Raw genomic sequence first — 135,569 nt, 5'->3', positions numbered from 1 at the left:
ACCTCTGGGTATTATTTGTAATGCTCCAGTACTTCTAATTGAGCCAAATTCTTGGACAATGTTATCTATCTAACAGTCTTGTATTTCCTAAAAGTTTTGCTATGAGGCCCACCATTTGTTACAGAGATTTTCAAGAGGATCATGGAGCAGGGTTCGTCTGTCAATAGCTATTGCAATTCTTTGAGCCTCTGTTGAGAATAATTGTGCAATTGTCTTTTGAGTATCTCTTAACATGAGGATTTTAATTGTTCAGCGAACACTATTAATTACTTTCCTAAGATCTGAGTCACCAGTGTTGTACATCTGGTGCTGTCATTCACCTTCCAAAATAGTGATAGATTATGAAATTTCACTGTTCTGATTGGTAACAAGCCAAGAGATGCATTATATTATTCATCCTGTTAAGATGCAACCCTCTCTCTAAAAAAAAAAAAAAGCAAGATTACTTCAGCTGGCATGACATTCACTTGCCTTAAAATTCCTCTGATGTCTTCTGCTGTTCCATATATTACAGACAGAAAATACCACTTTGGCAATTTGGTGCAGGAAAGTTTAAACTTTGAACTAAGGAGGCAAGATTTTCACTTAAGTATAATGAATGGTAAAAATTTTCTATACCGAAGCTGATCTCAGGTTTTTCAGAGCATTTCTGAGCATCTCCTACCTTTGCCAATTAAAACAATGCTATGCTTACACCACAGTCACTAATCTCACTGCTTGAACAGCAGATTAGAGAGCACCGTGCTGCCTCACCTGCCCATTCCCCAAGAGCCACCCCATAGGGCTGACAGGCAGCACAACCCTTGCTGACTAATTACTCTAATGAACTAAGCAGCATTGCTGGAGACCAACCAGAGCAGTGGCACAAAAGCTTCATTTTTCCACAGAGCCCTTTTCCTTTTATTTGAGTGCCGGCTTCAATGGTTCATTTAAATTGTGCTGAGTAATTGTGACGTTCCATTAAACCAGGTCCTGATGTTGCCTTGCTCGAGTCCTGTGACCCCCCCTCACATATCACAACCTCTTCATTCTGAGGCAGTTTCACATTTTACCCTCACGCTCAGCAGTTGCTGCCAGCACTGTCATTCCCTGATGCCAGCTTTGAGCCTGCTTAGTGGGTCTAGGTGACATTGTAGCAGCTGTCACCCTTTAATAAAGGAGAGAGATTATACATATTCTCCTATCCTAGAAGAAAGGATGGCCAAATGTATATGCAAATTGCATGGAAGTGCATTTTGTCCTTTTATAAATAACAAATGATTGCAGTGCCTTGAGAAACTGAATTCAATTAAGTAACATTTACATCACCATTTTTTGCTCCGATCCTCCTGTGTTACAGTTCTCCTTGGAAGTCTGCCTTCCTAGCAGAGAGCTGCACTGGTATAAGCATTTTATAAAAGCACTTTGCAGAGGCATCCACTTCTAACTTGGTATCTGGGCTATTATAAAGCAGTTTTCACGGAAGCGTGTTAACTCAAAGGAAAAATCAGAACAGCTTCTGTTCTCTTCTTTTAAAAACAAAGAGTTCTTAATGATGGAAAGCAGACATGTATGCCTAAGGGAAACCACCAATTCCACTGTGTGCAGTCAGTGGAATATATGAAACCAAGAGCAGCTAGGAGGAACATGGGTAAGAGGGCCACAGTAGCCTAGGTTTGCATGAAACATAACAGCTGGGTTTGTGTTTCACTGCTACCTGATTTATCAGTGGTCTGTTTTCTACTAGACAAACACTGGATAATTCACTGTTTCTCTAGTGTCCTATGCAATCATATCTGGAATTTAAGATTATTATGTTGTTTACCGTGATTGCCTGTCCCTTGGTTAATCACTACAGTTATAGACAGACAAAAACCCTTTCATGTACTTACACAATCTGCCAGACACAGGGCAGTATGAAGCAGGGTTCAAAGTCCAATGGCTTCTGATTCCACACCCTGGCAATTTTCACAGCAGCTGTCCTCTGAGGATCTTGCTGAGCCTCTCTATATGTTCATGAGAATATGAAAGCGACATGACTCCACCAAATACCATAGCAGAAAGTGTCTTACCACCCATACAGCTGTCCTTGCCTAAGAAGGGCACATTCTCTGAGGAACATCATAACCATACTGACTATTGCTTTTCCCCACAAACACTGGCAGCCCCAAGAGCTACCAGGAAATTATGAAAGAATTAGTTTTGATGAGAGAATATTCCCAACAATGAGAGAAAAATACTTGATCCACATAATTTCAAGCAAGAGACATATCCAAAAATAGATGGTTAACCAAAATGTGAATCAGATGTTGAAAACTTTGAGACCTTCCCAGACTCTGGGGGTAGAATTGAATTTTGGTTGCCAATTGCTAGCAGTGCTCAGGAGACTGCAGATAACCTTCCTAAAACCACAGCTACAGCACAGTCTTCTGCTGCAGCATTAAACCGTACACAGATGAGTCTTGGCTGCTGCTGGCTTTGTCTGAGTTACAATGGAGGCTCCTCTGTTTTGCTTTCACCCAGACCTGTCAGCCAGACCAAAGAGTGAATGGCAGCGTGTTTGCACACATTCTGATGTAAGCTATAGCAGAATGTACTCTAGGTATATTATTTATCATGAACATGGAAGTAAATAATATAGCTCAGACCAAAGTTTTTAGGGCCAATCTATATAAGACATGGGGGATGAATGAGCACTTGCCAGGATGGGACCATGTACTCTCTGCAGTTGTGTCCTAGCTCAATGCTAAAAGGAGACATGGATGTGACCCCTCTCCCTTACACCTCAGAGTCCCTCTGCATGGCAGAATGGGGCCAGAGCCCATCCAGGGCTTCTTTAGTTGTCAAAATACACCTGTACTGCAAATATAATTGTGAAATGCCCGAGTCTTCTCCTAAGTGCTGCCATCTCTCTACATCTTCTTATAAAGTCATCTGGCATCAGAAACATTCTGCAGCTCTCAGTGTTCAGCCTTTGCATTAGGGGTGATCAATCATTAGCCTTTGAGGAGGCATGATCCACCAACACTATGGCAGAGACTCTTAGAAAATGAGCATATGAGAGGAGAAGAGAGTAAATCCAGATGCTGCTTTTCTTACGGCTCTACTACATTATTGTATGGTGAATGCCAGCTATGACAAGTTGTGGGATTTTCATACTGATATAAGCAGTATATCTGTGATAATGCAAACAACATGAAGTCTTTAAAACTATGTCATAGAGCAGCTATCTTAGCGAGCTTGTAAGACAATGGTACACAATGAAGTGTAACACTGCAGCATTTCTCTACCACTGCCACTTCCCAAGCACGCACTATCGGGAGAAATCCACTCACTGGCCAGCTTCTGTTTCTCATTTTGAAGTTATTATTGCAAGTGCAATCCCCAGCAATGAGGTAACAGAGACATTTTAGTTTCTCTGTGGGAGGCCTCTATATATCAGTCTTGTAACTGCAGGGATCTTCCAGAGCATTACACCTTCCTTGCCTGACAAGTGCATCACATCAGAGGCGTGCTGGAGGGGTGGAGAAAGCAAAATGATGCTCACACAGCAATGGCACCCACAGCACTGTCACCCACAGCAATATCACCCACACCATCACTCTGCTCTGGTGACATGGATTGGAATGCCTGCAATCAAACTGAGAGGAGCTGAATTTCTATCAAAAGGCACAGCCTCGGAGAAAGAGCCTTACAGAAGGAATCCTATGACATCTATGTATATGCATATATTTATATATATGCATAAGTATACGTGCGCGTGGATATGCATTTCTGCCGGTGATGCTGTACGGGATGCTGTGCCTCTGGCTGGCAGCTGGCAGGCAGTGGTTGTTAGAGCCTGGCTCCCCCTCCCAGGAGTGAAAAGGCTGCCAGCTTCCAGCGCAGGGCTGACTTTCACTCAAGATTGTCCTTGAAAGAGATAAGGAAGCATAAGCATAGCTCCTGATCATAAGCGGGTTGCTGAACTGTGTTACAATTGAGCAGGTATTATAGAAATGTTTTTCTTTTACCTAAAATTCCAGTCCCACAGGAACATTTGAAATTTCATAGATTCATTTTCTATGTGTAATGTTTGGCTGTAAGAGGACTGAAAAGAAAATCAGTTCTGCTTCAAATCCACAAGCTTTCTACAGTTTTCTATGATAAAATATTTTTACTGAGGCACATTGTTTCAAGGAAACATGTTTTTCTGGAAGCATCTGGGAGTTTAGAAATAATTAAGAATAAGACAAAAAAAATCAAAATTACCATTAGGTTTACCAATCAAGCTAAATGAGAAAAGAGGCTTTTGAAATATTTCAAGCCACAATTAGAGGAAAAAAGGCAGTCCTCAGAGACATGACTGACAGTTTTGTCCTTTAATCCCAAAAGCTGATTTTGCAAATTTTAAATTTTAGTGCAATTAACTACGGTCACAGAAGATTGTTTGGGGGGTAACTTGATTAAACTATCAGTAAGACATATATGCCTCTAACGTGCAGTTTAGAGTAAATACACTAAAACTTTTGTTTATTAATTGAAGTATCAAGGTGAGTGCCTGTTTTGACTATTAACAGTATTTAGCTCCATGTCATTATTTTTTTCCTTGAGAAATAACCAAAGCCACTTGCAAATATGAGTGAGTGAAACCTTGCCATGCCCTTCCAGTCATCAGTCCCACTTCCCTGCTGAAGACACCATGTCATGCTCTGTATACCAGCACAGAGGGGTAACAGGACTTTGCAACAGCAGCAGAGAGACTCATTGTCAGGCTAGAAGCAGGACCAGGGTAACCAGAGTCCTTGGCAGGCATGTTACATGCCAGGGTTCAATCTGAGTCTCTCCTTCCCATCTAACACAAGCAGAAATAAAATGAAAAATGCCATAAGGCTTCAGACTACACCTTATACGAATATGCCCAACTCTCAAATGGCCCGCCTTCCTCTGGGTCACCCAAAGCGGTCTGGCTTCTTCTTCCCTCACCTACTGGAAACAAACAGCAAAGCTCAGCTGTGGCTGGCTGGTGGCAGCAAGGGCACACCAGGCACAGAGTCAGCCCATTACCAGAGGGAGCGCAGAGTTTGTTTCCACAGTCACCCAGTTCAGCCCCTGGCGTAACAGTTACTATGAAATGCAACTTGAAATCAATAAGATTTAATAGAAAGTATGTAAAAGGGCTGGCAGTGAAATTCTGAGGTTAAGTTCTGACTTTTCTAACTCTGGGTACAAGTATAAGGACTTGAGACAGATATTTAACATTATTTCATCTGCCATCTCTAGATTTCTAAGAATAATTCTGAATTTCTCAAGGCCTTTCAAAAAGGAAGAATGAAGGTGAGCTTTATGGGACAAGATTTTTTTTATCTGGAAAAGAAGGGCCATTTTATACTGTGAGATAACAGAGATGTGTAACTGCTCATATTCATTTAGAGCAGGGAATATGGTGAAGCAAAACAAGGAAAACTAAAGCACAGACATGGTTATCAGTATGAAATCTTCTCACTTACTTTCCACTGTGTAATATATTCATGTCATAGCATAAGGGAACATCAAGAGAAACAAGGAAATAAAGTAGTTTGTCAGAGTTCAATCAGTGTTGTTGGAAAAGAAAAAGCCATCTTTATCCTCTAGGCAGCCCTTAATTGTGAACACAGTCCAACATTCTTACAAGGAGGCTCCTTGCAACTTCTCAAAATTAATTAGCGTGGGTGATGTTCACAACTATGAGTTTTTAAAAGGCCAGAGGAACTGAGACGTCAGTGTGAATCCCAGCTTCCTGCTGCACAGCACTGGAACAGCAGCACACCAAACCAGCCTGCTCACCTCATTACGCTGCTGATGGGGAGTCGTGTCCTCCACATCCCCCTCCCGCTCTCACAATGAGGGGGAAACAGGTATGCCATAAGGACTGTCTCTCTTTGTTGAATATTTTATGGGAGTGGAGGGATCCAGTCACTCTATTTCCTTCCTCTGCCTCCAGTGCAATGGAAAGGAACTTCAGGGCAGCAGAGAGTAATGCCTGAAGAATTTGATTCCTCAATTTTTTATGCCTTTTAAAAGTTTTTAAAACCCTACTGCGTAAGGATAATGGCATTTTCTACCAAAAGTGCATTGCTGCTGACAATGGCAAAGCATTGAGTATTCAACCCCCGCTTTTATCCGATTCCCCTCTGTAATCTCCCAGATAAGAGCAAGCAAAGCGTTTTACTTGTAGACCTTTTATATCCCTCCTGGGAAATTAAAAGTTGCAAAAATCCACCGTGGGATACTGGGAAGCTTAAGGGAGAAATAATGAACGCTTGTTAGCGAGAAAGGAAGAAAAGTCTGAGGAATCTGAGGACAGAACTGTAAGGAAAGCCAGCAACATCTGAATGGCTCTGGAGAGGAGGATATTAGCCAACAACAGTGAACGGATCATTATGGATATGGCCTTAAGGGACTCCACCCAGAGGAGATAGCAGGGAAGGTTTCTGCAAGACAGGAGGGAGACATAAAGTTTCTCATCCTTTACTTTCAGATTCATGAGAAAAAAGGAGCATCACACCCTAAGGATGGCTCCATGCTGGAGGACCACAGTAACCCATCTGGCCTACAAAACTTTTGGGAAGAAGGGCAGGCTTTTCAACTGAACTTTATTTCAAGTAAAGTATTTACTTTGAAGAGCCACACAAATTTGGCATCCCTTCATTTTTATTGTTGCAAGTTATTTGCAACGGAAATAAAGAACAATGACAGAGAGGATATGCTCAGTTTTTGAAGGATTTTTTTATTATTTATAGCTGAGGAACGAACACCAACATGTTTTACATTTCCCACTTGCAGATGTCATTTGATGCCCAGTGTTGAGTGTCCAGGTTGCCCACTGGAGCCTACCTGTGGCCCTGGGCTGCTGGGCAGTGCAGTGTTTCCTAAGAGCTTAGGGCACTCACACTGACTGGGGCAGCAAGTGCTCCCAGCGGAGGTGAGCTCCATAACCCCAGTCGACAATGCCCAGCACTGTATGAGACTGATGGAGTAGAAAAAAGCAGAGGGAATGTGTATAAGGGAGGCTCAGAGTCTGGGAAAAAGACTTTGGGAGATGAGAGGCAAAGTGAAGAGCTGAGTATCAGCTGAGAAACATCACCTCAAGAGGTAGAATATTCCTTACTTTTACTACTACTGGTTGTTCTTAGCACTCTAAAATACACACACATAGATCCATTTCAGGCAGGTCTCAAACCATGTGTATTTAACAACATCCTGATGTCCAGGGTTCAGGCAGGGTCCTGTGTGCTAAGACAAGCCAAAACAAGAAGTCACTCCTTATGTGTCAGTCCATAATTAAATGAATCTGAAAATTCAGTGTGTGTTATTGAATAGCATGTAGCCATTAGTGAAATATAAGTCTGTTTCTGTAAAACCTTTGATGCTTTAGGATGGCTGATCTGAAACAGACTGGACAGAGCTAGAGAATAAAGTAGACATTTATTGAAAGGCCTTCAGGATACATCTTGGGCAGGACAGGAGCCTGACCAGGGCTACACCTAAGGTAGACTTAGAATGGTCACGAAATGGCCAACCAGTCATGAGATCTTACACTTTTACAAGTTCTGGTCCATTTGCATATTGGGATTTAATTATCCAATTACAGCTTCAGGTTGTGAGGTCTCATCCTTCTTGTTCCTCCCTTCAGTCTACCATTGTTTGTGCTTTTGGGCCTGAAAGTTGTCCTTGGTCTCCAGCAGTAAAAAGGATTTGTTTTGTCTACCTGGTCTGTGAAGAGAGCTTACTGGCACTTAATATGAGGCTCAGAACTACACCCCTAGGCAGCACAGAATCTGAAAACATGAAAGCTAAAACTTAAGGCATCACGTTAGATGACAATTTTCTAACCTGAATAGCGATGGCTATTGACCTTACTATAGCAGTACAGGTATAATGAGTACTGAATCCAGAGAGTAACCATTTCTTGGGTGCAACAAGGTGAACAGATCATCTCCCTCTCTACAACATGCCCTTGCCCATAAGCAGGAATCATGACTGAATCAAAGGAAATCAGAGAATGTCCCAGTCAGTAGTATTCACACTTTTGTTTTCAATTAGCTAATTTGAGGAACATTAAGAACAACCCGATTGATGATAATGAAATAATTCCAGTGAATTTGCAACCAAGTAGGAAGAATATTATAGAATTTGAATTGGAGAGAAATGAATGAGTGGATGGAGACAATTCATACCAAGGAGTTCCAAAAGTGATGGATGAGATGTTAGCTGTTGAGAAATTTTCATGCTTCTGAAAATTTTAGACGCATGTCTGTGTTCTGTTTTTTACTAAATCAAAAATTGAAGTAATTCATGTAACTATAGCTGACATCAGTTTCAGGGAGAGTTATGGCATACTAGGCCAGGAGTTTATGACTAACAGAATTGGAGTGCAGTGGAAAAACCAGCCAAACCCCACATTCCAGTGAGACTTTACTTCTGTTTGATAAAGTTACCAGCACTGGTGTAGAAAATTCTAGCAAAAACAAGAGAAGTAGTGGTACAAACTTGTGATGAAGAAAATGCACCTGTACCCCTCCAACCCCACAGGCAACAGCCCAACAGGTTGTCAGAGAGGGAATGACACAGATGTGGTTTTACCACGCCCTGTGGAACTGGGTTGCAAATTCAGTTTGGAGACCAAGGACCAGAATGGGAGCCTGCCACTCTTTATGGTATAGATGTGATGTTTCATACGGTTATAAAATTAAGAGTACCATGGAGTACGGAAATGGCCTTTGATGCCAAAGTTCAGATAGACACAAGAAGAACTGGCAACAGCATAAGAAAGGAAAAGAGAGGAGGGAAATACACCGGAAATTGCAAATTAATAGTTATTTATAGGAATTGTTTGGTTGATATGAAATGGACTGTGGTTGATAAGAAATGACTATGTGGTTGGTAAGAAATGACTATATGGAAGGTACACATATTCTTAGATTCTATAGGTTCATAAATTCTCCCCTTTTGACTAACAACCTTGGCAAATAAGCAAAAGTCTTAGCGGCATGTGCACAGTTGGGAAATGAACTTTTCAATGCAAAAGTGGTCCAAACACCAAAGGGAAACAGCTCCATGTGGGACTGGGACAAGAATGCAAGAGGACACATGGGACCTTATGGTGCTCCCTGGAGATAAGAATCTGAGAAGTCCAAGCCAGAAGAGATCTGCAGCTGTCAGCTGAATCTGAAAGAGACTTTCCACAGATAAGACTTGAAATAGTCCCACTTTAGAAGGGCAGAGATGCCTGACCTGACTGCAGGCTTAGAGGGAACTTATAATGCTTGTGAAGCTGAGCTCATCTCTAGATTCAGGAATGCTGATCATGAAGTAGTAGCAAGAGACTTTCTGTATATCTCAGTGAAGAATTTACTCTAATGTTGATATTAATTATTTTTTAAAAAACACTAATGTTATTTCACCTTTACAGACAGCTATACCAGGACATGATTATCCTAACCACTGATTTGTGAAATATGTAAGATAGATACAAATGAAATATGTATAGCCAGTGATTATGGGCCAAAGAACTAATCTTCAGATTCTATTTGTGATATACAAATCTCCACGGTATTTAATACTTGTTAAATACTAGTGAAGAGAGAACAAATTGAGAAGTAGCATACCAGACAGATACCACTTAGATTTCAATTAGCTGTCAAAACCCTTCTTTTTTTAACCTGTGGCCTCCAGCAATTCAGCATTGTTTGGCACTGTCATTTGTCTCCTTGACTTACACACTCACTCTCTGAATGCCTGTAGCAGCCTGATGGGAAACAGTGGAAAAAGATATTTCTGAAAATAACTTTGTTGTGTTTGGAAGAACCCAATTCAATAGAGCTAAGAAGAAAATATGATTCAAGAGGGCCACATACATGCTTGCATTTGTATTTTTAATCACAAAAACAGAAGGAGAACTAAAAAAAGGTTTGGAGTGTTGCTTTTTTTTTTCCTCTCAAACAGAATTTTAGTGGAGAAGTGGGAAAACTGACTGAGACTGGTTAAAAACAGGGTATCTGACCAGTATTGTCTTCTTGTTACCTCGGGTTCCCTCTTCTCAGTATTCTTCTAGCTTTAGCAGATGCCCAGACTACAGAGCACAGCATAGCAGTGAATGCCTCCACCTTTGAGCAAGCTTCCTCAGGCAGTCCAACAGGCAGAATGTGCTGCACTTCATGCTCCCACTCTGGAGAGGTGAGGCTCACCGGCAGTGGGTCACAATACCAGCAGCAAGATGGTTGCTCACAGACTGAAGCTGTCCACAGTGATGTCACAAGTACCCAGGACGTGGGTACTGTCCCCAGATGACACTAACAAAGTAGATGTGCTGTGTTGTAGTCGTCCCAAAATTCAAGATCTTTTGAAGAATTCGACCGGCCTTACAAAATGCCTCTCTTCTCAAACAGATCCTCTGTTTCTCAAGAGGGAATATTCTCCATTCAGTGGGTCTCTGTGATAAAACTAACCATTAACGTCATGAGGAGATGAAGCCTGAGGATGGTGCAGCCACATACCACTGCTCATTAACTACCAACAGCAATGGAAATCAAAGCCTTACTGGCAGGTTTTTTTTAATCTTGATAATTTGACATTTAACAGCTAGGAAATGCACCCTCAGGAAAAGGATTGGCAAATCAGGGTGGTCACAAGGGAGCAGGATACAAAAAAAGAAAAACAAGTCATGATTCATAAACTGCTGTTGTGCCACTGAATGTGGCAGAGCTCTACAGGTCCATGTAAACTCAGGCTCTGTCTGGCAGGACCAGATCCTGTCAGGTCTCCACAACAAATAAGTGGGCCACACTGCCCACATCCTAATTCCTCATGCTGATCCACAGATTTTCCCAGCCTATCCACCCCTGCACAGTCTTTTGACAGTGCAGTTTTGCAGCACAAACACTCACATGAAATACTGCTCACTGCTGATAAAGGATCACACTGTCATTTTCACCCAGGGCAGGTGCCAGGGAACTACCATTCAGTCTAAGTGGGGAAGTAAGATATGCTTCAAGTAAAGAAATCATGAGGAGTAAATTAAACACACTAAAAGTCTCTTCGAAGAGTCATCTGCGAGCCCTTGTGCTTATCCTTGTGCTGACTACACAATGAAAAGCTCATTTGATTAGGAAAAAAGGCTGACAAATCCATGTGACTAAGAAAAACACGTCCTGAGGAGGCTGTCCCTGCTACAGTACAAGAAAGCGCATTGTGAAACCATGGTGATGTGGGTGGGAAAAGTGAATTCCAGAACTGCAGATGGTATGTGGCAGCATATTGATCTCTCCCTGACAGGACTGTCCCAGCTCTGCACAGGCAGTTTGCTTGAAGGACATAGAAAACAGAGACGCAAATCCTCCTGCAACAGAGGAACTATTCTAAACAGTCAGTTCGTCGTCTCCATGAAATTGTCCAGCGTGGTTAGAGTTGTTTAGTTTCTTCAAAAAGTCTTCATACTCCTGGGCTTTGGGCTTTGAGACTATAGAAACTGTGAAAAGGACTTTCCAAATCAGCTGTTAAACAACACTATATTTACTTTAGCTCATTATATAAAAGTACAGGTTCATTTTCTATAATAAAGTAGATTAGGTGTTTTTTCTAAAGCCCTATGCAAACTTTTAGCTACGTAGCACTAAACTTTAGAAAACTTGACCTTGCTCTTCATAACAAAAACATATGGTAGGGAACCTCTAAGATGAAAGGCCTGCATTTCAACCCATGCACCATTTTCAGCTGTAAAAACAGTCTTCACAATCCTCTTGAGAGCTATTGAGCAGGTTTAGCAGTATAGTGTCTCAAAAGGAATTGCCTTTGTGGCCCAGAGTGCCAACAGCCCTGTTGTAGCTCATACTGAGGGAGAAATCTGAAGGGAATGCTGCTAAAAGGCCATCTCACACTAGTAAGTGGAAATGGGAACAGATTCAAGTACAGACATAAAGTTTTTGCTCCTCATGACTGAGGAGGACACAGTTTTTGCCCACGTTTCAGGCTTTGTTTGACCCAAAATTTCCCAAGTCGTGAACCTACAACTCACAGCCTGAGTTCAAACACTAAAGAGATGGCAGCATCCCCTGAGTCCAAGAAAGCAGATTACATCTGGAAAGGATTGCCATGAGACCTGTGGTGAATCCTGGACCTGCCTCTGATCCATCCAGACTGCCTAAACAAGCAGACTCAGGTCTGCAGCATATCTCTAGTATAACTGATGCTCCAGCTCTCCAGAGACTGGGATAGATTTCAAGTTCCTGGTCACACACACAGAAGTTATCAAAAACATATTCTGCTTCTCCTGCCATGTCTTGTCTTACTTGCCTGCTTGGTGGTCTTCGGAGTTCCCTAAGGTAAGATAACCGCATTCCCTCATCACTCTTCACACACCTTTGCAGACAGTCACAGTGAATTTTTCTTGTAAATTAACGTTAGAAATAGGTCTTATTGGAGTGAAACATATGCCACACACAGTGACAGAGAACTTCAGGATGGAGAAGCATCTCCAGCTCAAACCTGATCTTGTCAATGCAGATGCAGATTCAGGCTCTATCAGCCTTTCCCCCAGGCTCTATCCAAAGCAGGCATAAATATTATTCTGCTTCAAGCGTGGATCAAGCAAACAATCATCCAACAAACAAACACACAAAGCTCAGCTACTTAATTTTTTAATAGGCAAATTTGCAAAACAAATATTTCACAGCAACAGGGATGATGTTTCATATAAATACATCAGCTATATACAGGCACCCTGACACATTTTTGTAAAGATGAAAGACTCAGGTTTGTGGTAGCCTGTTTCTGTTAGGAAATTGTACCAACTGTCAGAATTATCAGATGGCACTGAACTTGGATGCCTCGTAATCTGGGTGTCAAATTTAAGACATATTGACAAAGATTTTCAGGTTTCAGGCACCAGGTAGTGGCAAGATGGTTTCAGACCTGTGGAAAATACAAGCTCTCCACACCTCAGAAAGAATACTGACCTCTTTATGTTTTAAACCTATGTAAAGGATACAGCTAGGGACAAAAGATCAGACAATCCTTCAGGTACACAAGCTTTTGAATGGAATGAAACAAACCTCTATTTGCATGATGCTGCACATCTGCAGACTGAGTCACATCACAGTGCAGATGTACTCTTTACAACCATGGCTCAAGAAACTGAAAAAGTCATTTGCTTGTTTTACATGACAGCTACTGATGTTCTATTGAGAAAGAGAACCACTCTCTTTTAAGCTTCTTTCTTTGCTTTATTCACTGGATTGTGCTCTCTGTGTTGGAGCAGCTCGGTGACGAGTGGGAGGGCTGAAACACAAACACCAAATGGCAAGATATTTCCTCCAACAGCACTTTAACAAAGTAGAAAGCGATGGTGATTTGAGCCAGATGATAAAATAGTGTGTTACAGTGCTAGAACAGTGGGGAAATAAATGAAGGCAATCAAAATGCCTGCTCAAAATGTAGTCATGTCCAGGTAAAAATGCACTCATACAGGGCAAGGCACTCTTTTGCTTCTAGCACAAGCATACAACCTAATGAGTATAGGACCTCACAGACAAATATTAGCCTTTACTGAAATAATTTTAAGTACATCTAATCATGTGTACTGAAAATTTCTATGGTCGAACTTAATGATTAGGTGCTAGATAACGTACATTTTTTAAATTCTAAATAAAGAAAAAAATTATCCTCCTAATTAATTCTAATGCCTGCTAAATTGTTCCAGTACTAATTTAACACATTCCCAACTAGGCTGAGCCATTCAGCATAGCTTACTGCAATATAGATGATCATATTATCCTGTGCACCCTGTTACCTCAAAAGCTTTACATTCAGGCCATAAAAAACAGTTATAGATGGAACAACAGGGCTTTGTTGCCTTGGAGAGGCTAGAAAACTGGCAGACAGCTGTTTCCTCCCCAGCAAGGCTCTGACTGCTCTGGGCAGGAAGAAATCCTGAGCACAGGTGGAAGTACACAGAAGTGAAGCACTTCTGTGCTGTCAAAGATTGTACTTATGGCTTTCACTGAAGAGCTGTGAGCTGTAAATTGTGCATTCTAGCCATTCTCCTTCATTTTTAATAATTAAAAATGCTTTCTTGCAAAAATCAATGACTCAGGGAAAGATTTGTTTGCTCTCCGAGTGATTTGGGAAGGCAGAGGAGAATGCTGCTGGGGAGTTCTTGGCACAAATTTACAGTGCAGAGACAACAGCCTGCAATGGAAGCTGGGAAATATTTAGAAAATTTGAAAACAGATTGTGTTATATTTATTGTTTTCGTCTCAAGTGATGTGTGGATGGTGTTCACCTCCCAGCAGGAGGGAAGGGGGTGAATGGCTGAGGAGGGAGCCAGTGGAATTCACACACTCTGGTCCCACTGGCCTGTGCTTTGTTTTGGCACAGGGGAGGATGGAGGGTGAGGAATGGACACTGCTTCTTCATCTGAAAAACAAAGGTGGAGGTAATTTTTACCCCTGAACTAGGCAGTGCAGGAAAACACATATTTAGACAGTCAAAAAATTTTAGCACATTAAATTCTGCTAAAATTTTGCCCATTTTGCAAAACATAAGCTGTCGTTGTTTTGACAGAAAGAAAGGAAGAGGGTCGGGTAGGGGAAAAAAGTAAAGAAGAGAGAAAGACAAAGCACATGAGAACAGACACATGAAGCCCTTCCCAAACAGTTCAGAAAAATATGCATAGCATAAGAAGAATTACAGCACTTCAGAAAGTCTGGGATTCGATTAGGATCACCAAAGTTTAACCAAAGAAGCCAGTCCATAATGACCCCTAGTAAATCACCCCAGATTTTCACAGCATTACCAGAGGGCATTTTCAATATGATTGTTTGCTTTCCAATTACAATCAGTGATGCCTTGCTTATGTAAAGTTACCCCTATTACATCAGGTGTAAAGCAGATCAAGGTCTTAGAAAAACCAAAGCTCAGTTGGCTCTGTTTCTAAGCAGAAATCTTATGTTTCAAGATCATTGCTGTTCAGGCTTCCTGGACTGCTCAGCTCAGAATTCAGTGGGTTGACAGTGGCTGTAGAAAGGAGCCATGTTTTCATCTTCCCTGCCTGCCGCTGGCTGCAGCAGTCCCAGACATGTGGCAGGAAGGCATATGTCCCAGGCCATATGTGGTTACAGAGCAAATTGCCTTCGCGTGGTTCCTAGCATCACTACAGGCCATTGCTCATGGGGAAAGACTGTTTGGCAATATCTAGGCATCTAAAACATAAAGTCAGGAGGGAGTCAGATGTGTGCTCCTCAATGCCCTGTGCCACACAGCAATTCTGCATAAGCCTTCCTCTCTCCTAGACTGAGAAGTACACATGCAAGTACTCATCACATCCTGCTCAACCAGAGGGACCCGTGCCAGATTTCAATATCGCTACCTCCACTAGTCCATTTCACTCCGCTTACGTGATTTATGGGAATCACTAGGGAAGTGTTTGCACAAGCTAGTCTGAAAAAGAAGGTCAGCCAACGCTAATCTGCTGGGAAACTGGCAGCCCTATGAGCTCAGAGCACCAGAACCCATTTACTTTCAAAAGCAGCATCAGGTGCAAACAAGGTCAGGTCAATAACCTCCAGTTTAGTGCCAGTTACATCATGGGCGGACAAATGGATAGTCTTGCTAAATGTGATAAAGTGCTTTATCATATCTACCCTGGAATCTAATTTCCATGTTAACCCCTTGAGTTCTGCATCTTCCATCCCTTATCTATTGTAATAATGTGTTATTAAATATAGAAAGAGTCAGAATTAACATACTTGGGGAGATGAGAATGTTTCCATGGTAGAGTTCCAGGCATAAGTTTACTGCACATTAAATGTATTACTGTGTCACTGACACTGTAATGTATGGGACGCACGATAAACCTACTGTCACATTAGGTATTACTGTTATTATGGCCAGCAAGAGCTGTGCAAAAGTTAGGGTGAAAAATCTGAGCTCCCCTTAATAAAGGTAAGAGAAATTGTCTACTGCTGTGTTCAGATCTTCTCGTGAATTCTTACTGGAAGCAGTCAACTCCTTTTTAAATTAGGTTACAGCAGAGATGGAGCTTGTGCTTACACAAGGGCTTTACATTTTTACCTCACAAATGCATCACGCCAGAGACCTGATTGCAGTTGTACACTCATACTTGAGTGCAAAGGAACAGTGTCTCTTATCCAATCCAAACGTTCAGTCCTGAGCTACAGAGTTTGCATTTTGCTCTCTCAGGTACGAAAACATAGGGTCAACAAAAGCCAGGAACAAGTTTGTGAAATAATTTTGATTGATGACGGTAAGTTTGTTCACAGTCCATTGCCTCACTGAGCAGTAGGAGACGTTTGTACAGTGATGAGTCAGTGTCTGTAGCTGGAACTAAAAGCCTAACAGCAGGTTAACCCAAAGGGATCACCAAGGGCAAAAAATCATGCTAGCACCTTCAACAACAAAAAGCTGCTGCAGGAAAAGGGCACACATATCGTTAAATATGCTCTCGTCACATATCCCACAAAAATTTTTCTCCAGACTAGCACTGGATGGCTTTCTGGATGGCTTTCTGAGGGACCTGTTGGCAATCAGAACGCCCAGATGTTTTTTTTGTGATTGTGATTACAGGGCACAGCTCCAGTATTCTCTGAAGTACTTTCTGAACGGGAGCACATAAAGAATGTGTGCCACTCAAACTGGCACATGGACATGGTGGTACTTCCTGAGACACATCTGAAAGCGAAAAGTGATGCAAGCCTGCATCATAATGAATTATTAGATGGTTAGAGATACATCAGGTTCTGTTAGTAGGTTACTAAACACTTAACGAACAAATTGTACATTTATCCTGTACTTCCTGAAAAGATCAGAGAAGCAAAATGATCCAACTTATTCCCTGTTCTCCCTTACAGGTCTTGCTTTCTAAAGACCCACATTTTTGGCACAGTTGTCTTGGCAAAATTCAACATTTTTAAATACTTAAATTAATTATTATCTGTACAGATGCACAGTCACAACATCTTTCATCATATGCACATTTAGATACAGATCTCTCTATTTTTCTCTTAAGAATAGATGGTAGATGTTATCCTTGTTTATGGTTTAAAATTTTAAAAACACTCAGGTGCAACATTTGCCAACAGGGGCTCTGCATCTGAATTAACACGCAGCTTTGCATGAAGCACTAAGTATTATCACATGTTTCACTTGTATACGCCTGCTCAGTTCTTCCATGCTCATCATGGAATATCCATTGATTTAATGTCATTCAGCCCAACTGAGCAAAAAATTTAGCAGGTAGAAACCTTCCTACTTTACAGTGAAGGCTGAGAGATACTTGTTGGTTGGACAATTTCAAGTATCCAGCTTGAGAATGTTTTCATCTGTCCAGGTTTTGAGCTGACATAATCATATTTTATTGGCTGTACACCAGAGCAGTTCTCCCAATTGAGATATGATAGCTAGGACACTCGTCTGCTGAAAAACAGTCAATTTGGAATTAAGAATCATCAGCTCTTGTCTGCCAGTACCCACCCATACAAAACATATGTGTCAACCATCCTTTGGATTTACTGAAAGTGGATTTACCACACTTGTTACTAAGGAATCAGCTAAATTAAAAGCCCATTCATTAAAGTACAGTTTTAATTCACTCCAGGCTCTTTCATGCCCTGTCATGTTATGGATATTCCTATTTCACAATCCAAGCAAGCAAAACAGAACAATCCATCCTTTGATTTGCCAAAACATTCACATGAGCTGATGACAAATATCCATCATGGAAGAAATGAGCTTTCACATGATGCCTAAAAAAGAAATGTTCAAATGGAGTAACTTCAGTAAACAATTTAAGTTATTTTGAACAAATATTTGTGCACACCAGGAAACAAAACACCCATTTTGTTTTCCAGCTATTCATTATAAACAACAAAAAATGAAGAACTTATGTGAATTCAAAAACACCACCAACTCCATTCTTTCTCCTGATGTTTGTAAATTGTCTGCAGCAATGTCCCACATACACTGAGCAAAACTGCTGATCACTGTCAAAAATGAGACTTATGGCACAACAGAGAAAATCTTAGACTGAAGAGGAGATGGTTGACCCTTCCATCATGCACTGTCTGTAAGGGGGCTGCTGCTGATTTGTGAAGAGGCAAAACAAAAGAGCAGGTTTTCCTGATTCTTGGGCCAAAGGGCTTGCAGCACAGCTTTTACTTCTACCCTTCACTCAGAATAAAAGACCAGAGTGTGCTGAGCTTGTTACTCCCGGCTGCTCCTCGAGTCATGTCGCAGATTCACTTTACCCTCAGTTATGTGACTCAAAAAAGCGATGTAATAGTTACAGAATACTGGTAAAAACAGAGAATTTTAGAGTCTTTTAAGTGCCTCCTCTCCTCATATATCTTGTTTCCCTTTCCTAATTTCCAGGTTGAAAGTTCTCTGGTGCTAACAGCCTTTGGTCTTGACTTTTTAAACCCTTCACAGGAAGTTTAAAGCTCTCCTATCTAAGTGCACTACATCTCTTAAGGGGTTCAGCCCTGAGGACATTGACTCTCTATAAACAGCAGACAAATGATTCATCTGTTAAGAGGGAATTGTGTTTAAAAAACATACACAGCAAAACTTTGATTTTGTATACTCTCCATGGCTGAGCTGTCACCATTTTCTTTAAAAATATTTTTTCTTTCCTTTGATTTGATCCACAGTTTTCTCCTTTGCATTGATAGGCTGTTGGTAGAAAAGGAAACTGGAAAAAAATTACAATAAACAAATACAAGAACAACAGAAGTGTCTTGGTACATTTTTTGGTCCTAATCTTGAAGAAGTTTTACCTTTAGAAGGTCAGCAAGAGGGTATGTGATCATACTGGACATCATTACTTAGGCAAAACAGCTAATCTGAAATTTTTTTTTACTTTGACTCATAATAATTAACATGGAACCTTTGAAACAGACTCCTCTTGCCTTGACTCACTCTTTAAATTGGCTGAAAACTCAGGGCAAGTGTCTACTCTCCAACGAAGCGATACAAAAGTCAGATAAGTCAGTCCAGAGCAAAACTACCCCTTTAATTTTTCCCTTAGAGAACATGCCCACAATGCTCCCACCACAATGTTTTCTGTTGAACTGCTCGCAGAAGATGATGCAGAGGATGCCTGTCTGACACCCTCTGGCAAACATCTGTCTCCCAACTTGATATGTGACTCACCAATACAGTGAAACTTACATTATGGAAAAGAGGTCCCACAGTGTGGAAAATGAGAATTTGTCAGATAAGTGGGAGGGAAAGAGCTCAAACCCACTAGAACAGGTGGTCTTGGTTTTTCAGCTCAGCTCACCAGGGATAAAAAGGAAAAATACTTCAGCCACTTAGTTCATCAAGATTGTATTTAACAACATCAGGTGGAACCATCAGGCCATAGGGAGTCTAGACCCTACGATTAAGGATGTGGGAAGTATGTAGGAGTTACACAGACGGAATAAAGAATTTGAGTTAGATAGACAGAAACAAGGATTTAGTGAAACAGCATCACTTTTTCTCTCTCAGTTTCTCTGCGCTGGCTCCATTCTTTTCTCACCAAGAAATGGAGGCAAAGCAAAGGTCACAGTTCTCTAGAAACCCAGACAGCTGCTGCCAGGAAAGAGGTAAGAAAAATGCAGTTATGTAACTTTATGAACATTTTGCTTACACAGGAAATTTAATCAGCAAAGACATCATGTACTTTAGGACTTCCTAAATAGCAGTATTATCTATAAAAGGAATGAATGCTATTACATGAATTCCCCTTCCGGAGACAGAAGTACATTTCATGCCCCTGGCCTTCTTGGTGTGCCTATAAACCCCAAGGTATCTACAGGCAGTGCACTCTAGGGCTACTGAGCACTGAATATTTGATTTGGGCAGCTCTTAACCTCTCAAGCTCTTCTGAGTCCCATATGTCGCTTGATCCAAGAGGTGAGTTTTAAAAACTCTAAGTTCTTTCATAGTGACTTCCAAATCACCCATCTGTTCTACAGATGTGGCAACACAGCCCCTGCCTTGTGATCTGTCTCTTGGAAATACCTTAAAATCTCTCCTTTTTCAGAGTTACACAACTGAAAATCACCTTATAGGTCTGATATAACAGAGTCTTGTGCCCTAAACTTCAGGATTCCCAAATATTTTCACCAAATGGAATTTGGTGAAAAGGAAAGAGGAGGCAAAACCTTGTCCATAGCCCTTGGAAAGATACAGATCTAGTCAGAGTTTAAGTTCATGCTTCCTTGTCAATCTCTTATGGTCCCAGAAGAGAGACCAGGAAGGGAATAAAAAAGCTGCTATAAGCTGACTTATCCTGCATTATTTTCCTCTCTGAGATTTTCTAGACAGCTAGGTTGCTGAAGAGTTCCTTAGGCAACTCTATGTCTCTGCCATGCAGGAACTAAGGAGCTTCTTAGCACGTCTTACAGGACTCTGCAAGTCCCAGGTGCTTTACTACAAAAACCAAAATACTATGAGAAAGACTGCCAATATTATGTTTGTAATATTCCTGTAAACAACACTTTTTATTTCCTGCTTCTCAGGAAAGGAAGAAACTAAAAAGAATTAATCTACATATTAAATCTTTTGAATCTCCTTTTTAACATTCTATACCAACAATACCTGTAATCTTCGAACAGGAACCTCTCCTACCTACATATCCATATAATACATAATATCTATACACAGGAGCATGCAAGTCAAGCTCATTTCATGCACATAAATTCTTTTCAACTTGGTTAGAGAAAACATATCCTCTTCTTTCATTCCTGATCCTGAGGAACCCTCTTTAGCTTTACACCTCTGCAGCCCTGATTTTCAGGGCATTTGTTTCAGGTTAGTCCTCCCTGCCTGTGTCTGATTTCTCCCCACCTGGCTCACCCTATTGTGAAGGATATTTATGCACAGACAGGTGAGGCATTATTAACTGACAGGATTTGTAACAATGACTACATCTACTGCTGTGACTGCTACCCCAGATGGGATTTATTTCCATGGGCTCCAGAACTAGTCAGGAGAGAAAATGTCACTTCCGTTAGAAAGCAGACTCTGCAAGGGGACTGCAGTGATCCAGAGAGGACAAATGAAAGATCCTCTAATCCCAACAGAAGTGAGGGATACAATGCTGTCACAGGAGGTGAGTTTAGACAGTGACCAAACAGAGAAGCAGAAGAATTCATGGGCAAAACCTATTCTGTCTTCATGCAAAATCTGTGTATTAAAAAAAAAAAAAAAAAAAAAAAAAAAAAAAAAAAAAAAAAAAAAAAAAAAAAAAAAAAAAAAAAAAATCAGCAGGAAGGACTGTGAAGGCATTTAAGCAAAATTGTTCAACAGGACTGTGTTTGTTTGAGTCAGCAAGTCTTTCACAACACTGGCATTCTTCAGGCCATATGTTCAGTGAATGGCAAAGTCCAATGTAGCCTTTTCTAGATGTTCTCAGTCATTTTATCCACTTGAGCAATAAGCTATTATTCATCCATGTGCTATCATGTCAATAATTCAGTGTGGGTATTATTACACTTCCTGGGGAATTTCCCAACAAAATAGATTTTTATTGGAGACTATTGACCAGTCAAAGTCAAGGCATTTTAGGCAAATTGTAGTGAAAGACAGAAGTTTGTCTAGAACGTGTCCTGCCACTTTTCCTTTGGGGCATATAATGTTATCAAAGGTTGCAGCATCTCAGCTTCATGAGAATTTTGCCATAACCAGCTCTAGCTCACTCATCAGGTCTAAGCTTTCAGGCTCCTTAACTCGATTTTGGATTGTAAGAAAGAGCCTCAACTACCAGATCTCCATTAATTTTTCTTCCTGTCTGTTTCCTTTCCACAGTCCTATAAAAAGCTATCCTAGATGATCAGCTTCACTTATTTCACATTGCATTTCAATTTTTCAGGTCTGCATTTTAAGTTTAGAAACAACCTATGCTGCTAAAATAGCAGAGACACTACAATTTGTATAAAGCAAGGAGCTTTCTGCTTGAGAGCAAGTTACCTCCCAAGATATTGAAAGACAAAAATTGAGAACGCTTCTCATTTCACCTTATGCCAGTGTAATCTTTGTTGCAAATATCTGAAGAGACAATTTCTTCTACTCAAGTTGAACATTAAAACCTGATGGGCAATATGCTGGCAAGAATAAAACCATGCAGCCATTTCAGCACTCTTAATGAGCTCTGCTTGCTAGGCATGCTGTTGAAAGAACCAGAATGAGAATTAGAAGTGTTTGCAGATATCTCCTCAGAGCTAAAAAGAACAAGCTGAACTGAATTTGACTTGTACCATGAAAAGTACACTACCTAGAGCCCTAGGAGCAGAAAGCCAGTAAATGAAAGCCACGGTATGCTAAGGCACTACAGGAGAAACAGAAAAAAATGTAGAGCTCATTAATTATGTCTGTGTAATTGAACATTAATCTTAAAAGAGAGAAGTGATGTTCATCATTCATCTACTTCAACATATGACCTTAGAATAAATCAACACTTCCATAAGCTTGACAAATTTGGGGAAGGAAACATTGTGTTCTCAAAGATTCTGCAGATTCTAATCCAGCCCATACCAGTGAATGACAGAGAACAAACACAGGTATTCGATTCCTTGAGAATTAGAATAAATCAAGGACACAAGGGGAAAAACAAGGAGGGCTTCAACATTCTTCATTGTTTTTAGATTACAACAGGGAAAAAAAAAGAAGTCCAGGTTTTGATCTTAAGGAAAAATTGGCAACTTTACCCAACTATGTACTTTCCACTATTATTATTTTATTATTAGTTTAATTCCTGTTCTCAGATGTTAATATAAAACTGAAAGAGAGGAAGAGGAAATCAAAGTTATCATCCCGGAGTCAAGAAAGGATTTTAACTGTTACCACATCTTACTACATATACAACTATGACACAGTAAAAATCAATTGCTTGTTAATAACATCACTGTATAAAACCGACTACAATGTGACTACAATCCTTTGGTAAACTGGTAAATTTTCTGAGGATTATTGTTCTCCTCACAGAAGTTGTTAAGATGTGAAGCTGAAAGACACAAGCCAAAGCTCTTAAGCAGGCTCCTACTAATTTGTCAGGTGGTATCAAATAAGCAATCAATACTTTGAATTAATACCCCATATTCTAAGGGAATATCAGTGAGGAAAAACTCAACATTGGATTTTTTTTCAAATAATGACCAATTCAGACCTTTCTTTGTGTATGTGCATGTGCGTCCCCAAAAAGAGGTAGTTAAAGTTTTAAAATCCCTGCCTTTGAACATAAATTTCCCATTAAAAAAGGGAAAAAAATAAAAGCAGTTTCAGCTTGACAGAAATGTTTGTTTTCCAAAAATGAAAGTTATTTGATATTTCTGTTAGGAAGAGGTAGATACTCTTTTCAAGACAGCATCAATATTGCAGTTTTTAAACAGGAGGAGACCTTTTATTGTTCTGCTGCCAGTTTACTGATCCTAACTTCTTCCACAGCCCCCATCATGCATCTCTGAGCACTACAAAATCTTTTAATCTATTTATCCTTATGGCACCCCTAAAGCACTCTTATCCCCATCTGCCAGGTGAACCGATGAAAGGAAGCCAGTCCCTTGTGAACTCACCATGAGAAGACCAAAGTCCAAGAGCAGAGCAATATCCTTCCAGCAAAGTGGCGGGAGATTTTATCTATGGCTAAGATACACCACCAGATGAGGAAGACTTTGAGTCTTTTCTCCTAGTTATGTGAAGACCTGAATTCTTCTCTTAGTCATCTTGGATGTTTTCAATGTAGTCGAGCAGCTATTCGTGCATATTGTCCAGTACCACTTTTGAGCAATGAGAACACTTCAGGAAAAATTGCAAACAGATAGAAATTCTGAAAAGTAATTATCCACTTCTGATGAGACCCTCTATACTGGTGCAAAAAAATGCACCTTCCAGTGTATTTTGCTCATTGTTGCCTCTACACAGGAGGCTTCTTCTCCTGGCACACAGCACTTTCCACTGGGTCCTGAAATGGCCCTGAAAGAGTCAGATCTTACAGCACCTCTGAGTGATCTGCCAACAGTAATAAGAAAAAGGTGGTTGAAAATAAGCATAAATATAAATTTAGACATTCCTGACTTTGCTTGTAAGTTCTGGTGTTCCAGCCCCTGGACTATCCTCACTGTTGGACCATGAAGATTTTTGAAAGCAGATAAGAGGCATTCCTGCCCTGACCAACCAGGAATGTTTTTATCCAGGAATATATTAAAAATCTCTTCTCTCGACCATCTGTCAACAAGATGAGCACACATGGAGTGGGAATGTTAATCCATAACACTATCTTCCTTCACCTCCTCCAACTGATACCTAGAGTATACAGGATGCGAGTCTGATTTATGCAGAAAGAATAAAATCATTAAGCGTGGTTAACTTGGCCAAAAAAAGTCTAAAACTGAGGTAGCTGTAAGCATTTGGAAAGCATAAAAATTAAGGAAATTAACTTAACCAAATTAACTTTGGTTAAGCCAAAGGAGAGGAAATTGTTCTATATGGTGATGGTTAAGTACTATCAATTTTTATACTAGACTAACACCAAAAATAAAAATTGCAAAAAACCCTATTTTAGTTACAGCTCCCAATAAGACACATATTGCTAGAGTAAAATAATGTTGCCTGAGTTTCAGTATCAGGTTCACAAAGTACATAAATAACGGATGAGTGCATGGCAGAGATGGAAGGATTCGACTTCTGGACCAATATACACAAGGCCCAATTTATTAAAGGCCCAAATTGCTGCCTGCATCTTTTCCACCCAAAGCAAAATGGGCTGCAGTCATCCCTCTTTGCTACTTTGCCACATTTCACAGCTCAGTCAGCATAAATGCCAAAGATTTTTGCATTTACATTGGAGCTGACACTTCATGCAAAAGCAGCAAATTCTTCTATCTACCCCACCACACTATTACAGGTTTTCTTTCCCCCTTCAGTATTCCGGTCTTTAATTTCTGTTATATTTCATAGACTCACAGGATGATCAAGACTGAATGGAACTCTGGAGGTGATCTTGTCCAAAACCCCCTGCTCAAACCAGGTCATCTATAACTGGTTGCCTAAGTCAATGCCCAGATGTCTTTTGAATAAATATATTTATATTGTCTAAGATGTTTAATCAGCAGTAACATCTAAAACAAATTAGAGCTAGCACATATTCTAGGAAGTAAACCCTTCATGCTTCTAGGCATAGTGATCGTTTAAGTTACAGATGTCCTTAGAGAGCCCACATATAGCAACTGACTATCCACCTACAGCAAACTTGAATATTGACTGTTACTGACTGTCATCTAAGTTAGATTCCCTTCATGTTCAGTCTAAAAAGACACAGCTGATGAGTAGAAGATCTGTCCCTCTGAAAGTCACTTGATATTGATGGATTGGACCTGAATCTTTGTCCCAGGATGCTACAGTCTAAACAAAGCTAATGAACTTGGAAAAGGAAAGCCAAGAGGAGGAAGAAATGTCTCTCCTATCTTTCAAGAGAACAACGGCACAGAGCAGAGATGAGGTTCAGATACCTTGGTCCTAGTTCAAAGCCTTGTACCTTGACCTCAGGTGCCTGGAGCATCCAGTTTGAACAGAGAGCCTCTCCCAAACCATTTTCCTTTCAAAGCTATTAAAAATTATACTGCTTACTTCTAATATATGGCTATAAATAAACATTCAAATCACAGATGCATAATTTTTACTAATAGTTCTGCAAGCACATACTGATGGAGCTTTTACAAAGACTGATCTGAAAAAATCATCTCCCTGCTATTTGGACAAGCTTTGCTACCGCATCTGAAAGTTTTGCATTGAATGCAGCTCATCACAGCACAATAGGCCCCAGGTTTCCATCAGGTTTCTACATAACACACGCTGCTTTCTTTATAAAAGCTTGACTGATAAAACAAGTGTGCCTCCTGAGCCAGAGAAGCATATTAACAGTAAACTTTCCAGGCAGGCATAGGCAATGGCTATAAAGTGCAGACTAATGGAACAGAGTCAACAGGGATCTCACAATCCATGAACTGATTATGTAAATGTCCTCTGATTGTTTACTCAAGCCATTCTAAGCACAGCTGAAACACAAAGTACATGGTGTTTTTCAAATGTGAATGAGACGCTACTAAACATCTAGACACTTCCTTCTTGGAGGTGTTTTTCTCCAGGGAATTTAGCTTTCTCAAACTAGTAAGTTTGAGTAAGTAAGTGAGTAAGTTAAAGGTGCAATTGTCACTGGAATGAGGAGCCAGCTAGTTGGTATCCTCTAGAAACACCATTCTTCAAATACTTCAGAAAGGAAAAAACAAGTGCATTATGAAGCTTGAAGGGTAGCTATTGCAAATCTTGATGCTGAAAGTGATTATTTCAAGCTGCAGATAAATGCACCTATAAAAGGTTACAATGGTTAGGGGGTTTTGTTTGGGTTTGTTTTTGTCGTCCCAGACAGTTAGTTTTAAATGGAGAATCATGCCCCACAGATAAAGTTAATATAATGCTGGAAATTGTGAGGCACAACTACAGTACTATGGATGCCCAGTTCCAATTCCTGCGATTTATGTACAAACCCTCTTCCCCTTGTCTCTCACCAAGCATATATTCCTTTTCAGTGTACGCAGACACTCCACAGCCTGTTCCTGTCCCACCTAAAGCCCCAGTCCTTCAGTATTACTGGCACTCCCACACAACACGTGTCAATTGGTTTGCCATCCACACTCTGCATGCAACAAGCGGTATTAAAAACTTTTCCATGGTGAATCTGGGGCAGGTGGCAGCAACAGCTCTTGACACTGGCTGCACAGATGTTCCCCCAGGAGCTGCTGGATAAATCCCCTGTGTTTCTCACCGAGCAACTGGGAGTTGAAACAATTAGTAACCAACACAGCCATGCCTTTAATGACAATGCAAATGCCAAGAACTTGGCAGAATGAGGTAGGGATCATTGGATTAGGATGGAAGGAAGGCTAGATCATATTTAAACCTGAGGTGAAAGAAGATGAGCAATTAAGAAAGAAGAAGGATAGGATTGAATTCCTCACTTTGTCAGACAGGAAAAGGAGGGAAGGAAGAAGCCAGAGAGTGAACTGCTGCTTAAGGGTATGTAAAAAGAAGCAAGGAGCTTAAGATTGGGAAGGGAAAATAGGTGGGAGTGAAGTCCTGTTTTGGAAAGCAAGAAGGACATGCAATTTGGCCCAAAAGTAAGCAAGTGCTGCTGCCTTGAGTAGTGCTTCCCAAACAGAGTAGAAAGTGAATTTCAGAACAAAGGGTTTATGGCAGAGAACCCCCTGCCCATTCTCCCATTCCTTTTCTTTTACAGGAAAAGAAATCAAGAGAAGTGCTCAGCTTTGGAAACATGGCTCCACTCCCAGTCCAACTAGTGTCAGAACTAACACCCCAAAGTGCACCCACAGGACTACAGGGAGACAGAACAGCTCTGTGGACAGGGCTATCTATCCCATATTCCCTCTCAGACATGTTGTCTACTGACATGATGCTTTTCCATTGAGACTGGACTACTAAGAGGGGACTGTGGAGCAACTTCCAGGTCTTTGAAAGCAGGGATACCATTTGCAGTAAAAAAATCCAACCAAACAGAAAAAAACAAACTCACAACACGTGTACACTGGAAATAATGCCAGGGAATGGCAGTCACCTTTTTTTTTTTTTTTTTTTTTTTTTTTTTTTTTTTCCCCTCCCATTGACCACTAATGCACACTACAAAATTTTACATCACTGAAGAAAAGATCTCCCACAAGTGCTTAGATGTAATTTGGCCTAGTTAAGCGGGCGGTTCTTAGCCCTGACTTCAACAAAAAACAATGACTAAAGTTAAATCCATCCATAAGTATCTGCAGAATCAGAGACAGTGTTTCCATAGTCAGCTTTTTCCAGTACAGTTCACAGCACTGCCGGAGAATCATATTTAAGACAGTATTTTAGTATATGCAATCCATTTAGCTGGTAAGTTGTGCATCTCAAAATAGATAATTTTCACAAAATATTGTTGAAAAGTTGTTTTTCTGCCTCCCAGTTTTCCTGATAATCTGCTTTCTTTTTTTGTCAAGATGTGATTCATTAAACTGATTTAAATGCATTATGATTTTTTTATGTTTATATCAATCATGTTTACTGAATGCTGTATTTGTGTTATTTGTGATATGCATAATGTTTAGAAACACATGAACAATACACTCACTAAGGCAGAAATTGCCAGCTCCAAAGGCAAGAATATTATGTTCATTCCATTATCTAGATTCACCAACAGAAATCCCATAGATGAACTCTATTCTAATACACAGCCAGATAAGCAATCTTCTTATCTCATAATGATTTCTTCTCATTTAAATCTCCATTATTTCTGCCATCTCATTTTTATGTAATTTCCTTCTTACAGATGCTTTTATGTTAAATTTCCCCAAGCAGACAATAGATATTACTTTGAAATATATCTATTTCAAAGCCTTTTATGTGGAATGAAAATAAGTGTAGAGAAGCTACAGGAAGGTTTTGTGTTCTCATGCACCCTCAAACTATACATATTCAACACTACAAACTCCTTCTAGATGGAAACTACACTCCTTCTTAGAAACAATCCCATTTCCAAAGGTAAGGATTAGGAAGCTAAATTCCACACTTAAAAAACTTTTAATTTGATATATTATTTTTCATAATACTTGGCAAAAGAAAAGGAAAAAAAAAAATCCAGAAAGTCCCTATTGTTTATCAGCTGAACTATATTCCACAGATCTGATGCAACAATATCATCCTTCAGTCCATTCCTGCCCCCCAATACAACTTTTTTCTTCTAACAATTCTATGAACCTCAACACGTTTGTCTTATCAAGGTATAGGTTCTGGAATCTGTCCCCAAAAGATGGAGGAGTGAAACCAAACTTGAATGAAGTGCAACTTGCCTCTGGCAACTAGACTAACCTGACAATTTTTCTCTGCGAACTTACTGAGGCTGCACTCAATCCCCTCATCCCTATCATCAATAAACATGTTAAGCAGGGCTGGGCCCAATGCTGAGCCTTGGGGAACCCACAGTAATGATCAGCCACCAGCTGGATGCAACCCCATTCACCAGCACTCTCTGGGCTTGGCCATCCAGCCAGTCCTCAACCCAGCAAAGAGTGCACCTGTCCAAGCCGTGGGCTGCCGGCTTTTCCAAGAGAGTGCTGTGGATGACAGTACTGAATTTTAGGTAGAGAACATCCACAGCCTTTCCTTCATCCACCAGGTGGGTTACTTGGCCATAAAAAAGGATGAGGTTGGTCAAGAAGGACCTGTTTTCTCAAACTCATTCTAGCTGGGTCTGATCCCCTGGTTGTCCTGGATGTGCTACATGAGAGCACACAATCTGATCCATAACGTTCCCCAGCACCATGGTCAGGCTGACAGCCCTGTAGTTCCCTGGATCCTCCTTCTGGCCCTTCTTATGGATGGCTGTCACAATGGCCAGATTCCAGTCATCTGGGACCTCCCTGGTTAGCCAGAAATGATGAACAGTGACTTGGCAAGCTCTTCCATCATTTCCCTCAATGCCCTAAGGTGGATCCCATCCAGCCCCATAGACTTTTGAGTGTCTAAGTGGCCCAGCAGGTCACTGACTGCCTCCTCTTGGATCACAGGAGGTCCATTCTGTTCTCCATCTCCAACTCAGGGGCCAGTTGCTCTGAGGATAACTGGTCTTTCTGTTAAAAACTGAGGCAAAGAAACACTAAGTACTTCAGCCTTTTCTTCATCCATGGTGACAATGTCCCACCCCCTGCTTCCAATAAAGGATGGAAATTTTCCTTGGCCCTGCTTTTGTTTTTAAGATATTAATAAAGTCATTTTTATTGTCTTTAACAGAGTGGCCAGATTGTGTTCTAGCTTAGCTTTTGCCTTTCTCATTTTCTCTTTCTGTGATCCAACACCACCTTTGTACTCTTCCTGAGCTGCCTGCCCTTTCTTCTAAAGGTCAAAACCTCTTTTTTTTCCTGAGTTCCTGTGAAAACTCCCTGTTCAACCAGACCAATCTTCCCTGATGTCTTCTCTTTCAGCACCTAGGGATGGGTTGCCTCTGCATCTCTAAGATTTCCTTCTTAAAATATGCCTGGCCTTCCTGAACCCCTTCATTATTCAGAACTATTTCCTAGGGGACTCTCTGAACCAGTGTCCTGAACAGGCCAAAGTCCACGTTCGATAAGTCCAAGGTAGGGGTTTTGTTGACCACTTCCTTAATCCATCAAGAACCAAAAAGTCCTATAGTTTCGCGGGCATTCTGCCCAAGGCAGACTCTGGCTGCCACCACCACATCTCCCACCAGCCCTTTTCTGTTCATAAAGAGCAGGTCTAGCAGGATACCGCCCCTGTAGGCTCCCTCACCAGCTGTGTCCAGGGATAACTTTGGGAAGTTATCTTCCAAATGCTCCAGGAACCTCCTAGACTAACTCCTTTCCACTCTGTTGGGTTTCCAGCAGACACTTGCAAGCTAAAGCCTCCCACAACACAAGAACAAGTGATTGTGAAACATCAGCAGATACCTGCAGGATACCTACCATCTGCCTCTTCATCCTGGTTGGATGGTCTGTAATAGACTCCCACCAGGATATCTGGCTTACCAGCCTTTGCCCCTGATTCCCACCCCTAGGCACTCAACCTATCATCACTATCCTCAAGCTCTGTGCAGTCAAAACACTCCCTGAGGTACAGAGACACCCCACTGCCTCTTCTTCCTCACCTGTCCCTCTGAAGAGCCTGTAGGCACCCACTGCAGCACTCCAGTCATGACATTCACCCCCTATCTTTCCCTGATGGCAACTATGTCACAGCTTTCCTGCTGCAGGATGGCTTCCTGCTCCTCCTGTTTGTTACCCATACTGCGGGCACTGGTGTAGATGCAGTTGTGACTGCTCCACTCTCCTTCAAAATCAGCTTCCATGTGTCTCAGATTCTGCACCTGAAGGGAATTGTAAGCATTTGAAATAATGAGCCTTAAATCACTGAATAATTCTACCCACTGCATGTTACTGAAAAACAAGAGTATGTATGACTCAGATAAGTTCATGTATGTATTTTGAGACTCAGAAGAGATTTTGAATGAACAGGTTAGAAAAACAGTATGAAGAACATCCTGAGGGCAAATGATCCAACAATTGTGTCATGACATGTATTTTAGTAAGAAAAAACATTAACTGCCATGGTGAGCTAAGTGATCATTTAGACATTCGCAGACAAAGGAACACTGCCCTGCTGAGTTTTTAATGACTTGAGAACAAAAGAATCTCCATTTAGACACCAGAAATATTTGACCCTCACAACCCACTGTTACTATGTTCACTAAGATGTGCCCATACTGCCCTTCTAGATCAAGTGCTGAAGTGGAACTTCGACTGTCCTACTTCACCATCTGTCAGTTGGATTTGCAGTGCGGTTTTAGCATATTCAAAATAGATTATCTGAGCAAGAAACTCACCCAAAAGCTCTTCTCCATCCACCCATGCACCATATTTACCCCTGTCTGTAATGGAGACAGTAAGTGGCTAAATTGATGACATCCTTCAGACAGCTTCAAACTACTGAACGATCAATACTGCTGTGAGAATTAAAAGATACAGTATCAAAACTTGCAGGGACTAAAGACCAAGTTTGAGTTACCCATCCCAGTTTGCACAGGCAGATGTTCAAAATTGTAGGTTACATTTCAGCCTTGGGAATAGTTCTCAGTGTTCCTGTTACAAAACTCTAGTGGATGTCTCCATTTCACTTGTCTAGGGCTATTACAATTATACAGCTAAACATGTCTGGGTTTTCTCCCTCAACAATCAGTCTGTAATTGCTCTCTCAATATTGCAAACTTGGGTCATTTCTGATTCTTGTTTCATCTTGTCCATTTTAGCTGCAGCACTGAATCATGCCACTTTCAGACCGTGCAAGTGATTATCCACGTGGGAGGTAAGCAGCCTCACAAACCACATAATGCAAGATCCAAACAGGGTTGCCTAATGCCAAGGGACCCCTGTACCAAATTATGGGACACCCCTCCTTGCTGCTGCTTCTCTGTGTGTCTCTGTCCTGAGTTCTCTTTGTATCCCAATGTGCCGAATACAACTATGCTTTGCAACTGAGCAAAGTCTGCATTCCTTGTGCCCATAGCTCTCCTTCCTTGCTTGTGCTCAACATGACAGTCTCATCACCACCCATTTTTTTCCCCTGAATATTTCCCCCAGACTGCCTTATCCCAGGCTGTCTTGGTCATGGGTTTGGGACACAGCTTGGGACAGGCTCTGCGCTGGAATGTGAATGCACCATAATGCACTTGCAGCAGTCACACAGACACGAAGCACAGATCGCTGCAGCACCAGGTGTCCAAGCACATGGTCTCCACCACAACCTGCAGCAGATCCAGGAGATGCTCAAAGTTTAGTGGCCGCTGAAAAAGCCTTCTTCCATGACAATTCTTGGCTGCAGCCCTAGGAAGTATCACCCATGGGAGTGCCAGGTGAGGATAATGCAGGGCATTGTGAGGGCAGATTTCCCTCTGGAAATTCCCTCTGCATTCCCACAGCTGCTGTGTGCCATGCTGCACCCATGCCTGACCCATTTACAGTTGCCATGGAGAGAAGGAAGCGTATAGAGTTATCACTCCTCCAACTGCAACAAGATCTCCTGGAAATAAATACATATTTGAGAATTTAAAGGGGAAATACAATAAAATAATTATGACAATCTATGTCCAGTGACTGCTGACAAACATGCACTATTTGACAAAGCTAATCTATCATCTTTTGTTATCAGCAGGCTGCAGCTCTAGCCTAACCAACCTTCTTAACAAGAAAAGAGAGGAAATTTGTCACAGTTACAGCACCATTCCTTTCAAGACTTTCACACTCAAAACTCTTAATACTTTTCATCTTAATGGTCTTGTAACACAAAAATGGATTAAAGCAGCATTAAGTAAGGAATCACATTTTTATGTGCAGTGCAATTTCTTGCAAATTCCGTGAATAGGTTGGTCTCCCTCCCAAAAATTAGATTTCTTCCCTCTGTAATAGTGTTGCAGCAATAGCAGTTACTAAAGAGAGCAGCACAGTGAGGCTGATTCTCCGAGATTGCAAGGAAGAGCTCCTTCCAAGTGCTGCTATTCAGGAAGGTTTCTTAAAGAAAGAAATGCTACTATATAAAGGTTAGTTGAGTTGATAGGAAATGACCAAAAATGTTTCATTTAGGCTTCAGCTTAATGATCTTTTCATTAGTTTATTCACTTTTTCTGCTAAACTACGCATTTATGAATTTCAAGGATGCATAAAAATATTAAGCTATTGCAAGCAACTCTGCAGTCATGTGACAGCTCAATTTTTGCAAGCTTGCTGGCTGAAGGTAATTTTGGTCAAGCCGCCCGGTAAGGATATTTGCAGTGCAAAATAGCAATAATTTATGTTCCCTATGGCTCAATGAACAATGCTATCTACACTCCTGTGTCAGTGGATGGCTCTTGATTAGCCATTTATGTCCACGTAGATAAGCACATTCATTAGTTTTTATTTTCATTTGTTTAAAGAACTTAGAAGTCTAGCTGGGGATCAGCATTCCCAAACATCCCCTGCATTTGGAGGAGCTTGGTTTTATACTAGAGATCTGACGCCACTTTTTTTCACTGAGCCATCTTATTATTTTACATTTGTGATAGCAGGGAGAGAAAAACAAGCTAAAAGAACAGAGTACAAAAATCAAGACATATAAAGTCTATTATTCTAACCAGAACGTCCCACAGGGAAATGATTCAGGGCTAGCAACCCTGAAGACAGAGGAGGGGAAACGACGTTAAAACACATTTGAGTGACACAGACCCAGGCTGTGGGTTTGTGGGGATTTGGGCTTGGTTTTTTTTTTTTTTTTTTTTTTTAATTTTGTTTCCTGGTAAAGATTAAAGTAGACAGCTGAAAACTCAGAGGTAGGCGATGTTTTTCATCCATCTAAGCGACAGAGGAAGGCGGGTTGTCCCATGGTAGCACAGTGCCATCTACTGATTCCTTTCTTTATGGAAAAAAAGAAAAAAAAAGAAAAAAAAAAAAACGCACTAAATTATATCTTCATGTTTAAGAAAAAAAAATACAAAAAAAACCCCATAACAACAACAAAAACCCAACAACAAAACCAACCTAAATTACCCCTAATGGTAGGGCAGGTGTAATCAGCAGCTGCAGCGCCAAATGACAGCTGTCCTGATTCTTACTGTCAGCTTTGCAGCACTGCAGCTTTCCTCTCTTGACTACCCAAAGTTAACTACAGCTAAACCCAAAATATTTTCCCACAAAAATTGGAAGGAATTTTTTTTTTTTTTAATAGAAAATAAACCCAGAATTTCTCATTAGAGGAGACTTCACGACATACAGGAATCTCTGGATGCTGCCAGTTACTCTGAATTTGATTTATTGCCATCCTGCGAGTTGAGGTTCAGGTGCAGGTGCCTTCCAGAAGCCACACATTCCCATGAGCTAAGTGCTGGGCTACATGCTGGGAAATTCCACATATTTCATCTCTGCTCCTGAAGAAATTAGCCTGAGGAAACATTTGGCCTGAAGAAACCCATCCCTTTGTATTGCTGTGTAGCTGCCCTTGGCCAGGAGACAGCTGCAGGCTGCACATAAAGGCAGGGAATGGGATGCAGCTGCACAGTCGTGATTTTGGCATGTGACCACCATGTGCGTCCACTGCTTCAGCGGGTGCTCTATGGGACTGCTACCTTTCCCTCACTAGAAAATCTGTGGTTTATCTTCTTAATTCCTGAGTGAGAGGAAGACCGGACAAGAAGCCTGGGATTTAGAAGTGCCAAATACAGCTCATAGCTTCCCACAGATGGGTTCTTTCCATATTCTTTCAGTGAGAAAGAGCAATTCCAAATGCAAAACCAAAGAAAAACTTTTGCACATTTTGCTTGAACTAGGTTTTATGCACTGGTGCATCATTTACCTTTTCCCAAAGATGACTTTTTTTTTTCCCCCTTCAACTTGAAATACTTTCCTGTAAAACCATTGTTTGCATACTGGGCCATAACAACACCATGAACACACAGAGTCTGAGATGGTGTATTAAAAACACTGGTGAGCAGGTTTCTAGGATAGTAGAAGAGCAGATCCTGAGAGCTTCAGTAGTTCAAATCTGATCTATATTCACCACTAACACGGTAATTTTCAACTTACGTGACATATAGGAAGTAGTCCTTTTGCCCTATTCTGTCCTGGCAAGCTCTCACTTGGATACCATAGCCAGGATTTGGTGCCACCTTCACCAAGTGTATGAAGAGATCCAGTGGAAAGCAATGAACAATGAGAGACCTGGAAAGCATGGCATGCAAAGAAGTCTTGCATGAGGTAATATCACCTAAAAATGTATTAAAAGAGACTGTACCGCAAAGAGAAGTAATAAAATCTTACTGATCATCATGGATAGGAGGAAGATGTGATGACCTTCATTCACAGTTAGGAGAATTCAGGTTGCATGCTAGGGAAAAGCCCTTCAGCAGCAGAGGTAGAGACAGGGGAATAGGGTGCCTGGGAGGCTGTGGACTCCCTTCAACCAGAGGTCCTTACTGACAAATTTAATAAAAATATAGGTATAATTACAGTGGCCAGAAGCAAAGCCTAGACAAGTTCACAAGGTTCTTCAAAGCCTGCTTGCTCCATGAACCTCTGATATTAAAATTCCAGCCTAGAAAAAAAAAGAAAAATGAGCTTTCTTCCAACTGTTAACACAGGGTAAAAATACAAGTACAGCCTGATTTCACACACAGTGGTGTAAATCAGGAGCTACTAAACTAGGGGCAGTGGAATTACACTGCTGTAAAGTCCAAGAAGATGGCCTTTAGGATCATTAAGCTAGTGGGTTTTACTGTAACAAAAGGCAATTTCTAGGGTTTTTTTGTACCTATTCTAGTTTCTTTATTATATTCTATTCTGGGGTTTATAGCAATAGTGGTATTATCACCTCATTGTCCTGGTATCTAAGCCGTGTATCAGCTGGAAAAAAAATATTAGCCAGGAGAAAGATAAATTGATTTGATGCCCCTGCACCATGTTTTAAACCCACCAATAGGAGAATGGAGATGAATACATTCTTTTTATTAAACTCTACTTAGTAAACCAGTTTCTCTGCCTTCTGTGGCTAACAGTTTCACGCAACTTTCTTTTATAATCTGGCTAATTTTGTAAAGGAAATGTGTTAATTAAAAATTAAACCAAAAGGCTTAGGTAAATCTTTGGTTTTCTCTGTGCCCCATTTGCTCATCTGTAACAGAGAGATTGCAGTTTTCTCACCCCAGACATCTGCAGTATGATTCATAAAGATTTATAGGGTGGTTTGCATATTCCCAAGTTATTAAAATAGATCACAGCAGATAACCCAAACATTATATTAGAAATTAATTTTCCTCTACTGGACCTTTGACAGAATTTTTTCTTCCAAGATCTTCTTCTTCTGTCCAACTTCTTTGAAGATGTTTTTCTTCCAAGATATGCAGTCAGCCAATGGGACTGCCCATGCTGAGCCCAGCAAATAAATCTCTCAGCAGCCTCAGTGGGGATGGGATTATGTCACAACTTCCCCACTTTTTCCACAGAAAGCCTCACACCTTACTGACACAATGAGCACCCTCCAAGAGGTACCTCAACTTCTGCATTTGCACCCTCTCCCAGTGGATCTCCCTTTCTAGCACCTCCCAAAAAGCTGGTCCTCCCCTTTGGACTTGGATAGACAGCTTTTACTGCACACAGTAGAATTTAAAAGTCCTTTCTATTTAGCATGAAGGGCAAGCAGTCTGTACAACTTCGGTTTTGAGGTAATTTACTTATTGACAAGGATCAAGCCTAATATCACCTATTGCTGGGTGGAAATGTGTTCTCTTTGGGGTAAAGGGGATGCACAGTCTGCCTGGCTGCATGGAGAGCATCATTGAAGTTGTGATAACATTTAACTCCCCCATGTGTGGACACTCTTATCCTAGGAGTAACAAGTGCATTTTCATGTTTAATCTACTTCTGATGATAAATGTTGAGTGTGAGTAAATTAAGCAGGAAGAAGACACTCATACGCCAGGAGATGACAAAGCAAAGTTTATTGGACTCAGCACAAAGACAAAGCAAGACACACCTGAAGCTGTGGATATCAAAAGCCCAGCTTCCAGGCATGAACAAATCACCTTAAAACATTTGACCACACGTGAGTAGCCTGCAAACCAGGAAACAGGTATTTGGAAGTGTGAGGCTATGGCCACTAACTTGCCAAGGGTATCTGGGACAAAGTGTCCTCACTTTCCGCCCTTGATGCCGTTGACCCCAGACAGCTTGATTTCTCATGGGTGAAGCTGTTTACTTCCCCATAGCTGCAAGGGTCCAAGCAAGGACAGCTTCCACTGAATGCTACGACAATGCTTCGGCTTGAGCACTGCAATGTCTTTGCTGTTTCTCACATTATTTGACAATTGTGTCCTGTAGTTTCGCTCTAGCAAAGCTCCTTATTTTCCAAATAAAATTCTGAAATAAGGAAGCCTTAACTTTGGGTTATTATCTTTGAACGCCAGATTATGATTTCCATTATTTATTGCCACAACAAACTATTAAAGAGGTATCTCCACCCAGCTAACTGTAAGATTTTGTCTTCAGGCTTAATAATATCTCCAGGAGCTGCTCAGCTCTAGTAAGTATTTAAACATATGCTTAAATTTAAGCATGCAAGTTGTCCTCTGACGTCAGTTAGAATTCTGTTTAAAAGTAAATCTGTGGTTAACTCACTACACACGTCTATTTTCTTTTACTCTATACAACATAGTTGCTATGGCAATAATCAGTAGCAGAGCATTTGTGGTGAAAGGCAGAATGTTTTGATTGTCATGTGAAGATTCATACTTTCAGAATTAAATTCTTTTACTAGCTGCTACTGTTCCCGCTGCTGGTTCAACAGACTGCAGTGAGTCTCTATCAGCTCTGATAAGCAGCACCAAGACCACAATTGTCCAGCTTGCTCTGAAGAGCCACTTAACACTGCAGAATTAACAAGACCCTGTACAAACAAACACTCGAAAGATGATGCTGTAGAACAGGTGTTTAATCTACAAAGAAACTATCTTTTCCCTGGTAAGGAAATCTTTTCATTCACTTCCTCTATAAAGAACACCTGATGGACTCTTTTACGTAAATGCTCATCACGATCAAAGCAGTTATAAGAAGGGATATCTTGTGTGTGCACAATATGTAGTCAATTTTTATCAGAGTTTTATGGGGCAAAGAACAAATATAGCACCAACTTGTCCACCAAGAACAGAAAAATATCCCAAACTAGTTAGAAGGAAGAACAGATATGTGGGAAAGAATACATGAAAAAGTATCAAAGCAGACAGAATAGGAAGACAGAAGTTGCTGTTTAGCCCTAAGGTCACAGGCAAGTTTGTACAAATTTCTGAAACTATTTTCTGTGTTGAAAAACCTGAGACCACTTAAACTACTTGCTTTTAGAAGATGCTCTCAAGGCTGGTCCTGAACTACTTCTTGGGAATTTTAGGAGGAAAACTCAGTTCCTCAATAGTGTCCTCATGACTCAGTTGAAGCCCAGTTGGGCTTTTGCAACTTCCGGCTATTCCCTCTGTCCTTTCAGTGACCATGCCCAATATAAAAATGTCAGATGTCTTTCCTTGAGGTCACTGTAGGATAATCAAGGACGCAGTGTCACAAAGCCTCATGGCCTTTATATGCAATCTGTATACAGGGTGCTACAAAAGACAACACCCCCACGAACAGCGAGGTCCCAAGGGTGTCCTGGGAATAAGCAGGCTCTGATGCTCTGTTTCAAAAGTAAAGTACATAAAACACCCCTGAAATTCAATGCAAATACTTCTCTGATAACAAGAAACACGCATTAACTCTTCTAGATTATAGCTGGGAAAAAAAAAAAGGTAGGTACTTTCCATAGCATATTCCTAGGGAATCTGTATTTATTCTGACAGGTTTTATGTACAAGAATGTTCACATGTTAATACGGGAAAGTAAATAAATAAAAAGACTTAATAGTGTTAATAAGAGCTACTTCACAGTGGATCTGAAAAGCCACTTTATCTTTGCTTAACTCAGCTGACTCTGAAACGGGAACATGCCAGTTGAAAAATTTTTTGCCTCTGCTACCTATTTTTGGACTTGTCAAAAACACATCACCTAGATTTTTCCACAGTTTTCAGCTGATAAAATGTGTGTTCCCTATATACTTTCATACTGCTATGCTTTTTTCATGCACAGTGACTGAGCTTGCCTCACCTCAGTCAAACCCTGTCTTACAAAGCCTGATGTCTACGGTCCATTTCATAATGTTAGAGTCAGGTCTTACACCACTGTAAATGTCCAACACCCCTCCATTTAAAAGACTCTAGTTTAAAGTCTCAACATAGAAAATGGAAACTGAAAACAAATCCAACAGAATCTGCCATCAGGGGTGGCTGAGGCACAGGTTGACATCAATTTCAGGCAAATATCCAAAGATTTGATATTTCAAAGTATATCACATCTGGATCTGGTCTAGTACCTGAACCTGAAACCTTAGGCACAAGGGTTTCTCACAGGAACAACTCTCCTGTTACCTTTTTAGTTCTTTGTCCTTTTGTTGTTTAAGATTTCAAACTTTGAGGCCAGAAAAATACAAGAAAATGTCACACTAAAAAGATGAGAACAAAGGGGTTTCTTAATAATCAGAAAAAATATTAATTTTTAGAAGTTGGTGAGCTTCAGTAACTACTTTTTTAAAAAATTCTTACATCATTTTTTTTTTTTAATTTAATTTTTTTAAAATATTTTTGGAGTCTTTCACTGTCTTTAACACTGGACACTGATGCCAATGATAAAAGCTTTGAGATGGAAACCAGAATCTTCTCCTTGTCCAGAGAAATGCCTGAGAACAACTTGCTGGGAAATCATCTGTGACAGGCACATAGGAAAGCCTCATGAAAATGTTCTTCACAAATGGGTCTCCTACTCAAAAGCAAGGAGGCCCTCCAGCCATACACCTTTCACAGTTTGACATGAGTATATGTGACCTAGTATGAGAACTTGATATTCCTTTTGTTTAAACATTAATCAGCTTTTGCAGAAACAGCAGAGCATTTTCATTCACTCTCTTTTCAGTTTATATAAATATTAGATTTGAAAATACATAAAAAATCACTTGGCACTTCTAAAACTTAAATTACTACAAACCTGAAATGTAACTTTATATAATACTTGCAAAAAAACCCAAAAAAACAAAGGCAGGAGGGAAAGAACTGAGAATACTTTCCTAATATATATCACCAGTCAGAGAAGTTTTCGACAGCTATCAACAAATTTGCTTCAAGAAGATTGCATTTGCAGTTCAGCACTATTAAAATGCCCCTAAACTTAGTCCTCCTTGCTATGCATTTCCACAGAAACTTACAACTGTCTTGCTCAAGCAAAAATCGTGAAAACACATACATCACCACCACTCCCTGCAAATCATTATTTTCGTCCAATTTTTGTTGTGCTTAGGGTAAGAGATACAAAATCACCTTAATCCTGCAAACTAAGTCAAATCTTTCCCCCAGTAAAGTGCCACCAGGCAGAAAGGAAAATTCCTTTCTTGGCTCAGAAGTTTGTGAATGCTGAGAAGGAGAAAAGACCTCTGCGGGCAGGGGTAGTTCCTCAGCCTCCTCCCATCCCCTCCAAATCAATCAGCAGGACAGCTCTACACACCCATCAGGGCCAGTTTATATTTAGAACTTAATAAAGAATAAAAAATAGCAAATCATACACCCACTCTGCTTTGGGGAAACAAATGTGCTAGTCAACGGAAGATATAAATAATCGCATGATGACACAACGAAACGCCTCATCCGGTGGCTTCAGTGCAAGCCTCTGTCCAGGGGCCAGCAGAGCTGCTGGATGTACTCCATTAATCTCTTTTCCAAAGTGATGGATTCCTTTTTTGGGAACAAGCCCAGTTCACCGAGGAGTCATTTTTTTCCCCCCATCAGCTGAGATCAGTCACCAGTAAGTCATCACTTCTGATCCAGCCCGTGCTCTTCACTTGTAACTGAGACTTTGCAGCAATGATACCTCAGCTGGCCTGCAGGAAACACCCCCAAAGTCCCTATTCATGGTGTGGGAAGGGCAGAGGAAGGAGAGAGCAGGCAATCAGATACAGAGCGATAGGAAAAGTGTGACCTTCCTTTCCCTCGATAGTGACACCATTTTCTGCCTCAGCTTTAACCTTTTAAAAACATTCAAGAAGCCATTTCAAAAATCACAACCTCAATGCAATCTAGACATGATAACTCCAAATTTTTAGATGCAAAAGAAAATCCGTAGTGCTGGGTATAGATACTCAGCCAGAGAAGGTGACGGTGACCAACAGCTCCAGTGAAGAGCCATGCTGGGTTACAACTCCACCAACGACAGGCGCTTCTATTAAAAACTGGTTTTATGTTTCATTAAATAAGTTGGACATGCTGTTCTGGGAGCAAGAAAACAGGAATTTTGTATACCTAGCTCTCCTGCTGTGACACAATTTACCTTTAGGGAATGTATGAAAAATAAATCTTTATCAGGGACTTCCATGCCCCCTCCCTGCTGGCTGCAAGTGAGGTTGGCATGAGGCAGAAGTCATAATGCCTCTAGACACTCATGTGAAAGGATTGAGAACCCTGGAATATTCAGATGCTAAATGCACAGAGGATGGCAAGTTTATATGGTGGCTAAGCAGCGGCCTGGGAAATTTCAACAAAAGTTACTCAATGTTTTGCCTTGTCCATCCAAAGCTGGCTCTGTAAGACTACTCAACTGCACAAGAACTTGCAGACACATGTGACTGGAGGCTTACATGGACAGAAGAGAAAAAAATTGGCTTACAGGGAGGGAACAGGGAATGTTTGCTGCATTCCACCTGCCTTACAAGAAAAGAGAGCTCGGATGGCAGGCTTGTGTTCTCAGGGCGGTCCACAGCGGGGTGTAAAACTCCTGGGGAGTTTATTTACATGCTCAGTCACTCACTCTGACCTCTAATAGGAGCAAAAGCAGCATGAAATTAGGTCCCAGCTACTGTGAAGAATTGCCAGATAATGGGATTTATGGAAGAGTAAACATGTTTATACACATCCCTCAGCAGTTAACCACTGTATCCAGCCAAAGGCATGCTGTCATTTCAAGGGTTAAAACAGATTCATAATTAGAAGGGAGACTATAGGACCCTGGTGCAAGCCCGTTGTGCAGGACAAGGAGGAGAGTGGTGAGTGTGTATACACATGCCCTTCTGCCTGCAGCAACAGTATTTTTATTCACTTTCCCAGATAACAGAGTCATAGAGAAGTTTGGATTGGAAGGGACCTTTAAAGATCGAGTCCAGCCCCCTCTGTCACAAGCAAGATGCTCAGAACCCCTTTCAACCTGGCCTAGAATGTTCCCAGGGACCTTAGAGCAGCTATAAATTGCAGAGCTTTTTGTCAGCTGGGCTATCACTGCAGTCCTGATTCAAGTTAGTGCTGTAGCTCAAAGTCTGTGCTGCCCAGTTCCTCTTTGAGGAGCAGCACAAAGTGAATGAGTTTGATCCAAGCCTTGGCATTAACGTGGCTGCCAGCACCTCTGCTGGCAGTTTCTGGGAGCACAGAATGAGTTTCTTCTTCTTAGTCCGAGCAGGGCAAGAGCTGGGGCACTAGTACAGGAGACATTGCTTGATCTGCCTCCATTTGAGGAGACTGAATGTCGGTTTCTTAGGCTGTAAATTCTACCAGCATCTCTCCATATTTTACCTATGGTTTTCTCAGAATTAGGGGTGGTGGAGGAAACAACTCTAAATAAAGACAATGCAAACATTTTACAGTGGAAAGAAAGCACCACCCTAAAAATGGCACAGAGCCATCATTTTAAATTACACAGGGCAAGAGCACTGCCCCTTTGGAAAGTGTCATTTCAAGGTAATGAGGGCGTTGAGGAAAGAGTGCGTGACCCTGCCCACATTTATCCTCCCGAGTCGGTGGGGATGTGTCAGGAATCGCTGTTACCAGCCCGAGCCACTCCTCATTCCCGCACGGCAAGCTCTGCCTTGCCACCAAGGGACGCAGCACAGCCGCCGCCGTAAGTGCTCCGTAGGAGCGGCTCACAGCCGCTTCATCGCTGTGAACCTGCAGCAGGGAGCCAGCAGCGCCAAAAGACAGAAATAGCAGCGCTTCTTTTATCACCCAGGGTTTCACAACACACAATGCGGTGCCAAAAGGTCCGTGGATAGGGTGGGGAGATTCCCCTCACCTTTCCCCGGGGCTCATCACTTAGTCTTGACATTTACGAGAACTGTAAGGAAAGGTTCCTCATTTCCAGGTGTGGCAACGTGACCCTCACCTCTCAGTTCAGGATCTGGTCTTCACAAAGACTGGACTGCACGGGATGCATCCTGAGGAAAGGGTGCAGTGCCACTCTGCGTGACCGCTGCCTGGGACCGTGAACTGTGTTAACCTTCTGGAGGGAAAGGGGGAAAACGCAACTGCCCTGCATCCCAGATATACAGTCACCTTTAAACAATACTTCGGTCACACAGTCTAATGACAGTCTAATGACAGTCTCCTTGCTGTTGCTGCATCCCACTCCAGGGAAAATTGCAGCTCTAAGTGGAAAGTTAAGAGCTGGAGCTGCGCTTGGCCAAACTTCCTGTTGTAATGACCAGAAGCCAAGCGATGAGAACGGGCTGAGTGCTCCCAGCTCTGCAGGGCCGGTCTGAGCCCACCTGCATGCTTACCCATCCAGAGCAAAACTGCCCCGATGGTAAAAAGGCATCCACTGATGTTGGAAGGACAAAATGCTGCATTCAGCATCTTCCCCAGGATTAGAGACCACTTTCCTCGTTCACATTTTTCCATCAACAAAGTATGTATCAGTCTCCCCTACAGAGAAATAAGACTTATTACCATTCTGATGTTTCAGATACCAAGTGTTCTGCATGGAGATCTACAGGATCACAAATTAAATCTATTCAAAGCATGGCAAATTGTTCAGGGCCACATAGAAAAAAAGCAAAATTCACATGAGGTTTGTGAAACCCCAGGCAACTTCCAGTTTAGTTAAGGCAGCCCTGATTTGGCACATCTAATGCACCTGCTCCTCTGATCGTGAAGGGCTTACTCCATGCACAATCACTACTTTGAGTGCTCACACTTCTTAAACTTAACTCAGATGATAGCTTAGTAGCCACATGTGGAAAGAGAAAGAGTGTTGTGAATTAATAATAAAAATTACCTGATTTAGCTTCAAGGAACAGAGCTCTTTCAAGAGCACTCAAAATCTGACAGCATCCCAGTGATAACTCCATGGAGTACAATTCCAGCCCTTAATGGCTCTTTCCTAAAACCAGAACAAGTTAAGTTCCTATACTACTTCATGGCAGTGAAAACCAAAAGAAAATTTTGTATTGTTCAGAATATTGCCATAGATTTATTATTTTCCTGCACACAGATGAGTGTCAGCAGTTGCTTTTTCTCTTTGTACGTGATTTTAATGATCTCAAAGGCAAAAGCCAACACCCCTTGTAAAAGTTACTCAATTTTTTTCTTTTCTGAGCTTCATCTGAGTCCAGTCCTCACTTATATTCTGCTTCTTTACATCTACTGTTACTTTAAGTATCTTTATTATTTAGAGGTATATAAATTGATTTACAGGATTCATCTATAGTGAAACAAGAACTAACCAGCCTTCCTGAATTAACGAGTCTGACCTCCCAGTGATGCACACTGAAACCTTTCACTCTTCCTACCTTAGGGCTGCTCAAACTCATCCCTATCAGACACCCAGCAGCCAGAGTACACACCAGCTGACACCTTTTTCCTTGAGTTCCAGCAGTTAGTTTTTCAGGATGCCTGAAGACAACATAAATCATATTATCACCAAAGAAAGGAATAAGCAAGAAAATTTCGGCCAGGAACATTCTGCCTTTCCCTTACAAAGCAACTTTCTTCTCTGGTGAGATTAGTCAAACCGTTCAGAACATGACTGCACGAGGGAAAAAAACTGCCTTCAACTCACTTTGAAGAAATGTCTTGCAGGCATTACAGTATAGTCTGTCCTTAAATTGACTCAGCATCAAGGGGAAAAATGCTTCACATTTCCAGTCACAAGATGTGCAAAGAAGGTTAATTAATTAAAGTTCATATACTGCTTTGAATGTGGAAGGACCTCTAAAGAAAATGCTAAGAACAGATAACCAGAATCTATCTTTTCCAACCTCACAAAAAGCAGATTGATGCTGCACAGAGCATGTACAACAGAGAGATTTTCCAATTGTAGGATTATTCATCTAAATTTTACTTAGAGCCTAAGGGGTTGCTTAGAAACTGGTATTTCCCAGCTGTATCTCGGTCAGAGCTGTGATTTCACTACCTATTTTTGACAGGTAACCCAAATGGGGCATTAGAATAAATATGGCTGGAACATTATGACATTTTCTTCAGCATTCAGGGCTCATAGTTTTGATGTTAATAAAGCATATTTCTGACAGCTCCCTAAAAAAGTAATTTTTCTCTGTGTCTGTCCACATAACAGGCCAGCTAAAAATGCTGTTTCTGCAGCAGAGTGTACCCCTTAAATAATTCATACCACTGACTAGCGCTGGTGAGAAGTGGTATGTAGTAGCAGAACAAGTGAATCTGAGTACGTGACAGCACATTTCGAAATATTAATTAGGAAGGAAAGAATGAGCATATTTAAAAATCAAACCAAAATGTACCTCTTTCTGCATTTTGTCCTTAGACAGAAAATTGTCATCCTTATGTCCCACTTCATGAACTTCGGGAAGAACAACGGGAGGAATTACTTTCCTCTCCCAGTGGTGAACAGCTACACCTCTCAGGCAAAGAAGCACAATTTGCTTTGGTAAACAATGTTCTAATTCCACTGTGGAAAAGAGGTATCGGTCAGACCCTGGGAAGAAAAGTGAGTCTTAGGCAGGATGACAGCAAAACCAGAACCAAACCATCAGCTGACTATCTAAAGTAGACGTTGATTTGCATCATCTGAGAGGATTGTGACCTCCCCTGAACCCTTGTTCTCAAAGTAAGGTAGTTTTATTATTTAGATGAATGGACAGTGTTAAGCACTGCAAATACATAGCATGTTGTGTTATAAACAGCTCAGGAATATAAAAAACTTGTTTTCTTTCAGCCTGCTCAAGGAAAGAAACTGAACAGGAAAGTAAGGTCTCAGACCAGAGTGAGATTTTCTTTGGAAGCACTTGGATCAATACCTCTGCTTGCCCTTCTAACTGAAGCACCACACTGTGGAAACTGCATAGCTGAACAGTTATGCACATACACATACTTATTTTTTAAACATAAAGCAAAGTTTTCAAAACATATCACCCACAGAGGAAGCAGCCTGAAGCTCCTTGCAGGGGTCAACTGATTAGAAGAATCTCGCAGTGCTGTAACAGCAGATTTCTCTCTGACTCACAAACTCTGGTGCATGTGGCTCTTGCAGGATGCAGGTTTTCACCCCTTCCCATATGACTCAAAGCCACAAAGGCCAGAGACACATTTGACCATCCAAAAAATCCTCTCCACACAATGCATTTGAATAGGCAAAATTGACAACAACGGGAAAAAAAATATTAACTGTAGAAATATAAGTATGGGTTACAAAAGTATCCTTTCCATCTTCAAAAAGCTTAGTGCAGTTCTGGAAGCAAACCAGCATAGGAAGGATGTAATTTCCTAATCAAATTTCTAAGGCTATCTTATCATACCTACTCAATGTTCTCCACTTGGAAAACTGGCTCCAGTGTCTCCTTGGGAAAGAGTGACTGAAGCATAGCCATTCAGCAGGAGTGAAACTACCTACTTTCAGCTAATAGGTACTCATGTGAAAACATGGATATTTCACCACAAGAATCCCAAAGAGAATTTCAGACAGACATTCTGCTGTTTCCACCAACAAACATTTTGGTATTTATCCAAAGGACAAAAGCTCGTATTTTCATCAGTTAAACACAGTCAATTCACTGCAGTCAAATAAGTGTAAACAAATCAGTTTAAAAAAATCAAAAATGTTCCTTTTTTTTTTTTTTTTTTTTTTTTTTTTTTTTTTTTTTTTACATAAGTCAACCCTTGAAAATGCCATTTTACAGCTGCAGAAAATGTGACTTTGCCTGACTTTTTTGTTGGGTCAGCCAAACTTGAAGAAAAACCTGAAACCTCCCTGTAAGCAAGGATAGACCATTACTTTAATAGGCACTGTTCCCAAGGGAAGAGAAAATCCAATTACTGAAATGGTAGCATAATCTTTTCATTATTATTTCAGGAGCTCAGAGTTAATTGGACAAGTTTAGCACCCTGTGAATGAATGTGTGTCCTCGTTTCACAATAAATAGTCTATAATTACTTCCATTTCTCTGAAACCAGGAGATAGCTCTCATTAGCAAGACCCTGGAAGAAGCCTTTTGCTGGTTTGGGTGATATTACAAACCCCATCATTATCATATCTGGGCGCCCCACAGAAGCTCTTACACGCAGGGAAATGTTCTTATTTCATCTTTTGTGTAACTGCACAAAGGCCCCAGATGCTTACAGGGAAGCTGCTCAAGTGCTTTTGCCTCAGCCTCCACCGCAACCCAGCATCTGTCTGTCACCTCCTCATGTCCCAGTGGGCTCCTTGGACCAGGCACTCCTTCCTTCACTTGAGCCTGGCTGCAAGGTCCAGCACATCCTCCCAAAGCACAGGACAAAACCAGAGTGGTAGCATCCAGGTGTGAAACCTTGGCCTGATCCACCTGACAGGTCACAACTTCCACCTTAAACAGCTGCCCATCCACCACCCTTGTGTCCCTTCTGTGGGAGCATCCACATTTTCTAGGATATTATTAAGGATACCTAGTGCCAGAGAGAAATGCCACAAGGCAGCCTGTGCCCTGGTTTCTCGGTTTTTGTTCCAAGATTCAGGTGGTTTTAGAGTCTTTCTGCCTTCTGCAAAGCCCTGAGCCAGACACAAGAAAGAGACGGAGTCTTCAGGTTCTGATTTTCAAGGTTGCATGCTTTGTTTATTGTTTCTTATCTTACCATTTTCTCAGTGCCCAACTAATATCTGTGCAGCTGCTTGGGCATCTGGTGACTCCTCCCGGACTGGACTGTCGCTGTCTCTTATACTAATTGTTACCTGTTCTTTATTTATCATTACTTGCCAATGTCTATCACTTACACTAAACAGGTCATCTCTGCTTTGACCCAATCTCTTTAAACTACTTTGTGCCACCATCACTGCTGAAAATGGAGTGAGGAAAGAAGAAAGAAGAAGCAGGAGACAACGCCCCAAATCCTCCATCTTGCTCCCATTCACTTCCATACTAAAACCCCAAATCTACTGTTTTTTCACCCTGTGATAAGCTAAACTACTATCTTTCACACTCTTGTGGTTTGCAATCCTTCCCGCAGTGCAGGAAGCCTTTCCCATGGACTGGGATCAAAGCCAATGTCCCTCTGGGCTCTGTTCCAGGGTCTCAGACCCCCCTGTCCAGGTCCCTGACCCTCCAGGGCAGCCAAAGGAATGCCCTGGACTCCAACACTGGTTAACTCGTCACCCACCAGAGAACACACCTGTCAGGTGTGCTCCACCACCTCCTGTGTTTTAAGAGACAAAATTTGCCCTTCAACACAGCAGCGCAGGAGTGTGCATCTGCCCCTTTGGACTCGCCACTGACTTCTGAAATCGCTTTCCTGCATATGAACACACACTCACACCAGCTGTCTTGGTAAAACAAGGTGTTTGTGAAGCCTAAAGGTGTTGCAACATATCATCCAAGTCCCACTCTAGAAGGACATTTCTCAGAATTTGGAGTAATTTTCCTCCCTCCAAATCTCTCTGTTAAAGAGAACAGAAATAGATGCACAACATGACAGTAATATAACATGGAAAGGTAAAGATTATTTGCAGATTTGGCACAGCCCTGTTTATTCTCTCCAGGACCACGCTGGCTCTCCTGTTAATTGCAGTGATGTAGCAGAGCTCAGGCTGAGCTCTACACTGTTGGGCAGCTTTGGCAGAACTGGTATTCTCACACTGATTGCGCTTTCCCTCATAATCTCCAAATCCTTTTCAGCTGCTCCTTTTCAGGAGGCAGCACCATACACATAGTTCCAGGCTGCATAACTAGCCTTCAGCTGCATTAAGATGCATCCTGTTTAACCAGTTATAATACTGCAGGGCTTCCCTCTGTTTCTCATTATACCCCGATCTTCACCTAAATTACAACTGTTACCAACAGAGATCTGATGTGTTCTAGAAAAAAACCTTGTGCATTGTTGTCCCTTAAGTACAAACATCACCCTCCAAGCACAAAAACAAATGCTTGGAAAGGAGGGGAACAGAATTCAATGAAGAAAATGTCCCAGAATTTCCTGCAACTGTTGTTGGTTTCCTTTATTCATTATATTTAACTTTCTATAGCATATTTAATTACCATCTAGGGTGGAAAGTGAGATCCTGGTCTTACTCTAAGACTAAGAAAATTTCATTCTATTTTCATTTCTCACTCTCCCACCACACAGAAAATCCACAAATTTAATAAGAAGCTTGAGGACCCTTCTAGAGCTGAGACAGGTTTTGAGCTCAAGCTTCAAGTCTGATCAAAAACTTAAACCTCAGCCCTGAAGACAACTCTAGAAAGAAACTCCTCACATTTCCCTACAATCCCACTGTCGTTTTTACTTCCTTTTTTTTTTGCTGTTGTTGCTGTTATTAAGAGGAAAGCCTTGAGCATCTGACTCTACCTGTTAAGCTGAATCTTAAGGTATAGCTTTCTGAAGTTTGGAAATTCAAAGCTTGGGTTTTAAAACCAGTCTAGCTTACATTCTAATTCTGCACATTTAAGTTAGGCACAAACTTTCTCTGATCCAAAAGGTAAGTCTGTTTTCTTCCCTGAGAGTTTTACAAATATGTCTTGTTTTGCCTAAGTTACAAACACTGTGGGAACATGGACATAGCTTGATTTGAATATAAACATTAGAGCTGATGTGTCCCCTCTCCAAACTACACGCAGAGTTTCCCTAAGCAAAGCTGCTTTCAGGCATCATACAATAATTGGGTACAGACATAAACAGGCTGAGAAAAGATCTGAAATAGAACAAAAATAACCCTATGCTAATTGAGAGCTGTAAAGGATGGCAATATATTAGTTCCTCCCCATGTAATCATCTCATACCAGTGAGATAATCTTCTAGTGTTAAACAGAACTGTACTCACACCATCAGTAAGAATTAACAGATGGAGCAACTCCTTGAGATTTACATAACAGTAATTAAACAAATCCTCACAATGGCCACATGATTTCATGCACAAGCCAGGGCAGTTTTGTTTGGTGTTGTTGTTGTTTTTGTGGGGGGTTTTTTGTGTTTTTTTTTTGTTTTTTTTTTAAAAAAAAAAAAAAAAAAAAAAAAAAAAAAAAAAAAAAAAAAAAAAAAAAAAAAAAGCTTTACTGTTGTGTTGGAAAATTCCAGAATGTGTAGCCTGAAAAGCTCTGCAAGAGTCATCAGCCTCATGACTTGGATCAGTCTGCCTCATCCTCCAGGATGTCCTCGTCACTGTCCACTTAGAGTGAGAGCAGACAACTCAGAAATAAAGCAGCTGTAATAGACACCTTCATTATCTGCATGAAGAAGTCCTTGGACTGCTTCATTTGTAAGATGAGACAGTTATTCATACACATTGCTACACTGGAAGTAAGTCTGAATAAAAAACATGGGAAAGCTCATAGCCTTTGGTATATAGGAAAAATCTGTAAGCCCACAGAGAGCTCCTGGTACAAGCAGGTAAACCTGTCCCACGGCACCTGCTTCAGTGCCACAAGCACCAGCAGCTCCCTTTGGCACTAGGACTTAAGGCTGAAGGTAGGCATGGGAAATGCAAGAATTACCCATTATTACTGACAGGAAATTTCCCCACTGGGTAACACCCTCACATCTGTACATGTACAAGTGCCAATGTCTAGTAACCTAAAAGGGCAAGAAATAGCAGAATAAGCAAGGTACTTGAATGTACATTAACCTTAGAAGGAAGGAGTCCACCCATTTGAGACGGAAAATGCAGAAAGGGACAGTATTTGGTATCTTCGCACGGGCTCTCCCTCCTGCCCAAAAGCCAGCAGCATCATTAGCACCAGCAGACCTCCCTTACCTCTCTGAGGTGCTGGCCACAGGAATGATGGAATGGGGCTTCCCAGAAGCTCACTTCTGAGAAACCTTCACAGTCATGCTGGACACAGAGCCACCATCTCTGTACCCCACACCTAGGGATCCTGCAGATCTCTGTCCCCACCCACAACTCCACCTCTGATGTCTTGGGCCAGAATCACGTACATGACACACAGACCTTTGTCTCCAGCATGTGAAATACATCTAGAAATCTCTCATCACATCTCATGCAAAGATAAAATCAACCCCTGAAAGCAAATTCATCTCATTAAACCCAAACCTAGACCAGATCCATGTAGGGAAGGTATCCCTCCATTTCTACTTTGTGCAATACCCCATCTGCTTTTGCTAAAAATGCCTGCCCCCTGCATCCCCCTATCACCCCCTAACTAATGAACTGTTTCACAGCTTTTGGCTTCTTGTGCTCTTCCAAACAGGACGTGTAAATAGAAAAGAAATTGGCAGCATGAAACATGCACAGATACAACTGTTTATTCCCCTCCCAGCTGAGTGAGCGGCGATTAAAAGCACCAAAGCAGGTGTTCTGCTGCCACCACATGGTCATGAATAAACCTAGACATTTTTTAAAATAAAATGTTTATGCTTCTTCAGAATACATCAATCCACTAAGCCTATCATTTTTACATACTTCCTTAACACACCTTCAGCTCGGGGTTCTTGCACCAAATCCATCAAACGCCCACAGTTCCATCCTGGCTGCTAGGTCTGCCCTGCAACCAGGTGGCATCCAGATGTGGAGGTGTATCCAACTCTATTTCTCTTTTTGTCAAAAGCAAACAAGTTTGTGAGATACTTGATTAAAAAAAAATCTCTGCAAACAAATGAGGAAGAGATGGAAGTGGTTTTATATTTTGGTGATAAACATTTTCAACAGTTCATTCTCTCAGGAGTAAATTCTAGGTTTTATTAATGAAGAGTGATGCTGTCTGTGATGCAGCCATATTTTTGTGCAGGGATGTAAAAACCACCATCACTGAGGTCTCAAAGTGACAAAAAAGGCTTTTATTTCAAAATAGTCAGAGAACAGGTATTGGGATGATTCAGCTCCCTACCATAAAGAAGGTTATATTAAAACATGCATTGTCTCCATGAATACCAAATGTCATGACCCCATGGTTTAAAACTACTTAGTAAGTTAAAGGTAGTTCCTCAGGTTTTAAGAGTAGTGTAGTATCAATCCTTGTCTGATATCAGTAAAGTGCAGTATGGGTGGATGTACAACTATACTGTTTAGAGTGAAAATGACCTCATTCTCCTTTACAGTATCAGTCTCACCATGTACTTGCTACTTTGTCCTTCAAGGTAATTCACCAACTAGAGCTACTGTCGTATATTACACTTTCTCCAATCTGCCTTAAAGGGACAGATTTTTGAGGCAAGAATATAAAAAACATCAAAAATATTTAGGATCTGTAAGGCAAGTCATCTGGCCTGGGATATGTTGATTATGGATCTTCTCATCCAACATGAAAAGCCGACTATAACATTAGCATTTGGGATGATCATTTTCAGCTGTCATTGATATTACTTGACCAAAGTTCAAGAAAGGAATGACCACAATAGCAGCCTGTGTTCTAAGGAGCCATTTTTGGTGACTCAAATTGCTGTCATTTATTTCACTCTAAACTACTTCCACTGACATATGTCAGTGCTTTATTGTGATGGTTTTGACCTCGGTGAAGAACTCGTAGGAATCCTTTGCTCCCTCTCTGCCTATGCCTGAGGCTTTCATCCCACCAAATGGCAAGTTCAGGTCTCTCACAAGCCAGCAGTTGGTCCACACCAATCCAGACTGCAGCCTGCGTGCCACCCTGTGAACGCGTCCCACGTTGCCGGACCACACTGTGGCTGCCAAGCCATACTTCACACCGTTGGCTCTTTCGATCACCTCCTCCTCTGTATCGAATGCTACCACACATGTCACAGGACCAAAGATCTCTTCTTGCATGCAACAGGATTCATCCTTGACTTCAGCAATAACTGTGGGCAACATGAAATAGCCTTTCTGGTTGCCAGGTGGGAGGGCCAAAGGATCCACTCCCTCTCCGCAGAGGACTCTGGCTCCTTCAGCCTGGGCTTTCTTCACATAGTTCCTTACCTAGGGAAGCAGCAGAAAAACATCACTGCTAAAGGACACCAAATCCCAAGGGTTCACACATCAGCAAGAGCCCCTGAACATCTCCAGCTGGAACATGCTGCCTTCTTACAGCAGAGGGCAGAATTTCCTAACTTTTGTTAGGCTTCTTTGCATGAAAAGCTGTGTATTTCTTGCTGAAAAAAAAAACCCAAATGTTTTCTCTTTCCTAACACTTACTAGCCTAGTAGACAACAATCTGGCCCTTCCCACTAAGTATTGTCAAAAGGGTAGGCTCCTTGGTGAAAACAAAAGTGCTCCCAAGAGCCTCCCTCCCTTCTCTCAGGAGCCTGGGCAGTTTGCCGTGTATCCCAAGCCATGGTTCACTCATTTACTCCAAGGAATCGTAGCATTTTCCTGCCTCACAGGCAAGGCTTTTTAAATGTTTATATGCCACTAGAATGATGAAGCCATGAATGCTACAGAAAATCTCATCAATAAATGATTAAAGATGTTTCCATGGCTGCTGCTATCATATGCTTGCTACCTTGAACACATAGGACATACTATTGATCTGCTTCTGCTGTTCTGCAATCGTTGCCTGGTTTATCTCCTTACAGAAAGGCCACATAGATATCACAGGCCTTCCTTATCTTTTTTCCTTTTTTTGCCACCTTAGTAGGTAAAATTCTCTGTGGTGCTACAGACTAAGGACCTCAGGAAGTGGGGGTTTCTATCACTCTGCTTCAGAACAAAAGAGTCTGGAGAGCCTTCTCAGGCATCAGGAAGGATATCAAAGGCCTGGCTTTCTCTCACTTTGTGGCTTTTCAGTCTGCTTCTTGCGTCAGAGAGTTCTGGGATATGAGCATCTGCTCTCCCTGAACTCTGACACCACAACTTTCATTTCATATAAGCCACTATATGTCTAACTGCACACCATCTCAGCTGCTCTCCACACACACCCCATTACAAATTACTGCAAGCAGTTCTAAGAAACCACTTTGTACAAGCCAGAATTTGCCAGAGTGATATAAAAATAAAACTTCTACCTTGTCAACTAACTTACCAGGCAAAGTAGTGAACCTTGCAAATGCACTATTAAAATCCAAGAAAGATTTGTTGAACTCTAAGATTTATGAGTATAAATTCAGGACTTAGAAACCATTAGAATTATCTCATAATAATAATTCTAATAATTATTAGAATTATTCAAACAGGAGGAAATATTCTCTTGCCATTTTAAATTATTTTCCCCAGGGAGTTTGAGTTTTTTCAGAGTCATCACATGATCCCAAGCCACAGGTGACGGAAACCTCACTAAAAAGTTACTTTATAATAGCTTTGAGCTATCATCCCTCAGAGCTAATCTTGGAGATGACAAGATCCTTTCCCACATACCCCTGAAACTACCTTTTGTAGCCCTCTAAAAGATGACATGAAATCATGTAAACTCCATGTAACATCACCTTCTCTAGATGCTCTTTACTTATTAGTGCTCCCACATCCATTGTAGGATCTGAGGGATTTCCAGTCTTCCACTTCTTGGCCTCTGCCACAAACCTCTTCAAAAACTCATTGTATATTCCTCTCTGAACAAAGATCCTGGAGGTGCAGAGACAGATCTCACCCTACCGAAAAGGAAGAAACAAACAAGAAATGAACAATATTGGTTCGTATTACATTGCACTATTGACATGTACTAGGAATTATAACCCAGTTCACTTTTGTCTCTGCCTCCTCAGGAGTGCAAACTACATTAACCGGGACCACAAAGTGGGATTTTTTCCAGATAAGTAACAAAAGCAGAAGAAAAAGGCAAAACAGTATCAGTATCATCACTACTATAAGTAATCTGATTTCATCGATTACATGTTTTCTGTTCCAACATTTTTTATAGGAAGCATGATTTTCAACTCTGAATTATCTCTCTCTTAATTTCCTGATAATCTCTCTCTGATACCAAGCTATTTTTCTAACATTTGCCCAGATACAATTTCCTGGCTTTGGTGCTCTCTCCTGAGGGTGGTGATGAGGGAAGAATAATGTTGATAAAATTTGGGGGGAAGTCCCCTAATTTAATTCCAGCAAATCAACAAGCTGCCCACTTACTCAAGCAGTGGGACTTAAAGCAGCTGCTTCCCTGAGAGATAAGAAACATATCTACTTTGAGGAGAGTAATAACACCTTGTTATCTTCTGATGGAGAGCAGGAGGAAGAGCCTTTTATTACTTTGTTTCCTTCCTTGTGGAATAACGAAACTTTTTTCATATTTTTCTACTTAGGATTTTCTCAAACACGACCTTGAAGTAGACCTTGACCATTTGAGATTCAGACCCGAAGGTAGGCGCGCGCAGGCACGCAAACCTCAGACGCGCCCCTCCTGCTCCCGACGGGGTTCGCGCGTTACAGGGGCGGGAGGCACCTGGTTGGCAAAGCTGGACCTCACGGTGGTGGGGACGCACTGGCTCAAGTCGGCGTCATCGAAGACGATGGCGGGGTTTTTGCCCCCCAGCTCCAGCGAGAGGCGTTTGCAGTGCGGAGCGCTTTTCTCCGTGATGCGCTGGGCCGTCAGCGTGCTGCCCGTGAAGGAGATCAGAGGCACGGCGGGGTGGCACACCAGGGCCTCTCCCGCCCGGGCGCCCCTTCCAAACACGACATTCACCACCCCAGGAGGCACCCCTGGTGGGAACAAAGGCACACAGGCGCTGTACCCTCCTGTCACTACGAGGGTGTCACTTCACCTTGTTTTGTCCCTGAAGTTAGAAAGTTACCAGCAGCTCGAGGGCGAGAAATAATAACCCTAAACTTCCGTAGTAGCTGAAATCCATTGTTAGACAGCTCTATGGGTCATGGGTTGAATGATAAAAGCAGTTCCAATAATTAAGCTTGTCTGACAAGCATTATCAGATATCCATTGTACAGTCATTCAGAGAACAACCAACTGTTCTCCCAGTTTTAATTAATAGTGCACCAAATACAGCCATGTAACAGTTACCGAGAGCTAATTCTCACTCCTTTATTCTCTCATGGCTCCTTTGCTTGCACCACAGACTTAGGACATTTGTAAGTTGAATACAGGAGGGGAAACTTTTCGTCAGAAGATAGTGGAAAAAAATGAGCAATAGCTGGACTGGGGAGACAGGATAGTTTGAGGACAGAGAATGCCTTTTGTTCTCCAGTGCAACATTCAGCTACAGCTGTCTTTCCCAAAGCCTTTGAGCACCTTCTGATTTCTGCAATTAAAAAAACCCTGGTGCACAGACAAGCATTTCCACTCTATTCCTGTGCCTTAACAAGCTACAGGACTTACCTGCTTTCTCCAAGAGCTTGCACATCATCCAGGCTGTGACAGATGTCATCTCACTTGGCTTGGCAACCACAGTATTTCCACATGCAATGGCAGGAGCTATTTTCCAAGTCAACAAATACAGTGGCAAATTCCAAGGACTGATTAAACCAGCTACAAAACAAAACCACAAAGAGAGTAGGTCAGTTTGCTGCGATACAAAACTCATTTCTCTGACCTCAAGCAGTTATATACCAATTCGGATCTATGAAGGGAAATTGACCACAGCTTTTATTTCCAGATGAATGTACAAAAATTTTGCAGCATTTCTCACAGGGAGATAACTTCTTAAAATATCTGTGCAAAAGATTCTAAAAGTGATCAGCTGAACTCTCTGAATGAGTTTTGCTGCTTCTTCAGGGCAGGATCTTACAATCTCAGGAATTTTTTTAATGTTTCACAGGAACATTAATGCAAGGTCAGCCTTAACAATAATTTACAACAATTGGTCTGTGGTAATACTTCGTGTTAGCAAAGAGCAAGTGAAAGTAATTATAGAATGGTTTGGGTTGAGAGGGTCCATAAAGATCATCTGATTCCAACCCCACAGGGACACCTTTCACTAGGACCAGGTTGCTCAAAGCCCCATCCATCATAGCCTTGAACACTGCCAGGGTTGGGGCATTGTCCAATTCTTCAGGCAACCTGTGCCAGTGCTTCATTGCCCTCACAGTAAAAATTTCTTTCTAACGTCTAATCTAAAGCTACCCTCATTCAGCTTGAAGCCATTACACATTGTCCTATCACTACACATCCATGTAAAAAGTCCCTCTTAAGCTCTCTTGTAGGTCTCCCAAGAGCTTTCTCCTCTCCAGGCTGAACATGCCAGCTCAGATCATATTCCTGCTTTCTCTTGCTCTTTGAAGCTGTTTTTTATTTTTCAATTTTAATATCAAACTCACTCTGTATAACATATAGTACACATTTTCCAGATAAATTTCAGTTTAACTTATGAGTGACAAAATTTATCACTGAATAAACTGTTGTTCCCCTGAACTGCTCAATGACCACAATTATTTTCAGTAACTGCCTTTAGAAATACTTTCACTTTACATATTAATAGGAAATTACAAAAAAAAAAAAAAAAAAAAAATCTGTAATTGTCATGTGTGGCTCCTTACAAAAGCCACAGGACTTCTTTCTGTTTGATGGAGCAGATGCAGTGAGGGACTCTTCCTTTTGAGAATAATTTTACCAGAAAAGTCATGTTCTCCACTGCTCAAGAAAAGTTTTAAAAGGGTCCTTTAAGTCAGCCAATTTTATGTTTTAAGTAATTCAAGTGTAAGTGTGGAGAACTCACATCTATTTAATGTTAAATGTTCTTTATATTATATATATAACATAAACTAATAATGAAATCATTACAACACCATTACTTTTCACCTCAAGACCACTTTTTTTTCTGAAGCAGCAGCATCTAGTGACCAAGTTCATCAATTCCCCAGCTAGGGTGGTTTATTCACCCACATGCGCTCAGATCACAGGCTACTACTGCTTTCCCAACGGAGAGGGGGATCCCGCTCTCCCCGCTGGAACAGGAGCTCAGTGCTCTGCACATCTCACCGATCCACAGCTGTAATGCTCACCCACAGACACACACAGACAAAACACAAGAGAGATTGGAAAGGTGAGAGCAACAGTTTAAGCTTTCTAGGCATGCAATTTTTTTTAATTTTTTTTTTTTTTGCCATGAAGAGGCATAACTGATTTTACATGGAGTTGCCGATGCTTCAGCGTGTTTAGCCCATGACTCAGAGACAATAAATGCTTTCAAAAAAAATCTTTTCTTTGCTGAGCCCCTACTGAGGCAGACATTCTGCCAAGCTTTTCAGCATGTGAGGATCATCATACCAACTCCCACAGGTGTTCTCGAGGTGTAGTGCACACAGCCCATGGCTGGCATTTCCGTGCACTCTGTGACGTGATGAAGGATGGAAGAGGCGAAGAACCGGAAGTTGTGCACGGCCCGAGGGATGTCCACCGTTCTGGCAAACGTAATAGTTTTTCCTGAGACAAAAACAAACATGGACAGAAACATTGCTTTATAGCCTGCTCTGAAAGTTGACTTGTGTGTCTTTTGGGAAATGTCTTTTGTCCTGTGCCCAAGTAACCCCAGCACAGTGCAGCCATAGTCAATGACAACAGCTCCCCTCTAGTAATGCATTCCAAATATCTGACAAATGAAGTCAGTCAGAAATTCTGAAAAGCAAGAACGCCCCAGATCCAAAACCACCTCAAGGTTCAGGCACATCAGTTTGCTCCAAGAGTTCATACCATATAAAAAATTTCATCCCAATCTTCCATTTCTATTTTCAGCAAGGCACACTATATTTGAGATCAACAGTTCCAGTTCTTACCCTGATCCTTTGACTCTGCTTGTGCAAATGCTTCCAGGTCATGTTCAATCAGGTCTGCCAATTTGTTCAGGATCTGAGATCTTTCCAGTGGACTTTTTGAGGACCAAATTGGGAAGGCATCTTTGGCAGCTTTGACAGCAGCTTCCACCTAAAAAAGCAAAAGAGGGATGGTGAATGCTAATGAAAGGCTTAAGAAAATATTCAACACTCAGCAGATGAATTCATATTTCCGAGACTAATAATCCAGATCACATTGCTGGGAAGAAAACAACTCCTTAGAGCTTCTCCATTGTTATCAAGACACTACCCCATAACTCAAGAAGTGTTAGTGAATCAGAATATCTTGAAAAGAAACTTCCACTGGAACCCTTGCCTTTCTCCAAATTACAGCAACTTGCGGGCCACCCTCTAGGCCTGGAAGAAATGCTGAACTGGTCAACTGGCATCAGCAGGTGCCACTGGCCAAAACAAAAAAGAATCTTGTCCCTCATGGAGGAAAGAGCAAGAATCTCCCCAGAGCAAAGGCAGCTTCAGTCTAAACATGCACAACCCTTGCAACACAAGAGTTCAACCACACCAGGCAATGATGAAAGTAAGGGGCTGAGAAGAAATGGACTGGATGCCCTGCTAGCTCTTGATTTCTACAACTTGGTTCAAGCAAGGACCAAGAATATATTTAGGGAATGGATACTTAGAAAAAAAAATTATCTTACCTGATCACAGCTAGAAATTAATGCATTAATGCCCTCACAGAAAAAAAGTTCCTTTTTAAACTCTGGGGCTTTAGCCAGTTCTCTTACCAGACACCTAACAAAGCCTACAGATAAGAATCATTATATGCATTTACACAGATGCACACCACTCCTAACAGCATTTTGCTTGAGATGTACATGATTGCTGCACAGTCCTTCAGCCTGACATTTCTGAACTGCAGATTACCAGCACTTTTCTGAAGCAGACCTATCTTCAAAGGATCAAAATTCAGCAGAAGGCTTTCTGTCCCATCAGTCATTTCCTCTGGACTCTTAAGTGGAAATTACCTACATCGTTCTTCTGTTGATTTATAAGCAATTCTTTCTTCATGTTTCCCAGCCTCAACACTAACTAAAGACTGTCATCAATATCCTTCCATATTTTAATTAACTGCCCTATTTCCCATCTTTATCTTCCTAGGTATCACTTATTCAGTACTCCCAATGTCTAATATATGCATCAAAGTGATTGTTTAGTCAAAGCTGTCTTAGCTGAGTTCCTAAAGTTTTGCTCATACAATTTCTTCAGTTTTGGAAATCTGCCAAAATCAATAACCAGGAGGATGCTGATGTAATATTAATCAGACTATTATGACCTCTCTGAATGTTGCCATATTGCTAGTTCCCATGAAGTCACTGAAGTCTCCTTTCCACCAATTCCACAAAACTGAGTTTCAAATTTGTTCCCTCAGATTGCGACGGGTCTTATAAAAACCATCACAAAATTATTTACAGATACTCCAAAGATGTTTTACTAATGAGGGCACAGAAGTTCAAGCAAGCAAAAAATGAAATCTATCAACCCCTTCTCCTTCCCCCTCCCACGCACATCAGAATTTATGGGCCCCGTAAAAATAGCCCCCAGAGTTTGAAAGCCAGAACAACACCAGTGAAAGGGCAAGGTGGGAAATAAACCGACGTGAAGAGAGTCACATGGATCACTGGCCAAGCTCAGAAACCTAGACTCTTCTCTTTCGACTGTAGTTCAACAACCTCCTGCTCAAGTGCCGATGGCAGCAGGCTGTCAGCCACTGAACAGCTGAAGCAGGGCCAAACCAAGCCTGGGAAAGGGGAACTGCAGCTTCCTGAGCGCAGATGCCACGCTACCCTGAAAACGTTCACCCTCTGTGAAACCATACCACCTTCACTAATTAACTTGTTCTTCCACTCTCCCATCCTGTGGTGCTGCTGCTGCTCATCTGTCCTCTCCCCTGTGCCCTTTTCCACCAGGGGCTGCCAGGAGAGGAGATAATCAACCCTGTATTCATTTTTAACCCTTCAGTGGGTTTAGAAGAAGGACAAAAATATTGCTTTTTCATGAACAGCAGAAGAGAAAACTAGCAAAGGAAGGAATTAAGTGGCAGTAGATTCACTTAAGAAAGAGGAAAAAAGGAGATTTGTAGAGAAGAACTAAGCATACAAAGATTAAACAGTTAGTTTGACTAGCAAAAACCAGCAAAGAAAGTCAAGCCACAAAGAAAACACACGCAAGAATTCAACTATGAACTCCTGTGTCTGAAACACTTCCTTCTGCTTTCCTCTTCTGCACAAGACAGACACAGAGAAACAACACACAATCCAGACCCATCATAAAACGCTGCTATCAAAATAGCCCAAGCTGAACTGCCCTCAGGACAAGATGTTTGGTTTTGCAGGGGATGATGTGGAGGAGCCAGGTTCTTTAAAGAAAAGTATTTTTGAAGTAGATATTTGCCAGCACTAATTAGTCCTCATCAGCCTGCATTTTGGATAAACAGGGCACCTGCTCATCTTGCTGTGGTACTGCCACATAGAACTTAAGATATCTAGCTGGGGAACAAACTAACACCAAGAAAAAATACATTCAGTGTTTTCAGCAGAAAATGGCTAAATGGCCACAGCAAATGACCAGGTGCTAAACTCCAGGGTCAGCAATGGACTCACTGTCTCCCCCTTGTTCACCTTCTAACTTCCCAGTAAAATTAACCAAGATAATCCGCAACTGGACATTAAGCCTTGCTAGAAACCTGCATCCTGAGTCCTTTGTTGAACTCTGGTCTAGATGCTTACTTTGGTACCTCTAGATAACCTCAAGTATTATGTGGTTGCATTTTCTTCAGCATATTCCATCAGCCATCAGTGGATGCCAGCCCTGCAGGGCACAATCTTCTTGTACAGTTTCTAAAGGCAGGCCTAAAGCATTCACCAAATTTACAGGTCTTTAAGCTGGGTTCCCATTGCTACACACAAACACTGACTCCGAAAGCTGAAAGAGAAAAGCATTGCCCTTAGGATGTTTGAACTGTATCTCTAGAGTGGCCAGCAGCCTCTGATATCCTCGAATCCCTCTGGTTTTAATGATTTTGCAAATGAATGGAGAGGAAGATTTGCACCTGCACATCAAAGAGCAAACTTTTCAGGCATAATTAGGATTGGAATGAACATACATAGATGTATTCCAACAAACCCAGCCTGTTACTCTTTAACCCTTGGTCACCAGCATCTAACAAATATTTACCCAGCTGAAATTACAGTGCAAAGGTTTCTGCTGAGAGGAGCTGTCAATAAGGCTGAAATGCAAGCGAAGGGAACAGCTACACACTGTAGTAGTTTGTTTTAAAAAACATTTTCAGAATGCTGTCCACTATTCGACAACATTTTCCAAGCCCTCTGTGCTATCCAAGCTTGTCCAGTCACTTCCCTCTTCAATAAATCTGAAACACAATTTTGGACACAGACCTGTAGGTCCCCTATAAAGCAATATCAACGAAACTGCAGCTCCCCTGCTGAACATCATCGCCCATCCACACCTGAATATGTACAAGGTTCCAGGAAACATTCACCCCAGTAGAGAGCACAAGACCAGAAAACCCTATGGATGCAGAGGACAGTGTGTGTTGTAAGGAAATGCACTCATCGTAGCCACTTCATCACAGCCAATGAATACCCAACTGCTAATATCAAAATCAGAGAGGTCTGAAAGCTTTTTACCATCTTCAGAGAAGAGACACCAAGCCAAAAACCCTTTTAAATGAAAACTGCAAATCATCAAGACACTAAAGGAGAACACAGTTGCATATGATGCCTCTAAATTAATTTACAGAAGAGATCAATAAGCACTGTTCTCACTTACAGATTGTTTACATTTACCGCCTGTCTGGGTGTTATTGTTAACCTAGGCACAAGGCATCTCCCACCATGTGAGCTGAAGCAGCTCCATGCAAGTTTCTGAAGCTTTGTTGATTCACACCAGATTAGAATCCAGACGATAACTTTCTAATAGCAAAATGGAAAAAAATGACAGCATTTGCTGCCACAGCAGTGGATTGTGCAATACTACAACATAATCAAGAATTTACTTGCTTAAGCATTGAAGTCACCATTTTTCTGTTCTCTTACCTCCAGCCTCCTCTCACTCAAAAGGTTATTGTTACACGCATCTAACATTTTTCACTTCTTTGTACATGTGGATAGTACTCACCTCTTCTTTGCCACTGTCTGGAACTCTGCAATAGACATCTCCAGTGGATGGGTTATAGGAGTCTATGTAGGAGGAACAAGGAACAAATTTGCCACCTATGAAGTTTTCCAGCACTAAGAGAGCCTCTGAGTGAGCCATTGTTGGCTGCCTGCTTCACCAGTGATTTTTTTTCAACAAGGCATTAATTTAGATTAGTATGTCTGTGTGTATTTGCACAGTGAGTCCAAACTCCTCCCCCATCCCTCTGTCTTCCCTGCACCACTTGCTTACAAGAGGGAACAAAACCTGGCAACAGCAGCAGGAAAGAGCAAAGGGTAAAAAGTTAGTATTCCTGTGACACTTAGTTCTTTTCTAGGAGTTGAAGGAGGGAGAAACGGCATAGTTGGTGGAAAACAGCTTTTCTCTGTCTATAGGAAAAAAAACACTGAAAAGAGGGGGAAAAAAAGGTTTGACAGAATTTCAACAGTTTTTCAAATTACAGTTTGAAGACATTTTGCAACAACTAAACAAAATAATTCAACACTCAAACACCTAGCCAGGAACCTGCTTCTAAGTGTCAGCAGACAAAAGAAAGACACTTAAGACCAGCTTGTCTGCAGCTCATGTTCACGGTTTTGTTATTATCAATACTTTTCCTTGTATCCCCAAAACCAATGCACCTATCAAACCAAACTATTTTAAGTACTAAGAAACTCTTTTCCACCAATATCCTCAAATATCAAACAATACAAACAGCTGAGTGATCCCTCAATTCAAACAGATGAGAAACCTGGTACACTGCTATATGTTGTCAGAAATTCATCTCTTCCTCCTCCCCAAAAAACACAAGACACTGGCTTTCCTTTCCATAGATATACCAGTGGAAGCCACCTTACCACAGAGAAGCTAGTAACATACAATTAGTTTTTCCATTAACTTCCCAAGAACCTAAAATGCCCAGGAAGAGATGTGTAAAAGACATTTTCTCCAAGACAGTGCTGAGAATTATCTAATAGCTTTAAGATTGCATGCCAACTCCTTGTTCTCCAGAGAGCAGTATGTTCTCACCAGGAGATTGTGAAGACCTCAATCAGCAGTTCAGGAAGGTTTTGCATCCTAGACAACTGCCACGCCATCAAGTTTCACGTGGATCAACGTGCAATCATATTTTGATTGAAGAAAGGCAATATGCTTCTATTGCACAACAGATCATTTATGCTTTAACCAAGTGGCACTTCTGGGCAGAGTTCAAATTGGTGTTGAAAGGTAGCGCAGTCACGTTGAAACTGGATTATGTAACACCTCTGCTTCTCCCAAGCTACAAACTGAGAAAGCATGCAGTAGTTTTTCTGTCACCACAGAAAAATGAGCTTCAAAATTTAATGCAAACATTTGAGAAGAGTTACCCGAGGTTCACCCTGTATCACACTTCCTTATCCCTAAACAGTAAGGAATTGATGCAAGTCTTAGAACTGAAGACTGTAACTGTCCCCTGACTTAAGGGCTACCTAAATATTTTCAAGATTTCAATACAAGCTCAACTGGAACAGGTTCAATGCAGGAGTTTGACAGTATAAATCTCTGGAATCCAACAAGAGCACCTAAACTTTCACAGTGGCTTGTTGAAACTGTTAAATATTTTAATGCCATTTTTGGTCTATAAAAGGACATAAAAAATAGTGGTAATTCATAAACTTGGCAGTAACAGTTTTCAGGTATTTCAGATCTATAAGCTTTTACAAAAGTCATTTCTACATAAAGCATTGCTGATACTTCTACAAATATCCATGCAGTCAACAGTACAATTCATCTATGTGGTCAAGTGCAGGTAGCTGCTGAATTGGGGCCAAAGCTCCTAAGTGCAAAAAAAAGTTACCTACAAAAAAAGTCATGTGAGAAGAGTAGGTACAGACCACACAGGACTGTGAACTAAATAAAAACCATAGCATTTTTGTGTTGTTCACTACTCTGGACACAGCTTTACTCCAGTTAACCCCATAGATTGATGCTCTGGAAGAGAGTGCTTCAGTTCCTGCCCCCCACTGCTAACTCTGGGCAAAGGTGAATTGTCTCCACTAGGCACTCACATACAGGTCCTGAAATACCTGAGGTCCTCTCAAAATTCCTACCAAAAAGACTTCTAAGTTATAATAAAGTGTGTGTGTCCTGAGCTGGAGGTGGAAGAAGGACCCTCCTTTCAGCTGGAAGGTTTCATCTGCCCCATTACTGAAAAGCAGGAAGGAATTACAGGCATAAATCAGCACAATCTGGCTTTAGCTGGCACCACAAGATTGAACTGTCAGCCTTTGTTCAAAAGAGCACTAGTCTGGATGAAAGAGATGTGTATGTGCAGTGGCTGCACTGAGTAACATGAGAAAAACTGAAATTATTTCTTCAGAAAGCCAAGTTGGAGGCCAGTTTCGCATTCTAACTCATAAGTTTACTCTGAAACTTCTCAGTTATGGTAAGTCATGAATGATTTAACACAATTTAGGAGTGTTTAAATAACAAAAGATGAGGGAGACAAAAATGCTCAGACAAATTTATTTTATTATTCTTACTGTTTAAAAAATAAAATTAGCCAAAGTTGGCACAGCTTCCACTACACAGCAAAAGAAATTTTTTTTTCTTAAATAAATTTGGGGCAGGGAAAACAATCCCATGATAATACTACATGCCATTCTCTTGAAAACAAGGTAAATAGTTCTTTTTCCTCCCTGAATATGCATTCAACTCAAACCTAAAAATATTTTAGACCAATAAAGTTACTTTACTGAGATAATGTGCAGCAAAAAAGCAATCAAAGAAAATTTGTAAACAATTTGTATCTGGAAGTAAGGAGTTTGTTTCATGATAATTCATCATCTTTTTCTCTAATTCAACTTCCTAATATTTTTCCATCAACTTCTCTAAGGGCTAAATTCCACATGGAGAAACTCATGAGATTCTTGAGATCAAGAAGTGCAACACTTGCAGTTCCTTGTCAGTTGGCATCTTGCTCTGCAGCCGGAGAGACTGATGAAGGGATCCCCAGATGTCTCACACCATTCGACTTTCATCACCACCATCTTCTCCCCAACTAATTGCACTTGTTCCTTCAACTGAAATATTGGATTCTTACACAGAAGTTCAGATAGCTGATTGAGTTTTGCTTGGACAGTGAAAATTCTGTCACCACTGTCATTCTTTAATCTAAAAATATACACAAATGGAAAAAAAGGTATGGTGAAAAATTAAGTACTAAATGTAAAATTATCTCAGTGTTTTTCAGTATTACACAGTTGTGGAAAAAATACTACCTTTTCTGTTCAAATTGTCAGAAAAAGAAGACAAGTACTAAAACAGCGATTCCCAAATAACATATCGAAGAGGTTATTTAGTCCCAATTCTACAAACAATAGTCTAGCTCTAAGCATTGCAGAACTAAATAGAACCCTCAACTTAAATTTATGAAAATCCTCAATTTAAATTTAATGAAAAATGGGTGCAACCCATCCTACCTCTGGATCTTGTTTAAGACCAGACAGATTTTTATCTTGTTTAAGACCAGACAGATTTTTAGGAGCATTAAACTTCCATAAGGCCTCTGATTGACCTAGCACATCATTCCTACTCATACATGGAGAAACCAGGAAAGTTTATGCTCTAGTTCTAAGTTTTGACATTAAATGACTCGGCCTTAAGTTCACAGTACTAGAACTTGGTTAATGCGACTAAATCATAGAAAAGATTTTTTTAAGGGACAGATAGAAGGACATTCATATTTTTTGCTTCTAGAAGATAAAACATTTATGTTTAGCCCCCCTTGTCTCTGCTTCCTCTCACACAGGATCAGAAAATGTTTTTAGGCATCAGTAAGAATCAAATGTACAACTGTCTTTAATTTTAACAGAAAAAGACATTGGACCCAACCTAAAGATAGCTAAAACAGCTAACACTTCTTATTTACAAACTGCTTCCAGTATAGTAATACAGGCAGATTTCAAAAAGACTGATGCATGTTAACTCAAGGGGAAAGAGGGGAGATTCTAAACAGAGTAATTTTTACTCCTAATAAATTAAACAGAATCATGACAAGTTTTCCTCACATCTTGCTGAAGCACTGTCTCTTTTTCAGCAGAAAGAATTCACTTTTCAGGCTAGAGGGTGTAAAACAGGGCTTAACCATAAGATCATTCCTCTGCAGTACAGAAAGACTATTACAGAAATGCCATACCTCTGTAACAACTCCTGCAGCAATAGTGGAACCACTGTAGCGTAACATAAACCTCCCCAGCTCTTTAAAATCTTTGTACAACTCTAGAGCAACAGGTCTTTGAGTCTGTAGTTCTATTAGAGCATTCTGACCTTTAGCCAAGAACCTGCAGGTAAAAAAGCAGAAAACTCTATTAGAAATGTATGCATAGAAAAATGAAGAAAATAATACTGAATAAATGGAAAAAATCATCTTAGAAGGCCCAGAGTATAATTATCAAGCTTGATTTCAAGTATAACTCAAGCCATGAGACTCAAAACTCATTTGCCTGGAGTATACTTTTTAATAGGGCATCTAAATTTTCTTCAAAAACTTCTTGGCACTCACCACAGTGTTTAACAAATTGTTTTGAAGCTAATTGTCTCACTAACACCTGTTTTTTCATGTCAAGTGGAAATCAAGTCTTGTTTCAACCTCACGACTAAAGAGCTAATTCATTACTTTGTAGAAGTTGGCAACAGTTTCAGCCATGAAATTTCTGGAAAAGGATTATTCTGAAAAATGCTGTATGTATCAAACAGCACTTCTAGCCAAATACAGCTTTAAATAAGTAGAGGGATGTATGGGAAGACTCCCTAAACTTGTTTTGCACTGAAACACTGTCTAGTCGAGTGTGTTTTAGACAGTTAACCATCTCCAGAATTATATAAGGATCCCATGCTTTAACAGTAAAAGAAGAAATAATGTTAAAAAAAAAGAAAAAAAAAAAAAAAGAGAGGGAGCGAGAGAGAAAAAAAATTCCTTTAAGTGAAAGGCTGCTGATCTAGGATTCATTCCCAATTCTGCAAGTGACCTTAGGCCTACATAATTGTAATTCTCAGGTGCTCTGCATTTATTCAAGAGGGCAGGAGGTTTTCAGTTTGTAAAGCACATTGAAATCCAAACATCAAACCAACTAAACAATAAAAGCATATTCTTATAACATCCAATTAATTCATAGTAGAAGCTGTTTGATATACTGCGTATTAAACGTCAACCCACTTCTTGAGTAATTATTAACTATCCATGACACTTACTTAGGCTTTTTCTTCGTCACTTCACCAGTGCTTTTGTGCAGGACACTTAATAGTCTTGTAATAGTAGCAGGTTCACTTACTGTTTGATAGTGTAAAAGCACCTGAAAATAGATTTTGCAGTTATTAAACATCCCACAATAATCAGCAATCCTAGGTGTTAACAGTTGAAAACTGTTTTAACATAGGTTTTTTTGAACAAATCCTTATAAAACTTCTCTCACAGCAGTGTCTGCCTCACATCCAGTAACTGTTCCTAGTTCCTAAACTTTGTGATCATGACCAATATGACATAAAGGCTATATTTTATGTCATCATAAATACATTTTTCATCCTTCAGTGTTCTGCTTTTGCTGCCTCAATGCAGTTCTGTAGCATGAACTGATATTTATTTTAAAAGGTATCTTACACTTAAGTGCATCATTATGTTTCCACAAGATGGGAGCCTCTAAAGCCTAGCTGTGGTGAAACTCACATTCTCTGAAATGGCTCAGCTATGTATTAAAAGCCACTAAGAATATGCATAAACAGCCACAGTAGTCCATTCTTTCCGCTTCAAATTACAGAAAAATCTGTTTCCTCTGGAGAGACAGAACCACCTCTGGATTCTGAATGGGTCTCGCATTCAGGAGGTCAAACACAGATAGGAAAAGCCCTGAGCAACCTGCCATGAACACAGTTTTCACAGAGACTTACAGGAAATCCTTTAGTGATTGGGACCTCAATATTGAAGATGAGAACCCGAGCTCTGAACCGAGTGCAAACTTTAATGGGTTCCTTGGGATCACAAAATACACAGCCCACACTGCAAGAGAGAACAAAAAAAAAAAAAATTAAACAAATCAAACAAACAGGTATCTCTTGACATAGAAGTGTTAAATAACTATCCTTTTCCAGTGCAGTGATTAAGACAAGCAAATGAAAAGCAACACCACTTTTATATAACCAGGGGGTGTCAGTGCATGGATATCCAGGAACACTGTACTAATGCCTGTAACAAAATGCGTTCCTAGACAATGTCTACCTTATTTTGTGTGTATGCATGAAGGGCTCTGTCTAGTTCAGTGAACAATTACATCCACTGCTAATCAGTTTCTGAAAATGTCATTGTTTCCTGTGTGTAGATATTTTTAAGAATTAGACTTTCATTCAGAGATTTAGGGTTTCCGTTCAACAGCATAAAATACTGCAGGGGTGCCCAAAATCGCAGAACTGCTGCCTGTAACTCAAATATTTTCTGGATAATAAGCGAACATCACGATCAGGACTCAAAACCTAAGCAACAGGTTTCAGCAACAGCAATTCCAAAAAAATCTACATGGAGTCACAAGAAAGCTGGTGTTTGTCACAAGTTGGTAAATAGACTAGACAGAACTTTTTCACAAGGGCTGGTTTTAGCCATCTGAAATGAAAGGAAAATTAAACCGCCACAAAAACATTACAGAAGAGAAAAAACAACATGATAAAACATATACACCAAATTTCATCAATATCAAGAGGACTTGAAAATTCATAGCTTTTCTTGACAACACTAACAGATCTCCAAAAGTTGAATGACATCAAGGTAACAAATTGACTCATGACTTCATTCAACAACTAGAACAAGACTCATCTCACCCTTTCACCACTGAGAATCCCACCCCACTACAAAATGGGAACACAGAATACTGTACTTCTCCCTTAAATCAGAGTATAGATTTGAAAAACTATCAATGCGAGATTTTCAAAGAGTAGCTTGAAAGTCTGCTGTCTGAAGTCCAATTGGAATGTGAACAAATTGTGGATCCAATTATCTGGACTGAACAACAACAGACACTTAGAGCTTGAGGCTAATGCTTAGCTTGAATCCTACAGACTGGGAAAGACACAAAGAGATTTGCTGCGCCTCACTGTCAGACCACCCCTTAGCAAAACATTTAGGAAAATAAAACTTATAAGAAACTAAATGTGTTGAATAAACAGTTTCCATCAGTTCCACTTGTACAGATTTACTTATTAGTACAAAATAGCAGTTGCTTGCATGTGTCCTGTTAGAATGATTGATAATTTGAGAAGCTATTTTAAATTTTCCATTTTATTTAGCAACATGGGTTGAATTTATTTGGCAATTAGAATGTCCAAGGAGTAGTCTAAAAGAAAAGGGCTTGGAAGGTTACTGGTGTCAGCCCTAGGGCAAAGGATGAAAACTGACAGTACTCTTCTGAGGCTGCCGTTGCACATGCAGCAGATGTTTCCAACGTTTGTACATGCAAGCCAGGTGATACGCATCACTTTGGTTTTAAATATCCTGGTAGCCACATCATTCTTCAAGTAAACCGCTGTAATATAGCCCAGTGTAATAGTTATATAGCTTTTCATTAAAAACAAACCGTTACTTAGACTGAAACCCAGTTTTGCTCACTTGATTTTGATGATATCCATGCCGGTCAAAGTGAGACTAACGTGATCTCCTGCTGCAGCCCAATCAACTGGTTCATCGTGCAGTGTGATTCCTGGAAATGAGTAAGAACAGAACCTCACAGTGAAGTACCTAGGTTCTGAGCTACAAACAAACAGCTCTGTTTGGGCCATTTGTGCTTCATCAACCATTACTCATCAATTTTCAGTATGAATGGGTTGAGAGTAAAAGCTTTTTAACTGAGAAGACCAAGGAAGCTTTTTTTCCCCCCTCGGTAAGGATTTACTATTCTCTCTCACCACACCCTGCACCATAACATGGCCTTATTCAAGCCAGAGGAGGGGACCTGGCCCTTGTCACCAGCACAGATGACGCAATCCTGAAAACGCTGTAGTACTAATATCTCCATATCTGCCCCACCCATCCTTTGAGGTACACGCACACCCTAGACCGCATCTTTCATATACTTTAATGGTACTGTGTCAACTTTCATTTACCTTAAGTGAGTTTGCTGACTCTTTCATAAAAAAGCGTAACTGAAGCCTTTCATTCGCCACATCGCATCTATTAGAAAGCACCTTTGCAAGCAATTTAATTCTGATTTTTATGTATTTTAATTTCTTTAAAAGACAATCTGATGGGTGAGGACAAGACTAATTAGCTCTGATGGAACATCCTGAGGTTTCTGGCGGACACCAAGAGAGAAAGAAAAAACCTGGTTTTTTAGAAATACTGCATATATTTATAGAATTGAGCTCTATTTTGCTGCAGATTGTACCTCTTGACTTGCAGATTTGTTCCCAAAACCACTTGCAAAAACATGCCAGAAAGCATGATTCAACTATAATCACATTAAGTACCATTTTTTAAGCAGCGCTGACAATTATTTGATATCTCTGTCATTATCACAGAATGAAAGAAATTCAGCCTCCTGAAATGAACAACTTGAATCCTGATGTGCACACCACCTTAAGTAAATACTGTACGCTAAATTAAATTATTACTTCTTTACATTAAATACAAATAGTACATGATTAATGAACTTATATGCCCAACCTTCATCTGCATTTCAGTCATAGGAGAGGCAGTACAAAAGAAAAACCACAATCATACTGCTGGAGATACTCAGACAAAATACATCTTTTTCCATGGTACTTCCTCCACTCCCCGCACAGAGGAGTGACTACAGCGACTACCCAAATTCATCCACATTATTGTAACATTCCTGTGCACGTGAATAATGTGCATTAAACTTTGTAAGTTGATAGATTCAAGAGTTTCCCAAATTAGCACTGAACGAGCTGGGTTTGGAACAGAACGGACAACCAAACCATCACGTTGCTGAATTCAGACTAAATACTTAAATATAAAAACCTATTCATATCTCAAGGACTCAATTTTTTATTCACTGGCCAATGGAGGAAAATCATAATTTTATCTTTCTATTTGCATATGAAACAAAACCAACTCTGCAGTACAAAGACAGCAAGCTTCATCAGGAAACAGCTAAGCACTTAATGTCTAGCTATTTCTTTTCAGAAATCAAATACATTGAAATTTAAATCCAATTTTCTTCTCTTTTCTAGTTGCTCAAGACAACGATATCCTGAAAGTTTGATACTATGAAAGGATCAGTGACAAATCTTACAACTTCAAACAGGAGCGATGATTTAATTACCAAGCTTTTTCACAATCAATTCATAAGATTAATTTCTAAAGATTGTTCAACATCCTCGCACTTCCTAACAGCAGAAACACTCCACAGTAAAGCTGAATAGTAATGATTCCTGTACTGAACATCTTTATAGACATTGCTGGAACTCAAATGCTTTTATAGGCTCTTCATAAAACAATGTCAAAAGCCACAAGGCTACAACATTTGGATTATCTGATACAGTAAAAAAAAAAAAAAAGCATGCAAGTTTTCACATACTCTTCACAGACATATTTATACAGACACAGTCACATCTAAAGAAATTCGTTTTATGCTTTCACAATTTATGTTTGACAGTTAGTATCAGTTTGACAGTCTGTTACCATTTCAGTAACTGTTTCTAGCCCAGTATTGACCTGAAAGTAAACATGCTTCTGAAGACTGTACCTTTTGCAGTGCAAGTTTCATTGGGAGGCATTGCCAGAAGTCGTTCTCCAACCTGAATAAAGCCTGCTTCTATTTTACCAGTCACACAAAATCCTGAACCTTGGTCTGTAATAAACATAGCAACAATTTCAAAACACTTCATAATACAGTCAGTTTCCCATCAGAAGCTAGTCCTTCACCAATGCATAGACAAGTTTTTAACATAATGAAGACTTTTTTCCTTCTCAGCAGTGTTCAGTACTTGCAAGTTAGCCAGCTGTGCATCATAATGAAAACGAAACATTAAATTCAAAACCTCTAGATCTTATGTTTTTCAGAACTAAGGAAGAAATATTATTCTTTAAACAAATGTAGGTACATAAAGAAATATTTTTTAGTTTTTTCAGTATTAGACTAAGCCCCTTAATTTCTAGCAATATTATTTAATTCAGCATTTTCTCACTATAATTACAGATAAAAGGAATATGAAAGACCTCTCATAATAATTCTCATGCATACAGGTGCAAATTCCTATGCCATTTACTGTTTAACTGAGTCAGAATCCTACATACTCTCTCTGTATATCATTTTTACTCCTGGAAATGTCAAAGAATGATTCTAGTTCTATTTGATATAAGAAACTACTGTAACTGAAGATGATTTAAGTATTTCTGAATAAAAGTTCAGCAAAGTTTTCATCTTCAATGTCCTAGCAGTCTGTTCATCATTTGAATGATACGCCAGTTACTTTCTACAGATATGCTGCACATGCACATTTATGCACATACACCTTAACAAATGCCTCATCTTCTTAGCATGTGTTTGCAGGTGTGTTTAAAAAGAACTCTCTGAACTGATTCTGCAATGACATTTTCAGTATCCACACGAACAACAAATAATCTTTTGCTGAACATCAGAATTCAGCGATACAAGCAAGCATCTTAGTATTTTGTGTCTCACATTAAATTAAAAGCTGAATTTGAAGCTGAATTTCAAAGAACAACTTGATCTCAAATCTTGAGGTCACTTACTACTGACTTGCTCTTTGCATTCATCACAGATACTTATGAATGCTCCTATGTAATGAATGCTTCCATCTTTCTAACTGGAAAAATATTACCAGTATGCCTACATGCTAATTTTCCTCTATTCATTCCAGCAAATGAGATGAAACACAGGCAATGAACAGATGACACCAATTGTCAAACAGAAAACTGTCAAAGCTGGTACTGGCTAGAAAAAGAATACTCAAGTCACGTTACACACTACCTCAATACAGTACACAAAACAACCCGAAGTTGGCTCGGCAAGCCCTTGTGATTCCAGGTTCTCAACCACTCCCAAGCACAGTCGAGAACCATTTATCTTTTGTTCACATCATTACCAGGTCTGGCTCGGTAGACCAACGTGGTCTTTGAAGCTTCACCAACTCCCACGCTGATTGCTTCCCAAAAAGTGTCAAGCTCCTTCAGATCCCCCTGAAATCAGCACACGTGCAAAATGGACAGTAGGGGACAGAATCAGGGCATAAAAAATGGCCCAATTTCTCTGCATCATGCTATTTGGGTTCTGCCAGGACATGTTCTTTGTCCTCAGGATTTGGTTGGTGGAGAAGGCATTTTAGGGTCATATCAGTCATAACCTGGACAGAATTATAATATGGTAAGTGGGGACTGATGCAGCAGTGAAGGGATTTACACGGATCTCTCAGATCAGGAGATAGTTTGCCTGGAGAGAATGAATATTAGGAGACTGTGGAGGATAACAGCTAAAAGCTGGCTGAGACAGATGAATCATATATGTGAGGAGTCTTAATAGAGAAAGGGGTTTTCCAAACTATGTAGAAGTACACTCAGCACTCTCACTTTCTACACACTTCTATGGACACCTCCTCCTGAGCATGCACAGGTACTGGAACAGAGCTGAGAACAACTGTTGCTTTATGTACTTCTATCTGCAGCTACTTCCTCTGATGACATCAAAGTTAATTAAGTTTTGAGATCATAACATAAGAAAAAATAGCCTAAAAAACACCTAAAAGGCCACATTTAGTGATAAACCCTCTATATGTAAATTGAGTACCTTCCAAAGTCATTATTTTTTTGCATATTTTAGCAAAATAGATGTAGTCAAAATTGCTCATTTTGTGAAACTGTGCTCAACCCAAAAATGATTATTGCAGCTGAAAAGCTGTGATATTATTTTGAAAGATCTCAATCAATAATCCTAACACGCTTTCCCACAGCTCACGAAATTAAAAAAGAAAAACACAGAGATGGCATAGATGACAAAACCAGTGGTACCACACTAGGGTAAATTCCCATACAAGTTTTCAATACTTAGCACTATGGCTTAAGTTAAATCAGTTAACCAAGAGTATGCACAATATCTAGTGTTTTCTTAAAGGCCCACATGAAAATTGCACAAACCTGGTATTTCCAGGTCTAAACTATTTACAATCACTATTTTGATATGATTTTTTTGTACCTCCCATATAAACACCCTAAATAGAAAGCAAAAATTTCTTAATATTTACAACAGTTCAAATAATGCTGTCATTTATATTGCAGCATTTCTCAAGGGACCTACAGAATGTTCCAAATGGGATGAGTCTAGAAGCCTTATTTCTTCTAAGTTATCTGCAATTGTAAGTTACTAAATGGAAGAAAAAATAACAAGTTTACCATGAAAACCTTACAGGATCAAGGCAGTCTATTTTCTCCAGACAATCAAAATAAGAACTAGTTATAGTTCTTGCTCTTCCTATCTTTATTAATGCTAGGGAATAGCTCACTGCCTTAAATCCTTGGCTGGTTGTAACAGTCTCACCACCATCACTATTTTCTTCCACCACACCTACCTAAATTTTTATACAAAAATTAATGAATGTATAATTATTCAGAACTACAACAATGAACAGAAAAGGAACAAGACAAACTTGTTTAAAATCTAGGACTGGAAAGCAAATTAAAATCTAGGACTGGAAAGCAAAAAAGCCCAAAGCCATCCTCATAAAAAGTTTGAGAAATATTGATTTAGTCCAGCAGAACCAGTTTGGGAAAGCCCCACATTCTGTCCCACAGAGCCATGAACTCATTACACAGACAAATAACTGGCCATGCAGATCAGCTTCCTCAATTTCTTTCCAGTGTGTTTCACCTTCAGCAGTACTATTTAAAATTTGGCAAGGAATAGTACTTGAAAATGTACTATTCTGGTCCAGGACTACGCATGAAGTTCTCAACTTTAAGTCTTATTTTAACAGCATTTTTTAACACTTGTGTTAAATATCGGTGACATTATGGTAAAAATATTATAAAAACAACCAACCTTTAAAAACATCAGCAACACACAGTCTAAATGGTTTATCCACTGATCTCTGTGGTGGCTTGAAAGAATCTGCAAATAAATTGATAAGATCTTTTAGAATGTCTGTATGTAATACCTATCTCAGCAACTTCCCAGTTAGAGAAATTAATTATATTGCAATCCAATGACTTTGTCTCACGTTTTCCCCAAAATTAAAGTTTTAACACACACAGGACTAAGATGTATTATTTTAAATGAGGAGAATTGCACATACCAATTTGCTCTAACAAACAGTTTCCTTTATACCATTGTGTGAGGTCACTTGACTGACCCCTTGTGACTAGATTTTCACCACCAAGGCCACTTGTTGGGATATAAGCCACATCTGATTCCTAATAAAGAAAACAAACAGATATGAAGCATATATTAACAACAGGATCTTCTAGCAAAAGCAAGAGGTGCATCTTTTTCAATGTCATACATCTAAACTTTAAAAGAATAGTTGTCACATTCGTATTTCCCCTGGAGAAGGCAGGCTACTCAGTGGATCCATTTCCTTTGTGGATACCTCTTGCCTGATCACTCTGCCCCAACAGAGTTGGAGGTACCTAAATACGATGGTATCAATGCTGGTAACTAGAAACTGAGTTCAGGTAACAAACTCTTCCATGTTTGACAGGCAAAACTTTGGTTTGAATTGCTGCTTTATGCATAGGGATTGCAGGAAAACCACAGCCAGTACAAATGAATAGTAGCTGGAAATGAGAAAACATGAGAGGAGGGTTCTCATGAGCTCATAATCCACGCTGACACCTGCTCCAATATAAAACTCTCCACTGTCATTCACGTAATCCCAAACATTAAGACAGACCACTCTTGGTCTCTTCTGCTCTGTAGACAACAATCCCAAGAAACTACAAGTGATCTGAGTACCCCAAAGATTCAACAGACCTAAACAAAGACGATGACACGGAGTATTAAAGAAGTGACACTCTTATGTAGGGCTCAATGTCACTCTACCAGGAAGAAAAGGAATCTGCTACATTATGTGCAGGAAAGTGACACAAAATAACTTGACTGTAGAAAAAGCTCATCCCACCCAAAAACTTGAACAAAGCAACAAAAGTCTCACAAATATATTACCTTAAATCCAGCTTGCTTAAGAAATTGGCCAAGTTTACTTGTAATTTCCTGAAATCTTTCCTGTTGCCAATTGACCTAAAATAAAAATAAAGCACAGATTATTATGTGATAATAAAATTATAGATTTTTAACCATGACGTGAACATACAGCTGCAGGTCATCAATTCTGTAGTAGAAACAGATATGTCTCTATAAACATGAGATTTCCAGGTGCATTCATACTTGAATATATAAGAGCATACACATTAGAAATTACTGATCACAAACAACACACCACTGAAATCAAAAGCCTTTTTCATTTCAACAGTAACTTTTTTTAAGTTTACATAACATTCAGATTCAGCAAGATATATTCAACACAGTAGTACCTTAAAACATAAATAGTAATCTCTAACACAATTTACACATTTAAATAAAACTACTGAGGTCTTGACCTGAATGACCACCAAGACGATCTTACAGACGCCACTGAGATCAACTGTTGATGTGATATTTCCACAAGTACAAAAGGGATCCCTGCTCATTTTAGCACCAAATTTAACCTTCTGTGTACTTTGAAAATAGACCCATAAATAAAAAGAATGGCATAGTAAACTCTAAACACAAGGGACAGAGCTGAAAAGCAAAGAAACAATGCCTTATTATTAGTTTCACATTACAGATTCTTAAAATTAATATCCACAAATCTAGACAGAAGCCCTTCACTTAAATGAAGAGACTAAACGTGTACCTGGTCCATTTTATTGACTGCAACGGCCAACTGTGTCACTCCAAGAGAGCGCACTAATAATCCATGTTCTCGAGTTTGTCCACCCGTCTCAAAGCCTGCCTCAAATTCTCCTCTGCTGGCATCCACAACCAAAATTGCCACATCAGCCTACATTATAAGGGAAAAAAAACCCAATTAAAAGTGGTTAAGAGGTGGAAATAATCTGGGTAAATACCTCAATCAGTAACATTTCACACAAAACATATTTTACACAGGAGGAATCCTGATCTCCTCCAAATGTAATTGAAACTACACAGTCCCACCCGTATCATACCCACATTTGTGAGATATTATGGCTTTATGTCATCTTATGTCATAAACCAGCACCTCCTAGTTAAACACTGGACGACTGCTGGTTTGAGGAACCTGTCCCCTTCAATCTACCCACTGTGGATGCTGCACAGATCTAAACAAAAACAGCCTATGCTCAGAAGAATACACAATGTATGAGCACAATGTCCAGTTCTTCCTGCCTCAGTCTGTACACCTTCTTAGTGAGCAGCTGCAAAAATTACAAAAAAACCACCACATTATACAGCTGAAACAACCAGTTGTACTGTACAGTTGACTCTATGATGGATGTGAATGCTTCACAGTCCACTCAACACATTGGAGCATGCCAAAATCACAAGGTGGCAAAGACAGAGTAGCCAATTTTACCACCTAGACAAACTCTCTGCCAAAGCATTAAGAGTATATAGCCTACAAAAAGACAGCATGTAAGCACTGGGAAAAACACAGATCTTACTGTTAGCCTTAAATGCTGCTAATATTTCTCGTACTTTTCCTGCTTTGGTGAGTAATTGCCAGTTAGATCATCATCATGTACTAAGCGGTGACAACAGATGTGAACAACAAAGGTACTGGTGTCAACAGGCAGGTGTAAGACAATTTCAGAGGACTCAGGAGATGGACATAATAGAAAGAGAGAAGAAAACGTGGTACTTTCTCCCTTTCCTTAAATGCTTATGCTTCAGAATTCTAGGAAAATGAACAGAGTCCTGACTCTGAATTTCCCTCACCTCGTCCTAGGCATGAAATCCCCACAGCTCAGAGATGGCAGGAGTGTGAGAATGGGAAAAGGATGACTGATGAATTTCCTCAGAGCTCCCAGCCTCAGAAGTGCATTGCAGCAAACTTCTTAAAAGACATCCTGCATTTTCTAATTCATAAATTACAAAAACAGTACCTCAGGACTTACTGAATGTGCATCAAGGGCCAGATGCTAGCCTTGATAAGGCTGATTTGCATTTTGCATAGTAGCAGTTGGGGATTCACCTCCTAACAGCATTCTCCACAATAAAAAGGCACTAAAGCCATTTCCAGCCATTGCTTCAACACTGAGCCTACTCTAACAGGCAACTGAAAGTGGCAAAATTTCAGTGATACCTTAACAGGCTCCTGAACAGACCAGCCCCTCATCACCCTGACAGCTGGAACACAGAGATACAAAGCTTTATTCAGTCAGCCTTGTCTTCTGCTGAACTTACACAATTTCTGGGGGATCTGCAACCCTTCTCTTAATACTTCTGCCTATGTTACTTTTCCCCCAAAAGAAAAAAACTATTTAAACAACAATTGTAAAGAAATAGCACATCTGAGTCAACATTTTCCACTGCTCTGAAACTAAAGACTCACTTCTAATTTTAAAACTCAAAATTGCTACAACACATATTCTGTCACATAGAGATGGCTGTATAAGCACTACACCATAATTTCCAAACTTCTGACTATTCTGCAGCCTAACCACTGGGTCACAAGGTCTAAATTCTCACCCAGGCTCTGCTTCAGAGCCACAGCAGAACTCAGAACAAACCAGTCTCCCTACAGTGCAGTTCTCTATCTGTAAGATCATACTAGCAGTACTCATCCAAGTACTCAACAAAGATCTTAAGATATAACCCGTATTTCAGACAGTTATGACACTCACAAAGCAAAAACATATGCACAGCTTAGCTTTGAAAAAGATAATTGATTAAAGCTCTACTTTGGAGAATCAATTATTTAAAGAAGGGTGCCTTTAAGTGAAAAAAAATAATAAAAAAAAAGAAATTTACTCCTTTTATATCATGTAACTATGTTATTTTCCCCCTACCTCTGAGGTATTATTTCCACAAATAACTAATCTATAGGAGACTACTAAGTGCTATACTGAATTCAATGTGTAGTGTCCAATGCTTTTGACTTCACCTACTGTTCCTAAAACAAGTAGCATGCAGTCTCTACAAATATCCTCTTGACAAGATAGATGCATTCTGTATAAATTTTAGCTGTTTTCTCATCCTCTAAAAAATACATTGTAAAGCAGAAAAATGTGTTTTGCTTGACCTATAAATCCTTTTCATTTTAGCTCAAAATCACTTAAAATCTTAACCTACAACATGACTTTCACTGAGATACTCACTGAGTAAACATGTATCATATCTGAATAGCTTTCTAAGCTCAAATATGATTTTATCGAACTGCAACTATTAAATTACTTGCATAATAAAACCCTCCTCCCAAATGTTAGCATCAAAAATAAAGCCTTTAATGTTTAACAAACACATTATGTTTCAAGTTTAGAAAACGCAAAGATAGGTTAACACCATCAGTGATTCCATTCCAGTCCATCTCAGATTTTAAAAGAAAAAAGTTTAAGAAGTTACAAATAATACTGATATTGGAAAAAGCATTTTAAACCATCTTTACCTGTGCAGCTCCGGTGATCATATTTGGAATGAAGTCTTTGTGGCCTGGAGCATCCATCAGTGTAATTACTTTAGTTGGTGTCTCAAATTTGGTCATACCCACATCCATTGTCACTCCCCTTAAACAAAGCATACATGCAATGTACCATTAAAAACTGCTTTAAAACTTCACAGAGATATAAAATAAGCTATTAAAAACACAACCATGAAATTATACACTTCATATCTTTCACTGATTTAAGCCTTCACCATAGGGATACCCGCGTGGTGGAAGAGCAGACTTCTAGAGCTGCTTTTTAGTAAATCCAGTCATGAAGAAAATACCAGGAATTCCCAGTACTACCATGCACCCACAGACTGTGTCCCAAAAAGCACAGCAAGAACATGAAAACTGAACTGCCTATTTAAATCACTACTAACTATACTTTTGATATTCAGAAAAAAGTATCAGAGTAAGAGAAACATAGCTAAGTTAAAAAAAAAAAAAAAATAGGTGGTACAGGATTATAGAGACACAGTTACACAAAGATCCACAGGCAGAACTCCTGATTACCAAGGAAGGACCGCAACACATGTGGATTCGGTTCCACATCTCGCTAACCTCCACATGTTCTGCGTGACACACAGGATAGGATCCATCTCATCAAATGCAAACACCTACAGTACACACGTCTGTATCTGAGTTAGTCATCTGCATCTCCCTTTTAGGACAATCAAGACAGACAGCAACTTTCAAGGGACAAAACATCTTGTAGTAGCAGATACTTTTAGTATGCTACTTCCAATCACCAAAAAATCTCAATAATAACAAAATAAGCTCCCAAAAATCTCAAACATTTACAGATGACTCCAGAAAGTATTTTTCAAAAATTAAAAACTCAGAGCAAAGAGAAAATATAATCAATCAGAAACACCCATTCAGAAAACTCACTTCTTCAATATAAAAATGTAATTTTAAATTCCATATTTCAAATTAATAAATGCCTTCCGTAAAGCCTACAAATATAATTGTTAATTTAATTAATTTGTAGATTTTATTCTAAAAGTAATATAGGTCACATGTGATGAACTGACATTTTAATGCTTAGTTTATCAGACTAATATTTTCTAACAAATGCTGTTCTTTCACAGAAAAAAAGGTAACTCCCATCAAAATATATTTATACCTTTCTCTTTCTTCACCAGTTTCATCCAAGACCCATGCATAGGCAAATGAAGCTTTACCAGCCTTTTTAGATTCCTGTTCATATTTGTGCATAGTTCTTTTGTTTACATTTCCCAAAAGGTAGAGCAAATGACCCATTAAAGTACTTTTGCCTGCATCAACATGTCCTGTGGAAGAAAATAAATATCACAGCAATTTTATTCATTTATGCAATTTAGGTATAGCACAATAAATATACTAAACATACGAACATCACATGTATTGATAATGCTTCTGTAATTGACAGGACTTCATAGTCCTGTGAGACAGAGGCACAAGAAGACAGTTTATTGTAACAGCCAGATAGCATGACAGCCATAAAGCACCTCCAAATTCATGCTAAACACAACACATTACAACAATGAAACCAAACCAAGCACGTTCTGTATGCTCAAAGGGATGCTAAGTCAACCTTACTGTCCAAATAAAAGTCAGCTGAACATTCTCCCTCCAAGAAATACAGAATGCAAGATATTTCCCTTCCCTGGAGTGAGGACAGTTTTGCTACTCTATCACTTCCAGATTCAATCAATACAGTTTTTAAACTTTATGTTTGTCAGAAATGTAATTTAACAGTATTACCTATTACCACCAAATTCAGCAGTTGCTTTCCTCCTTGTCTCTTCTCCAACTCCGCTTTCACATCTATTTGTGGTCTTGCCTTGCTTGACTTTTTTGCTGGAGTAGGCACCATATTCTGGTCTTCTGAAACCTGCACTACTTGGGGTGAAAGAGTAGATTTTGAGACAGCCTCCAGTACCGCAGAAGCCACACTGGCGTCTTCAGGTAACAGCCCTTTCTGAGGTGTATTAGGGTGGCCATTTTCCTCAGCAAGCGCACTGGGGGAAAAAAGAAAACACAAAGAATGCAAATGGAAAAGAAGACATACAACTAGGGGACAGAAATTGAGCTTTCCCTTCACTATCATGGTAAGCCCCAAGGAGTATGTGATAAGCCCATTAAGGTGGAACTGATAAGCAGCTGCATAAAAACTGCACAGATACCAGCCCTGAACATCTTGTCTGAAAAGCACTGTTTACAAAAGCCAGATAAGAAGAAACCTTGTAAAATAGATAAACAGATAAAGAAGCTTTCCATAGACTCTTCCTTTCACAGAAAAAGGAAAGGACAATTATGCAGAACAACCACAGAGCAGGTTCCTCTGAACTAAGAGCCCAAGTCAACTTTGAAGGGCATATCCTGAAACAGTTTCCATGTACAGTATCATTACTACAGAACATAGTAATGTTTTATTGTGAGAACAGCAATATAACATAAAGGGTTGATATTAAGCCACATGTAAGCCACAATTTAAAGTGCAATGCTTATATAGAACTATAACAGATGTTAAGATTTATCAACATTGAAAAAATTTGTTCCATGCATCAAACAAGACACCCATGACTAGAGAGATTTGGATTCTCAAACTCCCTTCTTCTAACACCCTGTTCTCCCACAAATCACCATACTAATCCTAATGGTAAGTAATCCTAAATATATAATTTTCTTACACTCTATCTTTTTATCTACATTTTGTAAATGAACACATTTTTCTGATTTACAGAAGCTTTCAGAGAATGTACAATATTATTCTCCGCCTGTCATAGCAAAGATGATCACTAAAAACAAATATTAAGTAACATTTTAAAGACGGCAAAAGCTTTTTTACTGCCTGACAGAGGTGCACAGTGAGGCACTAACGTAAGAAACAAGACAGTAACAGAAGCAGTTATTACAGGTCTGCCAACATTCTACCAAATGTCAATATACAAACCACTGATTATACAGTAAAATAAAATCCCGACAAAACACTGCATTTAAAATTTTATCCAAGGGGAAGAACTTTCTTCCCCTGGAAAACTGGAAATCCGTTCAATTTCAGTACCATCATGCTGCAGACTGTTTTCTCTGGAACAGGTTCATGCAGGCTCTCAGAGCCAGTGTTTCCACATCCACAGTGAGATCTTCACTCTCCACTTTCTGTTTACATGCCACAATTAACTATCCAGTTTTAATATTTTCAACTTCTACAAACAAAACAATTTGTTTTGGTACTTTCGAATCCCACATTGTAACATCTCAGCTTTTATTTGACATCATTTCTTATTTTCTGTCTGCACAGGAGTATTTGCATTGCATTCATCCCTTTCCATTACACAGATCTCATGGAACAAGAGTCTGAACATGTTAGTCTACTAAACATAGCTATTGAAGAGTTATGATCTAAAAAATTAAACGTTATAAATGTTCAGATCAAACGCAAATTTAGCCTCTCATTACAGCACTAAGTAACATGGGACATTTTATGGTTCCCCCTTCTTCCCCCCAGTTTCAGAACCCACCTGTGTTATCAGTACTGCAGCAGACTGATTGATTTTGACACTTTTTCATAAGGCCCAAAGCCAAGTTTTTCTCTTGATTGTGAGACCAAAGCAGAAATTCCAATACTCTTTTTTTTTGGCTACAGTTCCAAAACTGGCTCCCAAGGTCAGGTTTTTACCTCAAAGCTGGATACCCAGGCATGCTTCCCAAATTAACTAAACAAACAAATTGTTTTATGCCAGCCGTAATGGTTGCAGAGGTACAGATGGTACCTGTGCTTCTGATGGATAGGCAATTCTGTATAAAGTCTATTTGATTTAAATAAAATACAGATGTATGAGGTCTATTTATATTTTTTGTGTTACAGTCCTTTCTAAAAAGAAGTTACTCTATTGAAATATTCTAAACAACTTGTAGGAGAAAAACAAGTTTTTATCAAACTACTGCCTTTAGGTCACAGAATCTTGACATTCTAGAATTCACACTACAAAGCCAACTGTTCTGGATCACCAGCTATTGCTCCAATGTTACAGACAGCACTGCAGCTTGACAAGCTGAATAACCTTTGTAACATTTGATTCTCTAAAACCAAAACAATAGTAGGTCATCATTGCTTTACACATAGCAATGAAGAAAGTTGATTACACATGAATTATTCCACAGAGAAAAAATACACTACAACTATTTATGCTTTCTTTTACTGGAAAAGGTAAGTGCATTTCTATAAGGCTGAACAGAAGGCTCTGTCTTTAAAATTCCTTAAAAAATATATTACGTTTTAGCTGAAAATCTACTTTGGAATGGCAAAAGAATTATTTTCTCCAATGTCTCTGCAGGGAAATTTTACTTCATGAAAACAGACTGGAAACAATCATGTTGATAAGAGGGTAAATATACAGAGTACTGTGGTAACAAAGTTTTCTACATATTTTAATAAGGTATTAAAAATCATCTGAATGATGTAAAGTACACCAAATAATTTTTGTCTCAATCATTTAAGAGAGCCTCATATATTACCAATTAATTTGCATTAGACAACTTTCATCGAGATTAAGACTCTTCCATCTTTTTCCCTTTTTTCAGGCAAACTTCAGTTCAGTCTCAGCATACTATCTAGCATATTCACATTGAAGTACCAGGACTAGTGCCAATATGCAAAGGTCACGCTGAAATGCAAATATGGTATTTTACATTGGTATCAAGTTTTCTTCCTTGAAAGTCTAATGTTTGAAGTTCTGGAGAAAACTATTTGTATAAGAAGTCATATCAAAGCAGCCTTTATAGCTGGCAAGAGTTTTCTCTCCTTTTCAGTGTCTGCATTTCTTCCCAAACCAAATTTTTGAAAGTGAAAAAAAAATAAAAAGGCAGTTATTTAGATGAAGCTGAAAGTAATGTTGACCCAAAAACATAGCTCTCATATTTTTCTATGGCTTTCTAAAATATATTCAAGCATTGTCACATCAGCCTATTAGCAGACAAGAGTGTATTTTCAAAGAGAGGTTATTTGTTAAGTCTCTAAATTTTATTTTGTTAAACTAGGTAATGATTCTTTTTCTAATCCCAGATGCCAAGATCTTCTTGCAGGCCAAAGCCTACGTCAGTAAGGATTCCCCAAAACAGGATGGAGTTGTTGTGGTAGAATTCATACTAATTACAGCACCTGAAAGAACCATGGTTATTGCCAGAGAGAGTAAGTACGCTCTCATTCTTACATACCTTTTACTGCATCCACTACTGCTTAAGGCTGCCAAATAGCTTTTATTTTGTGTGGTGCATAGAAAAAGTGCTAGATACAAACGAGTGAAACAAGGCTCCAGGCATCATTAGGCCTTGCTACTCTTTCAAGGATACAGTATTTGAACAGTCTGTACACTGCTAGAGTTTAAAAGCTTCAGATATTACTGTGTTTTGGAAACCTGGAAACAACTTGTGCCACAATAAACCTAGACTTGCCATTTCAGAAAAGAAACATCAGAATGGACAGAGCGTATGTTATTAGGGACATTCTACTTACAGAGTATCCCTAGTAACACAATTCAGCTTTTTGCTGACCAGTGTCAGGGAAAGGGAGAGCAAGTTTATTGCTAGGTACCTAAACAGGAAAGTGGGCAGATTAAATTCCAGTCTCACAAAAGTACATGAAGAGAAATGTAACAATAAGACCCTAACAGTTAGTTACGCTTCATGGTGACCAGATGAGTTTATTGAAAGTTTGAAAATGGCTCAGAAAAAGCAAAGGAGCTCCATTTCTGTCAGCCAATAAACAAAATTAATGAACATTGGAAATGCTCTTCAGCTAGCCTCTTCCCACAAGATTTTTCAAAATTACTGAACTGAAAATTCCTGTCAGAAGGCAGCCCTAGTGTGGCACTAGTGCAGGCACTTGAGAATATAACCTAGCGCACTAGAGAGCATCTTTGGTAGCAAAGTTCCAGCTTGGTCTGAGCCATGGCAACTATCATATGAAGAAAAACTCATACTGGAGGAAGAGTACTTCCTAAACCATTGCTTGCCTCATTGTTTGAGAACTTGATGAACTATCAAAAGCAGTCTCAGTTTGCTAACCACAGCTACCTGGTAACATGGAGCCATTGATTGATTATGCAACTCAACTTCTATGAAAGGACAGAACTATTATGAACCTTGCATGCACATTGAGATGATGTACTCAAGAAAGCTTGACCATCAGCAATTCAGGTGCAAATGTCAAAATAGCCTATCACAGCTGTTTTGCAAATCAGCAGACAAACCAAAGCCTGGCAAGGACCACCATTTAGTCAAAATTAAAACTGCCAGGCCAGAAACTTCCTATGCTGTCTTGCCAACAAGGACTATAACAGTAAACTGACTAAAATGTTATGGTAACATTACTGTTTTCTGGGAATATTAGTAAATGCAACATACGTTGTTATAAGACATGCTAGAAGGCATTCAATCTCCCACAAGTATTGAAAGGTTTACACCACCATGCATTCAAAGAGGAACCTGAAAGCTCACCTGCTCAATATTAACTCCTCAGAATTTAGCCTTTAAACATTATTTTCAATCTTCTGTTCTGGATGCTGAGCGAATTATTTTTACACAACCGACTCTTTCGCAGTACTTACAGTCATTACAGAAATGTCTACATTTATTTCCCCTTTCAAAATTATTAATTACAAAATATTGGTCAGAGTAGTTAAAATAATCAACCCTTTTTTGGTCACAACTTCTGGCTTTCTTTATTACTTAACAGAAAGAAAAAGCCAGTAAACTGTTTTGCTAGAGCATCAGTTTACCAGCAAACTCCATTTTCTGTAGGCAATCCCACTAATACCCAGCAACAAAGGCAATCAATACTCAAAGCAATTAATAATTGGACTTCTAATAATCCATCCATTTCAAATAAGATTCACTGTTTAATATGAGGTTATACCTCATAAGAAGACTGAATCACAGACTGAATAGTTAGTCAAAGAATGGGGTTTTTTGCTAATGCAAGGCTGCTGCTTTTAAAAACGTGGTCCAAAAATTACCTTTAAGATCCCATATGGGTAATAACAAAAACTAGTTCATATGTACCATACAATTTTCTTCTAATAGTATCTGCACCAACACCATACAAATATCTGGGGGTATAAGTAGGGGGAACAGTTATAGGTGTTTTAGAATCCATTTAGAAGGCTTTGAGTAATTTATACTGGTGCTTTTGGTCAGTGACATAAACTAGGTACTTAAAAAGCTATACTATTATAAACACCCTGCACTAAATTAACAATGAAACAAGAATATAAAGAAGTTACGAAAAGAGTAAAAGGAACAAGTCTTTCTTAGGTATTAATAAACACAGATTTCTTCTCTTCCTCAACAGGTTATCCTCATTCTGCCATTAATCCAGAAGGTAACAGCAAAAGAAAAAACCAACCATAATACTCATTGAATTGAGATGGAGGCTCACGTTTTGTTTTGTTTTTCAAGTTTAGTAATAGATGATTCTCTGCTTCTATGAAGTCAAGGTCAAAGGCCTTGGCAGTGCCTCCACAGCAGTCTTTAGACAAAAGAAGAAAGGAGGCCCTCATCAGACTTCTTGAAGAAGGGGTCTTTAAGACATGCTGCTAACTTTACCATTTAAATCATATCTTCTTCCATATCCATTGATTGGCTGTGCTCCAAATCTCATGCTCTTTTACAAATAATTTCACTTCTTACCTATTCCTCCCACTTAAAGATAAATGTCTAATGCATATCCAAATTCTACAGTAAAAAGAAGCTTGTTTTCAATTAGTATTTCAGCAGTACCACTAAGTGAGATAAATTAAAAACCATCTTCACAATCACAGAATGACAGAATAGTTTAGGTTAAAAGGGGTCCTTAAAGGTCATCTAGTCTAACTCCCCTGCAATGAGCAGGGACATCTTCAACTAGATCAGGTTGATCAGAGCCTGGTCCAGTCTGATTTTGAAAGTTTCCATGGGTGGGACATCCACCACCTTCTTTGGAGAACCTGTTCCAGTGTTTTAACACTCTCATTGTAAAAAAACTTCTTCCTTACATTCGATCTAGACTCCCTTGCAGTTTAAAACCATTACACCCTTTGTCTCAGAACAAGCCCTCCTAAAATGTCTATCCCCAACTTTCTTATATACTCCCTTTAGGTACGGGAAAGCTGTGCTAAGGTCACCCCAAAGCATTCTCTTCTTCAGACTGAGCAACCTCAGCTTTCTCATAGGCTGTTTTCATAGGAGAGGTGCTTCATCCCTCTAATATTAATCTTGGTGGCCTCCTTTGGGCCCATTCCAACGGGTCCATGTCCTTCCTGTGCTAAGAAGCCCAGAATTGAATGCAGTAGTCCAAATGGGGGTCTCACAAGAGCAATATTAAGGATTTATCTAAAGGATTTACCCAGAGGCTTGATCTTTTTTCTGACTCTAAACTGTAAGCAAGCATGATACAAACCATGTCAGTGTCCCTGAAAAGAAGCAGAATGGCTGAGAACCATGCTGGAGACAACCACCTTTCATCAGAGATTGAGTCATCACCAGCCTACCAAAGAATTACTTTAGCCTACAGATGAGGAAGCATACTTCTTTATCTCCTCCTTCCCTGTGGAACAGGCACACATGCTAAGTAAGTATCAGAGATATAAAATTCTGTATTTGCTCTTTTTTAGAAACAAACGTTTTAAATAGCCATTATTACCATTTTAAAAATAAATCAATCACAACTACTTAAAATTAGCTGGCAGATCTTCTTCACTCACCTAATATTCCTTTCTTTTTCTAAGCTTCTATCCAAATTAAATTATACAAAAGTCCCCATGGAAAACTCCATTTCTAAGAAGTTTAATAAGAACAGAAGAGATGAAGGTGCCTGGACCTTCATGAGTCCAGTTGTCAAACCCAGAGTGACAGATTAGTAGACAGCAAGCAAAAAAAAAAAAAAAAAAAATTACGCTTCTTTTATATATTGCAAATTTCAAACATTACAGACAAAATATTTTGAAAGTCCCAGAAAATTTTCATTTGGAGCTTATTGCGTTTAAGGAGATTGAATGAAGATGATGTCTTTTAGCAGTGACATTTAGCAGCTTAAAGGAATAATGACATCAGCTTCATACCTTGTATTAAATGTGCTTAAGTAGAAGAAGCTGCTTGCTTTCCACTCGGTTATCAAACACGCACAAGATACTGTAAGAAAAAGACTATGCTGCCCTCTTACTCCCAAAAATGCTTTCCAGATCAGAACTACAAACACTGCAGGATGAAGTTGGGATGCTGGCACTTAAACACTTGAGAATTTCTTGACCTCAGGACGTACTATGGAATTTCTTGCCACACATTAGATGGCTATTTTAAGAGTGGGTTCAAAAGAGAATAAAGGTATCTAAGTAAGAAAAATACATTCTTAATAGAAACAGATAAAACCAAAAACTAAATAAAAACTGTGGGGAGCCACAGAACACTACACAATGATATTTCATGGACCATATTCCCAACATACATGCCCTGTCCTTACATATTTCTTTAACTATTCACTGCTAGCGATTGCTATAGGTAGAGTCTGATTCAGATGTCTGTCTTTTTGCTCTCCTGAGACATCCCCCTCAACAGTTCCAAGTCAGGATAAAATTAGAATCACTCTAATTTAGCTATAGCACAAGTAGGACCGAACTCTGCAACAGTTGTACCCTGGACACCTGTTAAAGTTAATAAAAGCTGCAGAGGAAGGCAAGGTTTAGCCATAAGTGATTGTTTTCCCCATCACCTATTCTTAAATATATTACTTCCTTTGAAGAACAAGCAATTACAGTTAAGCTTTATTGATTTCATAATTCCACTTAGAGAACTAAATTTAAAATAAACGAACACCAAGAAAGTTCAGTATTCTATGAAGCGGATGTTTAAAGAATCTGACGACCTGATATCTCTATGCACTATTCATAGTGAAAGGATTTGTTAAACTCAAAACGTGAGGTACCATCTTCTGAAAGTAATTCTGAGTCAAACAAGAAGCTGAGATGGTTAGTTCTGAAGAGTTACACTTAAAACTGCTGTGAAAAATAGAAAAAAAAAAAAAGAAGAAAACTTGCTACAGGTGCATCAGTCTGAAAGAAGAGCTGCTGATGTACCTTGATGTATGAGGGCTTGGCTTACCATGGAACTTCAAATCCCATAGATTGTTTCTTTCCAGACACTGTCATTTTGGTAATTTTTGGCACAATTTCAGATTCCGTTCTGGCTGACTGGGAATCCCTTGTTTTTCCTAGTAACAAACAAAAAGTAAGTTTGAACTTAAGGTTGTGACTAACAGGTATTAAATATAAAGTTTAATAAGTCCCATTACTTCTCTCCAACCCAACAATACCAGTCCTTCATGAGCAACTCTCACATTTCGGTGTCTTACGCAAATATATTACATAATTAATCAAAATAATCTACAGTTAGATCTATTGTGAAAATCTCACCTCTATATCCAAGCATTCACATGACGCCTACACTTTGCAAGAGCTTTACTAGAAGCAGCTCTGCAGGATGCCAGAAGCATTTCATGCAATACGAGGTAAAGAAATAGTTTGCAGTTGCTCACTAGATGATTGGATTAATACTTCTTTAGAGTTTTTCTTTTGCCTTAACACTGTTAACATTGTAAAGCAAAAAACAAATATGTCCACCTCAGGGAATGCTAGCAGCAGTACCAGCTACGTGTGGGCTGCAAGGCCCTCCCTGAAACCTGAAAACAGAATTGTTTTGTACTGAATTATACTCAAGAAGCCAAGCAATACTCCAAAGCTAGTTTATTTCAAGGTTATTTAGAATTACCAGAACTGAGTAACTTAATTACTTAAGGGTATTAACTTGTACCATAACTAAAATGAAAACACAATTAAAGTTCATTCTTCATTTTGTGAAACTACAGTGCTATTAGTTTCTTATCAAGCTGTAAAAAAAAAAAAAGATAAATTATTTACTCTGCAGAGGAGGAGTCTATATAAAAGAAGTAAACTAGCCATTTTCTTTACACAGTTCTCTTGTTATTATGTTAGGATACCTTCTTCCTTCAAGGAAGAAGACTTCCTGTGTTACATCATTTGTGACAGCTGCTGCACACCGTGTTCTGAAGAATGTTACACATGTGACAAAGCAAAATAATAACCCAAATTCAGAATTAAGCTGCAATTTTTAAACACGTTTTACCTACAAGTTTATCTGAAAACCAGAAAAATGCCACTGCTCCTCCAGTATTAGACCAATTTGGATACTCAAGAGCTGAGTGAATATCAAGTTACTCTTTCAAGTACTTTAGACAGAGTACATTAGGAAGAACTGTTGGAGCCATTTGGTCCTACTCATTTATGTTAATGCTGCACTTCCTTCCAAAGCATGATGGCTACACCTTTAAACCACAAGATCACTTGGTTTGCAGGTTACACAAATGGTTGCGGTCAAGGCTGCTGAAGATTTCAGGCAAGGAAACAGAATACCACAGATGTCTACAACAGCAAACCAAAAAAGGCAAACAATCACAATATAGATGGAGACATTCTTATTTATCTGATGACTTGGTCTTCATATCTGTCATTTGTCCTCTTATCTGCTGATACTCATTTTATTTATATGCCACCTGCAGATCTCTGGAAGAAGTAGTCTGTATGTAGTTTATTAATAGTTGCATACAAATAAGAAACAAAAGGAAGAGAAATAAAGGCAACAACAGAAAGCATGGCTTACAAGAATCTCAAATCATGTAACAAACAAATATAAATATTCAGAATATAAAATTCTCACTGGACAGGGACTACTCGTTAAGCACAAAAATTGTAGTTCATCTTCAAGCTCTTAAACAGATCACCTATAGCATTTTTTTAACAAGTAAACACTTAAGTTACAGTATAATTTACATTACTTTTGTACTTTTCTGCATCAAATGTAACAATTTTCAAGCAGACATCATTTTGAACTGACAGGTAAACACAAATGCTTTGCATATCATTTGAAACCTGAATTCTTAGAAAATACCACGTTTGAAATCTGACTACAAGGAATTAATAATTACAAAAAACACAATTAAATTGAAATGAGGTTAGCTAAAAGACAAAAATAACTTGCAATCTATTACCCTGAAAGTCAAAGGTTTTATCTTCTCTAACCAATTTCAAAATTAAGCTTTATTCTGTAAAAATAATGCTGCTGTGCTTTACACAGACTCAAAGTTAAATTGTACAAGGAGACTAAATACATTCAACAAATGAAATATTTGAGACAAAAAAACCTTTAAAACTAGAATTTAGGAAACATGACAAGTTGAAAGAAGACACAAAACTGAAATCACAAAGAACAAGAGAAAGTAAAATAATATACCATTAAAGGTGACAGTTTGGGTGGTTCTTTATTTATAGATACACTTCAGTTTTTTAAGTAACAATACGAAATAATTATATAAATAAATAAATACTAAAGCACAGGTGGAGTAAGGAAGCAGACTGGGATCATATAAAGACAAATCAAATCATAGAAATAATCCCAGAATGGCGACATTCAAACAGATGAAAAGGCAAGGCAAGAATTATTAGTAACACTACTGATAGAAGCATCAAATACAATTTTCTGCCTTCAATGTTTTTATAACCAAGTACAATAAAATCAAGCAGCACATTTGAGATAAGGACTGAGTCTGTCTTTTATGCATTGCAGGCGCCATTAAAGATTAATAATTATGGCTTCATTACAAAGGACAGAAAGCTGGGAAAGGAGTATACTTTATTATCTAATCTGTAGGGAACCGGAGAAAAGTGAGTGATAAATTCTTATCTGCTCTAGCAGGCAAAGCAAAAGCTATTCGGCATTTAACAGATTGCATGCAAATCCTTAAATTGCACCTTGGAACTAAAAGGAAATCAATGCACAAAGCTGATACAATTCTTAAAACACTTCTTAATCTACAAGTAGGGTACCCTATGGCAACTGCAGTGTACTACAAACCCAGAAAAAATGTAGAAATAGTAATCCCAATCTGATTAGGACAAGAGAAACTGTGGAAAATCAGCTTCTGATGGGAAAGGATTACAAGGATATAAAGATTTTTGCCAAGAAAGCCTTCATAAAGTTCTTTGTGTCTACTGCCATTTGGACATTCTCACATACCTAGGTGATTCAATGGCAGTAAGTTTTCTAAATCAAGAGTACAGATTAAAAAAAAAAACCAACCAAAACCAGATACATCTTTCACAAACTACAAAAGCAGTCCCAATACCTTGTTACCATTTCACTGCTCTAAGCACTGCAAGAAGTAAATCTAAGTGTGCATCCCAACAAGTAAATGCAGTGATTGACATAACACTAGGAAAATTTAAAAAATTTCCTCCCACAGAAACACATGGTACACATTTATAAATCATAAAAATTAAAACTTGAAATAAAAAAGTAAAACCTTAAAGGCTTATCAGCCTGATAATTCTCACAATTCAGAATGTTCAGAAGCCCAAACTTCCAGCCTATTTCAAGCAAAATAGCTTCCAGAGAGATATTTGATATTTAGACTGCACTGACATCAGAGTACCTTGCCTAAAGCACACTGTAGGTACAAGTCAAACACTACTACAAAACTAAAAGTGTACTGATGAACCTTGTCTCAGTATTAAACTGGCATCAGCCTAACACCAAAGGGAACAGACAGGCCTGCACTGCCATTACTCCAATACAACTGGAGGTATGACACCTTGTCAAAGTTCTCTTCTATTACTCCTGGCTGTGTTTTTACCTTTCCTGTGACTGCCAGTTGGTATTCTGATTTAAAAGACTTTTGTCTCAGTCAGAAAATATTACTAATGTCACCTGACATAACTTCAAAATTGTTAGCAGTACAACCCCAAAATCTGATGGCACAATAAAGTACCTGCAGGCTGATAAACATAGATGATGATGATGACATAGACAAATACATATGCAGGAAGGAAGTAAAACATTGGGACAGTCTCACTAGATGTTCAAGACGGAATACCGAAAGTATATAGATTTAGTCAACCACCTCCCCTTACTGTGAGCAACTCCCTCCAGATTTCTTTTCTAAAATTGCTTGTAAGCAGTACCTTAGAAGATTTGTATTTTAAAAAACATCAAAATATTATTCTGGCTACATTATCAAACATAATAGGTTTGATAAGTCCTTTTTTCAGTTTTGGTTCATATACATACTTAACACCAAAATAACAGGAAGATAGAAATTAATCTTTTCTCTAATTCTGTTGGAGGTATGGAAGGTTTCAGTAAATGGAAGAGTTGATTGACAGTCTAGTCTGTTCCCAGGTAGCTTAGAGGCGAATGAAAAGAGAAGTCTGTTAAACAGCCACTCTCCCAAGAAAGATGCATTGATACCAAATGGATATTGACATATTTGGAGAAATGCACACTAGCACATGGGTATTTAAATCCACACTGACCGTATCTTTCCAGCAGCAGAAACAATGCCACTGCTTTCAATTCCTATACACAGAAGAAGCTTCTCCTCCCAAGTGGTCTTTCACTCATCAAACTGTAAATTGGTACTGAAACTTTACACTCAACTACCCCATTGCACAGAGAAGCCTGTTTCTGATACAGTGAACCAGAACGTTTCATGTGCCTGAATTCAGCCTGAAAAACAAAGACAAATGTCAAGAGAGACATGTCTCAAGCCTATGCTTTCTCAGATGGCAATCCAATTTAAATAAATCCATGTCTACTCACAAATCAACTGCTAATGGTATACAAGCACTTGCCAAGGATCACACATTCAAGGAAATTATGTTCCAATTAACTGCAGGCGGCTTGCAGTTAGTTTTTCGCTTGCATGCTTTAGACATTTTTATTGGTTATACTGATTCTTCTCTTTTCAAAATTGGTTGCGCACTTAAAGGCAGCTGCATACTATTTCAATTTTGAATGGGGCTGAGGATCTTACATTTAACTGACACTTGATAGGCAGAATGAAGTTACTTAAGCAGATCCTCCTAATGCTGTCTACACCAGCACTGCCATGAAAAAAAAAAACCGCACAAGCAACACCATGCTTTCTAATCTACAAGATACGGTTTGCATCCTTTCCTCTGCTACAGACTTTCTATATAACCACAAACAAGCCACTTACACCTCTGTCTGCTGATTATACAGCAACAGCCACCAACTACATAAAAGAAAACAGGGCACTGGTTTTGTGCACCAGGTCCTGAGTTTGGTGCATGTCATGAGAAGACACAGTTCTGTCTGAAAAGCAGAATTATTAACCAAGGCTCCTCTCAAGATAATACCTCCCTTCCTATATGCTGTGCTATGATTTTAAACTAATTTTAAGACTATAATTGTGAAAATATTTCAAATATGGACTACGCATGAGTGAGTCAACCAGATGTAGATTACACACGATTTCATGCTCAGAAGCACTTATCACCTGTTTGCCCACATTATCTGGGTTTATATAAATATCTAATAAATCCATCGTATCACATAACCCATCTGAAAAACTTCAAACTGTTTACAATTTTCTAAATATGCCATAAATCTCATGAGTTTTAAGCCTTTAAATATTTTTTCATTTGCCTTAAAAACAGTAGAATTTTATTTTTATCTCTTCAAATGTCACAACACATGGGAAAAAATAACATAAGGAAATATCAGAACTTGTCGAATTAGAAATATACTACTGAAAATAATTTGTTTTGGTTTTATAATTAAACTGAATTATTTGACACTCATGAATTCTAGTCTAAATGCTGTAGGGATACAGTGGTAACTTGCAGTTTAGTTAAGTTTGCACTGGGATGCAGTACACTGTATCATCAGTGGCACTGGTACTGTGTATTAGTGTTATCAACATATCACAACACTGAAGTCCAAGTACATAACATGACTACCGAACTAAGAACATCCTAGATGTCCTAAATTTAGACAGCTTCCTAACCTTTAAAACATTCTGCCTGTATATAATTCACTGTGCGTCACCCCTATAGCCTATCAATTAAATGTCTTTTGATGCAACAGCAGCAACAAAGTCTGCACATGTGAGAGCTTCAACTTACAGAATTCCTCCCGTATGCAAACTTTAGTATTTAAATTAAACCAGTTCAAAATATCCAGTTATAGAAAACCATATGACATTATGCTACTACGGATATACAAGTGAATGTTACTGAACATCCACAGCACTTCCAAAAATAATGCAACAGTCCAAAATAATAGAAAAGGCAACTTGCAAAGTCACCACCCAGTGATGAGACACAGCCATTCTAAAGATATTACTGAAAACAGTTCTCCAAACAGGAACACTGAACTTTTTCTTTTTAAAAGCAAGGTTCTTTCCTAATAGAAACCACAGTCAGGGGCTTTCCAGGTAACTTGGTCTCGTTGTTTTAGCTATTACCTTCACTGCAAGGTTTCAGAAGGTGAATATGATTTTTTTTTTTTTTTCATGAAACTGGGAGTAGCATTTTCACTGAAAAATGCTGAAAATAAAAATGTTCACTTGCACCTAACTACAAGATTATCTTTTGTTTCTTCTTAAGGTTTGATAAAGCAAGAGGGAAGAGAGATACAGCAGGTTCTTGAGTGGTGACATTCCTGAGTCTCTCCATCATGAGCCAGTTTTCTGGGATCCACAACACACATACAGCACAACTTGCTACCCCTAGACTGAAGTTCCAGAAACAGTTTGCTTCACTACATGCAGCTGCAACAATTGGGTGTGCAGCAGCCAGTCAGAAGGGCTGGCAGCCTGCTACAGCCACCTGGCACTCCTCACCTCTCTGGCTTTACTTTCAATGTTTGCAGCTTTCAGCAAATTGACATCTCTAGTCCAAAAACTTGTTCAAATGAGGCTCCTGCCTGGGACTGACTTTTTGATTTTGCCTTAGCAAACAGTTTGCACATGCTCTTACGGCTTAAGTTTTAAAAACTAAATCCCTGAAACACTTCATCAACATTCAGTATGTAGCTGCTGCAACTGTTTTTGTCCAGACAGGACACAACTGCGTCACCTGAACTCAAATTGTACCTCTCCTGTGGTCTCCATAGTTTCCTACCACATCAATAAACTGGAGGCATAAATTTGTCCTGGATAAATCATAAAAACAAACAAAACTGGAGGGCAAGAGAAGAAAACCATATACTGAGAATTGCCAAGCAGTAAGACACAGATTATTAAGGACAGACAAAGACTAGAAGAATGAAAACCAGTTAAGCAGAGAAGATGAAATGAGAGACAGAGTGACCATGGGGAAAAAAAAAGTATTCATGAATAATCTGACTTGGGGAAAAACTGTGTATAAGGAGAAGGAGAAAGTAAGAGGCCACATGCTCAATGACAAGTTACTTGCAGAGCTAAAATGAACAAAGGAAGCAGAAAATGAGCAGAACTGAAAGAAAATACAAACTATGTCTGGAAAAGAGCAAACACAGAAAATAATAATGGCCAATAATTGGAAAAATAGGTAACAAACTGAGAATGGCTAGATAAGGATCCTGATGTAGAAAAAATGAAACTGCAATAAAAGATGTGGAATGAGATGAGGAAATAAATACTGCATTCAGGGCACAAAGATGAACTCAACAAAAAAATTGAACACAACTGAGTAAGTCAGAGGATTAGAAGGACACACACGGATGTTAGATCAGGTTTAAGTGGATGGAGTGGAATGTGTTACAACAAGGCAACAACACATTTTCTTTCCTGTCTGAAACATAGCCAAAATTTCTGGAGTCTCACCAAGTCTCTTGCCATCAATATTACCACCCCGAATGAAGCCAAATGATACAGAATCCCAGCAGTCAGATACAGCTGCATTCTCTTGTCCTTCCCATCTAAAACAAACATCTTCCTGTAAGAATTTTCCAGCCATCTTATTTAAATTACACATGGTCAAGCCTGCAAGCAGCACAAAAATAATGTTACCTTATTAAAACTATTTTTTCCCAATGACTCCTTACTGCAATCATTACATGGAATGGTGTACATTTTCATTTAGAATATCTAATGTTGACATAGAAACACATCTCCGAGACCAGTGTATGTTTTTATATAAAAGATTTTACTCGTGTCTACTACAACTGGGAGCTTTCAGCATTTTCACACTTAAACTTGTATGTCTCAATAGTTGAATACTTATTATAATATTCCAATTTTTGTGAAATTATGCTTAAGCAACACATGACAGCAAAGAAATGTACAGACCAGTTCTATATGTAGACCACTGGTGCAGTCTTTCCAGAAACATGGATAATTAGTCTGGTTTGCATTCATGGTTAATCTGTTAGGGGAAAGACAGGCACTGATGCTATAGCAGAACTCTTAGGATCTCCAGTTTCACTAAGCCAACACCTCCCCTGTACAAGAACGGAGATCTCTTGTACAGAAAGGCTTACTGGGGGATGGTGCATGTTTTCTTTTCAAGAGTACCCAAACATCAGCTGTCTCCTTTTGATGTATCCGATACAAAAAATGCGTAAAAGGCCAATAGGAACTCAACAATCAAAACAACAACTTTCTCATCCACCAAGTTTTTCAAAAGGATGTCCCTGTGATATTTCTCATACCTACATGCTTATAGTTCAATGGACTAAAATTCAGTCCTTCACATGACCGTAACTCAGCACAACTCATCCTGTAACTACTGAAACCTAATTTGTGGGAGGTGTATTACTCTGCACTCTAGCAATGCCAACAATACCCATTCTCAATCTGTAACTGAAGATACGACCTCCCGTAAAAATAATTTATTAGACATTTGCAGTTGTTTTGTAACAGCACCTTCACTCCCCCCTCAGATTCACAACCATAAGTCGTTGGTGGTGTTTTCTAACTCAACGAATTTTTCTTAAATGACTGTGAATTGTCTTTCACTGAGATTTAGAAAAAGCTCAGTCTGATATTTCTGAAGTGCAACTTCCTACCATAAATGGTTATGTAAAGAGCAGAGTCAGCACTATGGGCAGGATAACCCTAAAAAGATATCCCCTTCAGCCAGTCACTTAATTGAACAGAACACAGAGTCCATGCAAATTACCAGAATTTCTGTTAAACCTTGGCCCAAAATGAGTATGTAAAACTGAAAGTACACTACGTACATTCTATTACAATTATATCGAATTTCCAAAAATAACAAATAACAATTTCAGGTTTAATTCACAACTAATGTTATAATGCCAGAGGATGGTGCTATTTGCCTGCGCACCATTCAGATGATTCAGAAACTACAGCATGCCCTTTACATGTCAACGTTATTTATTCAGGTACATTCCTGTTGATTGTATTGAAGGAGTGCAAGGCATTTTTAAAAAAGAAAGCTTTCCTGATCCACAACTTTTATCTATGCACTAAAACTACGCCAGTATGACACAGAAGTTTAAGAACGGTGAGCACAAAAAACATAGAAGCAAAATTTAAAGAGTAAAGTCATCTTACATTTGTTTAACTTTTCCACAACCATTCTGCAAATTTTCTTCAGAAACTTAATGAGGTAGCCTTTCAAAGTTGCGGAAGAAAATGTACTTACTAGCCCTACACGCCTGTTAAAGCTGCAAATACTTCTAGCATTTTTAAGTTCCAGAAAATTGCAAAACTTTCGTGTGGTAAGAACTTCTAGGTAGGACTAGCTAAAGTTTAGCTAAAGACTAGCCTTATTTAAATTTCGGTTCTCTGAATTGTCAACCCTCTCACTCTGCTGGTGACATTACAATCACACTAGATCCTCCTCATGACTTCGGGGATGGCAATGCAGACAGCACGTTTCAGAGCAGAAGACTGGTGGCTTCAGAAGGCAAAAAGCCTAATCATGTATCAAAAATGTATCAGTTACTGAAAAAAAGCAGTTCAGGGGCTTATGTAAGATGTGATTTTAAAGAAGCAAGTGTTCAACAGGTTAAGTATAGTTTAAAAGAAAAAACAAATCAAGGTCCAGCAGTACAGCAATTACTTATAATACTGTGTATAGACACCTATCCCTTAGTGTAAACTGAAATACAAATGCATTTAATAACAAAAAACAGGAGTTGTTCATGAGTACAAGAGATAAACTCACTGATCGACACTGACTTTTGCATTTCTGCTTGCAAGGGTATGTTAATCAAACAGAGAATCCTCAGAGATGTCCCCTTTCAGTTTGTGGGTTTTTTCCCCCCTTAAAAAGACAAAAAATAGACATGTTCTACTTACATATATTACAAAAAGTCAGCCAAACACTCCCATTTTGAAAGCTTTACCTATAATGAAGATAAAGGAAGAGACAGTATTTACTAGAATTTCATTACAGGTAAAGACAGTAGGAGTGGAGGTATAGGATTGCCAGCTGAAATGGAACTGAAAAGACGGAAGTACATTATGTGGAATAGTTTGTATTTCAAGGGGTTTTGCTTTGGTTTGATGAAACGGACTTCTTGATCGTCCTTGCCATGCCCACCACCTCCTACTCAGCATAGATGGAGACATCTTCCAAAGCCAGTAGTTAGGGTACTTCTCTGGGATCTGGAAAAAACTAAGGACAAAGTCTTTACTCTGACAGAAACTGTGGATGATATGGGTACCATATCACAGCAATCACAGTACAGAAAATGTTCAGACTGTTGATGTTTTGGAGGGCTTTTTTCTTCTACTTACGCAAGAGACAACCTTCCCACTGAAATGCATTTCACTGTAACTATAAATCAGATTTGGGCGTGAGCCTCAGTTTAAAACCATCTTTGTGTTCAGTATTTGTTCATATATAGAACTCAAAGCAGACCTAAGATGCATTTTTGCTACAAATACTTAAATGCCTCTTGAATTCCACAGTCCATACCCATAGAGGAAATTTGAACTCAAGAAGAATTGCTTCAGGGCATTGTGCTGCTTTCACTAAGAAAGAAAACTGCTACAGAATAAATAGATACTAAGGAACAAAGACCAATAAAGTTCCAGAACCTTTTCTTCTGAAATATAAATAATACTCTAAATAGTTATAATATTAAAAATGTACCAAAGAGTATTACAGTTCTGTATATTGAAAACTACAATAGATACAAGAACAACAACAAAAAAATCATTGTCAACAAAAAAACTCTCTCTAATACAGTGAAAACAAGTGTGCAATTTTAAATCTCAAAATAATAATCATTAAAAGGTATTATTTTGACCAAATAAATTAGACAGTCATTTTCCAAACTGTCAAAAAGCAATGTCTAGTGTTTGGATTTCTTGATCAGGAGCAATTTTAATAAACTGAGGAAATTGACAAGGAAAAAGCAGACAGCATTAACCAGAATGGAAGTAATGATGCTAGAAGGCAGGATCCAGTGGAGATAAAATCAGTAAAATACAAGACTGACATTTGAAAAAGCTCACCTTCAGAAACAGTTGAGTTCTATGCAAGGTCACTAGCTTGGTAAGCCCAAGAATAAGAAGTGAAATAGGAACTAAGATGTTACACCTAATACTTGCTCTCACTTTTTAAAGAAATCTAGCAGAACAGGGTCTGCCCGTGTGCCCCCAAGATTACGGCAATTTTTTTCAGAGCAGGTACTTGTAGCAGCACACACAGAGACTTTATGTAAGGTAAATAACTAACTACTCTAAAAAGCTCACATGAACTAATAATATACGTGAATGATGGAAAAGGTACCTCTGACAGGTGACAGGTGACAATACAGAACCCCCATACCTAGAAGCTAATAGGCCCCTAATTACCAGAGGTGTAATCAAATATGGTAGAGTAGGAGAGATGGTATTTATAGTTTTACAAAATAGAATAGCTCAAAAGTACAGTAACTTGAAAATTCTACCTCTTTTGCTATTCCAACTAATCTCTTAATCCAAAACTTAGGCAGCTATTGAAAATGTATAACCTTGTAAAAAGTTAAATAATAGATTAACTTTTAGAGGTTATTTTTAAAAATTGAATCTTTAGCAGTTAAATGCATACATTTAAAAGCCACCTGAACAATCACTTTAAAGATAAAAATCTTAAATGTTCAAATTTATACCATTCAGAAAGAATAAATGCTAAGAAACAAAAATCAGAAACAAAAGGATTTAAAAATACATTGATCTTTGCAGATATAAATTAGGTCAAGTTAAACATTTCACGCAATCTGTTCAAAAGAAACATGCTGAGTGAATATACACCCTTTAACAGTGCTTCTTGTACTAGGATTAAATGTAAAATAATGAAGCAAAAACACTTAAGAGAATCAAGAAAGGTAATTAACAAGGTGCTGCTTCTCCTTTGTATTTTTCTCCAAATAAGACTAATATTGATAAACTTACTCTTCCCCACTTTAACTGTTCCATGGTTTCAGATTAAGGGATGATGTTTTGTGCTATTGGTTCTATTTTGCATTATTATTTAACATCAACATATTAAGTGGTGGTGGTGGGGGGGGGGGGGGGGTGTTTAAAAAAAATAACTACAAGATCACAATTCTTTCATAGAAATTTCAGAAAAGCCTAAGTAAAGTTTAACACTTTTTCTTATATCAGATTCAAACTAAAATTATTTTTCAATATTAGATTTACAAATTATTTCCACGTAGATGGGACAGTTTAAGTGGAGGGATTCAATTTTAAAAACATAATACCAGGAGAAAACACTTAAGATTTCCTCCTTCCAGCTTAATTTTATTTTCAGTGCTCTTACATCATGAAATCAAAGGTTGTAGGTGCATCACCAATATGCTACAATATGCTCACAACCTACCATTCAATACTAGAGATTACATTTCACAATGTGCTATTATGTAGCAGAATGCTTTCCCTACTTTTTATTAGATACCTCTTTAAACATCTTGTCCTCTCAATACTATTTGGCACTCATGGTGGAACATCAGAGGAGAAACAATGGTAAATGAGGCTTCAAGTCCAGTCACACTCCTATCTGCTAGTTCTTGGTAGTTTGTCCGTAACATAATGGGGCATGTGAACGGCATGTTATTCCACATGTGACCGCTCACAACTATGTTGGTGAACCAGTATTTTATTCTACCTTACTACTGGCACTCAAAGCTCAGCTTTTCTTCTGTCACTAGCTACATCACCACTAGTATCTCTTGCTCGTAGACTTTCTAGATACTCATGCGCTCTAAAGGACACTTTTTTTTTTTTTTTTTTTTTTTTTTGCATGTACCTCCCAAACTCAAGCAAGTCCTGCCTTTTGGAAAGAAAGAGTGCAAGCTCAGTTTTGTCCTCAGTGCTACACAGATGAAAGTTCCATTATCATACACAAACTTACTCAACAGCAGCTATCTTTAACAAAAGACAAGTAACAACCAAATACATCTACAGTAGAGGATGACCACATTCTCAAAGCTTGAGACAGAAACTCTTAGATAAAGAAGTTTGATACTACTTTACTGTCACATAATTTTCTTCTAGTTTGTTTTTGTGAAATTCTGTTTGTCTTCACTGTAAGATCAACAGGCTTCATTCAACATCTACTTTTGCTGCTTCCTTTAATTCTAATGGAAGGCACTCTACTCATTTCCTAAATAAACAGAATTAGTTTGCCACACAGTCATCTTGTCCTGTTCAAAAATAGAGTACATTTGAGGAAGGGCAGAAATGAAAAGGAAGTAATGGCTACTAAAAATACAAAGAAAAATAACAACTTTAGCATTCTTTCTTATTTAAATATCTTACTGGTAATCCAAAGAATATTCGAATGCTAGGTGTGAAACTGCTAAATATCTCTGAATCGAACTTGCAAAACAAACTTAAGCTGCATCAATGCAGTAGGCTGATCAAAGGTACTTAATCTATCTACAGTCCAGAACCTCCACAGTATCAAAACCAATACATTAGCAGAAAAAAAAAAGAAAAAATACAACTGAAAAAAGAACACACAACTATCACTACAAATTTAGAGACTAATCTTAAGCTATCTGAAGAGCCACAAAGTTTTCCGGACCATTGCTGCACAGTTTGTACAAACACCTAGTTACAACAGATTATATACCAGAAAGACATATTTCCCTAAGGAATACACTATGGATGCTACCAGCAACAAAGAACATGGATTTAGAGAACCTACCAATAATTTGGTGATTTACTTGACAGTAGGCTTTGAGTGGCTAATTGATATAAAATCCTAGAATTAAGTGCTAACTGTATTTATCAAGGAAATCGCTGCAATGCAGATACTAGCAAAGCTGAAGTAAGCAAGGTACAAAAAAGCTACTTGACATGCACAGAGGGACATATATGAGAAAGACAGAATTGAACTTTAAAAACCCTACCTGTTTTGTGATAAAATTTAGGAAAAGTTTATAAAAATTGCACCACACTTCAGCATAAGAATGTTTTCTCTTTTTAACTGCAACATGTTTTACATTATCTGCATTACTTATCTACACTTGCAATACATATATATTATTACCTAAAAATGTATTTACTCCACATTTTCCTATGAACTCATCTGGCATCAGCCAAACGTATCTGATTTCCAGCATTATCAAAGATAAACTTGTTTAATTAAGACTAGAAAAAATTAAAACCTAGTATTACCATAATCTGAAAAAGAGACCCCTATTTAGAAAATAACAATGTATATATTGATGTAATGTAAAACGTAATACTGCAGGCTCTATTCTCCATTGCCAAAATAGCTCAGAGTCACAAACTGATTTTATAAAAAGACACTTATCTGAGTTTATAAGCAAAATTGAATATAGTAAAGTATAGCCTATAGTTTTAGGCAAGCTTTGGAAGATATATCAGATGCGAATCAATGCCAGAAAAATTCATTCGTCAGCCTGAAGCAGCACATTTCTATCTCTATCATGACTTTAGAAGGGAAATAGCATGCACTCGAGTCCAGTGCTTTATGTTTTTCTCTATGCTTCACATTTACAGTAGCACCTGTAAGCACACAGATAGCATCTACAATCTTGTAATAGTTTGTTCACATCATAAAAATAGCATCAAAAGCATCAAATTTAAAGCACACTTCTGCCTTGAAAAATGTTTATTTAAGATCTTTGAGTAGTACTATTTTTTCCTTTTTTTCAACTCAAGCAGAGCACTTGGTATATATACACAGTTATGCCATCTTGCCTAATGGACAAGCAAAGTTAGTCATTTTCCTGTTTATGTGGGTCAGCAGTAGGGAAGAGGAAAACATTAAAAATAGGAAAATGTGATTCTAAAACCACAAGAAGTTGCAGCAGGGACTCGAACAAGGAGTACCCAAAATAACTTCAACTCATATTTTGGAATTAATTAGATACAAAATTTCCACCTAGGGTGAGCTTCTATAGGCAGTAAAAATATAGAAAAAGAACTGATGCAACAATCAGTCAAAGCTCTTCCATGTCTCTGACAATATGGCATTACAACTCCTGCAAACACAAGCATTTTCCACAATAAATGCAGCTAGTTTTCCAAGCTTTCAGCATTTTAAGCATCAATTCCTGTCAGTAGACTCATCTGTTTTAATTTTAATGGCAATTTCAATCATCACAAGTATAACAGAAGGGAGGAAACTGGTACTTCACACATTTTAAGTGTCCATGCTGAAGACTGAAAGGCTGTGAATGCAGAAGCTAAGATGATGAAAAATGAGTCTGGTCTTGTCACCCAAGAAGAAAACAATTCAAGTGTAACTAGAGGCACACAAGTGGCGGCATTTGTGTTATGTCTGATATGTACGTGCCATAATACATTAGACCATGCAACTAATATGCTTTGTAACAATTCTGAATCATCCACAATACTGCAGAAACACACCCAGAAGACTGTACAGAAATTAAGTTTGCATGGATGACAGAAATTTTCTACGGAAGGTCCAGTACTGGTAGTGAAAGATACTTAGCATGAACAGACATTGTGAAGTAATTCTGTGTTTAAAGCTTCCATTTTTACACCATCCTGGGGCTTTTACTTTTAACTTATTTTTTGAATTTTCCCAGGTTTCCTGTCAGCACTCAAACTCCTTTCTACCAGTACGTAATGTATTTTAATCTGTTTCTTTTCCTCCCACGATTTTGGATTGGATATGCCACTTCTAACGCTTAGATGTCTTACTAGCTTCTAGAGCTGAAATTCATTCGTTTTCAACTGCAAAACACTACCATGTCAGCATTCCTGACAGCTTTGCTTTGAGTACTCAAGCGCAAACTTCAGATAGGATTAATAATCTTTAAATTGATACATGATAGCACTACAGCAGAAGTAATTGGCTCATCTGTTAGACAGGACTTTTAAAAGTCTGACTCAAATCATACCTTCCTGACAAGCCAGTGATAACACCTGAGAATTTAGTAAATTCTTCACTTTTCCTTCTAAGGACACTGAGAAAAACAAGTGATAATTGATCTTTATTGTGACCTGAATGGACTGAGACAGGACAGTGTAAGAACAAGTAGAGCTACAGTTTCCCCAGGATCTCTGGATCTTCTGGAATCCCAAAGTTCTAAAAAGGACACAATAATTTTTAGTTTCATCAAAGTTCTCTTAGCTTCCAAGCAAAACACCCAATTTTCATACATGATACAGTCAACTACAGAAATTACTGACTTTGTATTGGTTTACACTTTGTCCTGACAAAAGTAAACCAAACTAGTGTTAGAGGACCATAAAGGAAAACTCAGAAAAAGCCTGGAGTGTCACTTTTTCCAGTGTAGGTGTACAGTATGTATAAGGAGAATCTCAAAAATGTATTTCAAAGGATTTTAAAAAGCTTTTCATGGCTGGTGACACATTTTTCCCTGAAATAAGCCACTTCCTTTCTAAAACCCACACAGTGCCTCTGTGTCAAGATTCAGCAACTTCACAAAGTCTGTGTATGTCTTTTTCTTACCCAAAACACGGAAGTCATAAATTCTCATTTACTTTCCATGATTTAAGACATATCATGTCAGATTTCAACCATTTTCATTGAGAAAAGAACACATCTTCTTCGTCACAGACTGAAAGCACAACATATCTGAGTATAATTAATTACAACAGGTCCTCTATAGCAGGCATTTGAGAATTGTCATGTTACAGAAAAGTTACCACAGCCAACTGAAGTTGGGAATAAAAACTTCTGAGCTACCGATGTATAAACAATGGATTTGCCAATGAGCAAAATCAAACATCAGAGTCTGATATGATATCAGATATCAGGTATCTGATATGATACCTGATATCGTATGATAAATGACAGTAAAACCTGGTGAACTCTAAAGCCAATGAAAATATATTGTACATCACCATTAAACTTCAGGATGTTTGTTCTTCTTTGGAATTCTCCCTATAAATAAAATCCAAAGGTATCAGTTCATCTGGTTTTGCTTGGTTGGCTTTTTTTTTTTTTTTTTTTTTTTTGGGGGGGGGGGGGGGTTGGGGGTTTTGTTTTGTTTTTTTGGGGGTTTCTTTTTGTCATTGAAGGCTCCCAACTTCATTTGTCATTAACCACAACCAGAAGCGATAAAAGTTATCTGTTAAAGCACAATAATCTGCCTTCTGACTCTTTGCACTAGGAAGTAACTGTTATCACCATGTCCATCAGCAACATAAAAACACAGAAGACTAATAAGTATTTGTCCATGGAAAGAGAAACACCTATCATTCTGAACCACAACCAAATCTTGCTGCATTCAACTGAGTGATGTTTGTGTGATTTTTGGCTACTGGTGTAAAGCAAAAATTAAGGAAGATACTTATAAAGGAGGCAAAAAAAAAAAAAAAAATCAGGAAATGGAAAGAAACATTAACAAAATGCAAGGTAAGCACTTGCCAATTTTATTTGTGCTTTTCTTGAAACTGCTTACACTGTATTATGTCAAAATCCTGAATATATGCAGAATTAATAAAAAGCACAAACCAAAAATGCACGCCAGTGAAGAAATACCTGTTTCTCTATTAACATCTATTAACTGCTTCTCTATTTGAGGAAAAAAGTAGGAAAGCCCAGTATTTACAAACCTAGACTTAAATGTAAGACATGCCCTATTCCTAGATTATCTGGCATGTCATGAGTAAGGCTTTTCTTACTCTTTTCTTTTGGGTAAGTAAAGCTTCCTGTGCCTTACTTTCAACTTTGACTCTTTACTGTGAAGTTGGTTTCTTATTAAGTATTTATAAAAATAGACCTGTTCTTGGTGCTATTCTTGAGAAATTGCCATAAAACAAAATAGCCAGTGCCATCACAGACAACTCAACTCTAGATTCCTTCCTGCCCCAAGAATAATCAAACCAGACCCAGCTCACAGCACTTTTTATTTCCTGCAAGGACTGCACATTTACAGACATCTGACCTCCTTCTTGCCCAAGCATCACTAAAATCAAAAATATGAATGTCATAAATTGGTTAACAATTCCATTAATGGTGCCTGAAATGGAATAGAACCTTGCTCAATCACCAGTATCTGTTTGTTCTGTAATACTAACACAAGCAAAAAGAAATGAAAATGCAGTTTAGCTAGAAAAAAACGCATGCAGATATGAAATGAAAATGCAGAAAATGAAGCTCTTTTTCACTGAGGGTATCATTTTCACATAAATACTTTTTATAAGTTTGAATTTTAAGAAAGATTTCTCAGAGAACATGAGAAAACACCAGCTACATTTCCAGAAACAAAATTCTTTGCTTGTCTTGACTATAGTGAGAACAACTTACTGTGTTTCAAACTGCTGTTTCTGAATATCACTAATACTAGAACAAAGGACATCTGAGAAATGCTATACGTGTCAAGAACATACGCCACCAGTCAAAAGCAAGATATCTGTATTAAGCTTCCATTCTTTCATGTTAAGGATAAAAAGACTCAAAATATCAACATAATGTCCGTCTTCATCAGCTATTACCTCCATACATTGACATAAATCACAAAATCACAGCATATTCTGAGTTGGAAGGGAGCCACAAGGATGAAGTCCAGCTCATGGCCCTGCACAGCACCATCCCCAAGAATCACACCAGGCCCAAGAGCATTGTCCAAACACCTCGTGAACTCTGTCAGACTGGTGCTGTGACCACTTTCCTGGGTAGCCTGTTCCAGTGCTCAGCCACCCTCGGGGTGAAGAACCTTTTACTTATATCCAACTGAAACCTCCCCTGACACAACTTCAGGCCATTCTCTCGGGTCCAGTCACTGGTGACCACAGAGACCAAGGGCTGCCCCTCCTCTTCCCCTCATGAGGAAGCTGCAAACTGGGATGAGGTGTTCCCTCAATCTCCTACAGGCTGAACACACCAAGTGACCTCAGCTGCTCTTCATACAGATTCCCCTCAAGGCCCTTCACCATCCTCATGGCCCTCCTCTGCATGCAAATAGTTTAAAATGTTGTTATGCTGTGGTTCCCAGAACCGCCTCCAGCACTGGCGGTGAGGCCGCCCCAGCTCAGAGCAGAGCAGGACAATCCCCTCCCTTGCCCAGCTGGCCATGCTGTGCCCGATGCACCCCAGGACAGGGTTGGCCATGCTGTGCCCGATGCACCCCAGGACAGGGTTGGCCATGCTGTGCACGATGTACCCCAGGACAGGGCTGGCCATGCTGTGCCTGATGCACCCCAGGACAGGGTTGGCCATGCTGTGCACGATGTACCCCAGGACAGGGTTGGCCATGCTGTGCCCGATGTACCCCAGGACAGGGTTGGCCATGCTGTGCACGATGCACCCCAGGACAGGGTTGGCCATGCTGTGCCCGATGTACCCCAGGACAGGGTTGGCCATGCTGTGCACGATGCACCCCAGGACAGGGTTGGCCATGCTGTGCACGATGCACCCCAGGACAGGGTTGGCCATGCTGTGCACGATGCACCCCAGGACAGGGTTGGCCCCCCTGGCTGCCAGGGCACAATGACTCGTGTTCAACTGGCCACAGACCAAGACCTCCAGATCTCTTTCCATGGCACTGCTCTCCAGCATCTCATTCCCCAATCTGTACGTACTTCCAGGGTTGTCCCACCACAGGTGCAGACGCTTTCCCTTGTTGACCTTCACTTGGTTGGTGACTGCTCAACCCTGCAATTTATTGAGGTCTCTCTGCAGGGCCTCCCTGCCTCTGAGGGAGTCAGCAGCTCCTCTCAGTTTTCCATTGTCTGGGAACTTGGACACAGAACTGGAAGGGATAATGAGCAAGTAATTTATGAAGATGTTAAAGAGCATGGAGGATGGAGCCCCACTAGAGATGTCTGATGTCATTCACTATAATCAATCACTATAAACTGTGCCCACTATAAATCTGTGCCCAATCCATGAGCCAGCTGTTCACCCATTTCACAATGTGCTTATCCAGCTGGGTGCTGGACATTTTGTCCGGAAGGATCCTGTGAGAGACAATATCAAAAGCTTTACTGACTTTCCTCTCATGAAGCCAGACTGGCTGTGACGGCTGACTGTTGTCTTTCAGATGTTTTTCAACACCTCCCAGAATAATCTCCTCCATAACTTTATCAGACACTCAAGTGAGACTGACAGGCCTGTAGTTTACGGGGCCCTCCTTAAAGCCCGTCTTGAAAATCGGGACAATGCTCACCAGCTTCCAGTCAGCTGGGACCTCACTGATGATGAGTAAGTACTTCACGAGCAACTCTTCTCTAAATTCTCCATAATCTCATTATAAAAGGAGTAAAATAATTTTCACTATGTTGCCATAAATCTAATGCTTAAAAAATAGTTCAAGGATTCTCTTTGAAATATCATTTTAATCTCTACAGACTACAACCATTTCACAAGTTCTAGTCCTCTTCTGTTCTTATTATTACCAGAAACGTAATGGGCAATGGGTTATTTTCTGAAGGAATTCTACCAACATCAAGCATACTAATCAATTATTTGAGCAACAAATGACTGACATACCTCAGAAGTCACTGACAATGGTTTCTAATGGGCCATTTTTAAGCAGACTTAGATTAATGAATCTACAAACCAGATAAAAGAACACTTCCATGATGATGCTAGAAGCTGATGAGCAGTTTCATACAGATTGTTCATCTCAAGAATCACCTAAAATCACAAACTGCAATTAGCTTTTACTTTTTGGTAAAATGATGTACTTGAATGGACCACACAAAGGAGCAACTGCTGCATAACATAGCAATACTAAAATAGAGACCCATTCCTATTGAAGTGCACTGAGGCAGCAATTTGGGAAGATAAGAGTGTGCTTAAATAAATAAATCAGCATTGGCTTTTTGTTTCCTCACATTGTTCTCCAGTGCAGATAGGTAACTTGGACTAATGACATTTCCTCATCATCTAATTCAAAGTTTGGACACAGTAAATTGAACATAAAAATAAGTTTATCAGCTCTCTACACTTCAACAAAATGAAACAAACAAAAAAAAACCCCATGTAAGATTGCCATAAAAAATTCAACTCAATTAAAAAAAAAAAAAAAAAAACACAACCCACACACCTAACAACCCAAAAAACAGAGAAGCACCACCTTTCAGCACTTTAGGAAGTTTACCTTTACTACATGAATTACAATGTGATGAAATATTTGCTTGAAATATTGATCCATAATCAAAACTAATACAAAAACATTTTAAAAATTTGAGAAGTTGAGCATTTTGGATTTGAAAAAGATGTGACTGATTGTTCGTATAACCCTAGCCTACAGCTCTTGTATAAACGTAAACTAGTGCCCTTGTATAATGGCACTGTAAAATATTACATATGCTTCATAAAAAGACAAGTCATATCCTATCTTCATACAAATCTTTTGTCCAGATATTCATTTTTGCAGTAGTAGTTGTTGCTGTTTAACTTTTTGCCTAAGTGCAGATTTTCAGAAGTTGTTGATTACAGAAAAATGTTTTTGAATGGCAGAGTAAGGAAACAGGGCAAAACACAAAACTGTAAAGACTACCTTCCTGCACGAATTACTCTCTTAGAAATAACATTTTGAAATACTACTGTGCAACAGTTTTAGAAATTCAAGCACCTTGCTGCATGAGAAACTTAAGATCTTGAGAACTGTCCAAATAGATCTTTCCTTACTTTCTCCAAAGGAATCTTCTGTGAAAAGAATGCCCATGCAAACCTAGACAAGAACTGGAGTCTGTTTCCACAACAGATACAAACATTACAGAACTCTATTTCTATCAGGTAAGTTAACAAGAAATTTTAATTAACTCAGTCATTTAATAATATGCATTTTATTTACATACATAAAGCAACAACCATAAGTCAATTTTGTATTAAAAATAGTCAGCATCCATTTAAAAATTATGCACAAAATAAATTTTATGTACTAAATGCCTTATGAGTATACAGTAGTACTATGTCTATGCACTTCAATATTACCTTTTTCTGTATATATGCAAACACAGACAAGTATTTTGCAATGTTAATATGTGAATTACAAAGCAAGAAACACAATTAACCCATATTAGCCAAACATAGACAGTAGCTGCAAAATGGGGAGGGGAATTATATACATAAATTAAGAAAATAAGCTCACTGTGTCAAGCATAAAATAGGCAGATTTAGTTTACCAGAATTCTAACATTCATTAGGCACAAACCCTTCAGTGCAAAGGTCAAACATAGTTGTTACACAAAAATGCCACATACCATATCATGCAGTATTCTAAGACAATTAAACCTATCCTTGATACCATCAACCTCATTCTCAGTAATGAATTAAAGGAGTAATTAAGGAAATTACTGAAATACCTGTTTGATTTAAAAAGCAAATATAGTGACATAATACTTTTTGTTTAGAAAAATTATAAAACTGTCTAGGCATGAAAATAAATCTCTGCTGAAAATTAACTGGAATTCAGGTTTATCCACCACTTAGGTACCTTCTCCAATGTTCAGCCTGCAGGTCTGTATTAATTCAAGGCTTACTTCAGATTCAGGATTGCAAACTGAGGAAAAAATCCCTCCCCTACTGCTTACACATTGAACAGCATATACTGCTCCTTCAAGACCACTAACACCACAGTCAAACGCCAATGAAAAAGTAATTATATATGAAAATCTAGCTACCTAACAAGATCCCAAGTTGTTTACTTAGGTAACAATCCCACAGTAAGAGCCATGGCAAACACACAATGCTGATGCTCTTTGGCTTCAGCCACTTGTTCAAGCTTTAATCTGCGTGAAAACTATGCCAAAATTGAGCTTTAAGTACTACGCGTTGCCCCCTACTACTTGTTCCAATGGTATCCACAGGACCTACACTTAGTTGTATGACCAGTTCATGCTCTAAAATTATTACAAATGCTAAGAAGTTTTATGCAAATAAGGGCAGCAAGGGGAATGCGAAAACAGACCAAAACCAAAGAGAAGCTATACAGAGAAAATAAGACTAAGATGGGAAAGCAAAGCTATTCAATTTTAAAAGACCCACAAGTATTAGAAATATCTACTAACATTAGTCAAATCCTCTGGAGTATTTGAAACACAGGAAAGCAAAACCACCTACAAATGGTGAGGCATGACAATGCCAAACTTTTCACTCATATCTTATGTTGAAAAATTCGAATTTATTTACTAGAAAAATACACATAATTTTGGGGAAAGTGAGCTTCAATTACAGGTCCTGTAATAGGACCCTTTGGTCAGTAGGAAAAACTGACTTGAATTTTTAAGCAGGGGGAAGGTGAAGCTTGGACTAACTGCAGAGAAACAGAACACTGAAAAGCATTTCATATTCTTGACACAGTAGAATTTGCTACTATGACTAATCAATAAAACCACCAGTATTACAATCGGTATCCATTGGACTTCTATAGAAAGTCTTCTTAGGAAATCAATTATGCTTCTGCTAATGAACTTGTCAGATCATAGTAGGTACAATGGATTGCATTATTTAACCCTTTAAAGGAACTCAAATAGGCTGCAATAGATTAACACATCAGCTGGAACATAAACACTGCAGCACTGTCATTATATAAAACTTTTATTAATTAGGGTAAGAAACATTAATTTCATTCACAAGGTCAAAGATCACACTGTTCTTAGTCCTAAATGACAAATGCATCAACTAGACAAACAAGCAAAATATACAGACCATTAAATTTGTACCTGAGAGATCTGGAACATGTTTTGTTTTATTTACAAGCAAAATCATAGTGCAGCCAGAAGTCAGGAATAAACCTAAAGGTTTTTGTCTTTTTTGATGCAATATGCTCAACAAATATTAGATTAAAACTAGATGAAAGTTATATCTACTGTTTCATATTAGCTGCCAAGTTTAGCGTAAGTGTATGGACACACATTTTTCTAGTTGCAGCAGTATCTCTGTTGAACTTACTGCTGTTCTGCATCTAAAATAATGACACTAGAAATATATTAGGGGTCAAAATGTGTACTAAAATGTAAGTTAAAACATACATGCAGCTACTAATTTGAATAACAGGGCATCATAGTAAGTCCAGAATGTTCTGATTTGGATCTTTCATCTAAATATGCAAAGTAACAGCAATCGGTGCGAACAGCAGAAGAGAATGCGTTTCCATTTCTAAAGGAAGTTTTCTTCAAAAAAGACAAGAGGCTGACACAAATAGCACTTAGGCTTTGCCTGACTTTTGTTTTTTTCCATTGAGCAAAGACTCTCATGCTACAGTTGAAAAGAACAGATACTTCAGTGCTTCTCTGAAAGACTTGAGAATTAACAATAGAATCCTAGGGAAACTTCTTATGAAATACATGCAGCATGTATATACCTATAAAATTGCTGGTTTAAAATGCTGGATATCACATTTTGATCACTAATTGGAGCCAGGAGGAGACAACAACAATTTAATTGCTTGCTCCCCTACAAATTTGGTCCTATCAAAAAAATACACGTGTACTACCACAACCAGTGCTGTCAAAACCTGAGGTCCTTGAGGCTTTTAAAATCTAAAGGCATTTCTGTTGTAATAGTGTGATCAGTATAAAGATAGAAAAATGACATTGACTGGAAACATCCATTACAAGACAGGCAGTTTAATAACATACCTTTATCAGAAAATCTAACCTTAAGAACATTTAATAAAACTGTTGTAATATAAACTGAGGTTCCTGCTCCCCAAACTATACACCATATAGCAAAAGTAAATTACTTTACAAAATAATAATTCACTGTTCTTCTCAATGAACTGTATCTTCAACACCCAGAGCAGTATTTCAGAAGTCCAATGGTGTTTACAGATTTTTGTACATGCAGTATCTGTACAGTAAACTTCAAGGCTTTCCAAAAGTTAAAAAGGTTTAACTGTCAGTGAAAATTACACAAAAATTAAGATATTCAGTGCAACATTTCAAAAGTCCACATATAAATTTCTACCTATCAGCAAGAATTGTAGTATGTCAATTAAAAAATTTTTTTTAAAAAAAATCAATTCTGGATCTTAAAGAGGTCCTATATTTTTTTTTAATATAATGCAATATCAATACTGATGCTCTTTTTTTCCCCCCATCACTGTCTTGTAAAAGCTTTTTTTTGGTTAGCTTTCACAATATCATCAGGAGATGCTGATTTGAAATCAAATGGTGTTATGGCTACTATAGGACCCGTTTCCTTGGGTTTTACATCTTGTACTTGTCTACTGTACAGGAAAGTTTTATGTATCCCAACTGCGCGCCGCTTGCACACCTTTGGAGGATAATGGAGGCACAAGGTTAAAGCAAAAGCTGAAGGTCTTGCACGTAGCGCCTTTATCCATGAAAGGGACAAATCCTGCCTCTTAAGACCATGCCCTTTTTTGGGTTTTCTGTTTGCTTTGGCAAAACCAGAACACTTTCCTTGTTTTTCTTTTAAAAGTTTTGTTCCGGGACTTAAGGTATTTAACTGTCCTACCACACTTTTCTCTGTAGATATAGCTGCATTTTTTACAAGGACACTTAAATCAATGTTGGTTCCTTGGGAGGGCCTCAATTCAATTACATCACACACAGGCAAGTCTGTCCTTTGCTCAGTTTTATCTATTTCAATAGTCTCTGCTATTAAATCAGAGAGCGATAAATTCTCAACCTCCTTTATGGGAGAAACTTTAGAAAGGGCTAGAGAAGACAAAGATCCTGTTAGCTCTGGCATCCCACCTGAAGTCTGGGGTTGACTTACTAGTTGTGATAATGATGAGGTTCCCAATATCCTATCAGTGAGACTTGCTGTCGACTGAGTGTAAAGATCAGCCAAAGAGTAACAGTGGCTAGCACTGCTTTCCTGGTGCTCCTGAAGCAAGTCAGCCAATGATGTACTTCCAGATCTTAACACTGGCAAAGCAGACATGTCTGAAGAGGGGTTTTCTTGCCTTCTGCTTTGTGCAAGTGAAGAAAAATTTTCAAGAAGTTCATTCTTTTTATTTACAGTATGACTGACTTCATTATCAAGAGCCAAGTTTCCTAAAGCACTTGCTAAACATGGAGGACTATAAAAATCTGCATTACTATTACAATCAGAAGTTTTTGAGGAAACAAGAGGAATGCTGTGTTCAGGACTCAGAGAATCACAAACCACATTCTGCATCAGCAAGGATTTCAAGTCCTGTGTTTCCTTGCATTTCAATGAGTTACTTCCTATGCTAGAGTACTTATCTTGACTGTCAGGAACCAAACTTACTGCATTAGCCCTTTCTGGTAGCTGCTTCTCTGACTGTTTATCCACAGGTTCACCAAATGATCCTTTACACAAATAACCACTGAACGCTGATGACAGAACAAGTGAAGAGGATTTCAATCCTTTCTTTTCATGTGAAGGTGTATTGGATTTTTCAAAATTTGTAGTTAAAGAATAAAGAGCTGAATCACTTTTGGCTGTCAAGTTTCCAAACCCAGGTTTGTTGGTGTTGTCAGCAAAACTGTCTACTGCACAAGAAAAATTGTCTGTATCAACACACACTTCTGGACAACAATGTAAGTCTCCTTACCTTACAATAGCCAATAATTTTCAAATGGAAGTCCAGTCACAACGAAATATCCCATTTTTTAAAAGTTGATAGCAGCAACAAAAAAAAATCAAGAAACATGAAAAGGCATTTAATTACTAAGTGCCATCCAAAGGTAATGAATGTTCTACAATTAAACTACAGGTATCTACTGAATTAACAAACTTTAAGAATTGGCAGAGACTGCCAGTAAAGACTACAAGTATTTAGGTACAAATCAAAACAAGAAAGCTACTGTATAGACACTACCCAAAAAGGGAGATACTAGGAATGGGAGATGTCAGTTTACCAAATAAATATCAGAAACACTAAAAATTTAAAGAAGCTTTCTGAATTTAAGGACATGCACTAATTCAGTTAAGTCATGTATTATAAATCAGAAACTACCATAAACTGCAGATGGTCGCAGCTTGAATTTAAACTGACACTGAGGTATTATTTTGATTTCTATCTCAAGAAAAGCTCTTTCCTTTAAATGTTTTAGAACGCATATAGACTATTACAATGATAAGTGACTTCACAGTTCGCAAAGCCCAAATTAAACCGTTGATAGAAATTAATCACCTTGAATGTAAACAATTAAATATAAGCATACCTTTTGTAGTCTTTGCTAAAATCACAGCATCCTTATTCTTGGTCTTCACATTTTGCTTACTGCCTTGTGAAAGCACAAGATTCAGAGCCTTTTGAACATCAAAATTAGTATCCAGTACTGCTTGCACCATCACTTGTTCTGGTATGGACTCTGCCAAAACTTCTCTCATTTGATCAAGGCATGAATTAAGACGAGCTGAAAAAAACACACTACTGTTAGGAGGTGCCCAAAAATATGTCTTCAATGGCCTAACCACTAGCACCACACCTCTGATTAGTGAACAGAAGGGAAAAATACTACAATAAGGGTTGGAACCTTTAGAAATTAATTCCAATTTCATTTACTGCCCTGACAGACTTTGTTCCCACATCCTGTAGAATATTTGACCTATTTCAGATATCGTAATAAAGAACATAATTACTGACTATTTATTAATCTAGAAAGTCCCAGTACTGAAATATTTTGATGCCATAAGTACCTTAACTTCAAAGACACGCAAATCATCACCTTAAAATCATCCAAAGTAATATTGTAAGTCAATGCAGAATCCCACTGAACAGCACATTTTAAGCGTTTACAGATGCTACACTTAACATCCCAAGTAAAACAGCATTTACAGGGTCCTCAGGCCTTAACAACTGAAAACCTGGATCAACATGTCAGATTTCAAACTACCTGTAATCTTTACTTTACCTAAGACCTCAATATCTTTTTGGCTGATAAAATCAATTTTCTGTGGAGCTTATTTCTGCGATAAACCTTTACTAAGATACTGGCTGTACAACAAGAGACTGAAAATTCACTAGGATTCCACTCACTGGAAGCCATGTAAACACTAAAGAACAGAAGAAAATCTCCCTGAAATTCTAGCTTCTGCCATTTCAGATTTCAGAAAGCTGGAACTGAAGAACAGGAAGACAGCTACATATTTTTATTTGAACACCTCCTGGAAGATGTTTAAAGAAGCTTGCTTAAGGGACATCACCACTACAGAACTCCAACCTCCGTGAGGTTACTTATATTAGCACCCTATACCTGTAATTCAAATAGCAAGTGATTCTTCCCCAGACATTTGCCCTGCTAAACAAGTACGGGCAGAGCCCTGCACAATGTGCTGGTTGCCATTTTACTATCTAATACTCAACAAGAACAGCCTTGTGAAACTCTTTGCAGCCATCCTGGTTACATCAATAATTTTGCATTAATGGCCAACACTACATACTGTACCAAACATAATAGGTCTTGTGAGACCAGTGCTGTTTTCACAGTAGAAGCAGATATTTTGAGTATATCTTGAGCAGATATCTTTTAGTCCAAAATGTTACTTTCCTTCCTGCTCCAATACTTAACTGATTAAGTCTGTCAAAAGCGTTCTGCAAAGCCAGAGGACTGCATTGTCTAGATCACCTGTACCATTATACTGGGTCATTCTTTCAAATTGTCCTCCACAGCTTTATTTTCTGCTGTAAAAACACGTATATTATTCCCCAATGTATCATATTTAATCATATCTCTAAGCATTAGTTTAACTTCTACCAATTTACTTGACATGGGATCAAAATTCTTTCTAATTCACTGCTCTGAATTTTCTGCAACTTTTTAAAGTACCAAATTTCAACACACTTTAGTCTGCTCTTTCCAGCATTTTAAAAATAACCTTGATTATTTCCAAAACATTAAAACCTGTATTAATACTAGAAAAGAGATCTGTGAATCTTTTTCACAAAGCAAGTAATTAGGCAACTAGGCAGCAAGTTTAAAAAACAAAAGCCAGTATTTTTCCCCAACCACTCAGCTCAGAACTCAGCTTGTAACGTGGAATTCATGGCTGTAAGACTGAATGGAAACAAAAGTCTTACGAATTCAAAACAGGTTAAGAAAAGATTGTTCAGAACACTGGCTACTCTTTCAAGGAAATTCGAGACTTTGAAAACCTCTTAAATACTGCTAATTGCTATAATTTGGAATGCAAAACAAAACCATTCTAAGACTCAGTTTATAATATTCAAAAGTCAAGACTAGAGCTGTCAGTACAGTCGTTCTAATATCTCCACCTTACATAAGATCTCATTATTTCTAGTAAGAAAATAAGAACACATTTCAATGTATGCAACTAAGTTACAACTAGTACACAAAAGGTAGTTACAAACTTGAAGAATGACCACTGAAGGATATTGCTTTATAACAAGTTTCCAAAATTGCAAGCAAAGCCAGTCAAGTAAGAAACATTAATTTAAGCCTAGTCTAGTAAATCTTTAATTCATGTAAGAGATTATTCTAATAGTTGTTTTCTATAATTACCTCTGTCAACTTCAGTCAACTGATGAGTGGGTGTAAAACAATCAGCAGCAGCATCGGTACCTTCATAGCCATATTCTTCTTCTAATGGCTCAGCAAACGTGGCTGGTTTGTCTCGTCTGGAGTAAATAAATTGAGCTGCTGCATTAGGTAAAAAACAAAGCATTAAAAAAAAGGCAAGTGTTTTTTCCTCCTTTAAAAGAAAAACCTAACTAAAGGTAAAATAAGTTAGGATGCTGAACTGTTGAAGTGGTTTCAAGGGGGTGGTGAGACACTACAGTAACTACTACCTGAGGACTGCACAGAGCAGACAACACCTCATGCTAGAATATAAATAAGTTGCCACTACAGTGAAGCTACAAGCTGCGCAATATTCTTGTATCCATAGAATGCAATAATTCTGCACAGTTCATCATTACAAAAAAAGATTATACTTCAGGTTGGAAAAACTGTATTTTCGATACAAACCTATGGCCTAATGTCTTTAGAACGTTACACAACCATTTTTAAACTCAGTTTAAATTTTAATGAGTTAGCATGAAATTAACACTGCTTTTACAGTATGTGACAGTTAAATTACTGATAAGAATTTAATAGAGTTGAATACATCCTTTCTTTCTTGGAATTTCATTAGAAATACAGCCCATGAGTAAAAACGCATACTCACACAAAACTTTAAATAAGTGTGTGGTTTCATTCTGATTTAGCAACATTAAGGCATACACAGACAAAACTCCTTGCTGAACAAGAGCCCCAGTCATTATACTAGATCAGAAATGTGCAAAGCATAATGTAAACAAATTGCCTCATGTCATGTAATATTCTCTCCAGCTCTGAAATCCATACTGGAAGCAGGTGTATATCCAGAAGTAGCACCTCTTAGCAACTGTTTCCCAAATGCATACACACCATTTCATACTCAATCACCATAACTGAAACAACTATTAAGATTGTTATACAATCTAGATCTGATTATTTATAATTGAAGCTTCCACACAGAGAGTTCTTAGGAAAATTACTGTGCACAGGGAAGAATTAATTTTGCTATTTATTAGTCTATACTTGAGCAAAAAGTACACACTGCACATTTGCATCACTGAAATCACAGGATGGGAGAGGATCAGAGTTTTAAAGACCAAATTATCTCCAGTTCCTTTGGCCAGAGTTCACACACTACATCACAGTCACAGCGGGTCAGATCCAAACCAGTTACCTGCAGCAGCACAGCTTCATGTCAACACCAGCTGTACTATTTCCAGGGCCTACTCAGCTCTAGAAACACTGACACCAAATCTGGGGAAACCCTAAACTGATAATCTTGCCACAGTCTTGACAAGAGAACACAAGCTAATGGTTCTACAGCCAGGCTGGATTCAGCTGGGCTGAGCCACTCCAATTATGCCTTACCTGAGCACACAGCCATCTCTATTTTTAAACCTACTTTGCAACATTGCAAATGCTGGAAGGCTGATTAGCTCCACATGATCTTGCATGAGAGGACCAGCACTGCAACCCACAATGAGACTCCCTGCCCCACATTTACTCAAAGCTGCATAGAAGACATCAGCTACCAGGTGCACAAGAACAACTGCTAAGCCCAGGTAGATCCTACTAACCATATGAAAAGATACTGAATGTTTCAAGATTATCACCAACACATTCCCACAGAGCAGATTTTTACATTACCAAGTACATTCCAACCATGTAGGATAATACACATGTAGGACTCAAGATGTGGCCAGTTGTCTAACGCCTAACACTACACAACTGTTACAGGATTATGGCCCCTAGGCACTTTTCAAAAGTGTCACTAGCTCTTAAAATTTGTTTTAATTGAGAAATAAATATTGGAACAGGTATCAGTGAACAATACTTGATAATTATTTGAACTAACCTGTTGAAGGAGAGATGCAATAATCATCTTCTACTGATTGGCCATACACATCATCATCTTCAAAGTCTATGAAGCAAAAACAGCAAGATTAATCTGCACAATTTCTAAATAATATTATAATTTAAAACATAGGTTTTGCACAAAGTTTTATGAAATCGTGTATTTCCTGTATTCCAGAAGTACAGTTAGGTTCTGTTTATTTACCTAGGTAAGAAGTAACCTTCTAAGTTCCAATAATAGACTTTTATTACAATAATATAATTTAACATTTAATACTCTATTCATTAGGCTGAAAATTTTCAAGGGCTACCATACTTCACACCTCCTCCTTCAGCACTTCCTTTGCCCTCCCAGACTAAATCCAACTTTCTACAGTTCCACAAATCTTTACCCCTGGCACTTTTCTTGATATTTTTACTTAACTTCTCAGTCTCCATCCCAGACAGACAGTTCAATTACATTTTCTACTCCAACAGCTCAGGATCAGCATTTCTACTCCATTCCTATGCATTTCTCACCTTTCTTCTCTATTTTATGCTCACACCCGTCCACCTTTCAAATTAAGTTCAGCAAGGCAAAAAAAAAAAAAAAAAAAAAAAAATTCCCTTTGAATATGTGAAGTTGTTTCAGGTAAAAAGCAAGTGTCTTATACACTTACTTAAAGATAAAAATATTCTTTCCACACTAAAAAAAAGGCACCAAGAAATACAAAGACTAAGTTAGGTACCTTTCCCTCCAAAAACGAATCCTGGTATTATGTCAATCTTAAAAAAAAAAAAAAAAGTGTCATTAGGTAATAATGAAATACATGAGAAAAGCAACAAACTATTATTAAAGACACTGCTGCACTCAGCAGTTTCACAAGTAATATCTATTCTTAACTGTTTTAAAAGGAAGACCACGTCATGCAGTGACCATAAAAATTAGTATTTAAAAATTACATAAATTACAGAGAACGGAGTAGAAGCTACTGAAGCATTCCAGCTGTATTGCCAAGATATTTGCAGATGGAATGTCATGTTTGGTTATGGTCACAATATCTCAGAAAGAAGAGGGGGAAAAAATGGAACATGGTCAAATAAAGACCAGAAAATCTAAGGCCTCAGAAGTCTTCCCATGAAAAGAAACCAAAAAATACTGTAAATATTTAGTTTAGAAATGCGACTCATATCTGGGCATTACAGAAATCACATGCAACATGAAAAGAATATATTGCATTTAATGGAGAAGAAGACACAAAGTCTATTTCATTTGGGCCATAAATGATTCTGTGTGACTACAGAAGAAACATATGGTACAAGGGTAAAGACCTGACATGTAACCTCACAGTCATCTTTCCAATATGCTTAAATTAATGGCTTCAGCAAATGACTGTTTATCTCAGCAACCTCATTAAGACAGTCTGATGAGTGTATGAACACCGAAATTAACTCCATGGATTGTGCACTCAACTCCTCAAAAGCCAGAGACTCAGCTGAAATCAACATTTCAACCAATCTGTTATGAAAAGTGGTCTCTAGAGGATGAAAAATCAATCAGTAGAATTTCCAATCTAGTCCAATATCTTGCCTATATTAGGTAAATTTACATTAGCACAAATTGCAAGGTGGGAACACACTGACAGCACAGCTCACGTGAATTTGCAACTTCCAAGAAATTCCAAGATCAGAGTGCAAAACCCAATTTGCAACCCTATTAATACATAAATACATCCTGTTCACTCAACAGAAGACCAGAGGTAGGCTGAAGCATTTCTTGCATTTTTTAAATTATTTGACAAAGTGAAGCAACAAAATTGCTGCTCCCTTACCAAAGGGTTCTTTAAAATATCGGTATGAACTGAAGTGTGTCCATTTCTCCACTGCCCAAGCCAACAAAAATAAAAACTTTGAAGGGAAAAAGAAGACTCTTATTTACAGCTTGCCCAAGTTAATGGGGCCAGGGCACAAAGAAAGCTGCAGTACTGGAGTTACAAGCCAAGTTCTTAGAGAAAGAACTCCTTCATTCCATGCAATAACCTAAAGTAAAATGAGACAGGGGCCTGGAAAAGAGATTATTCCCTAAATGCACTACTCCATCTGAAAGAACTACACTTCTTCCTCAAGTAACAGCTGTTGACTCCTATCTATTAACATCAGCAACACTTTGCTAGAGTTTGGCCGCGAATACAATTTTTTTAAGTTTTTCAAGACTAAAGACGGATGGCTTCAACCGTACTGACGCCTTTTTCAAGTCAGTACCGCTACTAAAAAGCAGAGTCAATTTGGGCAGCTCAAGGCAATGCAGGTAGTACCCAGCTGTGGCTTGGTCCACGTACCAAGGCCACGCTCTCTCCGTGCGGAAGATCCGGGAGGCCCCGGCAGCAGGAGGAGGTCCTGGATGGCAGAGTGGCCACGTGTGTCCGACTCGGGCGGGAAACGGGCCGGGAACGGGGCGGGGAGAGGCCTCGCCCGGAGCCCCGTCCAACCCCCGCCGAGGGGAGGTGAGGGGCCGGCTTCTCCCCTCCCACCGCCCCTGACAGCCCCCCCCGGGTCCACCCCTCCCGCCGTGCGGGCCCCGCCACACCCTCCTGCCCGCGGCAACCGGGGCGGGAGGCCCGGCCGGTGGCCGCGGCACGGGCCGGCGGGAGCGCGGAGGGATCGGCAGCCGCGGCTCGCCGCACCTCTGCCACCAGCACCCGTTCGCCATAACCGCTACCTTCGTCGTAGTTATATCCTCGAACGTTCCTGTGCCGGGACATGACGACGACGGCGGCCGCCTCGCTCGCTCGCCCGCCCGCGGTGGCGCTGGCGCGGCCTAGGTGGCCATGTTGAAGTCAGGCGGCTCCTGGCGGAATCCCCTCTTGCGCAGGCGCGCGGGGCGCCGCTTCCGCTCGGGGGCGCTGCCGGGCATGCGCGCGGCCTGCCCCGCCCGGCTCGCGCGCCGGCTCGGGCCGGCCGGTCACGCGGGGCTGGGGCGGGGCGCGGAGGCGATCGCGCCGGGCCCGGCTGAGGCGGCGCAGGGAGCGGAGGGAGCGGGGGGAGCCCGGGCCACGGAACGTTCCAGTGGCGGCTGGAGGTGGCACTTGGAGTTGAGGTGTAGCTGTCGTGGTGGAGACTAGCTCAAGTTCGGTCTCGGTGATCTTGGAGTCCTATTCCAACCTGAATAAACGTTGCTGAGGTTCTGCCGGGTCTAGCATAGAGTTTATCTACAGTAGCTGTCTGTTCAGTAATGTAACTTACAAGGAAAAGCTGGATATGACATGCCCATTTTCTGTCAATGATGAGTTTGATTCAAGCCAAAATTTGGAAGTTTTTCATGCATGCAAGTAAGGGAGTGTTTTAAAGCTTGTTCAGAAACAGTTGCATCACTGATGAAAAGGGAGCATTCTAGATAGGCCTAAATTCGCTAAGGTTATGCTTATTTAAACACACTTGAAGACAGTGTCTGTGATCCGTGTGCCACCATAGGAACAGGGTTTGAAAGGGTTTCGAATTAAGTACAAGGCCTTTCTCAATTCTAGATCTGAAGCAGCTCCAGTTGACCTGGCGTTTTGGTGATGAGGAGCCATTACAATCCCAGGGGCTGACTAGTGGCCGGGCTTAAATGAGCTGCTGTAGGTAAATGCAGGCTGTAATAATCAGCATTGCTGTTGGCAGTGTTAAGAAGCAAAATGTCAACGCGTTAGGCTGCACGGAGCCTTGATCTGACTACATTGGCACATTACGGTGACACTTTCTAATGCCGAGTTTCAGCCTGCAGGAGCAGTTGCGGTGCCAAAGGTTCAGATAACTGAGGAATGTCCCTACAGCTACTCCTCATGCTGGGGCAGACAGGGAAGGTCAAGCAGACAAGCCCTTAAGCTCTGGTGAGAAAGGGAGTTGGGACAGAGATCTCAGTTCAGGACTCCAGCTCTGGCAGAATCTGTTTCTGTATCTACCAGCCCAGTTGATTCCCCAGAGACTTGCATTCACCTATGGGCTCGGGAGCTGCTAGGCAGATGATGCCATTAATATTTCTGAAGTCAGGTGTTTTCATCTTTGAGACCTTCAATAATTTATTTAGCATCTTTTCATCCAGTTTTGACAATACCAGAAATGGAGTCCCCCTCCAGCCACCTGCATGCTCCAGGTGTCCTCCGATATCCCAGCACACAGCCACACATCCTTATGAACACACATGCCCTGCTTCTGTACCTGCCACCTAACTATTGTCTTGTCCTTGCCCACATGCCAGAATTGTCACTATCTACCACTCCACCTCCTTCCTGGTCACCACCAGGGGCAGGGAGCATTAACCATAAGCCAAAAGTTTGTGTTCATATACAAATAGTATGCAAAGGTGCAGATTGTTTCCTAATGTTATTTGCGTATTTCCAACTAATTTCTACAGAGGAGCATTTCTACATGCAGCTGACCGGGCTTAGGCTCTATATAATGGCTTTCATACAGTGCTAGGATTAAAACAGAATTGGAAACAAAGATTTCTGATTAATACTGGTGTCCTGTTGACCTTCAGTGTCCCAAATGTTCTCTGCAGTAAGGTTTGACAGTATTTGTGCTAATCCTTGTCTGTCCCAATCTCTTGACATGAGTCAAAGATGCAAAAGTGAAGACTTGCTATCATCCCTTATTACCACAGCCAGGGTAGCACACTGCTAAATTCAAAACCTGATTGCAGCATCTGCTTTCTGAGCCTTCAGTGAAGTAACTTGAGACACTGTATCACTACAAATATCGAGCATCCTGCCAGTCCGCCTCCAACAGCTTTGCTTTGGAAAAGACACTCTTTCCAGCCTCTGAAATTACTTTGGTCCCATTCTTCAGATGTTAAAAACTCCAGTAAATATTAATCATGTAAATGTAGCTTTTTTTTTTTTTTCCCTCCCCTTTTGGGTAGTGGCAGTTCTCATTTCTCACACCTGACCACTGTGTTGCAAAGATATTTCTTTTATCCTTCTTATTGATGCTTTTTACATAAATCACCAGCTACTTACCAAATAATAAATTTTTCATGTTTGAATTTTTTTTTATTACCTCTCTTCATTTTCAGTGACTGTGACCTCCACAGATATGATGCTCATTTCATTTGCTTGATGGTCAAATATAACATTGTTTTCAAGATTTCAAAATTAGTTCAAAACAGGAAAATAAATAACGATTGTAAAAATATAAAGCTGAATACAAGGGTAAGTCAAATGGAGGAGTACTACATAGTCTTTCCATGTCATTCACAGTGAACTTGAAAGGTTGCTATTTTTCTTCATTTCAAGTGTAATAGGTTATATCATACAAGACCAAAGGAAAAAGAACCCAAAGACAACATTTTCTTAAAGAAGCACACTTATTTAGTATTATACTAATATCTTCAAAGAGTCATAAATGCACTGTGATTATTCCTTGCCTTTTATTAATTTTGAGACCTATGTAAATGTTTTAGGGAAAGATGTTAAAAAAAAAATAAACTTTAATCCTCAAGCCCTAGCTATACCTCAGTTAGTGCTACTTGTACATGAATTCAAGGTTCATGAAAAGTATTCATCTGATAACAAAGCAGTCTATAACTAAACATTCAGCAGTAACATTCAGTAAGTCCTTCAGGAGCAAGTAAAGCACCATCAGAGAACCTCGTCAGTCTGGCTCCAGCAGCTCTGACTGAGGAATGACTAACCAGGTCACTTGTGGCATTCATTTCCTTCCTGCCCACTGAGATGATATATTACTTTAAGGTGTGTGCCTTAAGAAGTGAACTAAGATCACTGGTCTCAATCCAGGTGGCAACATTTCTCGTAATCCTCTTTTTTTTTTTTTTCAGGGATCTGCTGTGCACTCCCAACCCCAGTACTATGACTTCTTTTTTTTTTTTTTTCTTTAAGTGTAAGAGTCAGATAATAAAATATTTAATGATTTCATTTTAGCTATGTGGAAAGTCTTTCATATGATGTTCCTTCTTCTTAAAGTGAAATCAAGCTTTTTAGAAGTTTAGTAGTCTTAGTAACAAAATATTCTGTCTATTTCAATATTGTATTGTCCCTTTAAACCAAAGTCAAGCAAGGCTTGCTCCGGGAGAAAAGCAGCGTAATTCCAGATGTTTTACCACACTACCAGGTGTGGGTGTTAAGTTCTAAAACACAGACATTATCAATGTCACTAAACACATTTCCAGCTGCTAAATGATCTGACTAGCTCAGAAGAACTACAGCCAGTAAATAAATACGTCTAGTTTTGTCTACTATGATGCCATATAGTCAGAAGCTGATTTAAAAGTCAGAAAACAACGAGTATTAATAAATTATAATTTTGTACATATGGTAAATAGCAAGTGCCTCCAGTTTTCCACACTATGAATGAGCTTGTTAAATATATTTATTATTTGGATCAGTGCAGAATATGAGTGATTTATGTTAAGTCAAGACCTTACACAGTTTAAACAGAATCTATTAATAGCTAAGTTAGATGGCAGCTGATGGCAAACAGTATTGTAATGGCAATTCAATCTGGAAAAGTCACCTATTTGTATAGTTTAACACAGAATCATTAAGACTAGAAAAGACCTGTAAGACTATTGAGTCCAGTCCAACCATTGCCAAGTTGACTACGTTTGTGTTCCTCACAAGTTTGTAAACTTCCTGTTACAATAAGGAATAAAATATTTCAGTGTCTTTAGGTACATCTATACTTTCTGAAACACTTAGATTTCAATCCCAAATTCCCATGTCACCCTGCTGCCTCCCTACTGGCTCTCAGACTGCTTCTCGTCTGCAGTGACCCAAATATTGGCCCAGAAAGGGAAGTTCAGTCTCTGCAAGGAGGGGAACTGCCTTGAACTGCACAGCTGGGAGAAAAGGAGTTCAAATTCAAGCATGGTTGCCAAGAGCATGGTAGCTAAAGCCACTGTGAAGCCCTCAATGAAAACCTATTATCTATTTGTTTTACCCCCCCCCCAAAACCAATATTTTATTACAACAGAGTGGCATTCACTTCTAATTGGTCTATGAGGTTTATTGTTGGTATAGAGAGAGATAAGTGATGAGAATCATCAGGGGTATGGGAAATTTCTTATATGAAGAAATATGAAAAGGATTAAGAGTTTGTCTTTCAGAGAAGATGTATAAAATGGAACATGACCAAAGTTTATACTAGGAGTGGCTCAGAAATAGCCATTGGGGTTTTTCTCATAGTAACAGCTTTTCTCAATTTCCTTGAAACTGAAAGAAGGCAAATTTTAAACTGATAAAAGTAGATAATTTTCATTCAGCACAGAATTAGACTACAAAGTTCATGAGCAAAATAAATGATCATGGCTAAAAAATTAGCAAGATTCAAACAGTTTAGATCCTTGTTTAGATGACAAGAATACTTAAACATGAACACAGTAAATATTTAAAATTTGAATAAAAATCTGCAAGGTATGAAAATTTTCATGTTAGAATTTCCATCTACTTTTCTTGTTACAGGTGATTGACAGGATAAATTAAGGGAGCTGCAGACGTAAGGAAGAGGCAAAACAGAAGGCTGTCATTATGACTTGGTTGAATATGATGCACGTGTCCATACTAAAGCAATTTATAATGACACATGTATATATTTATACTGCATATAGGCAGTATTCTGTTGTGTGTGATTATATACATCAATTTATCAAGCACTTTTAAGTTTGTCATGGATCCTGGCTACTGCCATAAACTGTGACTTCATTAATTTGTCTGTAATGATTGGACATAGAGATGCAATCAAGTTTCAGTAACAGCAGCGAGACCTTTTTCTACTGCATGTGTAGGAAAAAAAACCAAAAAAACCAAATGGAACTTAGATCCTGGAAAATGTCTTTTGAGAGACATTACACAAGTATCCATAGCTGCAAATCAAAGCAGGGTAAATATAGTTTGAGAAATCCATCGCTTTTCTGTATAGAGTAATTCATGACACAAATCTGACTGGGACATTCCACTACTGATCTCTTCTTATAGACCTTAAATAAAAAACAAATGCTGACACATGTATGCTTCTGGAAGGCACAATAATATTTAGCTTGGTGGGAACACAACTTGTTAAAGTCTAAGAATTATGTTAGAATTACTCTGATTTTGTTTTCTGTGTTCTGCACTTTTACATTTTTGGCACCTGCCTTTGGCAATCCCAACTATATATTTTGGGCCACTGAGTCAGAGAAACCCACTGTACTTGCCTCTCTCAGAAATCCACTACTTCCATGGTTATTCTGAGTCACATTTCTTAGCACATGAGACTCAGAACTGAATCTGCAAAACTGGAATACATTAGGTTGAAAAGATTTATATATGGCATTATTGAATGTGTCAGGGAGCATCATTTGATGAGTAAGAAATGTGGCTTCATTCAGACTGATACTATACGTCAGTCTTTGACTAAAGTCTTTTAGTTTCCTCTCCCCCCAAAAATTTCACTTTCAAAGGGTGATTCTTCAAGTAATTTTCAAGTCCCTCTTTATCTCTCGGACGATTCTCATGTACTGCGCACTGAAGAATCCCTTAGCAGGTATTGTTAATTCATTCTGCAATCACAGGATGTAATACACTTCAGATGCTCTTTTATTTTGCATTTTTTGCTTTGTCATCTGGTTATATTTGGTGTATCCTAGGGTCAAATGCAGTCCTGCAGCACAAAGCAGTGACTCTAGCAGGGAATGGAAATCTTGCACAATAATATCCTTTTAGTTCCATTTTTTTCTTTTTATCTGATAACCAGAAACAACGAGATGCTCATATACTATCTAGTTTGTTTCACACGTTTAAAGTATAAAATTCGATCACTTGCTATTAGAAAAATGGCCTATCTTCCATGAGCTAATCTTTTATGGCAGATGCACTGTCTTAAATGCATAAATCTATTAGAAAACCGATCTGATAAAAATTTATGCCTGCAAAATGATGATTCACTTATATCAATGTACTTGTCACTCAGACCTTAAAAAAAATACATAATACCACAGAATTGGGTGGGTGCTTTAAATATGCAAGACCTCGATAATAGGAAAACATTAGCCACAAAGTGTAAAGGAGAAACACCAATTATAAAATAAAATTACCAGTCCAAAGTTTCCAAGTTTATACACCATATATCGTGAACAGCAGCATGTAAGCTTTTGGTCTTAGGGTGCTGCGGCAGCTACCTTGTGGGCGACAGCATGATTTCAGTGCTTTATAAAAGCAAGCATGGCTTAGGCATTATGAATCAATATTTCAATACTGGCGTCCAAAGCCAAACCGATGTGGCTGTTCTAATTAAACATCATGCTACCTTCAAAAAAACCCATCAGAAAAGAATATTGTCTCGCTTTCTAAGCTATCTCTTAGGTTAACTATATAAACGTTTGCTTAATGTGCTTAAAATTATAATTGTCTTATGTGATTTTGTGGCGGATAGCAGATGTGGTTAGCTTTCATCTTTGTATTAAAGTCCACTTGTGTTTTGTGTTTGTATTCATGGAATGAATTCCCTGAAAGACACAATAGCATTACAGTGTAAGCCAAATTCAGTTAGCATTAAAGTATTTTTTTTTTCCCAAACCACGCATGGACACAATGGTTCTTTCTGTCTCTTTGCTATGGATAAAATATTTTCCCACAATACTGGTACCTTGCACCAATCATTCCTGCAGACAATACCTGTCTAATACCAGAGGCCAGCACCTCTGACTTACAATATCAGCTACATCATCTTTGAATGGAGGGGGTCCCTGCAGCAACGAAGTCTCTCTTTGCCCTGCACTCATGAAAATAAAGAATGAACTTAATTTTCCTTCTACATTTGTAATTTTTGTGAAGGCTTTTAGGGGGAGGGGTTTGCAAACTTTTATAGAAGCAAAGTTTATGAAAAAAACAATTTTCATATATTTAATCATCATAAATTCAGTGTGCAAGATGCAAGAGGGAGACTCAAATTAGTGCTCCCTCAGACGGAAAAACATGTAAAAAAGTGAATGTTACATGTTCTGTGTATACACAGAGTTTCACATTAGTCATAGTGTGGGCCCGGTGATGGGTCACAGATATAGAGACAATTCTGGTTACAGCTGTGAAGATTAGTTAGGGGACAACAGATACAGTGCAAAATAATCCATGTTTCATCCCTTCACTGCTCGTGGAATAGCTTCTTTTATTTGAAATAAACTGTTTCTTTAGTCTGAAGTATTTACTATAAATCATCAAAGACTATCCACATTACTTCAATTGACCGTAGGATATCCAGGACATACTGAAATTACTTCTACTCAGTGTTTAGTAATTGACACTCTGCAGGATATAGAGTGAGTGAATTAAGTCACTATCATCTACTTTGCAAGGTATAAAAGTGTATTAAGTGAAATTTAATCAAAAATATATTGTAATCCTGTAGCAATAATTTTAATAATAAAATGTCTACTTGCCACTCAAACCCCTTATTCTGGTGAAGCATTAGATAGAAGCATCAGTAATTTGGATGGATTTCAAAATGCTGGATTTCAAAAATTTGAGGTTATAATTTACAGCTATGTTGCAATGCCAGCCCTCTCTATTGGTCACATAATTCTGTTAAAGGAAAGTTTAGAATGATTGGAAATGTTACCACCAGGATGAGTAAGGGCATCCTTTGCAATAGGAACAGAAAATATTCCTACTTCACTTTAGTTCATCTGTTGTCCTGAGGAAGTCCACATTTCATTCCCAATAAAAGTTACAGCAGAATGCTACTAATACTGTCCAACTACAAGATACTGGTCATATTTTTATAAAAAAATCATTTGGGGCCTGGTCCAAACCTTCAGGAAGTCAATAGAGATAATTGCATTTGCTTTCATGAATCAATTTGACACTAACAAGACCAACAAAACATATAAGTAAGAGGATTTTGGTAGAACAAAAGCACAAAATTTTACACTGAGTTCCGGTGGAGTAAATTTTGTCAGACACCCTATTACTGCTAGAGAAACCATGAGCTGAGCAACAAAAGATAATAATAGGTATAGCAAATTTCTTATCTATGCTCTCAGGCAGTGAGAAAATGTCAATGGATGTTATCTGTAGAAACACAAGATCATATTATAAAAAAAAAGTGAAATATAGCAAAGAGGAGGCGAAAAACCGGGGGCCCCTTTGTGCCTGAGGAGGTGGGAGAGGAGCACTGGAAGCAGCTAGTCCTGAGCCTTCATTTTGCCCAAGGGGAAAGCAACAAGTGAGTTCTGCTAAGGACCAAGAAACTTGACTGGGTCTGTGGACTCCTGATTGTAGGGGCCTTAGTCAGGGGAAATATCCTGTGTCTTGCTGCTTGGTAAGGTTTGAATTTCAGGTAAGGAACTGTGCCTCAGGGATGGGCCTTAAAGGGGCTTGCGTGTGGTACTGGGGGCTTTTTTCTTGGCAGGTGAGGAAGCCTGCAAAAAAAATACCGGGATTTCGCAACTACTGTGTGCCTGTATGAGCACTTCGCCTTGCAATAAAGACATTCCCATTTCCAGCATTTTAAAGCAGACTTGACATACTATATTTGAGTGCATGTCAAGAAAAAAAAAATCACCTCTCAAAACAAAGAGGAAAAAGTAGATATTTTTGCGATTAATTGATTTGAAATTTTTAAGTAAAGCTCTTGTTTGTTGAAAAGTCACTATTCTTCAACCAGAAAAGAAAAAGAAACAAACAAAAAACAACAACTTGTCTCAGGCTGTAAGCTGTTTTGAAAAAGGATTATCTGTTTTTTTACCCTGTATTTTTACCCTACTGAGAACAGCATGATTCTTCTCCAGAAATGACGCACAAGACCAATAGCAGTAAAACACTGGTATTTCAAAGATGGAAATAAACACACATATACTTATGACCAGTCAAAACACTGTCAATGTATTGGAAGTCCACTTGTACCTCTTACAGCAGAGTTGCATTTGTACACATTCCATTACTTCTGTAGGCTCCTGAAATAAATAAATGTTGTCCAAATGAGCATGTCCATGAGCAATTGCTTGATCCTGTAGATGTCTTTAATGTGATTACACATTAAGTTTACAGATTTATAATTTTCACTTTATAACCTGTATGCAACCACCATATCTTTCTTTAAAAAAATTCTGTTCAGCTAGAGACCCAGAGGAACTGATTTTTCTCTCTTTTATGTTATGCTCTCATTCTGAAAAGAGTCCTAAGCTATATGTGAAATAGTAGAAAACTGTATTACTTACCCAGGTAAATTAAAAGAAACCATGGTTAGTCACAGTTGTTCCGAGCTTCCAAGGCACAAAATGAGCTATTGAAATCTTGTTGAGATGTTTTTCTATTGTAAATAACCAGGGAGAAACCAACCAATTGAGAATGGAGGACAAAAATGTAGCCATAATAAAGATATATACATGAAGAAAGGAAAATAATAATTGAGGAAAGTCAAAATGATTGCATATACTTCCTTCAGCAAGGGCAAAATCTGTAAAACTAGGTCTGCATTCAGTTTTACCAAGATTGCTAATTTTTATGCTGTCTCGTTTCTCTGGAAGCTGAATTTGTCTCTTACAGTACTTTACATAAGCAACAAAAAGCAAAACACAGACAGACTTTTAATATAGTTTAAATGTGATCTCTGCATCAGCAGTATTGAGGAGTAAGTTTTAGCTGGTGATAGGGTGAATGTGTTGCTTTTATGTAAAAATTTTTGTTTCATGAGAATGCTCAAACAAACAATCTGTTCCAGTTATAAGCAATGTGACTATTTATAGTCTGAGCCTAATACAGACATAACACACTTGACTCTGTGAACAGTAAATACTTTGTGAGGGTTAGAAAGTGAAAAAAGAGCTGCTTGCAGGCACTGCCACATGGTGTATAGCATTGCTGAGAATGACAATGCAACATCTGCAGATTCCCACAGGATGTGTAATTCTTGTTATTTCAGGGTCTCATCCAATTTATTTGACATTATTGTAAGATTCACATAAAGATGAATTGATTTTCATCCTTAGCTTGTCATGTAAAATACTGGCTAAATACAGAGTTTATATTTGGATAAGTGAAATAAAACCTTCTTATTCCCACACCCTGAATAAGCACTTTCACCTTGTTTAAGATCATTCCAAAAATAACAGGAAGCAGGCAGGTAATAGGTACTATCTGGCCTAACATTATAATTGCAGCCCCAGGCAAGAAGGGAATAATGGATTCTTCTATACACATTTCCCCCACAACCAGACC

At 39.1% G+C, this 135,569-nt stretch overlaps 2 protein-coding genes across 4 annotated transcripts; both read right to left on the bottom strand.

The window, feature by feature from the left end:
* Window positions 1-52,190: 52,190 nt before the first annotated feature.
* Window positions 52,191-63,385, bottom strand: ALDH8A1 (aldehyde dehydrogenase 8 family member A1). The gene is made up of 7 exons (XM_040058927.1): window positions 63,174-63,385; window positions 58,962-59,109; window positions 58,456-58,611; window positions 56,569-56,718; window positions 55,681-55,937; window positions 54,725-54,886; window positions 52,191-53,282 (listed from the first exon to the last, which is right to left on the bottom strand). The coding sequence occupies exons 1-7, from the start codon at window positions 63,309-63,311 to the stop codon at window positions 52,830-52,832; spliced, it is 1,464 nt and encodes a 487-aa protein (XP_039914861.1). The 5' UTR covers window positions 63,312-63,385; the 3' UTR covers window positions 52,191-52,829.
* A 2,297-nt stretch (window positions 63,386-65,682) lies between these two features.
* HBS1L (HBS1 like translational GTPase) lies at window positions 65,683-134,604 on the bottom strand. 3 transcript variants are annotated; one of them, XM_040058306.2, is made up of 18 exons: window positions 134,570-134,604; window positions 122,405-122,470; window positions 120,514-120,651; window positions 118,213-118,407; window positions 90,969-91,077; window positions 82,596-82,852; window positions 81,976-82,141; window positions 80,811-80,928; window positions 78,081-78,227; window positions 77,351-77,425; window positions 76,482-76,599; window positions 76,229-76,297; window positions 72,920-73,024; window positions 70,822-70,912; window positions 69,117-69,225; window positions 68,424-68,524; window positions 67,369-67,513; window positions 65,683-66,344 (listed from the first exon to the last, which is right to left on the bottom strand). In XM_040058306.2, the coding sequence occupies exons 4-18, from the start codon at window positions 118,379-118,381 to the stop codon at window positions 66,333-66,335; spliced, it is 1,791 nt and encodes a 596-aa protein (XP_039914240.1). In that variant the 5' UTR covers window positions 118,382-118,407; window positions 120,514-120,651; window positions 122,405-122,470; window positions 134,570-134,604; the 3' UTR covers window positions 65,683-66,332. The 3 variants fall into 3 exon arrangements, with proteins under 3 accessions (XP_039914240.1, XP_039914238.1, XP_039914239.1); XM_040058304.2 differs by lacking the exon at window positions 134,570-134,604 and adding an exon at window positions 125,102-125,237; XM_040058305.2 differs by lacking the exons at window positions 65,683-66,344; window positions 67,369-67,513; window positions 68,424-68,524; ... (10 more) ...; window positions 90,969-91,077; window positions 134,570-134,604 and adding exons at window positions 112,981-117,594; window positions 125,102-125,237.
* Window positions 134,605-135,569: the final 965 nt, after the last annotated feature.

The sequence above is a fragment of the Hirundo rustica genome, chromosome 3, assembly GCF_015227805.2.
Source record: "Hirundo rustica isolate bHirRus1 chromosome 3, bHirRus1.pri.v3, whole genome shotgun sequence".
Classification (NCBI taxonomy): Eukaryota; Metazoa; Chordata; class Aves; order Passeriformes; family Hirundinidae; genus Hirundo; species Hirundo rustica.
The sequence above is the reverse complement of the archived record's forward strand: the minus strand, read 5'-3'. Positions and strand labels throughout refer to the sequence as shown.

Excerpts from the sequence above, each read along its gene's own strand:
- ALDH8A1 (XM_040058927.1), bottom strand. The coding sequence starts at position 63,311 with ATGGCTCACTCAGAGGCTCTCTTAGTGCTGGAAAACTTCATAGGTGGC. Across the intron at positions 59,110-63,173 it reads CAGACAGTGGCAAAGAAGAG|GTGGAAGCTGCTGTCAAAGC; the intron begins GTGAGTACTATC and ends TTGCTTTTTTAG. Across the intron at positions 55,938-56,568 it reads CAAGCTCTTGGAGAAAGCAG|GGGTGCCTCCTGGGGTGGTG; the intron begins GTAAGTCCTGTA and ends TGTTCCCACCAG.
- HBS1L (XM_040058304.2), bottom strand. The coding sequence starts at position 125,144 with ATGTCCCGGCACAGGAACGTTCGAGGATATAACTACGACGAAG. Across the intron at positions 91,078-118,212 it reads TTTAGCAAAGACTACAAAAG|GAAAAACAAGGGATTCCCAG; the intron begins GTATGCTTATAT and ends GTTTGTTACTAG. Across the intron at positions 76,298-76,481 it reads CTGTTTGTTAGAGCAAATTG|ATTCTTTCAAGCCACCACAG; the intron begins GTATGTGCAATT and ends ATTTATTTGCAG.